Source organism: Loxodonta africana, chromosome X (genome assembly GCF_030014295.1).
Source record: "Loxodonta africana isolate mLoxAfr1 chromosome X, mLoxAfr1.hap2, whole genome shotgun sequence".
NCBI classification, from domain to species: Eukaryota; Metazoa; Chordata; class Mammalia; order Proboscidea; family Elephantidae; genus Loxodonta; species Loxodonta africana.
The window spans coordinates 91,838,598-91,982,776 of record NC_087369.1 but is presented as its reverse complement, the minus strand read 5'-3'; the positions used below and the strand labels follow the sequence as shown (position 1 = coordinate 91,982,776).

The 144,179-nt window shown below is 37.6% G+C and overlaps 1 protein-coding gene and 1 pseudogene across 1 annotated transcript; one reads left to right on the top strand and one right to left on the bottom strand.

The window, feature by feature from the left end:
* Window positions 1–53,993: 53,993 nt before the first annotated feature.
* On the top strand, window positions 53,994–110,433 carry LOC100654989 (charged multivesicular body protein 1B2). Its single transcript, XM_064278608.1, has 8 exons — window positions 53,994–54,985; window positions 77,147–77,244; window positions 98,692–98,838; window positions 99,221–99,289; window positions 99,362–99,469; window positions 102,325–102,368; window positions 107,276–107,348; window positions 107,846–110,433. Exons 1-8 carry the CDS (start codon window positions 54,970–54,972, stop codon window positions 107,888–107,890), a joined length of 600 nt encoding a protein of 199 aa, XP_064134678.1. The 5' UTR covers window positions 53,994–54,969; the 3' UTR covers window positions 107,891–110,433.
* LOC100655173 (ATP synthase F(0) complex subunit B1, mitochondrial-like) lies at window positions 89,085–90,639 on the bottom strand (annotated as a pseudogene).
* Window positions 110,434–144,179: the final 33,746 nt, after the last annotated feature.

Here is a 144,179-nt window from a genome sequence, read left to right as displayed (position 1 = left end):
TGTGTTCCTTGGCTTGTTCTACTTTTTGCCTTATCTCCTTCTTGAACTTATTCCTGATATCTTGGAGTTCTGTATATTAATCTTTTGTACTCTCCATCTGGTAATTCCAGGTAAGCACCTTCATCCAGAAGATCCCTTGATTCTTTGTTTTGAGAGCTTATTGATGCGATCATGGTCTGCTTTATGTGATTTGATATTGACTGTTGTCTCCGAGCCATCTATAAGTTATTGTATTAGTTTATTTTGTTTGCTTTCCATATCCTAGCTTCTCACTTTGCTTTATTTTGATATGCCTGAAGAGGCTGCTTGAGTGAGCCAGCTTGGTTATTTTTGCCTTTGAAGGTCTAACATCCTGTCACCAGATGGCTAGAGCTGTTATCAGGTATATGAGCCTAGGAGTCCATTCACTTTTCTTGTATGGATTCAGCTCAGGTGTCCAGGTGGTTGGTCATCAAGTGTGTTGTACAGGTTCTGTCCTACAGTCTTAGGAGGGCAGGAGTGATTCGTGCACATACGGGCATCTGGTTCCATTAGGGGGTCACGCTCTGAAAAAGGCAGGGGGCTGACAACCACCCCCCAAGTGTTTGTGAGGAAAGCATGTCCTGTTCCCTAGAGCGCACAGGTGGGTGGGTTCTGCAGATGGACCATGGGCACCCAATGCTATTGGTTGTAAGGACTGGGAGGTACCATTTATCTTTGCACCCCTGTCACAGGTGGCTGGGTGACATGGGTGGAGCCACCAGTTCTTAGGCCCCTGATGTGGGTAGGTGACAACCCTGTTTAACAGATGAAGTGGTGTCAAACATAAAACACCCACCTCTCCAGCACACAGATGAAACAGTTGCAGTCTGCCAACGAGGGCTGAGTCTCCTGAAATAGGCCCACACAGATCCACACAGGGGGGAAAGTTACTCAAAGTCCACGGACCATTTATGCCTGGACAGGAGTCACTTTCCTGAGCTCCCCAGCTTAGTGGACCTGGCAGATTATCTTTTCTCTCAGTTGTGAATTTATCCCTTCTCCAAGGCCAGGACAATGGCTCAGAGTGCTGAGCAGGGCCTATCTCAGGCCCAGGGAAATCGAAAGTCAGTGAAGCTAGCTTGGGGGCTTGGGGTGTCCTGAAATATACGCAAGTACTTAGCTTTTACCAAGAGCACCATTCTTCTCTGGTTCCAGAGGTGTGAGTAGGCTGTGCGGCTTCCTGTCTCTCCCCGAGGAAACTGCGTCCAGAATGCTACCGCCAGCCCCGCTGCTGCCATTTCATGGAATGTTGCCTGAGGGTTCCCGTTTATTCAGGTCTGACAACTCCTCTCTGCTTCTGAACTGTCTCTCCCCTCCCCAGCCACTCAGTCTGTTTTCTTCTTGGCCCTTGATGTTCAGGGCTCCTAGCTTGTAATAAATATAGTCGTTTTACTTGTTTTTTCGGGTCTTTGTTGTAAGAGGGATCACTGGAAGCGTTTGAGTACTCTGTCATCTTGGCCCCACCCTCATGAATGTCACTTTAAAATGAAGAGTATACTACTAAATTTGTCCCCAAAATAAGAGCAAGAATATACAAAAGCATAGGGTTCCTGAGCTTTAAAAAATGTTTTATGCAGATGTGCAATACATGCTCAGAAAATTTTAAGATGGGGGTGTGTTAGGAAAGTAAAATTTTATAATGTATAATATAAAATTTTATAACTTAAAGTATAAATGTAATTAGATATAATTATACTATTATGTAATTATGTGCAAGTACAGTGATTACATGGATCTGCAAATACTCTATTAAGCTGTCTAAGCAAATAAATCTAGAATGTAAAGTTCATCATGGACATAGCTTTGGGGTTCAGCATTCTTTCCTAAATTTCAGAAATGCAAACTATATGAAACTTAAAAGAGATTTATATAGACAGTATTCCTATTTAGACTGTCCAGGGAGTTATCAGAACAGAGTCTGAATAATTAAGATTTAGTGTTGTGTTTTCTGGGTATTGTCTGAGTAGACCAAGAACAAATAGAATAATCTTATCTGATATCTGTGAAACAAACTTAAATAGTTCATGTATTTTGCTAAAGACCCAATAAGAGATGGCAGATCTGTGTCAGTGAGAAGACTAAACCTATTCTGTTTTTCTACATGTAATCCCAATACATATGAATTATAGAGTCAATATTTATTTTTATGATGTAATGAAATGTCCCACATAATGGGTTGCCTGCTTTGTTTTAAGTACATCAATTACTAATGTCATTACAGTTTGATCACATATGTGAATATCCAAATCAATCTTTGAAGATGGGTGGGGTTGATGTGGAAACCCTGGTGGTATAGTGGTTAAGTGCTACAGCTGCTAACCAAGAGGTTGGCAGTTCAAATCCACGAGGCGCTCTTTGGAAGCTCTATGGGGCAGTTCTGCTCTGTCCTATAGGGTCGCTATGAGTCAGAACCAAGTTGACAGCAGTGGGTTGGTTTGGTTGGTTGGGGTTGATGTGACTTACAGATAAGTCCGTTGGATTTTTCTCATTCATCTATCAAGCAAAATGATTTATAGAGTGTCTTCTGGAGATCTGAAAGAGTAAGATGATTGTTATTGTTAGGTGCCATCCAGTTAGTTCTGACTCACAGCGATCCTACGTACAACAGAATGAAACACTGCCTGGTCCTGCCCCATCCTCACGATCATTGCTATGTGTGAGCCCATTACTGCAGCTACTGTGTCAATCTGTCTTATCAAGGACCTTCCTCTTTTTCGCTGACCCTCTACTTCACTAAACGTGATGCCCTTCTACAGGGACTAGTCCTTCCTGATAACATGTTCAAAGTACGTGAGATGCAATCTCGATAGCCTCCCTTCCAAGGAACACTCTGGTTGTACTTCTTCTAAGACAGACTTGTTTGTTCTTCTGGCGGTCCATGGTATACTCAATATTCTTTCCCAAACACCATAATTCAAAGGCTTCAATTCTTCTTCAGTCTTCCTTATTCATTGTTCAGTTTTCACATGCATATGAGGTGACTGAAAATGTCACGGCTTGGGTCAGGTGCATCTAAGTGTTCCAAGTGACATCTTTATTTTTTAACACTCTAAGGAGTCTTTTGCAACAGATTTGCCCAATGCAATATGAAGTTTGACTTCCTGACTGCTGCTTCCATGGGTGTTCATTGTGGATCCAAGTAAAATGAAATTCTTGATGATGTCAATCTTTTCTCCATTTATCATAATGTTGCTTATTGGTCCAGTTGTGAGGATTTTTGTTTTCTTTATGTTGAGGTGTAACCCATACTGAAGGCTGTAGTTTTTGATCTCATCAGTAAGTGCTTCAAGTCTTCTTTGCTTTCAGCAAAGTTGTGTCATCTGCATATCGCAGGTTGTTAATGAATCTTCCGCCAATCCTGATGCCACATTCTTCTTCATATAGTACAGCTTCGTGGATTATTTGCTCAGCATACAGATTAAGTATGATGAAAAGATACAACCTGACACACAACTTTCCTGATTTTAAACTATGCAGAATCCCCTCGCTCAGTTCAAATGACTGCCTCTTGGTCTATGTACAGGTTCCACATGTGCACTATTGTTTTTGTATTTCCATTCTTCACAATGTAATCCATAAATTGTTATGATCCACACAGTCAAAATACCTTTGCATACTCAGTAAAATACAGGTAAACATATTTCTGATATTCTTTGCTTTCAGCCAGGATCCATCTGACATTGGCAATGATATCCCTTGTTCCACATCCCCTTCTGAATCCAACTTAAATTTCTGGCAGTTCCCTGTCAAGGTACTGCTGCAACCACTTTTGAATGATCTTCAGCAAAATTTTACTTGTGTGTAATATTAATGATATTGTTGGACAATTCCTGCATTGAGTTGGATCACCTTTCTTTGGAAGGGGCACAAATACGGATCTCTTCCAGTCAGTTGGCCAGGTAGCTGTTTTCCAAATTTCTTGACATAGATGAGTACCTCCAGTGCTGTCTCCATTTGCTGAAACATCTCAACTGGTATTCCATGAATTCCTGAAGCCCTGTTTTTCATCAATGTCTTCAAGTGCAGCTTGGACTTCTTCCTTCAATAACACTGGTTCTTGATCATATGCTGCCTCATGAAATTGCTGAACATCGACCAATTCTTTTTGGTACAGTGACTGTGTATTCCTTCCATCTGCTTTGTATGCTTCCTGCATCATTCAATATTTTGCCCACAAAAAAAAAATCAAACCTGTTGCTGTTGAGTCGATTCCAACTCATAGCGACCTTATAAAATTTTGCCCATGGAATCCTTCAAAACTGCAACTCAAGGCTTGAATTTTTTCTTCAGTTCATTCAGCCTGAGAAATGCCAAGTGTGTTCCTCCCTTTTGGTTTTCTAACTCCAGGTCTTTGCACACTTCAATATAATACTTTCCTTTGTCTTCTCCAGTTGCCCTTTGAAATCTTCTGTTCAGCTTTTTTACGTCATCATTTCCTCCATTTGCTTTAGCTACTCTGTTATCAAGAGCAAGTTTCAGATCTCTTCTGACATCCATTTTGGTCTTTTATTTCTTTCCTGTCTTTTTAATGACCTTTTGCTTTCTTCATGTATGATGTCCTTGATGTCATTCTACAACTCGTCTGGTCTTTGGGCACTAGTGTTCAATGTGTCAAATCTATTCTTGAGATGGCCTCCAAATTCAGGTGGGATATACTCAAGGTCGTATTTTGGCTCTCGTGGACTTGTTTTAATTTTCTTCAGCTTCAACTTGAATTTGCCTATGAGCAATTGATGGCCTGTTCTGCAGTCGGTGCCTGGCCTTGTTCTGACTGACGACATTTAACTTCTCCATCGTCTCTTAAATTAACTACCTAACTGCTAAAATTCAAAAGTTCTTCAAATGAAGAGATAATAAATTCCACTTAATATCTTGGTTCCACTATAGGTATCAGAAGAGGAAGGAAGAAGATATAATTTTGTTTCCCAGGCAGAATCAAAGTGAGATCTTGCAAAGAATAACAGCCCAAAATTTAATTTTACATCTTCTAACTAGGAAGAAAACTGATCCTCAGTGTGTGACTATCAAGTTGATGTTTAATTACTTATGTCAGTGACTCCCAAACATTCTGGTCATCAAGCTGATGCTTAATTACTTATGTCAGTGACTCCCAAACGTTCTGGTCATCAGAATTAAGTACAGTCCTTTAAAAAATACACATATAGAATAGCGAGTTGAACTCAACTTGCTAACATGTGAGGAAATGGTATCTTGGTTGAGCAATATATTCAACTGTCAAAGCAAGAGCTTTAATAACAAGCTAGGTTATTACCTTTATCTACAACTACATAAACTTATTTTTTTAATTTAATGTTTTCCTATTGAGAGAGGTGGGGTTAAGATGGTGGAGTACTCAGATGCTTCCTGTGATCTTTCTTACAACAAAGACCTGAAAAAACAAGTGAAATGATTATATATATGACAAGCTAGAAGCCCTGAACATCAAAGGCAAAGTTAGAAAATTGGACTGAGTGGCAGGGGGAGGGAGAGACTGATCAGAAGTGGTGAGAAGTTGCCGGACCTGATTCAGCAGGACCCAGAGCCCCTCAGGCACGATTCCCTGGTGTGACCACAGCGGGGTTGGTGGTGTTCAGGATGCAAGTTCCTCAGGGAGAGATAGCAGGCCCCACAGCTGCTCATGCCTCTGGAATGAGAGAACAGTGCTTTCGGCAAAAGCTAAGTACTTGAGTTTATTTTACTGTTCCCCCAGCCCCCAAGCTGGCTTCAGTGGCTGTCGATTTCCCTGGGCCTGAGATCGGTCTTGTTGCACATCCTGAGCCATTCTTCCAGCCTTGGAGAAGGAATAAATTAACAACTGGGGGAAAAGATAATCTGCCAGCTCCCCTAAGCTGGGAAGTTCAGGACAGAGGCAGCTCCTGTCCAGGCACAGTCTGCAGACTTTGAATAATTTTTACCCCTGCATGAACCTGTGTAGGCCGATTTCAGGAGCTTAGGCCCTTGTTGGCAGACTGCAATGGTGTATGTACTGGAGATCTGGCTTGAACTGTTACAGCCGTGTGGTAGAGCGGTGGGTTTTTGATGTTTGACACCGCTTTGCCTATTAAACAGGGTCCTCGCCTACCCACATCAGGGGACTGAGGACAGGTGGTTCCACCTACATCACCTAGCCACCCGCGACGGGGGTCAAAGGATAAGTGGTGCCTTCCAGTCCTTACAAACAAAAGCATTGAGTACCCACGGCCCTACTGGAGAAGCCACCAACCTGTGAGCTCTTGGAAACAGGGAGGCACTTTCCTCACAGACACTCAGGACAAAGTAGTCAGCTCCCTGCCTTGTTCAGAGCATGACCACCTGCTGCAACCAGATACCTGTGCATACACCAATCACCCCTGCCCCTCTAAGACTGTAGAAGAGAGCCTGCACCACACACTTGGTGACCGACTAACTGGACACCTGAGCTGAATCCGTACAAGTGAATGGACACCAAGGCTCATATACCTAGTAATAGCTCTAGCCATCTGGTGACAGGACATTAGAGTATTAAAGCCACAAATAATCAAGCTAGCTCTCTCAAGAATCATGTGGGGCTCTATCAAGAGAAATAACCTATGAGTGATTGGAGTACCAGAACCGGGAGGAGTAACAGAATATACAGAGAGAATTATGGAATATTTGTTGGCAGAAAACTTCCAAGATATTGTGAAAGATGAGAAGATATCTATCCAAGATGCTCATTGAACCCTACATAAAGTAGATCTCAAAAGAAAGTCACCAAGACATATTATAATCAAACTTGATAAAACCAAAGATAAAGAGAGAATTTTAAGAGTGGCTCAGGATAAACAAAAAGACACCTACAAAGGAGAGTCAAAAAGAATAAGCTCGGAATACTCCGCAGAAACCATGCAGGCAAGAAGGCAATGAGATGACTTATATAAAGCATTTAAGGAAAAAAAAATCTGCCAGCCGAGAATCATATATCCAGCAAAACTGTCTCTCAAATCTGAAGGCGATGTTAGGACATTTCAAGATAAATAGAACTTTAGGGAATTTGCAAAAACCAAACAAAAACTACAAGAAATACTAAAGGGAATTCTCTGGTTAGAAAATCAATAATTTATCAACCCAAGACTAAAAACAGGACAGAGGAACCAGATACCAACCCAGATAGGGAAATAACAAAAATAAGATAAAAAAAAAACGCTCAAAAGAGGGAAACAAAGAAACCATTGTGTAAAAGATGAAAATATTAAACCAATAAAGGGACGAAAAAATCTAGTCATAAATCTTTCATATGGAGAGGAAGTCAAGGTGATTTAGAGAAATAAGAGTTTGGCTTAAACCTAGAAAAATAGGGGTAAATATTAAGGTAACCAAAAAGGAGACTAACTATTCTACACATAAAAATAAAACAAAGTCTGAGCAAAAAGAAAATCAAGAACAACGAAAAGAGGAAAAGGCAATATATAAAGAAAACTACTCAGCACAAAAAATTAAGTGGAAAAAAGAAACTTTCAAACACACACACAAAAGACATCAAAATGACAGCACTAAACTCATAACTATCCATAATTACACTGAATGTAAATGGACTAAATGCACTAATAAGGAGACAGAGAATGGCAGAATGGATAAAAAAATGATCCATCTACATGCTGCCTAAAAGAGACACATGTTAGACATAAAGACACACACAAACTAAAACTCAAAGGATGGAAAAAATATATCAAGCAAACAACAATCAAAAAAGAGCAGGAGTGGCAATATTAATCTCTGACAAAGTAGACTTTAAACTTAAATCCACCACAAAGGATAAGGAAGGATATTATACAATGATTAAAGGAAAACATAGCAGGAGGATATAACCATATCAAATATTTATGCACCCAATGAAAGGGCTCCAAAATTTATAAGACAAACTCAAACTGCATTGAAAAGTGAGATAGACAGCTCCACAATAATAGTAGGAGACTTCAACACACCACTTTCAGTGAAGGACAGAACATCCAGAAAGAAGCTCAATAAAGACAAGGAAGATCTAAATGCCACAATCAACTGACTTGACATCATAGACATACACAGAACAGTCCACCCAAGAGCAGCCAAGTATACTTTCTTTTACAGTGTTCGTGGAACATTCTCTAGAATAGACCACAAATTTGGTCATAAAGCAAGCCTTACCAGAATCCAAAACATCAAAATGTTATAAAGCATCCTCTCTGACCATGAAGCCGTAAAAGTATAAATCAGTATAAGAACAAGCAGGGAAAAGAAATCAAACACTTGGAAACTGAACAACACCCTACTCAAAAAACAACTGGGTTATAGAAGACATTAAAGATGGAATAAAGAAATTCATAGACTCCAATGAGAATGAAAACACTTCTTATCAGAACCTTTGAAACATAGCTAAAGCAGTGCTCAGAGGTCAATTTATAACAATAAAGGAATACATCCAAAAAATAAAGGGCCAAAATCAATGAATTATCCCGAAAACTTGAACAATTATAAAGAGAGCAACAAAAGAAAACCTCAGGCATGGAAAGAAAACAAATAATAAAAGTTAGAGAAGAATTCAATGAAATAGAGAACAGAAAAACAATTCAAAGAGGTAACAAGTCCAAAAAAAAGCTTCTTTGAAAAAATTAACCAGATCGATGAACCACTGGCCAGACTGACAAAAGAAAAACAGGAGAGGAAGCAAATAACCTGAATAAGAAATCAGATGGGTGATATCAAAACAGACCCAAATGAAATTAAAAGAATCCTATCAGATTACTATGAAAAATTGTACTCTAACAAATTTGAAAACGTCAAAGAAATGGACAACTTTCTAGAAACACACTACCTACCTAAACTACCACAAACAAATGTAGAACAACTAAATAAACCCATAACTAAAGAAAAGATTGAAAAGGTAATTAAAAAACTACCCCCCAAAAAACCCATGGCCTGACGGCTTCACTGGAGAGTTCTACAAAACTTTTCAGAGAAGAATTAACGCCACTACTACTAAAGGTATTTCAGAGCATAAAAAAGGATGGAATACTCCCAAACTCATTCTATGAAGCCAGCATTTCCTTGATACCAAAACCATGTAGACACCACATAAAAACAAAATTACAGACCTATATTCCTCATGAACTTAGACACAAAAATCCTCAACAAAATTCTAGCCAACAGAATTCAACAACATATCAAAAAAATAATTTACCATGACCAAGTGGGATTCATAACAGGTATGCAGGGATGCTTAAACATTAGAATAAACAATCAATGTAATCCATCATATAAATAAAACAAGACAAGAAGTACATGATCTTATCAATTGATGCAGATAAGGCATTTGGCGATGTCCAACACCCATTCATGATAAAAGCTCTCCGCAAGATAGGAATAGAAGGAAAATTCCTCAACATAATAAAGGGCATTTATACAAAGCCAACAACCAACATCACCCTAAATTGACAGAGTCTGAAAGCATTCTCCCTGAGAACGGGAACGAGAGAAGGATGCCCTTTACCACCACTCTTATTCAACCTTGTGCTGGAGGTCCTAGCCAGAGCAATTAGGCTAGATAAAGAAATAAAGAGCATCCAGATTGGTAAGGAAGAAGTAAAAGTGTCTCTATTTGCAGATGACATGATCTTTACACAGAAAACCCTAAAGAATCCTCCAGAAAACTACTGAAACTAATAGAAGAGTTCAGCAGAGTATCAGGATACAAGATAAACATATAAAAGTCAGTTGGATTCCTCTACACCAACAAAAATAACGTTGTAAAGGAAATCACCAAATCAATACTATTTACAATAGCCCCCAAGAAGATAAAATACTTAGGAATAAATCTAACCAGAGACGTAAAAGACCTATACAAACAAAATTACAAGACACTACTGCAACAACCAAAAGAGACCTACATAGGTTGAAAAACATGCCTTGCTAATGGATAGGAAGACTCAACATTGTAAAAATATCTATTCTACCCAAAGTGATCTATAGATACAATGCAATTCCAATCCAAATTCCAATGACATTTTTTAGTGAGATGGAGAAACAAATCACCAGCTTCATATGGAAGTGAAAGAGGCCCCAGATAAGTAAAGTATTCCTGAAGAAAAAGAACAAAGTAGGAGGCCTCACACTACCTGATTTTAGAGCCTATTATACTGCCACAGTAGTCAAAACTGCCTGGTACTGGTACAACAACAGACACATAGACCAATGGAACAGAATTGAGAATCCAGACATAAATCCATCCACATATGAGCAACTGATATTTGACAAAGGCTGAAAGTCTGTTAAATAGGGAAAAGACAGTCTCTTTAACAAATGGTGCTGGTATAACTGGATATCCATATTCAGCAGAAAAATGAATCAACACCGGTAACTCACACCATACACAAAAACTAACTCAAAATGGATCAAAGACCTAAATATAAAATCTAAAACGATAAAGATCATGGAAGAAAAAAAAGGGACAATACTAGGAGCCCTAACAAATGGCATAAACAGTATACAAAGCACTACTAACAATGCACAAACACCAGAAAAGAGACTAGATAACTGGGAGCTCCTAAAAATCAAACACCTCTGCTTATCCAAAGACTTCACCAAAAGTATAAGATTGCCTACAGACTGTGGAAAAGTTTTTGCTATGACATTTCTGATCAGCATCTGATCTCTAAAATCCACATGGTACTGCAAAAACTCAACAACAAAATGACAAATAACCCAATTAAAAAATGGGCAAAGGATATGAACAGGCACTTCACCACAGAAGACATTCAGGTGGCTAACAGACACATGAGGAAATGCTCACGATAATTAGCCATTACAGAAACACAAATGAAAACTACAGTTAGATACCATCTCACTCCAACAAGGCTGGCATTAATCCAAAAAACAAAATAATAAATGTTGGAGAGATTGGAACACTTATACACTGCTGGTGGGAATGTAAAATGGTACATACAAGCACTTTGGAAATCCATTTGTTGCTTCATTAAAAAGCTAGAAATAGAATTACCATAGGATCCAGGAATCCCACTCCTTGGAATATATCCTAGAGAAATAAGAGCTTTTACATGAACAGATTATGCACACCCATGTTCACTGCAGGACCGTTTACAATAGCAAAAAGATGGAAGCACCCAAGGTGCCCATCAATGGACGAATGGATAAATAAATTATGGTTTATTCACACAATGGAATACTACACAATGATAAAGAACAAAGATGAATCCGTGGAACATGTCATAATATGGAGGAATCTGGAAGGCATTATGCTGTATCAAATTAGTCAGTTGCAAAAGGAAAAAATATCGTATGAGACCACTATCATAGGAACTCAAGAAATAGAACACAGAAGAAAACATTCTTTGATGGTTACAAGGATGGGGATGGAGGGAGGGAGGGAGAGGGGTATTCACTAATTACATAGTAGACAAGAACAATTTTAGGTGAAGGGAACAACAAAACACTATACAGGAGAAGTCAGCACAACTGGACTAAACCAAAAGCAAAGTTTCCTGAATTCAACCAAATGCTTCGAAGGCTAGAGTAGCAGGGTCTAGGGTCTGGGGACCATGGTTTCAGGGGACATCTAGGTCAAACGGCATAACAATATGTATTAAGAAAACGTTCTGCATCCCACTCTGAAGAGTGGCGCCTGGGGTCTTAAACGCTAGCAAGCAGCCATCTAAGATTCATCAGTTGGTCTCAACCTACCTGGAGCAAAGGTGAATGAAGAACACCAAAGACAGAAGGTAATTATGAGCCCAAGAGACAGAAAGAGCCACATAAATCAGAGACTACATCATACCAAGACCAGAAGAACTAGAAGTTGCCCGGCTGCATCCGATGAGGGTCCTGACAGGCAAAAAAAAAAAAAAAACAGAAAATCCTTGATGGATCAGGAGAACAGTGGGATGCAGACTTCAAATTCTTGTAAAAAGACCAGGCTTAATGGTCTGACTGAGACTAGAATGACCCCGGAGGTCATGGTCCCCAGATCTTTTGTTTGCCCAAGACTGGAACCATTCCCAAAGCCAACTCTTCATACAGGAATTGGACTAGACTATAAGACAGAAAATGATACTGTTGAGGAGTGAGCTTCTTGGCTCAAGTAGACACATGAGGCTATGTGGGCAGCTCCTGTCTGGAGGGGAGATTGAGAAGTCAGAGGGGGGCAGGGGCTGGCTGAATGGACACGGGGAATACAGTGTGGAGAGTAGAAGTGTGCTGTCTCATTAGGGGGAGAGCAACTACAAGTACATAGTAAGGTGTACATAAATTTTTGTATGACAGAGTGACTTGATTTGTAAACTTTCACTTAAAGCACAATTAAAAAAAAATATATATATATATGAGACCAAAAGGTCAACAATTACTCTAAAGGAAAGATGAGAAGACAAGGGGGCAGGGAAACCAGAGCACTGGAAAGAGAACAATCAGAATGCAATTAAAAAGAATGCTGACATATTGTGAAAAATATAATTAACATCACTGAAAAATCTGTATATTTGGAACGTAATTTGTTGTGTAAATTTTCACCGAAACACAGTATAATAGTATTTAAAAAATGCTTTTCCTATTGACATAAGTTTCATTATTAACTGAGGAACCATCTCACTGACCACCTCTACTGGTATATGTACAGGAAATGCAAATTACAAATGTAAAATATATAGTCTTAGAAAATATTTAATAATAAATATGCTGGTACACACAAATATATATATATATATACACACATGTATGTGCACAATCACAATGGAATAAATATAAGTGATTTGTATTGACCAGAAATCTACACGAGTGTTCACCTCCATTAACATGGATAATCAAAATCTGACAGTAATGTTACACATCTCTGACACAGCTACTGTTCATTTTCACTTAATTTAAAATATCAATATAATGTCATTAGTATAAAGTTCAACTACGACTTTAAAGTAATGATATTTCACTGTCACGCCTCATATAGCACAATGAATCCCCCATATACCAAAGTTAAAAAAAAAAAAGAGAAAACTTGTTGGGAAACAATTTGAAGTTTTTAAACAAAAATGCATGGCTAAATATAAAGTAGTATGTTAAGGGGCAGGGGACTCTAACAAAAACATCCACATTGCTTCTGTTTCTGTCTTCAGTATAGTACAGCTCTTAGGTATTGAAAGTGTGTTTACTGAGCATGAAGTATTTTTTCTTGGACTAAAACCCAAATTGAAGGCAAAACTTGCAACAATTCACCAAGTACACCTAATTAGAAGCACAAAACCAGAAATTCTTTATTATTCTTCGCCAAATGCGGAGGTGAGCATGGGTTCACTCTTTTGCAGAGCATATAAATCTTATTCTGACCCTCTGCCTATTACCAATTTACTTATTCTTTATGTTATCACTTTCCTTATCTAACTTTATTAATCTTAGTATAACCATAATGTAAGTGACTCTAGCAAGCATACATAATCAAAACAAAAGTGATTTCCATTATTTGACTGGCTAAATTCATCTGAGAATGCATGGCAAAACACATTGCTAAGATTTCACAAAGGACTGTTAGTGGACATGAAGTATAATTGTTCTCTCTACCACAAACCTGTAGCCCCTTTGACCAAGGGAAGAGAAGGCAAACTTAGCCACTGTTTTCATATTAATATTACAACTATGTTTTCAAAAAGAATGAGAAAAGATTTAAGACTTACATTGGAAGGATTACTTTCAAGGAAGCAATACGGTTTAATTAATACGATGATTCAGTAGATCCTTCAGTGAAAATAGGAATTTTCATTTTATCACTGAATAAATTCATGAACCAATCAGAGACCTGCAAAGATAAGAAAATCAATGACAGAGTTCTTTGATAAATGTTATATATGAGTAATCCAAAGTCTCCCAGCAAGTAGTCTTAAAAATTACACATGCATGCTCTCTCATATATAAATATATGAGATAAATTACACATGCACTCTCATATATATATGAAAGAGGAGGAGGAGGAGAAGAACAAGAAGAAGAAGGAGAAGAAGGCAGCAGGGGGAGGAGGAAGAGGAGGAGGAGAGAAGGGAAGGAGGGAGGAAGAGATACAGATATAAAAGAAATAGATAGGCTGATTGCTCTAAAATAGCAGTTCTCAAATTTTAGCATGCATCAGAATTTCCTGGAGGGCTTGTAGACACACATATTTCTGGGTCCCACCTACAAAGTTTCTGATTTGGTAGGTCTTGGAGCCTTGGTGGCGCAGTGCTTAAGAGCTTGGCTGCTAACCAAAAGGTAAGCAGTTCGAATCTACCAGCTGCTCCTTGGGAACTCTGTGGGGCTGTTCTACTCTGTCCTATAGGGTCGCTATGAGTTGGAATTGGAATGGACTCAACAGCAACGTTTTTTTGTGTTTTTTTTTTTCTGGTGTGCGGCCTGAGTATTTGCATTTCTAACAACTTCCCAGGTGGTATTGATGCTGCTAGTCAGGGGACCATACTTTGAAAACCACTCACTACTCTAAAGGAAACTGAAAAAGAAAACCAAGAGAATAATAATTTCAATAGCAGTACCTAGACTCTCATAATTTGACTATCTCCATTAAATTTAAAGTATAACATTGAATAAATCTAGATAATATCAATAAAGCTGAGTTTTTAGAATTTTTATATACTTGATTTTTATTTTTATATTTTAGCAGTCCAATATTGTTTCTCAACTAAACATTAAATCTAAAAGGAAGTCTTTCTAAAGTTTATACTATGAGTCTAAAACAGAAGTCTAACTAGTACCCCCACCTATCATAAATGATTATATATAGAAGTGGATTACCGCCCTTTAGAAACCTTCGACATATAGATCCACATATGCCTACATAAAGATAGATTGTGGTCACAATTTTTTGTATTTTACCAGTCCAAAGAAGTAGGAAATATCATTTGCCTAACAGAAGGAGGTATTGGATATTTTATATGATATACTGCATTGTTTCCAAGACAGAATGTTAATACCTGTGAGAAATGATGTTAAATGACAATGCAATATTTATTTCAACTATGGTTTACTCACAATCATTATTCCTTAAAGATACACAAATTCATTTGTAGAAACAAAAGAAAACATGATTACCAAATCATATCACTTTTATTTTTCCATTCTGTATTCAATAAAACAGTAGAATACCCAGGCTGCATTAATAGTATAAAGCACTAAAAAAAGAAAACAATATCTATGAAATAAAAGTATTAATCATCTCCCGTAAGCGTCTTGCTTTGTTTTCACTGTGTTAAAAGTAAAGAGTGTAGAATTACACTAACAAGATAAGACTACTACCAATATTTGGCTCATTCAGATCTGAAAGGAAGAAAAAGTTAATAAAATGCTGATTGGGATACCTAAGAACTAATAAGCTAGGAGGAGCCAAAAAGAAACCCTTTCCCATTATTGCCACTGTTTTTTTGTCTGGCTCTGTGGTAAAAAAAGACAAGATATCCACTGATTTGTCATTCTCCCTTTCAAAAATAAAATTGTGATGCCAATCAAGTAGGTTGTTGCTCAAATCATATTCTTTTTACGCAATGATTGCTTGGGAGTGGAGGAGGGCTGTAAAAGAAGTCAAAGCATTGCAGTAGTTATGCAGGAGTACATAAGAAAAATTTAACATAATTATCTTAAGTTAGTTTTTTTTTTTTAATTCTCATGCAGTGACCTTTTTTTCCCCTTGTTTATTGTACTAACCCAAAGCACAAGGATATTAGTCAGAGACGGTAAAAGCAATGACTAGTGTAATAAAGTAATCTCTACACCAACAGAGAGTTTCAGAACTTTAGTAGTCTGTTTACAGAGGAAGCAAATTAAAAGTGAGAATCTGTTTCTAAAGTAGTCTTTATTACATAGATAGGAATGAAATTGAAAAATAATGCACTTCTACTTTGCCTTGAGAAACTCATAGATTTCTCTATATATGTCAGCTATCTTGAGTCCACAGTAATTATTTTTATTTTATTTTCTGAATGTCTACCATATCTACCTATATAACCCTAAACTAATAATTAGAATGCCCCTCCCCCAAAATCAAAGTATAAATCCCATCAAGGGGACAAAGAAGACTCCATTGAATAGCAGGATGTAAGAAATATAGGTACATGTACTTAAAGTTGACTTCATGTAGTCCAACCTATCTTTAAATGAAGATTCTTAGTTGTAACACCCTGAGGAAGTTTCTCTTTCTCTGTGATTATCCCAGTAGTAGTAAGTTATGCCCATGATAGTTGGATTTATAAAAAATGTGATAGCTGAAGTTGCAAAATATGTATAATGTAAATTAGAAGTTAAAAATTCTAAAGAACCAGTTCTTACTTTCAATTAGAATAATTGGTTCTTTACTCCACTAACATCTGAGTAGGTTTTGCTTATGAAAGAAAGTGTTTAGGGTCCAAATGTAAATATAAAATATTTTAAAGGTACTCTGTCCTATAGGGTCGCTATGAGTCGGAATCGACTCGACAGCACTGGGTTTGGTTTTTGGTTTTTTTGTTTACTCTGTACTCTATGAGAAGTAGTACTAACATTAAGCACTGTGGACAACCTATAAAGATCTTTTCACAAATGCTATAATCACTCTGTTCCTCTAATTAGGCAACTATTTTATAATCCATTCTTGAATAGAAGTCATTGATCATAATGCAGTATTAGCCTCTTCCTCCTCATAGACTTTTCTGTTAACCGATTACATTCCAAATATTAATTACAAAGCAATCTTAAACCATATTTCAGGTTAAAATCTGGCAAAAGATGAAGGCTTTAAATGAAAAAGTGTAAACATGTAAAAGGGAAATGCCATTGCATATTTTCAAAGTATTTACTTAGATAAAAATTCCAATATTTAGTTGGTTCCTGTATTCTTGAATTTTGAGTTATAATATATATGCATACTATTTTAACAGATAAACACAACCAATTTGAATAGGCATGAGGAAGTCATAGTAAGATAAAGCTATTTGAATGCTTATATGAAGCTTTTATTATTGTGTGCATGTAATTTTTATATACTTGACCATGGTGCTTAAGTCCAAGAACAATACTTACATCACAGAACACTTTCATTTATGCCATGATCTACTGTTGATGTTAACAGTCTATAACATTTAAAGATTCAGAAGGGAGTTCCCAATACTAGTCCACTTTTAAGCACTAGTTATTTTCAAATCTGGATCTGAAGAATGGTCATATCACTACTGATGCTAAAACAGTTCCAATTTAGGTAAATACACAAAGTAATTTTAGTTTCAATAGGGCTCATACCAAAACATTTGCAAAATTTAACTTGTTCCTGATTCTACTAATGAAATGAATAAACTCATTTTCAAAATTTATATCCACTCACAAATGTAACCCAGAGAATTGTGAGGTTTGAGAGAAAGATGTCCATTTTAAATTGTTTTCCTAACTTTTAAAAAAGGGTTTTACATTGAAAATGAAGGCAATACATACCTTTTAAATACTAAAACAGTGCTCAGGAATGTAATTAAGCTTATTACATTCAGATTTGGCCTGGGGGTGGGGATGGGGAGCTAATGAATATCAATTTCTCCTGTACCAAAAGATTACAGAGGTGTTAAAGGTTTCTAGTTTCTATTCAGACCCAAAACAAGGCAGGCATATATATTTTAGACATTAGTTCTGTCATTCTCTTCACTTCACTTCATGCTCATCTCCTTTCAAATACTACACTTAGCACCATTTCCTGGCCCACAAGTTTACGTGTTCTTACTGACTGAGAATTTACAATAATTTCTGGCTTCCCATCGTTGATGTATAGGAAAATAGCTGGTTCCATGAAATTCTTATATGCAGGTAAAACTATGCTAAAAGATAGTCTTGGAGTTGAAGGGCCCTGGTGGTAAACATGCCAGGAACCTAAACACTAGACAAAAGAGCACACATGTTCCAAAGATGAACAGCTCTGGTTTTAAAAGCCTGGTGCTCAGAAACTAAAACTGAACTGCCTTCTTCCAGACTACACCTCTGCTCCAACCGCAAAGAAATCTTATCATTTTCTTTACTTTCTATGCCCTAAACTATACTCATAAACTTTCCCTGTGGCGTTTGTTTTCATTTTTTTGTATTACTGTCGTTACTTTTTGTTGTTTTTAAGTGTTTAAAGTATATGCTGTTCTAAGTAAATCATCTCTCATCTCTCTTCAGGTTTAGTACCTATCTCTTAAGATGACAAAAGTGTGAGCTCGACGCAGCACCGCCTCCTTTTTCCTCTTTCCCTCTGCTATTTGCTCTTTACAGTGATTGGTAGAGGTTGATAATTATGGGGATTCAACAGTGTCAAAGTCAGGCTTCTTTTGCTCCTGATGCCTGAAATAGGAAAAGTTGCTGCCTCTCCAAACTGCTACCAACCTCGGAGAGCCAGGATGGCCAGAGGGAACTCCAGATCACTTTGGAGGGACTGACTGGGTGGGGGAATCGTTGTGAAGTCCCTGAAATGCAATTAGCTCCTGGGCAAGCTGAGAGCTAAAGATACCTAGTGAGGCCAGAATGCTGTCTCCTCTGCACTGGAAGCTGTTCAGCTTGCCATGACCCTCACAGTAAACCCAGTAACCTGGAAAGCCTTTCTAAGTCATTCCAAATATATTACCTCCCTTATGGGTAACTCTGTAAACACTCAAAGTATCAGGGATTCTCTGGAGACCGAAGGGGACTCCAGAATTATAGCTAACACAATACACACCTTCCACATGACTTCCACATGAGCGCTATAGGAAGAAACAGGAAAACAGGAACTCACTGTACACACCTCTCCCCTTCTCCCATAACTGCACCCTCTCAGTCTTTAGAACTCACTTCACCAACTGCTGCTCTCTTCTTATCAGTCCGCTTGAGAAAAATTGGGGGGTGGGGGGTGGCACTACAGTTAGGCTCAGAAGGGATCCTGCTTGGTAAGCACTAGGGAGAAGGGAGATAAAGAGAAATGCAGAAAATTTTAATAAGGGAAAAGAAGAAAGGAGGAAGTAAGGAAGAAAAGAAAGAAGGAAAGAAATTAAGGAAAAAAGGAAAGAAAGAACACAGAGCAAGCATGAGCACCAGCTGCCAGGGCTGTTAAACTGCTGCTGTCCATAGTCAACAGGGTGCTGAAATGACTTCCCCCAGCACACTCCTCTAGTCCCACTCTCTGCTTGACAGGCTTCCTCCCAGTCTCATCCCCCTTGTAGCGCAAAGCCATTTCCATGGTAACCTGTTGTCACACTATTAAGGTGGTCCATATTATCAGAATATCCAGAGTCAAAAGATTTCTATCTACCCCATATGTGAGTCCTCTCCACTATTTTCTCTTTTCCTTTAGTGCTGAACTTTCTTCAGTGGGACAATACTACTTTTTCTCCCTCCTTACACTGAAACAAATATCCTTCATCCTTATAAATAACATCTAGCCTCAGGTCGACCCTACCTCCTATCCATCCATCTGCACAAGCACATGAATAACCTCTCCTTTCTACATTTCTTCAACCATTTCCAACATAAACACAAACTCAAGTTCATGCCCAGAAAGCAGTTTTTCAGAAACAAGTGATACATATAGTTACTTTTTTCCTTAACTCCCTTTATCATGTGGAGTTCCTCCCACTTCCACACCTTCTGTGTTTGGTTTGGTTAGAAAAATTCTGGTTCTGGTGTTTTCTCTCACCTCTGCAGTCACTTCTCACAAGAGAAAATAGAAAATAAAGTGAGTTCACTTGTAGGGTACGTAAACACCATACAAAAGAGATAACTCCTGAGGGCTTTAGAGGAAGAAAAAATCTAGACAGGAGGTTCAGATTTACAGAAAAAGTACATATATATATTATTACCTTGCTATAACTTTATTGTATTCATATGTAGTAATTAAAGACACTTTATATCTAAAACAGAGTTTAGCACAGACTTTTACTTTAATACTTCTCTTTAGAAATGTCTTAAGTTAAATTTTGAAAATCATTCACTATCAGACTATTCAATGATTAATCTAGGAAGTTTTGTAATTTCCTTACCTTGGAGTTTTAAATAAACATAATTCTTGATACTATATAAACATATCAGTTATATTATGCCTCTCTTCTCTTACTATCTAGTTAGCTCAGAAAGTAAAATATTAAAGTTATTGATGATGCCTTTTTCAGCACATTAACTCAGTTCAATTTACCACAGCTATATGGGTACAATTATTAATATACAAGTTAATTTCCTAAGAAATTCAATATAAATATTCATTTTAGTTCAATAAAATAAGTTACTAGAAAAAATGTAATTTAAATGTCAATTCTGATATCTACTCATAGTTGAAAACTAAAAGGAAATATGAAACTCACCTTCTCACCTTGTCTCTTGACAGCACACTTTTCGTTGAATTCAACACCACTCCTAAACTGAAGACTAGCTTCCTCATTCAGAGTTCCCCACAAACTGATCTCCCTACATTCTCTGCACCTCGCTTGTCACAATACCATGGGTACTGTTGCCAGGAGATCAGGAACATCACTGTTGCATCATTAGTGCTCTTGGTGTTAGGAGCATTTTCAGATGAGAAATTTAAATTAGCCAATTATGAGTTCCTAAACAGTTCAGTTCCATCCTACGCTGAACATCCTGAATATTAAAAATATGTTCCTCACAATACTTGGACTTTAACACAAAACGGAAAGGCAAATAGGTAACATGTACAGATGGACATAGTCAAATATTTGTTTTACAGCTATTGCAACTGCCTCTATGTGAATTCAAAATTAAGTTGTAATTTTTGAAAAACAGACTTTGGGAAAAATACTTTCTATTAATTTTTATCTCCTAATAAACATTTTTTTTAAATCCTTAAGTGGCTAGAAAGTGTTTTGGTTGATTTCATTATTTTTTTTATATTTTTTAAATAAATTCATAATTGTTTTGAGTGCCAAAAATTTATATAAAACCATTTAAAAGAGTTATTCCCAACATAATGTCTTGGTACAGTATGCTCAGTTTATAGAAATCATCCAATAACTGTTCTTAAAAAGAAGATAAGCAAATAAAGAGATACACAATGCAAATTATTTGGCAAAGCCAATGACCCATGGGATATGTTTTGGATAGCCCATCTATGGTATTTTACAGGCAAATGTAGAAGAGACTAAGCACAGTTTTGAAGGGCCAATGGTGAAGCAAGATACCTGCTCAATTTTTCCTGTCACTATATTTACTAGGAAGAAAACAATTTTTGAATAACATATAAGACTAGAAACCATGTATATAAAAAAACAGAATGTTACATCAGAGCTTAATTTGAAAAGGAAAACATATTTGTATGGTTTATAAAGAAAATCATATGGAAATTACATTTCATGATCTGTAATACAGAGTATGGAGTTTTAATTATTTTTAACTTTTTGAGGGTAGAATTTTTAAGTTACAACTACAGAGAAACCAAATTAACAATTAATTAGTGCTTATAATATGTCAGGTATTAAGTGCTTTAATTAAATCATTTAATCCTCACTCAAAAGAACGTAAAAGAAGTTCTTTAGAAGTTCTCCATGATTGAGGTTTAAAAATACAGAACAAATTATAAAAATAAATTAATAAAAACAGTGATAGATAAAATGTCTCAGGAGGAACTAAGAGACAGATAAGGCACAGCATGCAAAACAGGTTTTAGGTAGAATAAAAAGTAACATATTTTGGAGTATGCCACTTAATACAGAAGCAAACACTATGGTGAAGAAGCTTTAAAATGCCATAGGAAGGGTTCATTAATTAACAATAATCAATTCAACAGAATACTATATGTTTATAATAAAATATATATATCAAATATGGTTCATATCCTCAAGGATCTTGTTACCATAGTTGGAGAGACAAAAATTAACTTAAAACAATTTCCATGGGACAAACTCCTTGGAAAACAATACAGTAACAAAATAAAGACAGTACATGTATAAGTAAGGAATAAGATGGGTAGCAGGAATCTTGGGAGGAGAAAAAGAAAAAAAATAGAAGTCCAAATCATTAAGTAGCTATCAGTAAGTAGCTGTTTAGTAATCCAAATGTCTTGATTAAACCCCATTCATTCCAAGAGTCATGATTCCCAATTTGATTAACAGTGCACCATCTCTTTTGACTCAGTTTTGATATATTTTTTAAAAAAATTATTAAAGATTCTTTCCAAACAAGAATTATTTTTAAAACTATTGAGTGAAATACCACACCACATCTTAGGGTAAAACACTTGATTCATTCCCTGAACTCCTGCGAGAAAAGTAGTAGAGGAATTGTTCTCTGAAGAGCCAGAAGGGTAGATATCAGGATAATGGATTTTTGAATTTGATGGAAATGATGCAAAAGGATCCTTGAACTGATTTATGAAAGTAAGCTTCTAGAAATGGAAAAGACACAATATTTGAAGTACATAGATGGATACATCCTTGATCAGTGGTTTCTATCTCAAATAAAAACGATTTGCCATCAGAGATGAGCTAGTCAGAGGAAGAGCACTAATATCTACTTCTTGATAGGCTTATCAGCGTGAAAAAATAATTTCCCTAGGATTTTTCACTTCACCTAACATCACCAGTAAAATGTTGCTATATTTTAAATGCTACGCTATATTTTGGAGTGGCAAGTTAAGCATGTTTTAATACATAATTTGCCTTTTTCTTTCACTGATTCAGATTGAGTGGTCCTTAAAAACAAATACTGAGATAAACTCAAAGATTACATTTGGTCAATAAATCTAATGTTAAAATCTTCAGAGGCCAATAGCCATTTAATAGTGCATATTTTTTTATATTATACACTATTTTATATATATAATATATACATATATATATAGAGAGAGAGAGAGAGAGAACAAACTGTAGGTACCAAAAGGTCTTGGGTAAGAGACTAAAAAAAAAGAGACTAGATCTTTCCAAACAGGGTAGTTATTGTGATATAATACAAACCTTTGCTCTTATCTTCTAATCTTTATTTGTATATCAAATAGTCTCTACTGATTTTAAAAACAGTTAGGAATGCAGAGGAAGATGGGGGCTATGTAATGCTACTACCAGTTCAAATTCTCTTATCCGAAACTGTTGACAGGGACAAAGCAGATGTCTTTATGGAGTTCAGAATTTTTTTCAGATTTTTAGGGTGTCACCCTGTAATCAAAAACATTAATACTTCTGGAGTGAAACATATGATTATTTGCACTAAGTGGAATAATTGAATACAATAATTAGCACCTCACATTCCTAGGTTTTGCTATCAAATGAGTTCAAGATAGGTCAGCTTTTGCAACCAAAATTAATAATGAAAACATTTTAGGTTTTCAGAGGTTTTTTGGATTTCTCAATTGTGAATAAGGGATTGTGGTTCTGTATATAAAGACTGATTTCCCACCGGGAATGTCTCTAGCCAAAAAAGAACAGTTAAAACAGTCAGTAGTGTGAAATCTTATTTATCCATCTATTATCCAAAGCCAGAATTTTGTTTAAGTAAGATTTTCATGTAATTAAATCTATAAATTCCCACAAAAATATTCATTTGAATTTTTACAATTTAATTGGAATTTCACTGATGAAACCCATGCAGTCAATAATTTTTGTTTAACTTATACCTGAGACCATAACCTATCATTCAAACTACCTTATTTCTTAAACATATTAATATTTCTACAACTCTTTAGTGTCTAGCAATTTTTGGTATACATTATCTTATAACAAACCTGTAAGGTAGGTAGGTCAGATGTTACAGCCTTATTTCATGGATGAGGGAAACAGGATTCATATAGATAAATGACTGTAATTTATTCACTGTTCAAATGTGTTCTATCAGGGATTTATGTAGGGTGGGGCCAATATAATATATTAGTTCTAGAGGCAGAGAATATGGAAGAAGCAAAACATTGTGGGAGGTCAAAGAGAATGCAGGCTAGGGAATATTTACCTATGTGCCCTGCTCCTCAAGATTCAATACATGGCCTCTCAGAGATGCCTGTTTCCACTTAAACACACAGGTTTGTATCTGCATTTTTAGATACAATGCCTAACACTCACAGCAAAAGTGTAAGCAGAACACTGGTTACGTTAACTAGCATCATTAGCTTGCTAATTATTATTGTAGTACAGACTTATGCCACCACACGTCTGTCTGTTGTACTGTTGTGACTTGCATGTTGTTATGATACTGGAAGCTTTGCCACAAGTATTTCAAATACCAGCAGGGTCATTCTTGCTGGATAGGTTTAGCAGAGCTTCCATACTAAGACAAAGTAGGAAGGAAGGCCTGGCAGTCTAATTCTGAAAAAAAAAGGCCAGTGCAAACCTTATGAATACCAGCAGGACACTGATATACTGTGGGAACACAAGCCCCCCAGGTTGGAAGGCACTCAAAATATGATTGTGGAAGAACTGCCAACATAGATGGAGTCAAGTTTTGGGACCTTAATTTGCTGATGTGGCATGAATCAAAATGAGAAGAAACAGCTGCAAACATTCAGTAATTATCAGAACACGGAATGTACGAAGTATGAACTCAGGAAAATTGGAAATTGTCAAAAATGAAAAGGAACACATAAAGATCGATAACCTAAGCATTAGTGAGCTGAAATGGACTGGTATTAGCCATTCTGACTCAGACAATCATATGGTCTATTATGCCAGGAATTACAAATTGAAGAGTAATGGTGTCATGTTCATCATCAAAAAGTACATATCAAGAACTATACTGATATACAACACTGTCAGTGATAGGATAATATCCATACTCCTACAAGGAAAACCAATTATTAGGACTATTATTCAAATTTACACACCAACCACTAATGCCCCAAATGAGGAAGTTAAAGATTTTTACCAACTTCTACAGACTGAAATTCATCAAACATGCAATCAAGATGCATTGATAATTACTGGTGATTGGAATGTGAAAGTTGGAAACTAAGAAGAAGGACTGGCAGTTAGAAAATGTGGCCTTGGTGATAGAAATGACACCAGAGAGTACATGACAGAATCTTGCAAGACCAATGACTTATTCATTGCAAACACTTTTTTCAACAACATAAACAGCAACTATACACATGGACCTTACTGATTGGAAAACACAGCAATCAAATCGACTACATCTGTGGAAAAAGATGACGGAAAAGCTTGGTATCAGTCGGAACAAGGCCAGGCACTGACTGCGGAACAGACCATCAATTGCTCATATGCAAGTTCAAGTTGAAGCTGAAGAAAATTAAAACAAGTCCACAAGAGCCAAAATATGACTTTGAATATAAAAAAAAATCCCACCTGAATTTAGAGATCATCTCAAGATCAGATTTATTACAACGAACACTAATGGCTGAAGACCAGATGAATTGTGGGAAGACATCAAGGACATCATACATGAAGAAACCAAAAGGTCATTTAAAAGACAAGAAAGAAAAAAAGACCAAAATAAATGTCAGAAGAAACTCTGAAATTTGTTCTTGAACACAGAGTAGCTAAAGTGAATGAAGAAATGATGAAGTAAAAGAGCTGAACAGAAGATTTAAAGGGCAGCTCAAGAAGACAAAATATTATAATGAAATGTGCAAAGGCCTGGAGTTAGAAAACCAAAAGGCAAGAACATGCTTGGGATTTCTCAAGCTGAAAGAACTGAAAAAAAAATTCAAGCCCTCAGTTGCAACTCTGAAGGATTCTATGAGCAAAATAATGAATGATGCAGGAAGCATTAAAAGCAGATGGAAAGAGCATACGGAGTTACTGTATCAAAAAGAATTGGTTGATTTTCAAATATTTCAGAAGGTAGCATATGATCAATAGCCACTGGTATTGAAGGAAGGAGGCCAAGCTTCAGTGGGAACATTGGTGAAAAACAAGACTTTAGGAATTGACGGAATACCAATTGAGATGTTTCAACAAGAGGATGCAGCACTGGAGGTACTCACTTGGAAGACAGCTACCTGGTCAACCGACTGAAAGCGATCCATGTTTATGCCCATTCCAAAGAAAGGGATTCAACAGAATGCAGAAATTATCAAACAATATTATTAATATCACACATTTTTGGTGAAGATCATTCAAAAGTGGTTGCGTTAGTACATAGACAGGGAACTGCCAGAAACTGAAGCTGAATTCACAAGAGGACGTGGACGGAGGGATATCTTCGTTGATGTCAGAGAATACCAGATGTTTCTCTGTGTTTTATTGACTATGCAAAGGCATGCGACTGTGTGGATCATAACAAATTGTGAAGAATATTGCGAAGAATGGGAATTCCAGAACACTTAATTGTGTTCAAGCCAAACCTGTACATAGACCAAGAGGCAGTCATTTGAACAGAGCAAGGGAATACCGCATGGTTTAAAATCAGGAAAGGTATGTATCAGGGTTGCATTCTTTCACCATACATATTCAATCTGTATGCTGAGCAAGTATTCAGAGAAGCTGGACTACATGAAGAAGGATGTGGCATCAGGATTGGTGAAAGACTTATTAACAACCTGCGATATCCAGATGACACAGCCTTGCTTGCACAAAGGGAAGAAGACTTGAAGCATTTACACATATTTCTCAAGTAAAATATCATGGCCTCTTTATGACGAGAATGTTTTGTTTGGCAAAATTAAAAAATAGTGCATGACTCTAACCAAGCAAGATGTAATGTGACTCTGTATTAACAAACTTTCTATTTCTAGAACATACTTTAGGCTTTTCTACCCTCCAATAATTTATTCCTCACTCTCTGAGATGATCCCCTCAATGCTGCTCTTAAACTCTGCTTCTTAATATCCTGTCCTACCCTATACTCTTTCTAAACCTGCTATCAGTCATCATTCAGGTCCTTTTCAAAAGCCATTTCCTTCTTGAAGTCTTTCCTGATCTCTCTCACACTTGGCATTCACTAAGAGCCATAGTATATTCTTCTCCCTATTATACTTTTTATATATATATATATATATATTCATATATATATATATTCAACTCATAATAATGTATAAGGTACAAACTAGGTGAAGTGTATATACATGAAGTATAAGACAGTTCTTGACCTCTGAAATATTATAAACTACTGTGAAGAAATAAGTGGTAAAAACAAAAGCAAGACTTCAGAGAGAGGTAAAATGATATAGGTCAGAAATTCAGATCTACATAAAGTAAGGAAGAGCATTAGAGAAGAAATAAGTGAAGGTAAAATAAAATATTTTATTTTTCTTATTCCTAATTATTCTAAAAGGTAATTTTTTTCAAAATAATAACAATATACTGCGTGATCAATTTTCTGGGTTATAGCTTATGGATAAGTGAAATGAATGGCAGCAATGTAAAAGGGACAGGTGAGAGTAATTAGGAATATCCGTTACAATACCAATACAGTGCTATTTGAAAGTGGAATTAGATTGGTTGTAAATGTATATTGAAAACTCTGGGGCAACCACTAAATTTTTTTTTTAAGTATAATTGATATTTTAAGAGAGGAGAGAAAATGTAATCATATAAAATGCTTAATCAAAACCACAGAAGGCAGAAAAAAGAGTAGAATACAAAAAGGAAACACAGAAAAAGGGCAATGAATAAAAAAGTCACAAACATGTTAGATATTTATCCTACTATATAAATAACACATCAAATGTGAATGGTCTAATAACATCACTTAAAACACAGAGTAGATTTAAAAAAGACTCAACTATATGTTATCTGCAAGAAAGCCACTTTAAATATAAAGACACATGTATACTAAAATTAAATGCATGGAGAAAGATATAAGATGCAAACACTAATCAAAAGAATGCTGGAATAATTTCAGATAAATCAAACTTGAAAGCAAAGAAAATTATCAGGGATAAGGAGGGGCATTACATAATGATAAAGGGGTCAGTTCTTCAAGAAGACATGTCAATCCTTAATGTGTATGCACCTAACAACAGAGTGTCAAAATATGCGAGACAGAAACTGATGAAACTGCAAGGAGAAATAGTTAAAAACACTAGTATCATTGGAGACTTAGGCACCCCTCTATTAGTAACTGACATATCCAAACCAAAAACCTGTTTTCATTCAGTCGATTTCAACTCATGGTGACCCTATAGGACAGAGTAGAACTGCCCCCATTAGTTTTCCAAGGTGCAGCTGGTAGATCTGAACTGCCAACCTTTTGATTAGCAGCCAAGCAGGAAACCACCATGCCACCAGGGCTCCTTGACATATCCAGGAGGCATAAAATCAGTAAGGATATAGTTGAATAGAACAGGCATCATCTACTGAACCTAAGTGATGTTTATAAAATACTTCATCCAATAACAGCAGAATTCATATTATTCTCAAACTCACATGGAACATTCACCAAGATAGACCACATCCTGGGTCATAAAACACAGCTTAACACATTTAAAATAATATAAATCACACCATGTATGCTCTCAGACCACAATGGAATTAAACTAGAATTCAGTAATTCCAAAATATTTGGAGATTAAACAACACATTTCTAAATAACATATGGATCAAAGACGAAGTCTCAGGAGAAATATAAATTAATTTGAACTGTTATGGATTGAATTTTGTTTCCCCTAAAAATGTGTTGCAAATCCTAACCCCTAAACCCGTGGTTATAATCCCATTTGGGAATGGGTTTTTCTTGTTACATTAATGAGACAGTATTAGTGTAGGGTATGTCTTAATCTCTTTTGAGATATAAAAGAGATTAAACAAGCAAGTGAGAAGCAGAGATGGGGGAAGAGAGATGCCACATCACATGAAGATCACCAAGGAACCAAGGAATAGAAGCTGAAGAGACAAGGACCTTCCCTCAGAGCCGACAAAGAGAGAAAGCTTTCCCCTAGAACTGGCACCTTGATTTTGTGTAGCCTCCTAAATTTTAAGAATATAGATTTCTGTTCATTAAAGCCATACACTTAATGCTGTTTCTGTTATAGCAGCTCTAGATAAATAAGATAGAATTTGGTACCAGAGAGTGGGGTGCTGCTCTAACAAATACCTAAAATATGGGGTGGTTTTGGAATTGAGTAATGGGTAGAGGCTGGAGGGATTTTGATGTGTTTCACTGTAAGGCCCTAGGTTGTCTTGAAGAGACTGTTGGTGGAGTTATGGCTGTCAAAGATGATCCTGACGAGGGCTCAGAAAGAATTGAGAGCTGTGATGAGAGCTTCTATCATGAACAGAATGTTGCTAGGAATAAGGATGTTAAATGTGCTTCTCCAAAAGGAAATGAACTTGTGATTGGACACTGGAGGAAAGGTGATGTGTTTTATGCAGTGGCAAAGAACTTGTCTGAAATATGTCCAAACGTTTGGTGGAAGGTAGAACTTATAAAGTGATGAACCTGCATATTTGGCTGAGATTTCTAAGCAAGATCTTGGGGCTGTGTGGTTTCTCCTTGCTGTTTACAGTAAAATGTGAGGGGAGAGAGATGGACTTAAAAATGAACTGGGCAAAATGTAACCAGAACACAAAAGATTTGGAAAATTCTGTTGTACAAACTCAGGACTTGTACCCTAAAAGTCTCACCAAGGACAGGGTAACTCAATCTTTTGTTAAATAGATTAAGCCTGTGGACTGATGGATATAACTAACTACCGCAGCAGAAAACCCACCAGGTTAGACTAAAGGGGACTGTCTTAGGATGGGTTCTCTAGAGAAGCAAAACCAGTGAAACGTATAAATATATATAGAGAGATCTGTATCAAGGAAACAGCTCATGCAATTGTAGAGGCTGGGATGTCCCAAGTCTACGGATCAGTATAGAGGCCTCTCCCAATTCATATAGCCGCAGAAGCTGGCAAACCCAAGATCAGCAGGTCAGGGAGCAGCACTCTTGCTCACAGACTGTGAAGATCAATAAATCCCAAGATCGACAGGTAAGGTGCTAGCTTAAGCCCCAAGAACCAGGGGTCAGACGACAAGAGACAGCTGCGAGATCCAGAACAAGCCAAAAGCCTTGGCAAGGGGAGCAGAAAGGAAATAGGCAGCAGAAGGCAGAGAGATGAAGGCTGAGGGGGTCATGAGCCGCCAATAGGCCCTGCGCCCACCGGTACAATTCAGCAGATTCCATCATGGGGGTGATTACATATCAAATTTCAACAGGGAACTGATCACATTATACAACTGCTAAAGCACTGAGAATCATGGTCCAGCCAAGTTGACACACAATCTTAACCATCACAGGGACAGGGACAGGACAAAAGGAAAGAAAGCTGTCTGCCTCTTGGAATTCTACAGGCAGGAAACAGGCCAAAGAAACTAAATCTATTGTCCTCCAAGAAAAGAAAAAGACCATCCCTAGATAAGTTTGGAAATCAGCAGAACTGTTCCAAGGAGCACGGGAAGCAGAGCTGACTTGCTTTCAAAAGGTGGAGGGAGCCACGACCTCCTAGGTTTCAAAAGGTGGAGCTACGACCTCCTGGATTTCAAAGAGTAGAGTCACAGCCTCTTAGGTTTCAAAGAGTCAGATCTTCACCAACTCGGTTCTGGAGTATGGCGCTGCCCTTCAGGTTGCCCAGAGGATGGAGCCGCTGCCCCAAGCTGAGGGGGCAGGGCTGCCATATCCAAGGGGCAGAAGAACAGGGCTTGCTGGGGCCGAGGAAGTGGGATCCCCACTTAGAAGGACTAAGAGAATGGGGCACCCAAAGCCAAGGGAGCATAGCTGCCATCCCAGTGGGCCTGGAATATGGGGCTGAAGCCCAGGGTCAACAGGCCTCCACCCAGAATCCAGAAGCCCCTCCACTCCAGGGCAGGACTATTGCCCAGATACTCCCAGAGAACAGAAGATTATTTTTAAACCTTGAGAGCTAATGTAATTTTTCTGCTGGGTTTTGGACTTGCTTGGTGCCCATTATCCCTTCTTTCATTTCAATTTTACCCCATTTGTAATGGAAATGTCTACCTTGTGCCTGTTCCATCATTGTAATTTAGAAACAGATAAATGTATCCTAGATTTCACAGGTGAAGAGCAATTTTGCTCGAACTTTCTGATGTAGATGATGGGAACCATTAAAGGACTTTAAGCTAAGTTGTGGCATCATCATATTTCTATTTTAGCTAGAGCTTTCTGGTAGCTGTAGAGTGGATGGATTTGAAATGGATAAGAATGGAGGTGTGATCATTAAGGTTGTGTGTCAACTTGGTTGGGCCATGAATCTCAGTGGGCTGGCAGTTATGATATAGTTTGGCAGTCATATGATGATGTGATCACTTCCATGATAGGATCTGATATAATGTGATCACCTCCATGATGGGATCTGCTGCGAGTAGCCACTCAGTTGAAAGGGAGCTTACTTGGGCATGTGGCCTGCATCGAATACAAGGAGACATTCTGGCAAGGCTTGGGGACTTCTGCTCACTCTGGATCCTGCAGCTGGCTCCTGCTCTTCTGACCTCTGGTTCTTGGGACTTGAGTTAGCAGGTTACCTGCAGTCTTGTCTGCCAATCTTCGGATTTGTTGGTCTTCGCAGCCTATGAGCAAGAGCCCTGCTGTCTGACCTGTCAATCCTGGGTTCGCCAGCCCCATGGGTATGTGAATCAGGAGAAACCTCCAGCCTGACCCATGGAATTGGAATGTTCCAGCCACTGCAACTGTGTGAGCCATTTCCTTAATATAAATCTCTTTATGTATTTATACACTTTACTGGCTTTGTTTCTCTGGAGAACCCAGCTAAGACAGGAGGTAAGAACAATATTTGTTCAATAAAGGAATGAATGAACAAATGAACAATTGCAACTCTTATAGTCCATGCAAGAAATGCTGACAGCCCAAACTATAATAGTGTAGTAGGATCAGAAAGGAAGGAACAGATTCAAGAAATACTTAGATCAAATCAGTAGGACCTAGTAACAAACTAAATAGGAAATATGCAGAAGAAGAAGAAAAAAGATAAATCCTTGTTTGGTAGCCAGGTGGAAAATAGTGCCTCCAGATGAGATACCCCGACCTGACCAAACTGAACCCACTGCCATGGAGTCATTTCCGATTCACAGCGACCCTATAGAACAGAGTAGAACTGCCCCATAGAGTTTCCAAGGAGCACCTGGTGGATTCGAACTGCCAACCATTTGGTTAGCAGCCATAGCACTTAACCACTACGCCACCAGAGTTTCCCCCAGATGAGACAGAAAATACTTAATGAAGAACTCTTTTGAGGAGAAAGATAGGTCAATTTTAAAAATGTTGAAGTGCCTATTTTTTTTTTTTGAAGTGCCTATGGAACAGAAGTATCTAGCAAGAGTTGGATAACCCAGTATGACGCTGTAAGAGAAACGTGGGCTGAACATGGAGATTTGTGAAACATCGTCATATAGATAGTAGATGATAACAAAGTACAAATCAGTTCACCTAACAAGAGTGTAAAATAAGAAAAAATAATTAATAGAATCCTGGGAACAACAACATTTAGAAGGCAGAGAAAATTAAAGAAGTCTATGAAACACACAGAGAATGCACAGTTAAATATGTAAAAAGAGAGGCAAGAAAAATGCTTACTTAAAGAGGGCTATTTTTTTTTTTTATTATAGAGTTTTTTTTTTTATAGAGTAGAAGGAAACCCTTGTGGTGTAGTGGTTAAGTGCTACGGCTGCTAACCAAAAGGTCCGGCAGTTCAAATCCACCAGGCGCTCCTTGGAAACTCTACGGGGCAGTTCTGCTCTGTCCTATAGGATTCCTATGAGTCGGAATCGACTCGACGGCAGTGGGTTTTTTTATGGAGTAGAAGGAAACCCTGATGGCATAGTGGTTAAGCGCCATGGCTGCGAACCAAAGGATCGGCAGTTCAAATCCACCAGGCACTCCTTGGAAACTCTATGGGGCAGTTCTACTCTGTCCTATAGGGTTGCTATGAGTCAGAATTGACTTGACGGCACTGGGTCTGGGTTTTTTTGTTTGAATGGAGTAGAAAATTTCAAGGAGTAAAATCCAACCAACACTGTGAAATGAAGCTGTGTTATACAGTAAGACAAGAAATTAAAAAAAATTTTTTTCATCAGCCTTGGCAATTTTCATGACTAGAGAGAAGAGTCAGGGTTGTTATGTTTTATTCTCAATGATTATGAGGAAGATGGAAGGCTATACACACGCGTGCATGCACTCACACACACACACACAAATACTACGATCTTGAATTTGATGAGCCCTAGAGAAACCTATAACTAACTTGAATTACTTTGCCTCTTCTTACTTTTTCTTCACTTTGACAAATGACAAGCAGAGAAGGAAGAGATTTAAATTAAAGCCATATTTTATAAATAAAAAGAAAGACCTAGTTGGTTGCTAAAGATAATTACAAGGTAAAAAAAAAGAATCAAGGTGAAAATCTACTGGCCACAGAGTTTTATTTTGTTTTGATATAAGATTACTGATCACATTATAGACTGATGACTGGCTAAATCAGAGTATTTTTGGAAACCTTTCAAGTTTAGGGATTCTGAGCTTGTTTGTTTTCTTTTTTAGTTTGTATGCAGCACCATAGTATATAACTTGGAATGGTGCTAGTTCGACTAAATAAAGCAAGGTTCACAGTAGCTAGACATGAGCTGATTCTTCTAAAAATGGCTTTTCAAAGTTACATTAGATTATACAGAGAGTTAGAGAATAAACAGTTTTATTGACTGGGTTCATTTTACTTTTTAGTCAGACATGACATCAGTAAGTAACATTCTAGATCTAATTTATGGTCGTGAGATAAACCACACCATATAGTTATGGTTATTCTCGTGCCCATTTTTATGTGCTCTGACCTCAACAGGAAGTTCTGTCATCATTATTTATTGCCAAAGTATTCCATATAATTCTGGCAAAGTCAATCACTTAATACCTATTTTCTTATCGCCTCAATATGATAATCTGCTTTCCTGTTCTATTCAGCAAAACAAGTCTCATAGGTTCAGTAGATAATACACATCTATATTCCTATAACTTTTGGATTTTTTCTCCAAGAACACTAGTTGTCCATTATTCCTTCTGAATTTAAAACTTTACATGTTCTCCCCCTTCCAGTTTTATTTTTCTTTTTTAGCCTGGGTATTTAAAACGTGGATATTTTTGCACTACCATTCATGTTCCATCCTGGGTAAATGTGGGTAAAAGCTCATAGCTATTTCTGAATATTTCTTTGTTTTACTGACACCCTTATTTTGTTTCTCTTGTAATAGTTCATGGCTTTTCTGATTTTGATTTAAAAATTTTAAATCTCTTGATCTATGATTTAAAAATATACAGCAAAAGATCTTTTTAAAGTTCTAAAAAGCAAAGATGTCATTTTGATGACTAAGGTTCACCTGACCCAAGCCATGGTCTTTTCAATCACCTCATATGCATATAAAAGCTAGACAATGAAAAAGGAAGATAGAAGAACAATTGTTGCATTTGAAATGTGGTGGCGGCGAAGAATATTGAATGCACCACGGACTGCCAAAAGAACAAACAAATCAGTCTTAGAAAAATACAACTGGAATGCTCCTTATAAGCAAGAATGGAGAGACCTTGTCTTGCTTTGAACACGTCATCAGATAAGACCAATTGCTAGAAAATGATATCATGTTTAGTAAAGTAGAGAGCCAACAAAAATGAGGGAAGCCATCAATGATATGGATTGACACAATAGCCACAACAATGAGCTCAAACACGTAACAGATCATGGACTAGAGCAACAAAGGAAGAAGAAAAGTCAGGGAGAGGAGGAGGAAGTGGGATTTGTGGTGAATTGCCTCCATGAACAACTGCCCCCTTTGCCATGAGAACTGGATAGTGCCCGGCTGCCAGTACTGAACCTTTTGATCAAGGAGTCTATAGAAGAATCTTGATCACAAGGGGGAAAATACAGAACAGAATTTCAAATCCTCATGGAATCCAGCTTTTCTGAAGCCATGGAGGCTAATGAGCCCACAAAACTATTGCTCTGAGATAATCTTTAAACGCTAAACCAAAAATATCCCCTGAAGTTCTTAAAACCAAACAGTAGTTTAGCTTAACTAGTAAAGAATGTCTGTTTTGAGCATTGTGCTCTTTTAACATCTATCTGTATAGAATCAAACTGACAGCAGCCAACTCGAACGATTAGATAGGAAACTCAGGGGGCAGTGAGTTTATGTTAATGGAGGAAGAACAACTCAGAAGAGGAGGGTGAGAATGGTTGTACAACTCAAAGAATGTAATCTGTGTCACTGAACTGTACATATAGGAACTGTTGAACTGGTGTATGTTCTGCTGTGTATATTCTCAACAATAATAAACATAACATATACTATAAAATGAAAAAGATAAATAAACAAATAAACACCACACACACAAAAAAAAATCATGGAGATGGCACAAAACCAGACAACGTTTTGTTCTGTTATAATAAGGTCACCATGAATCAGAGCCGACTCAACAGCAACTAACAGCAGACATTATCAATCTTTACCACTATTCTTTGTCACTTTTAAAATGTTCTTAGGTGCCTCTAATTATCACAAAATGTAAATAAAATACTTTCCCCATCCTTTTTTTTTAGGGCAGGTTTGTTTTAGTAAGTATATTCTTCAAATCTATGCTATCCTCAACCCTTCACCATCACTCTCTAAAAGCAATCCACAGTATGGGATAATTATAGTCAACAAATATACAGTTACAGAATTTCACATTTAGCCTGGGAACCCCTTTGTAGCTGCTATAGTCAATAGCTGAAAAAATCATGTTTGTAACAAAGTATATTTTACTGCCAAGCAGAAATATTTACCTTAATCAGAAAATTCAGGATGTCAGAAAATCAGCATATACCTCAATGACCACCTAACCTTCAGCAGTTTTTTATACTTAAAAAGTTAAATTGCTAGTTGAAGAGATGTTGGTGCAATGCAACAAACCAAGTGTATCAGGAAATCAGAAAGCATAACAGACTAAATAAGCACTAGATATATTTTGGCATCTAAACGGATTGTCTGTAAGTTTCTATGGGCTCCTTAAATCATCAGCAATCAAAAGAAAAGCATGTTGCAAGAGTTTTTATTTTTCCCTAGACATGTTTTTAGCTTTTTTATTTTATGATTCCAAGTTCAAGACCAGAGGGATATTAGGAATTCTTTCTCTATTTTTTAAGTATTTTTTTTATCCCTATACTGGGTTTTTTAACCCTATACTGGGTTTACTTGTTTCAACAGGCACAAAGTGCACAAAGACTTTTAGACTACTATGTATAAAACATTTAACAACATTAGAAAATATTGAATAATCCATCCCATAAATCTTATGTTTCTTTCAAAACTTTTAAAATAAAAAGATAAATAAACAGAAGTTTATGCAATGGATGGTTCTGATGTTTTTTACAAAGAAAATGAGCAGAATACTTACTCTGTGACAGTCAAGCTTTCTTAGATAGTAAGCTCCTTAACAGAAACCCTGGTTGCATAGTGGTTAAGAGTTCGGCTGCTAATCAAAAGGTGAACATTTCAAATGCACCAGGTACTCCTTAGAAACCCTATGGTGCAGTTCTACTCTGTTCTATAGGGTCACTATAAGTCAGAATCGACTTGATGGCAATGGATTTTTTTTTTTTCGTTTTAAGCTCCTTAACATTAGGAACACTATAAGTTATATAATTATCTTAAAAGACAAAGAACTTAGAAAACTTGGAAATATAACTCCTGACAATCCTTTTCTGATCCCATGAAATTTTAAGTTATAAAGTATACTCTACAATTTCTTAGTAAGACCAAATTTTGAGTACTAGCATTTAAGTTCCATACTCTCAATTTCCTATGAAAATATACAAAGGAATACGAAAAAAGAAAAAAAAAACATATCATCACTTAAAATTTAAGACTGTGATAAATCTACATATCAGAAAGAAATTTTGAGGAGTGTCTATTCAATATACAGTGTATGAGGTCATACTGAAGGAAATACCAATGACTTCATTTGAGCTCCTCTTCCTGATAAAGAAAAGTGGCATCAAGAAGTAGAGGAGACCTTGCCAAGGACAACACAGATAGGATTTCCAATCTTGGGGAAAAAAAAGAATCTCTCTTAGAGATAAAATAAAAATACATATTTATACTTGTGAACAGAAACTATGAAACAATATTGTAAAAAGTAACAAAAGTAAGAGATTAATCATTTGGGTTTGGGGGAATAGAGACGATCAGATAAATGAAGGATAGGGATAGGAAGGAAACTTCACTATTTAATTCATATGTATATGTGTATATATATGTATATTTCTATGTGTGTATGTTTTTTTTATGTTTATATTTTGAACCTACATATTCAAACTAAATAAACAAAAGAATTCTGATTGATCTCTCATCCTCTTCTGCACCCAACCCATTCATTCACTTTTAACCCTATCCAAGCTGGCTTCCATTTCCCTGACCTTAACTATACTGAAAATATTCTTAAATTCATGTACAGCGTACATATTGACAAACCAAAAGGACGCTTTTCAGTATAATCTCATTTGATACAGAGAGAAACGAAAAGAGACAAAAATGTTCTTGAGGTAGAATCCATAAGACTTGATGATGGATTAAATGCGGAATGTAAGGAGGAGGAAGGAGTGAAGAATTAATCCCTGTCTTCTGGCTTGAGCAATGTGTGTGAATGTTGGTGTCATTTACTGAACTGTAGGAAAGAGGGAGAAAACAGGTGTATGTGTGTTGAAATAAGGTTGTGCATCAGTTCAGTTACAAATATATTAAATTTGAGATGTTTGAGAGACATCACCTTGCAGACATAATGTAGGCAGTGGGTTTTTGAGTCTCGAGTTCTGAGGAGGAGGTTAACCTGGATACCTAAATTTGGGAATAATCTGTATATGTTGTTGTTAGCTGTCATCCAGCCAACCCCTGACTCATGGGGAGCCCATGCACAACAGGATTGGACAGTTGTGATCCACAGGATTTTCACTGGCTGATTTTTCGAAGTAGATCACCAGGCCTTTCTTCTTAAGTCTGTCTTAGTCTGGAAACTCTGCTAAAACTTGATCGGCATGATAGCAACACGCAAGCCTCTACTAACAGAGGAGTGGTGGCTGCGCTTGAGGTGCACTGGTTGGGAATTGAGCCCAGGTGTCCCGCATGGAAGGCGAGAATTCTACCACTGAAACACCACTGCTCTCAGTCTGTATACAGATAGTATTTAAAGTCATGGGAATCAAAGAACCAATCTAGGAAAAGAGTGTAGAGACAGAAGAGGAACCACAACAGATGCGTTATGAATCCAACTTTAGAGGGCAGATGGATGAAGTAAAGCTAGCAAAGGAGACTAAGAAGTGAGCAGGGAGGAAGAAGTAAAGTAAGGAGTGTATATTATTAGGGAAACTAAGAGGAGAGTGTTTCAAAAAGAATAGCATGACCAACTTTGTGGCATATTCCAATGAATGAACACTGGAATATATGGCTCATCAAATAAAACTTATTAAGGTCGCTAAATTTTTTTGTAACAAAAAAAAAGATAACTATGCTACTTTCTAAGTCACTGTTGGTGGAAAGGTTTAGAACAAAATATTAACTTCGTAAAATTCATGGCACTAAGGGCAAGAGGGAAACCCTGGTGGCATAGTGGTTAAGAGCTATGGTTGCTAATCAAAAGGTCATCAGTTCGAATCCACCAGGAGCTCCTTGGAAACTCTATGGGGCAGTTCTAGACTGTACTATAGAGTCGCTATGAGTCGGAATCGACTCGATGGCAGTGGGTTGTTTTATTTTTTTTGAAGGTCAAGAGGCACTAAAGTCAAGGGGGAGCTGTTCGTACAGAACAAAGAAATACCGCATGGTTTAAATTCAGGAAAGGTGTGTGTCAGGGTTGTATCCTTTCACCATACCTATTCAATCTGTATGCTGAACAAATAATCCAAGAAATTGGACTATATGAAAAGGAATGGGGCATCAGGATTGGAGGAAGACTCATCAACAACCTGCAATATGTAGATGACACAACCTTGCTTGCTGAAAGTGAAGAGGACTTGAAGCACTTACTGATGAAGATCAAAGATCACAGCCTTCAGTATGGATTACATCTCAACATAAAGGAAACAAAAATCCTCACAACTGGACCAATAAGCAACATCATGAGAAATGGATAAAAGATTTAGGTTGTCAAGGATTTAATTTTACTTGGATCCACAATCAATACCCATGGAAGCGTCAGTTAAGAAATCAAAAGATGCATTGCATTGGGCAAATCTGCTGCAAAAGACCTCTTTAAAGTGTTGAAAAGCAAGGATGTCACCATGAGGACGAAGGTGCACTTGACCCAAGCCATGGCGTTTTCAATGGCCTCATATGCATGTGAAAGCTGGACAATGAATAAGGAAGTCAAAGAAGAACTGAAGCCTTTAATTGTGGTGTTGGTGAATAATATTGAATATACCATGGACTGCCAAAAGAGCGAACAAGTCTGTCTTGGAGCCAGAATGCTCTTTAGAAGCAAGAACGGTGAGACTACGTCTCACATACTTTGGACATGTTATCAGGAGGGATCAGTCCCTGGAGAAGGACATCATACTTGGTAAAACAGAGGGTGAGTGAAAAAGAGGAAGACCCTTGATGAGATGGATTGACACAGTGGCTGCAACAATGGGCTCAAGCACAGCAACAGTTGTGAGGATGGACCAGGACTGGGCAGTGTTTTGTTCTGTTGTACACAGGGTCACTATGAGTCGGATCCAACTCGATGACACCTAGCAACAAGGCAATACCTAAATAAAGTTAATTAGTCCATGCATAAAATGCCTACTGCCATATTTAAGGTTGCCATGAGTAGGAATCGACGGCAACAACAACGTAGAAGGCATATACTAAAAGTGGAACTGCTTATCAATTAAATAGATACCAGACACAAGAATAAGTTTTTCCCCATTGTTCAAGTATTTCACAAATAAACACTATAATTAAAACTAGATAACTTGATTTTTTTAAATGCAATAGATCTTTGATTATACATAGCATGCTCTGGCAATATGTACCCATTGCACTTATATTGGAGCCCTGGTGGCACAGTGATTAGGAGCTGGGCTGCAGACCAAAAGGTCGGCAGTTCGAATCCACCAGGCACTCTTTGGAAACCCTATAGGGCGGTTCTACTCTGTCCTATAGGGTTACTATGAGTCAGGATTGACTCAATGGCAATGGGTTGGTTTTTGCACTTATATTAGAGCCAAAGGAAATGGGAGAACCAAACAATTTTGAACATATATAGTTGGTGGTACAGTGGTTAAGAGCTTGGCTGCTAACTAAAAGGTTGGCAGTTCAAATCCACCAGCTGCTCCTTGGAAACCCTATGGGGCAGCTCTACTGTCTGATAGGGTCACTGTGAGTTAGAATAGACTCAATGGCATTTTTTTAAATACAGTATGTTTCTTTATTGCCCACTTATTAAGTTAGTACATACTATTCAGTTATAGATCACATCACAAGATTTTGTTTTTAAATTATATTCACCTCAAAACCAAACCTGTTGCCTTCGAGTCAATTCCAACTCATAGCAACCCTATCGGACAGAGTAGAACCGCCCCACAGAGTTTCCCAGGAGTGGCTCATAGATTCAAACTGCTAACCTTCTGGTTTGCAGCTGCTCTCTTAACCACTGTGCCACCAGGGCTCCTCAAATTATATTAGGGTCTATAAAAACTACTATGAAGGTCCACATGGTTAAAATACAAGGTAATACATTGCAGCCAGGAAATGGATTTCTTAAATTTAGATAGACTGCATGTTCTCTTAAAACAAAAAGAAAATGAAAGCATATCTGAAACCCATTCTACTAGAGAGAACTGAAATCCAGTAACCTTAGGCATTTTTATGAAACTTTTCTATAGAATACACCACCTTTCATTTCTCTGAAACTTTGCTTATGCAACTAATTTTCTCCTTCACCTTTAGGGAAAAATGTGTAAAAATCTCATAGATATTCACTTTTTCCCTGTTTTGAAGACAAACTTTGAATATTTCTATAATAAATGAGAAAAAGGGGATTTGATATAATTTACAACACCATGGGGGTATTATTAATTGAATTGTGTCCCCCAAAAGTAAATGTTGTAAATCCTAACCCCTATACCCAGTACTGTCGAGTCGATTCCGATACCTGTGGTTATAATCCCATTTAGGAATGGGTTTTCTTTTTTACTTTTATTAGTGTAGGGTATGTTCTGAGTCAATCCCTTTTGAGACATAAAAGGAACAGATTAATCATGCAGAGATGGGGAAGATAGATGCTAAGCCACATGAAGACTGCCGAGGAACAGAAGAGACAAGAACCTTCTTCCAGAGTGGACAGAAAGAGAAAGCCTTCCCTTAGAGTCAGCACCCTAAATTTGGACTTCTAGCCTACTTACTGAAAGAAAATTAATTTCCATTTGTTAAAGTCACCCACTTGTATTTCTCCAATAGCAGCACTTGATAACTAAGACGTGGGAGATGAGGTCACAAAGAGCTCAGTGGCTATCCTAGTTATCTAGTGCTACTATAACAGAAATACCAGGGAAATTTATTTTCTCTCAGTTTAGTAGGCTAGAGTATGAATTCAGGGTGCTGGTTCTAGAGTAAGCCTTTCTCTCTCTGTCAGCTCTGGAGGAAGGTCCCTGTCTCTTTGGGTTGTTTCCTGGTTCCTTAGAGATCTCCATGTGCCTTGGCATCAATCTTCCCCCATCTCTGCTTGTTTGCTTGCTTGCTTAATCTTTTTTATGTCTCAAAAGAGACTGATTCAAGACATACCCTTTACTAATCCAGCCTCATTAACATAACAAAGACAACCCATTCCCAAATGGGCTTATAAACACAGAGGATAGGATTTACAAAACATATTTTTGGGGGACATGATTCAATCCACAACTGTAGCTAATTTTTTTGAAATGTCCAAGAAAAAAATATAAAAATACAACTACAGACTCTTCAATAACAAGAAGCTATCCCAAATATCCCAAATATATGTTCAATCTGAATTCAGAACTTGCCCTGTCCACTGCTTGAGTAGTTTTTCTTGTGTTAAGTTATGTAGTTGAGTCCCACTCAGTTTTATTAAACAAACAAACAAATAAAACCACTGCCATCAAGTCGATTCCGACTCATAGCAACCCTATAGGACAAAGCAAAACTGCCAAACAGGGTTTCTGAGGAGTAGCTGCTGGATTCAAACTGCCCACCTTTTAGTTAGCTGCCATAACTCTTAACCACTATGCCACCGGGGTATCCTCGGTTTTATTACTTGAAAATAAATCATTCATCTATTTCTATGTATAACATCGTTCCCCCTTCCTCCGAACCTTCTGCTACAGAGCTTGTCAAAAACTATTACTTTTGAGACATAGTGCTTATAATAATAATAAAAAAAAAAACAGTTCGGTTGGTCAAATAGCTTTTGCTTTTTTTCTCTCTCTCTTCAAACTTTACTTACCTTCTCTTAACGTTTGCGAAGGAAATCAATTTTGTCTTCAGTGCCACACCACCTCCACTTCCCGTATCACATCACATACTACCCCCTTTTCTTTCAATGTCCCACTCCTGCTTCTAGGGAGATAAAAAACCAAAAACCAAACCCATTGCCTTTTAGTTGATTCCAACTCACAATGACCCTATAGAAAAAAATTTTTTTTTTGTATAGGATAGAGAAAAATTGCCCCTCAGGGTTTCTAAGGCTGTAATCTTCACAGAAGCAGACTGCCACATCTTTCTCTAGCAGAGTGGCTAGTGGGTTCAAACCTCTGACCTTTGGGTTAGCTGCTGAGTGCTTTAACCACTGTGCCACCAGGGCTCTTTTCTATGGAGATACTAAGATGTAATTCCCTTCTCAGTCCTGCCCTTTCTGGGAACCACTGAACCTTTTCTTTTTCCTTTCTTGATCAATACTTACCTGTGTTCCATCTTTGAATCTTGAAGTTCTTAGTCCCTGATAGACAAATTCATGCTGGAAAGGTGTTGGCTGTAATGTGTTATCTCTTTTGGGTGATATTAAACCCAGATTACATAAGAATCACTAATAATGGGGATTTCTGGTGTGTGAGAAGACGGTGATAAGATTTACTGGAGTTATCTTTTTAACAACAATCTTTGGTCACACGATATCTCATCTAGGCAATATAAAAAAAAAGGCAATATAGTACAGAAAAAAAAAGACTAGAAAGGAGATCTGGAGTCTAATATTGACTTTAATACTGTGTGTGGAACCTGGGCGAGTCACTTCATCACTTTTAACCTCAGTCTCCTCCTATGTAGAATGAAAGGAAGTGGACCAGGTCTATAAGATCCTTAACATCTCTGACTTTCTACGATTTTGCTGGAGCCCTGGTGGCACAAGGGCTAAGATCTGAGCTGCTAACCAAAAGGTGGGCAGTTTGAATCCACTAGATCCTCCTTGGAAACCCTATGGGGGCAATTCTACTCTGTCCTACAGGGCTGGAATAGACTCGACGGCAATGGGTTTGTTTTTGATGGGAGACTTCAGGTCAGCTATACTGAGGACACTGCACAAAACCAGTTTGTTCAACTTGAAACTATCTTAATCATAGTTTTCAATTTTGTTTCTATATATAAAGCAATCAGTAAAGTGTTCCTTTGGGTCTTCTGATGTCCAGAGAAACTGAGCTACTGCTTGCTCTGTAGCCTCTCTAAACACAGACTGAACACACACCATTCTTCTCCCATATCATCTGCAACCAACAATTCCCCTCTAGCAACTTTTTCATACCAAGAACCTGAGCTGAAATCTATTCTGTTCTTTAAGAAAAAATATAATCATAATTTACCAAAACCTAGTTTCTAGTTCCAGTTTAGACCAAATCCAAAATTACTTTCATTTACACTAAAATTCTGCTTTAAATCACGTACCCTTTGAACAGGAACCAACACTATCAATTCTCTAAAATGAATGACTCGAACTAGCAAAATAGTCTTCATATCAAGCCTGAACCAAAATGACATTTCTTTTGGATCAAATGCCTCATTTGGGTCCTACTTTTTTCTTTATTAGAGCTATGTGGTAGTTGATCTCCCATCCAATTAAATGCTATTAATTAATTACTTTAAAATTTATTCAAAGGAATAATAACCTACATCTTATTCACAACTTTTAAATTGTCTCATTTTTGGCCCATTACATTCTTTAGTAAAAATTAGATTGTATTGTGGCATCATTGTTCTTTGTGTTACATTTTTGCAAAGTGCAAAAATATGATGATGTAATTATAGGTAGTACAGTAAAAGCTCTAATGATTTGGGTTTGCTTATGAATAAAATTTCTTAATCTCACGTATTTGGCCCTGAAAGAGACAGTTTTCAACCTTAGATCTATTCACTTAAGGAGAAAATATAAAGACTTCATTTGTATTAGGCAATTTTCAACTGTAGATATATTCACTTAGGGAGAAAGATGATTATAACAGACATATTTTAGTTGTTAAAGTAATCTAAGTGTTTCTCTTCCTCTAAACAATAAACCTCTTACTCCTCAAACATTTTCATATTTTTTCCAAATCACAAAAACGTAACTGGATATAAAGCCAGCTCTCTGAATGAAATATCTAATTTTTAAAAAAAGTGATAATAATACCTCATTTACATTAAAAGTGAAGTAAGTTTCAACTATTCTCAAGAATTCTGTTGGTTTCAGGGGTCAAATGTCATATAAGGGAAAAATGGCAATGGTCCTAAAGAAGCTTATAAACTAACTTAAGAGACAAGACACATTTATAAAAAGGTATAATTTATGCAGTTATCAAAGTTTTACCAGGAGATGCCTCAGTGACTGTACCACTCTGAACGTTTGATATCAAATTTCTAGATGGCTCCTTGTCAGAAGTTGGTAGGCTTCTAGTAAATATCACAAAACATGTGGTATCAGAGCATTAATGAACTCACGCACCTGGCGTAACCCCTCTCTGTACAATACAAGACTATTAATTAAAACTTCACCTTAATTATATTGAATTCTACAAACTCCAGTAGAACCTATACTGTATCTGAAGTACAGAAAATAGATTGAGCTTGAGTTTCCTTGATCAAGTATGACTTTAAAAGTACTGAATCTAAAAAAGTTGTAATGTGGATGATTATGAGAATTAGTAAAAAAAAAAAAAAAGAAAATTAAAGAAAGACTAATAAGAGAAAGACAGGAGAAAGGAACACTAATAGAAAACTACTACTGGCTTAGGAAACTCTATGGGGCAGTTCTACTCTATCCTATAGGGTCACTATGAGTCGGAATCGACTCGACGGCACTGGGTTGGGTTTCTGGGTACTGGCTTAAACAAAAGACTGACAGAGGAAACCTAAATAATAGAGAATATGATTTCCAAATATATGTGTATAATCATTTTACTATTCTCCCTTCAAAGTTGAACTGTTTATTAAAACAATATTTTATTTATTAATATAATTGTCAAAGGGAATTTTCAAGATGATCCTTTCTATTCTGTTCATAAATACATCTTATCTGAGGGTTGAAAAAAAAATGAAGGGCTTAATTCACATTGACTTTTTGTATGGTCTTAAACATGTCAAATAACCCCTTTTTCCCTCCAATTTAAACATTTATGTCTCTCTAAACTTTTCATCTTACCTCCAGTTAGCGAAGCTTCAGCTAGATAGACATGAAGTATTAGAAAATGCCTTTTCCAAAATAATTAAATCTGAAAAAAGAGGAAATAGAAAGTTAATTTTTATGTAGTCTGGATCATTTCATAGCTGTGATTAAGCTTCAACTTAAGAGCTGACTTAGAAATTGGTCAGTTGAATTTAATTACCACAGAAACTCATTACTTTGTTTCTAGGCAACTGGGATATATAAAGTCTGGAATCATTTGTGAAATAAAATTTTAAAACATTTTTTGGTAAATAAAGAATTTTAGATAATTTGTGGTCAAAGTTATCATCTCAATGAAAAGTTCTATGAATACCATTTGAATAAGTTGCTACACTAGGGCCAAGAATGCCCATGAGATTGGCTTCTCATAATTACTTATTTTTTTCAATTAATACTTTTCATTCTTGGCAGAATTTGTCTAATTGAATATTTTATTCTAGTTTTTTGGCAGATCAAACAATATACAAATATTTTATCCCTCTATATCTTCATATGCCTTACTCAATACCCATTTTAGAAAAGAATTATATACCTGTAAATGTCAACTTTCAGTGTACTTCAGCTATAACTGACCAAGAACGGTCTTTAAAATTGTGAGGATCAGAGAGGATGAAAGCATATAACAAACCTTCTAGACCAGGTCTATGTAAATCAAATAAGCAATTAACCTGATATATTACACTTAGTAGACTATTGCTTGATACATTGATCTCATCCTATAGATAGTCTTTCCTTCTGACTGAACAAAAGCAAATAAAAGCCATTTTGGATCAGACTCATAGTCCATCAAGCTCAGTATTCTGATTCTAAGAACATCAGCCGTACACTACAGAGCATACAGTAGGCAATGTTTCATTGAACTGTTCTTTAAATACGCAGGCATGTGTCTGACTTCTAAGGCACCAATTCCCCAAAAAGTGAGCTCTTCCACAAAATGCACGTAAATTTAATTCCTTTTTGAATCTTCATTTCAGTATATAAAACCTTTTAACATACACAATAGTACTTCTTTTACTTATGTTAAAATAGCTATTTCCACCAGCTGTGTCCCAGTAATTTCACTTTCAGTATATACCTCAGAGAACTCTCACAGATGTGCACAGTGAGACATAAGGCTGTCCACTGAAGCATTGCTTATAATTGAAAAAGAAAAAGAAAGCAACCTAAATACCCATCAAGAGGAGGATGAGTAAATAAAACGTGCCATATTTATATGATGGATTATTGCATATATAAGTGTAGATACATCAATATGGGTAGATCTCAAAAACAAAGCATGAAACCTAGAAATACACTAAGTGTAATATATAAGTAAATTTAAAACCACGTAAAACAATATAGCATATTGTTTATGAATGCATATTTATGTAAGGAAAAGGGTATATAGAAACTCATGAAAATAATCTCTAGGAGAGCAGAAAATGAGACTAGTAAGGGTGGTCAAAGGAGACTACAACTTCATCTATATTATTTTTTGAAATACTTGAAACAAATATGACAGAATGTTACCTGTTTTAAATTCTCAGGGGAGATGGAAGCATTAATGTTTAGGTTTTACTGGGGTATATTATTCTTTATGTATGAGTCGGAATCGATTATATGGCACTGGGTTTTTTGGGGTTTTTTTATTATTCTTTATATTTTTCTGTATCTTTACTCTCTCAAAGATAGTATTTTATTAAAACTACAAAGAAAATCATATGATACTGAGAGGATATGCTATTAAACTTATTAAAAACAAAAAAAATCTTCTTTCAAAGAATATATAGGCTGAGACACAGAAATATCACCTACTCTTAGTTGCTCAAGATCCTAGGAACAAATCCATATTTACTCTACCCAAAACTTCATAATTTCACACCTTTTGATTCAATCAACTTTTACCCTTTCTTTCCACACAGAAGAATATTAAACAATCTATTCTGATCAAAGCCCTTCTGGCATGTGTTTTAATAATTTTTCTCTGGTACATCTCTGTCCATTAATTCTTTCTTGGTGTATGATGAAAGAAATGCCTAAAAATTTCCAAGTTTTGTATATCAATAGGGTTTTATCTTTTGTTTCACATATCATTCCTGGTGGTGCTTACCTTTTTATTGAAGGGTTTTGGCTGCAGGGGCCATTAGCTACCATTTCTGAGAACCTCTATTGCAGGCATTTAGTATTACATGTTAACGTTACGCAATCCTCACAATAAACCTATGAAATAGATATTATCCTTTTTTTGGAAGTTGACCCAAAGAGGTTAAATAACTTGTCTAAGGTGATTAACTAAAGTACAGTTCTACATGACTCCACATGCCCTGCTGTTTCCACTGCCTCCAAAGTAAAAAATTTTATAGTGACTTCAAAATCCCTTTCCTGGATCCTAATTTTTCTAACTTTGGTACAGTGGTTCAAAAGCTAAGGATGTTATTTATTGCTTTGCTTTTGCTATGGTTATGCCTGAAAGAGTAGGCTGAAAGATGATTTTGTTGCTGCTGCTGTTGTTACTGTTTGTTTGCTTAAAATTAGGCAGTATTAGCAAATTCTATATCTAAAGCAGTAGTTCTTAAAGAATGATTTTGTCCTCCAGAGGGCATTTGGCAATGTTTGGAGACAATTTTGGTTGCTAAAACGTGGGGAGATGTGATCGTTAAGGTTGTGTGTCAACTTGGCTGGGCCATGATTCTCAATGGTTTGGCAGTATGATGTAGTTTGGCAGTCGCAGGATGATGTGATCACTTCCATGATGAAATTTGATATAATGTGATCACCTCCATGATAGGAACTGTTGTGAGTAACTGCTCAGTTGAAAGGGAGTTTCCTTGGGCACATGGCCTATGTAGAATATAAGTGGACATTCTGGCAAAGCTCAGAGGCTTTTGCTTGCTCTGGATCCTGCAGCTGGCTTCTGTTCATCTGACCTCCGATTCTTGGGACTTGAGCTAGCAGCTTACCTGTGGTCTTGCTTGCCAATCTTGGGATTCATCGGTCTTTGCAGCCTGTGACTAAGAGCCCTGGTGTCAGACCTGCCAATCTTGTGTTCACAAGCACTTACAGCTGGGTGAATCAAGAGAAGCTTCCAGCCTGATCTATGGATTTGGGACGTTCCAGCCTCTACAACCGTGTGAGTCATTTCCTTGATATAAATCTCTTTATATGGATATTTATACGCTTTTCTGGTTTTGCTTCTCTAGAGAACCCAGCCTAAGACAGGAGGTTGCTACTGATATCTAAAGGGTAAAAGCCAAGGATATTGCTAAACATCCTACAATGCACAGGACAGCCCTCAACAACAAAATAATTGTCCTGCCAAAATTGTTTATAGTGCCAGTTGAAAAACCCTGATCTAGGGGTAAGAATTATGAACTTACTATAAAAAAAAATTTTTTTTAAATACAGTGGACTTGAGAAATAAACAAAGCATGCTAGACCCTGCTCTAGCCAATTATCAGATAAAGTACCAAGAAATGTAGGAATGACTCTGATAGAACTTTGACTTGAGACTCTAATTTAGAATGAAGAGTGGTTAAGAAAGTAATGAAAATAAAAGTGGTATCTGGAACTAAGTGTGTAGGTTCTGTGGCCAGTAAAATGGGATACAGAGGTGCAGAACAATAGTCTTTGTGTGTAGATACTCATGGTTCAGTGGTAGAATTCTCACCTCCCACAAGGGAAACCCAGGTTCGATTCCTGGCAATGTACCTTATTTGCAGCCACCACTTCTGTCAGTTGAGGCTTGCATGTTGCTGTGATGCTGAACAGGTTTTAGCAGAGCTTCCAGACAGACTAGGAAGAAAGGCCTGGAAATCTACTTCCAAAAATCAGCCAATGAGAACTGTATGGATCACAACAGTCTAATCTCCAACTAATTATGGGGATGGCACAGGACTGGGCAGCATTTTCACTCTGTTGTGCCTGGAGTCTCCATCAGGCTAGTAGTCTAAAGTATGTTAATGCTGGTGTTGTTGCTAGTTGCCATTGAGCCTGTTTCAACTCATGGCAACCTCATGTGTGCAAAGTAGAACTGCTCTAGAGGATTTTCAAGGCTGTGACCTTTCGAAAGCAGATCCCTAGACCTGTATTCCAAGGTGCTTCTCCGTGTGTTCCAACTGCTAACCTTTCTCCTTTCTGCTAGTAGTCAAGCACTTAACTATTTCTGCCACTCAGGGACTCCAGTATTTTAACAGCTCTATGAAAAGTTAAAAAAATATACCTTGCCTTCATCTGCCCTTCTGATAAAAGGCTCTTATTTTTGCTCTTTCTTCTCTTAACAATTTTCTTCAAACAGCTCCTGGACAGTAAAATAATAGAGATAAGGGAAAGGTTTATTACAAATGTGCTTCTCTATGAGCACCTATGCCTATATTAAACAATCTGTGAATCATACAACTCCAAAAGCAAATTTAGAATCACCCCAATGTAGGAAACCATCTTTAAGAGTGGTAAATGCTTTATTATTTCTCACCATACCACCCTTTAAGAATCAAACGACTCGGCTAATGACAACAAGATATCATCACTTTGATTATTCAAGTTTGGAAAGGTTTCCCAGTAAAGGAGACTTTAAAGTCTTCAGTGCTCTGTTAACATCAAAAGTTTCTAGACAAATGCTCTTTCTAATAAACACCATAACACCAAATATTACCTTTTTAATTAAAATAATGATTAAATATTAGATATTATCCCTTATAGAAACAGTAAATGTCAACTACATCTTTTCTTTTACTTGTTGTTTTCTCTTGAGTCTGAGTTTCAGGCTCTCCTCTTGTCCCCTTGTGCTCATTTCTCACATCCTAATTATAAATAGGATAATTTCTCAGGTCACTCAGGTCAACTACTCAAACCCATTCCTCCTGTCTTTAAATATACTTCTATTTCCCACTCTATTTTCTATTTGCCTTAGCTAATAGAGCTGTATCTCTTCTGGATCTCTCATATCTTTCATGTGTTACCTGAAGAGGTCTATGCTAGGCTACTTTACAAATCAAATCTAAAACAGGAGAAGAATGATATCAGCAAGGTGATCTCTGCCTGCCTAGTAAGGAATTTTTCCCATTATGAGCAGAAAAGATCCTCAGTTTATACCTCTTCAGGATGTCTAAGAAACAGAATATTCCTCTTCATATAGAAACTAGAAAGAATGCCAGCCAGCATGAATAATTCCTCATTTTACTCTTATACTAAATAGGCACCTGAGCTATAGAAAATAAGCAGCAGAAGCGGTCTTACTTGTGGTTTCTTCTTGCCAACCAGCTATATACTTCCAAAAGTACTGGTCTGGGAATCAAGGAGACGTAGATTAATAACTGACTCCATTTGTTAAAATAATATCTCCCTGAGCTTTTTTTTTGTTTTTAATTTGTAAAAAGATGATAATGCCTTCCCAGGTTACCTGAGATTACTTTAAGTATCAAATGAAAGAATGTATATGAAACATTTTGTAAACTGTAATGTTCCATCAAAATTAAGCTATTTTATGCAATATAGGGTTTGTATTAGAATTTTTTTTATTTGAATGTTCACTTCCATTACGCAGAGGGAGAATATACATGCCTAGGCCCCAGTACAAACTCACCCTATCAGAATCTAGAGATGAGGTCCAGTCAGCTGTGTTCTTCAGTGCACCAAGAGAAATACTATATACTACCCCATGCTCATATTCAGTGTAAACCTTTCTTTCCATTTAAATTAAAGTTTTTCATCTACCATTTAATTTTCTAATCACCTTGAAATTACTTGCTAAAAGATGACAAAAATGTTGTAACAAAACAATCAAAATTTTAAAAATTAAGCAATTTACATTCTCAACTACGATTGTCTTTATAAATGTTTTTTAACCAAAAGAAGAGTGAGATTTATTCTTTGTAACACACTGGATTGCAAAGCAATTAGAGAACTTAGAAATAACTCAATTTCCTGGAGGAATTATTTCAAAACTTACATTAGCTTTGCTCATGTCAAATTTTAACATATTCAACTGCTGCTGAGTTAACCTAAGATGCTGTATTGATTCTTTACATCTTAATCATCCCAGTAAATTTTACAGATCCTTTAAAACAAATCCTTCTAAGTATCCATAGATGAAATTTATCATATCTGCATTTATCAGTATGTAATGGCTGTTGCTTCCATTAAAGCTTCATATTTAAAGTTAACTAACTAGATCCCCAAATAACAATTATGTAGATCCTACACCTATCATCTGTATCATTACAGCCCTGTTCTAAGGGTAAAGGATGAAAAAGGTAGCTGCCTATTTAGGTGAGACAGGGTAGGAGGTATTTTAAATCAAGGAAGAAACAAATCCAAGAGACACGATAAATCAAAACAATAAGAAATATGAATAAATATAATAATGAATAATTGTGCCTAGGACAAGAAAGTTAAAATATATTTTTAATGATTACATGTGGCTTTAAAAAAGTTAATCTTAATTATTACTGTGATATAATGAGCATGTCCAGATTTCATCCTGACAAGTTTAGGGAAATAAATTATTGACCATAAGTGTATGTGTTACTATAGCAAGAGCAACAACAACAAAATCCACTGCTGTTGAGTCGATTCCAACTCATAGCAGCCTTATAGGACACAGCAGAACTGCTCCATAGGGGTTTCAAGGCTGTAAATCTCTATGAAAGAGTTACAGATCTTTCTCTTGTGGAGAAAGTGGGTTCAAATCACAGACATTTTGGTTAGCAGCTGAGCACTTTAACCACTGTGCCATCAGGGCTCCTTGTGTTAATACAGCACTAATATATTCTTGGAGGCTACATTAACCTGGAAATAACAAAATTATCAATTGTCAGGAGACTAGATGAATAAATTATGATACATTTGTACAGTGGAATACTCTACAGCAGTGAAAATGAGTGAACCATAGCTACAGGCAATAACATGAATGAGGAACATTATTATGAGTTACAAGCTGATTCACAGAAGAAAAGCAGTATAATTTCATTTACACAAAGTTCAAAAACACTAAAAAAACACTAACATATAATTTAAAACCAAACCAAACCCGTTGCCATCAAGTTGATCCCGTCTCATAGCGACCCTACAGGACAGGGTAGAGATGTCCCATATGGTTTTCAAGGAGTGTCTGGTGGATTCAAACTGCCGACCTTTTGGCTAGTGGCGGTAGCTGTTAACCACTACGCCATCAGGGTTTCCAACGTATAGTTTAGGGATGCAAATACTACAGTAAAACTATAAAGAAAAACAGGGAAAAATATATAAATTTAAGACAGCAATTTGTCTCTAAAAAGGAAGGGAATGTGATCAGGAAGGGGTATACAAGGGACTTTATAGGAAATGATTTTTTTTCTTAAACTGGATATGTCACGAGTGTTTGCTGTATTGCTTTTCTTTATATTTATTTTGCATGCATATTTTATAAACATTATTTTGTAAGCATTCAATATTTAATAAAAAAGCTAATAAAATTTATATTAAGTATTTCCTTTCCATATTATCTCTGTAATAACACAAGTTCATGATGTTAACAGATTTCAAGTTCTTGTTTTCAACAGCAGCAGGTATGTATAACTGAATACACATATACTTTAAATTGTTCTATTACTGGGCTTAAGATTAAGAAAATATTTCTTAACCTAGCTTCAGAAATCAGATATCCAAGGAAAAAAATATGGGGGCAATTTCTGGAGTGATAATTAGTTCACAACTCATAAAAGTAAAAACAATTTCTTAATCTTCTAGTATATCAAAGGTATAGGTTATGTATTTGTTTTATTTTTTACTTAAGATGGACATCAATAACTTCCCAACTGAAACAGATATTTTCATATTTTAATACTGAACAACTGATACCCTCCTAGGCATCCCTCTCAGAAGAAGTTCCACAATATGCAAAGCACTTTTTAAAAAAGGCTTATAGGTTCCCTAAGCACGACCCTAAGAACTCAAAAACTTATAAATTCTTAAGCTTTTCTGGATTGTTCAGGTCTATATATGGATTTAAAGATATTATTAACAAATATTAAGCATCTAGGAGTTATTTCTGAGGTCTTCCTAGACAGTAATTTTACCTTTATAACAAAAACTTTTTCAGTGAAATACATGGAAAGTAATAAAACAACGGGCATCACAACGAAATCTGTTTTGTTAATTTTTTTCTGTCTCTGTAAGTCTTTCATCTCAAACATGCATAAAGTGAGATGAAAAAATAAAAATAACCTTTTTGCAGTTTCATCCGTGGAAGTAAGTGGTTTCTAGATTGTACCTCCCTGGAACCTTGTACTTAACCATTAAGGGCTTAGAATTAGGTAACAGTCTGAAACCTACCAATCATCATTAACAAAAAAAGAGTAAAACCACAGCTTTTGGAACCATTTTTAGTTCAATAAGAAATTATCCTAAAGATAAAAAAGAAGTTATCCAATTATATACTCATTATTTACTCCACATATTGAAATTTTAAAGAGGGAAAAAATGTAAAGCCGAACATCTCGAATTCCCGTTAGAGGCTAAAATAATTACGGTAGTTGTTTTCCAAAGTAGTATCTCTTAGCTGTTCATTGGAATTTCCAAGAGTTTTGAATCGAAATGCAGCTACACCAATGCCAAAGATCCCCTTGCTTCGCTTAAGTCTAGGGATTGTGTCTAGCGAATTACCTTCGGACGTTTTAATAAAGCACATATAAAACGCCAACTGCTATTTACTATTTCGATTAACTTCCCTCCCATTATAGTTTAGATTTTGTAATTTTCCTATCTTACACTGTCTGCTGTAAAAAAAAAAAAAAAATCCAATTAGTAGGTATATATATTTCAAAGCAACTTCACCTCTTAGGGTTTTGGTCTAGCCTAAAATTTTAAAGATCATGATTCTTTTTAAAACCTCAACTGAACCTCCCAACTCAAAATTACCAACCCCGCTAGTCCCTTAGGTCCTTACTTCACACGATAATAATAATAAAGTATTTCAAAAAGCCCTATACCTTTCTCCTCCATCCGTTAAGATTTAAGCTCTGAGAACAGAAATGAGGGGTCAAGGACAGTGTGAAAGCTGAGGGAAGAGGTGGGGCGGAAGCTTAAGAAGAGTTCAGAGTAAGACAAAAGAAAGAACTAAAAGGTTAGCTGGGTGACGATAACCGTTAGGCGCTGGGGTTAGGCTAAGGTGCACGCGAGGGACGCAAGGAGGAGGGGCGTAACCTCCTGCCCTCGAGTCCCCCAACGCCCCCAAGCGACTCGAGCCCATCCTAACCGCCTCTCCTCGCGGCAGCCATTTTGGCACCGCCCCAGCCCCGCCCCTCAGGCACCAGAAGGCTCCACCCATCGGCTGGCCTGGGAGGAGAAACAGGAAGTGGAATTCCAAACAAACGCGCCGAGCAGCTTTTCAGTTCAGGACAAGTGCGGGATTCCGAGCGTCCTCCCATCAATTTTTTTTTTTTTCCCGTCAAACCTGTGCCAATATCCCTGGTTGTCGCCTCCCGGACAAGTCGTGGGACCATGTCGAATATGGAGAGTATCCTTTCCCTTCTGAGAAGCTGCTGCTAGGGCCTAGGGGAGGTGGGAGGGATAGGGACTGGGGATCTGACAGGCGCCTGGTGGTCACCTTTTTGGTTCAGTTGCAGAGGCATGTGGGCACTGGCACTGATGCAGATCGGTAGGCTCTGGCATCTTTATTCTTTTTTAATATCCGCCACCATTCTAGAATCAGGGTAAATGGGGACTGCATTGGGAAGGGTGAGAGGAGGCGCAGGACTGGTTTGAGAAGAATCTTGAGGACGAACCCGTCTTTACTGAAGGCTAATGCACCTGTCCTTTTAGTAAATTTATCCTCTTTTTTGAAATCGAGGGGAAATGGTGTGGAAAGAACAACCGCTCTCTTCCGAAGGTTTGAAGTGAAGGGGTAGGTTTTGAATGTAATACGAGGGTAAATAGCGTTTAATGAACTGCATTTATTTTTAGGGATGAAAGTGACTGATAATGAGGTGCTTAATATGCAGCCCTCCAAACTAAGATCACTTATTAATAAACTGTTAATAATCTGATTTAACATGAGGAAAGTCATAAGGTTCCCTAAAACTATAAAATTCAATCAGTTACTGCACGTCTGTGTTCCCACTTAAGAAATGAGGTCGAGATTTGGAGCCAAGAGCTGTGTGAAGCCCTGAATTTGAGAAGAATTAAATTGTTTTTCTCAACTGAAATACCGTAACAAGATCTCTATGCCGCTGTATTTCCTCCTACTTTCAGGAGTTGGCATTGTAGAAGAGTACTGTTGCTTGGTATCTTGCTATTGAATGAAACATGGCAAAATGACAAAATGTGGGTAATAGTGATTGTTTGATAGCCCATGTTAAAGCTTTTTTGGCTTCATTAGTTTGTAAACCTGAAATACAGAAAGACATTAGGTGAGAGGATTAAATTATTTAAATTATCCTGAGAAAATTGATAGCATATCACATGCTGACTGTCCAAGGTACCCAAACCGAAACAAACAAACAAAAAAACCCCAAGCCTGTTGCATAGTGACCTTGTAGGACAGAATAGAACTGCTCCATAGGGTTTCCAAGAAGCAGCTGGTGAATTCGAATTGCAGACCTTTTGGTGAGCAGCAGGCCCTTAACCACTGCACCACCAGGGCCAAGGTAAACCAAGTCTAAAATGTGAATCTTTGAAGAGATGCAGAAAGAGGTCATTTCATGAACAGAGTGGATGACTAAGAAGCCCATTATCACTGTAGTTTAAAGGATAACTTATGAAAGTGTAATCGTACAAGGTGATTTTAATTTTTAGGCAGCATCACAAAGGAAAGAGCACTGAACTGAGTCAGAAGATCAGTTTTTAATCCTAGCTCGAACTCTTGAGAAACATTTGATTAGGGAAAGTCATGTAAAGTTTACTCATCTGTAAAACATACTAAGTGACATGCCAACCTTATAAAGCTGTTGGGAAGATAAAATGAAATGGAAATGTGTACTAAATTGTAAAGTTTTCAACGTGCTGTTAAGTATGAGAAAATACAGTGTAAGTTGCTATTACTTTTCTCAGACCTTTTGGAAGGATTTGAGGTAAGAGCTGTAAAAGTGTTTTTCTTCCCTACTCTAATAACACAAATTGTTTTCGTTCTTCCTAAGCCTACCTTTGGGGCTATTCTACTCTGTCGTATTGGGTAGTTATGAGTCAGAATTGAGTCTACTGCAACGGGTTTTCTTTTGTTTTTAAGCCTATGTTGTGTGATTTCCAATAACAAGGTAATTAGTTACTAATTTTCTTTCACTGAAAGGTATGCCTGACTATAATCAGAGCTAATGGTACTGTATTCAGTAGTATAATACATATCAAAAATGAGCTATTAATTTGCCCTCAGCCTATCAAAGGAAATAGGGAGGTTTAACCAGGGCTTTGAACACATTCCTTCAGGTTTGAACCCCTGGTGAGAATTTGCATTTCCAACAAGTTCCCAGCAATGCTAATGCTGCTGGTTAGGGACCAGTTCTGAGAACCACTAGTAGAGCAGCAGTTATCAAAATTTATTATACGTAAGAATCACCTGGGGATCTTGTTAAACTGTATATTCTGTTTAAGTGTATCTGGGGTAGAAATGCAAATTCTCAACAGGGGTTCAAACCAGAAGGAACCAGTTGGAAGCCCTGGGTTTAACTTGTTTCATACCATCTGGCAGTAATTACTTCTCTTGGTTCATTTACACAGAATCCAGACCTTTTTCTTGGAGTAGAGAAGAGGAAAATGACACATGGAATCAGACCTGTTTTTCATAAATAAATAACTGAAACTTGACTAACACGTTTGTCACTTTTAGAAAATGCAAAAATCTCATTATTGTATTATATAAGAAGACTAATTATGCTAACATGATTCAGTTAGCATGGTAATTTTGACTTCTGTCTTTGAACAGGTAAACACTGAATTTGCATTGGTGGTTTAGGCCAAATCTCATTTTAAAGAACTCAATGGGAAGGTCATAATTTGTTTGTTGTAACATATTTGTCTAAGTGTTTTACAAGTATTAAATTAATAGCAATGTGTGTTCAATATTTGTGCATTGTGTTTGGGGAGTAGGGTTTCATTAATTATAGGAACGGAGCAAAGTTGTTGTTAGGTGTCATCAAGTCAATGCTAACTCATAGCGACCCTGTAGGACAGGGTAGAACTGCCTCAAAGGCTTTCCAAGGAGCGGCTGGTAGATTCGAACTGCTGACCTTTTGGTTAGCAGCCATAACTCTTAACCACTACGCCACCAGGGCTCTGAAACAATATTAGAGAAATAATTATGGGGTATTTCCCTGGATGATGCTCCTAGTTTTCTTCTCTGTTTTTACTTCTCTTCTAGTTAACTCATAACTCCTTTTGTTGTTGTTGGACTCAGCTCAAACATAATTCACTTCTAGGAAGCTTTCTTTGTCATTTTCCTAGTCTCCTAACTCACCTGCCCTCTTCCACCAAACCTAGAAATCTGAGAGCACCAGTTTTCGTGAGTCCCTACTCTGTGTTCTTTTCCCCATTTATTCTTCCCCCCTCATTTTAGCATTGTTCTCACTATTATAATCACATATTTACTTATCTGGCTCTTCTATTAGACTTAGTTCCTTGAGGATGGGGTTCATCTTTGAATACTCATTTTCTTGCATAGCACTTGGCCCATAAAACATATAAAACCATATCCATTGCCATCGAGTCAATTCCAACTCATAGCGGCCCTATAGGACAGAGTAGAACTGCCCCATAGGGTTTCCAAGGCTGAAAATTTTTATGGAAGCAGACTGCCACATCTTTATCCCACGGAGAGGCTGATGGGTTCTAAATGCTTGCTTCTTGGTTAGCAACCAAACACTGTAACCACTGTGCCACCAGGACTCCTTACTTGTCCCATACTGGACACAATATAGAAACATGACCTCTGTTAAGAGTTAATTATTAACATATTTAAGTCTCTGTTCTGGGTGAGGCAATGTACTTGGGCTATGGATACAGAGGGTTATAAGTTCCATCCCCACCCTCAAGCATTTTTTTGATCTATTTGAACCAGGACATACATGAGTGGGTATAAATAGCAATACAAGGTAATACATCCAGAGATGAAGGCTAAAACAGTGATTCTTGGTCCTATGCATGGACTTAACTAAGTATCTTGAAATTGAATGCAAAATTTTATATGTTAGTATATGCATTTTCCTGGGAAGAATATCTATAGCTGTCGTCTTTTTTTCTCCAAGAAATGTTAATCTGAAAAAGATTAAGAACCAATGAAGTAGATAATAAGTACTGTAGACGCTCTGAGACTAGAGAAGGGGGTATTATAAGCTGGATTGTTATCATTGGCTCCTTTTGCAGTGACCGAGGCGACTAAAACTGTGTTATAGGCAAGTACTGCCCGCTATATTAAAAATGTCTGTTATGTGTGAAGTCTTACGAATCACTTTAAATCTGAAAGCAGAAGTGATTACATATTAGAGTCTCTAAGGCTTAGCTAGTATTGACAAATGTATTTTTTTCTTGAATTTTGAAATTTTTATAATCATAAAAAGGAGACTCCCAACAAAAAGTAAATAGATTTTTGTTCCCCCAAAGAAATAATTTGCTTTTTTTATAATTTATTTTTTGCTGTTGTTGAGAGTATACACAGCAGAACATAACCAATTCAACAGCTTCTACATGTACAATTCATTGTCATTGATAACATTTTTGAGTTGGGCAACCATTCCCCCCCTCCTTTTCTGAGTTGTTCCTCCTGCATTAACATAAGCTCACCACCCCCTAAATTTCCTACCTAATCTTTTTTAAAAAAATTATTTATTTTGTTGTTATTGGCAAAAGTTGTATGACAGACATATTAACAACGACAAAAAGAAAAAGAAAAGTAGCTGCTGAGGCTGATTATGTACAACCAAATGCCTCGTGGAATTTGGTTCCTTGGTTTGGAGGTTTAGGGTCATGATTTCACGGGACATCCTAGTTAATTAACCTAATAATGTATTTAGTGCTTCTATTCTACCTCCTAGTTCATTGCCTAGTGTGTGGGGTCTTAAAAGCTTATAAGTGGTCATCAAGGCACAACAGTTGGTCTCTATTCACCTGGAGCAATAGAGGAAGAAGGAGAGTCTGGAATAGGAGGAGGAAATGGAATGTGTGGCTAATTACCTCCATGAACAACTGTCTCTTTTGCCATGAGACCAGAAGAACTGGATGGTGCCTGGCTACCATTACTGAACATTTTGATCAAAGATTCCATGGAAGAATCCTGATCACAAGGGCGAAAATATAGAACAGAATTTCAAATTCTTATGGAATCCAGAATTTCTAGAGCCATGGAGGCTGGATGAATGCCTGAAACTAATCTTTAGGCCTTTAACCAAAAATATCCCCTGGAGTCTTAAAACCAAACAGTGGTTTAACTTAACTAGTAAAAAAAAAATGCGTCCCTTGAGCATTATGTTCTTTCGAGAACTATCTATATGGGATCGGTTTGACAACAGCAACTGAAAAGATTAGGTAGGAACCTTAGAGGGCAGTGAGTTTATGTTGATGGGGGAGGAACACTTCGGGGGGGGTGGTGAGAATGGTTGCATGACTCAAAGGATATAATCAATGTCACTAAATTGTACATGTAGAAACTGTTGAATTGGTGTATATTTTGTGATGTATTTTTGACCAAGTTAATAATTCATGTTGCTTTTTAATTGTTACCTGACACTGTTCATAATTAATGGCCTGGATAGACATTAGGATGTTGCACTTAACAAGAAATGTTGAATGTGAGAATTACTTATGGTTTATCATTTGACACCATTGAGAACCAATTCTGAGCAATTCACCGTGAAAGTTAAAAATCCAGAAAGGGCAATATGAGTTGAACTGGATTTGAGTTCCTCGCTATTCTTTTATTCAGCAATTTCTCTTCCATTACCCATCTTTTAGATTCAGTGCTCCGTTTTCCACATCAGTAAAATGAGGGGTTACATGAATTGATCTCTAAAGTTCCTTTCAATTCTGATAATCTTATTGTGATTCTATGATCCTAAATTCTACCTCCCAAAAATAGAAGGGATGCTCAAGAGCTGAAAGAGGGAAAAGCTGGATGCATAATGCCACCTTTTTTCATCAACTGTATGAATAATAATAAAAATTATGGTATTGGTACCACTGCTTTATTCTGGGGAAGCTGCTGGTGGAACGCTTTTATTTCCTTCCCCTTACTCTCTTTTCTCAACCTCTACTTCCATGTACCCAGAGGATTGTATAATCCTGCTGTTGGCACTTGGAATCTAATAGCTTTCTGCCCTCCTCTCTTTGAATAACTTTTATTTACTTGATATTTCTCCACTTACTTCAGACAGGCAGGTGGATATGAAAGTTCTACTTGGAATTTCTAGTAATAAACTGACTATAACAATTTTTCTTCAGGAAGCTGACTGAATTCAGTTCTGCTTTTAAGAACCTATCTTAAAGCAAGTCTTCCTTTATATATATATAAAATGAATATGTTGAAGCCTAATGATTCTTATTTATTTAAACTTTTAAAGTAATAATTTATTAAGATACAGCTGATTTCTATCTTTTGCTTAGCAGTGTAATTGTAAATAAATGAAACCATGTAGAATGTTTTAAAGAAATATAATGACTTTTTTATTTCCTGACTAACCATGTTAACCGTAACCAAATAAGATAGACAATTTAGGAAATTCATGAAAGGGTAATAATTATAGCTATTGTTTATCGCACACCTACTCTGTGCCAAACTTTGTGCTGGTGTTTTGCATATATTATTATAAATCCCCAAAACAACACTGAAGGTAGATGGTATTATCCCCATTTTATAGAAGATGAAATTAAAGCTAAGTAAACCACAGAGCTTGTAAACATAAAGGATATGGGCTGGGCTCCAAAGTCTGTGCTCTGTTCACTTTTCTGCAGTGCCTCAGGAAATCACAGTGAAAGTCATTTATGTTTGATGGAGTCTTAGGGTTAGGCAGAACTACTTGTGTGTGTCAGGGTTGTATCCTTTCACCTTACCTATTCAGTCTGTATGCTGAGCAAATAATCTGAGAAGCTGGACTATATGAAGAAGAATGGGGCATCAGGGTTGGAGGAAGATTCATCAACAACCTGCATTATGCAGATGACACAGCCTTGCTTGCAGACAGTGAAGAGGACTTGAAGCACTTACTGACGAAGATCAAAGACTATGGCCTTCAGTATGGGTTATACCTCAACATAAAGAAAACAAAAATCCTCACAACTGGACCAATAAGCAACATTATGATATATGGAGAAAAGATTGAAGTTGTCAAGGATTTCATTTTACTTGGATCCATAGTCAACTCCCATGGAAGCAGCAGTCAAGAAATCAAACAATGATTTGCATTGGGCAAATCTGCTGCAAAAGACCTCTTTAAAGTGTTAAAAAGCAAAGATGTCACCTTGAAGACTAAGGTGTGCCTGACCTAAGTCATAGTGTTTTCTGTCGTCTCATATGCATGCAAAAGCTGGACAGCGAATAAGGAACGAAGACAAATTGACACCTTTGAATTATGATGTTGGCGAAGAATATTGAATATGCTGTGGGCTGCCAAAAGAACCAACAAATCTGTCTTGGAGGAAGTACATCCAGAATGCTTCTGAGAAGCAAGGATGACGAGACTACGTCTGACATACTTTGAACATGTTATCAGGACGGATCAGTCCCTGGAGAAGGACATCATGCTTGGTAAAGTAGAGGGTCAGTGAAAAAGAAGACAACCCTCAACGAGATGAATTGACACAGTGCCTGTGACAATGGGCTCAAGCATAGCAATGATTGTGAGGATGGCGAAAGACCTGGCAGTGTTTCCTCCTATTGTATATAGGGTCGCTATAAGTCAACTGACTCGACACCACCTAACAACAACAACAGCAAACAACACTTTTTTTATATACATATTGAGAGTCTAGATTTTGTTGTAAGAAATATTTGAAAAATCATGTATCTGTACAACACTATAGGGAAAAAAATTATAGGGAAAGCCTACCCAATATTCTCTTGAACACAAGTCTGGTTGGTGGAAATTCCCTATTGAGGAGTATACCTGTATTATATAACATTTTAAATTTTGATTTTATACAATTGGAAGATAGGGAACCAGTCCTTTCAGAAATTTTGAAATTGTTGAAATATTCAGATAATTCACGATTTTCTTATTTATCAATTCCAAGGGTCAAGTGGGTTTTTGCTTTTGCATGAATTTACGCAGGAAGGGGAGCCAAATCCATTGCCGTTAATGGAGGCTTTTGAAACTAGTTTCTCAGAGTCAGCATCATTGTTTATATTATCCAGGAATTCAGCATGGTAGTGTGTGCTACACCTCACAAAAAAACAGGGCTATATAAATCCAGCCCAGCAAAATGAGGCACTTAACTTCCAGCTAAGTATCAGGTTCCTGGATCCTACTATCTGGATCAGGTATTGAAAAGGTCAGTGAACTGTGAATGAGGGAACTAACTGGGTTGTTGTCCTAGCTCTGCTTCTGACTATGTGAGTTCTTTTCCCTACCTGTCATTATAAGTCAGAACTTACTGACTTTTAATTTATTCTAAATTCTGACATACTGCTTTTCTGATTTCTCAGATCTCATTATATTAGAGAGAGAGAGAGGACTACACGACATAGGTGTACAGATAGGAAAAGTGACAATTGACAGTCTGACATCAAGGGAGGAAACAAAAACAACCATTGCATTGAAATACAGCTATTAACATCTAGAATATAAGTCCTGGGTGATAAGGAAAATGTACCATTTTGTGGATTACTCGAAGAATGCAAATCATTTAAAAATTTTTTATTAATAAAAAATTGATAAAAAATAGTTTGGGGATTTAAAGTGTGATACTGAATGTCAGCTTAAGAAATGTCTCCATATGTGAAACACTGTAGTACTTGAGAATGTTAGTTAAGTAAGATAATATGTTTAATAGTAGTAATACAATAGTAGTAGTAACAGTAACAGCAGCAGCAGTGACAGAAATAGAAGTAGAAATCCACTGAGTCATTTGAAAAATTGTTTTTGATGTATAGGGTTTCCTTTTTGCAGTAAAGGGTGATGAACCGCCATTGTTGAATATATTCAGATGTGTCAATACAGCCTCGGCAACTTCTAACACCAGTGTTTTTCTGGTGATGGATCTTTTGCCCTGGACCAGAAATGAAAACATCCTTACATTTAAAACTTTGTCTTTAGCTCTTGGATACTTTCTAGAGCTAGAGTATAAGATCCTTAGATTCAAGTTTCCGCTATTCTAATAATATTCTTCTATGTACACTATAATAAGTGAATATCCTTTATATTGAAGTGGGAGAAATAAACAGATTTCTGATGTGGAAAATGATGGCATCAACTGAGCTACTAAATTGAGCTATGAACAGAGTTAATATACTATACAATATTTTAGATATTTGGCTGACTATAAATACCTGGAGTCTTTTTTTTTTAAAATAATCTCTTTCGATGACTAATCATGGGTTTAGTTTGGCAAACTGGTTGCTATTAAGACAGCATTTGTTTTTTTTTTTTTCCCCCACTGAAAAGATTGGCCAAAATACATCATTTTTTAAAGCAATTTTTATTGTGCTTTAAGTGGAAGTTTACAAATCAAGTCAGTCTCTCACATAAAAACTTATGTACACCTTGCTACATACTCCCAATTACTCTCTCTCTTTTTTTTTAATGAGACAGCCCTCTCTCTCCCTCTGCTCTCTCTTTTCGTGTCCATTTCGCCAGCTTTTAACCCCCTCTACCCTCTCATCTACCCTCCAGGCAGGAGATGCCAACATAGTCTCAAGTGTCCACCTGATCCAAGAAGCTCACTCCTTACCAGAAAATACTTCATTTTTGATGGAACGAAAGTTGAGAAAGACTGAACACTAATATTCATTAACATTTATAGATTGGTTATGATTCTTGAAGCCTTAAACTAGGTGTTGAGTATTGCCAAGTTCCAGCACCCTGTGCTTCAGGGATGCTGGCCCCCACCTTAGTTCCCTGACACTACATACATTGTTTCTGCGCCAACTGTACCCTTTTTCTTCCCCTCCCTACCACCTTCCTCCTAACCAAATTCCGGTCCTTGAGACTAATCTTAAACATCACCTCTTTCCAGAAAAATTCCATAGAATAAGACGATAGATAGTCCTCTGTGGATTCACATGCACATCCTTATACTGTACTGAAACTGGTGATAATTTTGTCTGTCTTCCCTTTTATAGCGTAAGGTTCTTGAGGTCAGGGAATTCAGCTCTTTATTCATTTCTGGATGTTTAAAACTATTTGGAATAAGAGTTTGGTAAAAGTTTACATGCCCTTAATGTGGGTCTGTTGTTGCTGTTGAATCCATTCCAACTCATGGCGACCCCATGTGTTACAGAGTAGAACTGCTCCAGGGGGTTTTCTTGCTGTAATATTAATGGAAGCATATCGCCAGGCCTTTTCTTCCACAGTGCCTATGGGTGGGTTTGAACAGCCAACATTTAGGTTAGCAGTCAAGCACAAACCGTTAGTGCCACCTAGGGACCTAATGTGGGTCTAGCCTCTTGATATTTAAAATTTATTAAATTGAAAAGTTCTTGACTGTATTTGTGTGTGTGAGTGCATACTTTCTGCTTTTATGGGACTGAATTCTTACTCTGGATTTACTAAAATAAATGAAATAATAGGGCTATAATTGTCAGAACTGTTAGTAATTATGATTTAGTCAATATTTCCATACTGTATTAGTCATTGTTGCACTGTATGAAGTACTTTCATATTTAAAATGTCTCTCCTGGCAACGAAAAGTAAATTACTCTTTTAAGTCTTTGAGTTACTTTAAAATTTAATTTATAATTAGTTAAGAGTATAAAGTTTTAGACTGTTCAAGAGAAAATATTGCTAACGTGAACTTAGAAATAATTTGATTATGCAGGAGATTAAATGCATGGGATGCCTTTCTAAAAGAAAACAAACAAAAAATTGCCTTCCCATTTTTAGGTCCTTTTATGCTGTTAGGGTGTATGAATTTTAAACAGTATCCACTCCTTCATCTAATGAGTGATTGAAAATATAACTGTATACAGGGATTGAAAATATAACTGTATACAGGGAAACAGGTTTAGATTTGAGTTACCGTTTATTTTAATATTCAGTTCAGAATTTAGACGTCTTTAAATTTTAGAAAGACCATAAGTCGCTTGTGCTATATATTGTATTATATCTCCAGAAGGGTTTGGGGTGGATAGCCCCTGATTGGTACAAAGGGTTAAGCCCTCAACTGCTGGTGGAAAGTTTGGTGGTTTGAACCCATCCGGTGCCACCTTGGAAGACTGGCCTGTTGATCTGCTCCCAAAAGGTCACAGCCTTGAAAACCCTCTGGAGCAGTTCTACTCTGCACACATGTGGTCACCATGAGTCAGAATTAACTCGGAAGCAACTAACAGCAACAACCAACAGAGATTGGGGCAGCACCCCATAATAAAACTTTAGTATTTCTTCAGTGAAGCATGTGAACACAAAGTGGGATAAATTAAAGACTATAAATAACTTTTCAGTTCAGATCAGGTTTTGTCATCTCTAGTCAGGTCATATTCTGCTACCAAATGTTATGTGTAACTTTCAGTTTCTGGATGTTTTTAGATTTTGAAAATGTGGATAAGAGATTGTGGGTCTGTATCTGAGTCTTATGAGATATATGTATCGTAGACACCAGCAGAAGCATTTCAGTTTTCCTATAGAAGAAACAAACTAAACCAAATATGTTGCTGTCAAGTAGATTCACACTCATGGAGACTGCATGTGTTACAGAGCAGAAATGCTCCTAGGGTTTTCTTAGCTGTAATCTTTATGGAAGCAGATTGCCAGTCCTTTCTTCCATGGCTCTGCTGGGTGGGTTTGAACCTCTAACCCTTAGGCTAGTAGTTGAACATAAACTGTTGTGCATCACCCAGGGACCTTTGGGAATACTAAATTAGTGTTTATCAAACCTAGATGTGCATGATAATCACCTGGTGAGCCTTTTTAAAACAACTGCAGATTCCCAAGACCTGCCAGATCAAATTCAAAATCCCAGGGGTTGGGCCCAGAATTTTACATTTTTTTAAGAACTCTACTTTTAATTGTGACATTGGTCTCTAATTTGGTTCCATAATCCAAGTCAAAATGGGAAAAATGAAAAAGGACATTGTAAAAAGAGCTCTTGTAAAGCTAAATATATTTAATTTTAAGAATTATCATTTGTAGACAGTTTTTCCTACAATTTTGATGTTGATATATTTTCTTTTATGAAATCATTGTTTGCATGCCTTATTCTGACAAAATAATTGTTTGATAATGTTATGTTTCCAATTTATTTACAATTATAATAAGTGAAATAAATTCTGGGAACTGCCATGACACTGGTTTCTAACTCTTTTAACTGAAAAACCCTTTTTTTACTGAATGAAATTTTATGTGGGATCTTAATATATAACAAACATAAACAGTATTTTATTAATATAAACTTTATAAATGTGTAACCAAGTACTCTTTTGTTCAGGGTCAGTGGTGTCCCCCCACCAACATTTCATATACCACTTCAAAACACTTTTCTACTATTCATTTATTTAAACATCCTGAGTAGTTACCGTATGTGAAGAATTGCACTAGGCTTATGATACAGCACTGGTTAGGACTCACCCTTATTCTCAAGGTGGTCACAGTCTAGTTGAAGAATCAGACAACAAAGAGTTGTAAACAAAGGGTTATAGTGAAGTACAGAAAAGTGCATAGCATGACGTATAAACAGGAATACAATGTGAGTAGTTATTGATACTAAACTTCAAATTAGTGTTTCTACAGAATATACATAAAGTTTAAGAACAACATATAAAAACAGTGGTTCTAGGAGAGGTATTTTAAAGTTACATCAAGCACAAACAGGTTCAATTTATCCATGTTACAGTATTGCTACACTTTCCATATAATAGTATGTTATTTTTACACAAAAATACATTTGTGTAAAACTACAGCATATAATACATGTTTTTTGTTTGTAATTTTCAAACAACCCGCCCTTTTAAAAGTCAAAGATACCATCATGGAGCAAGGGCCATAAACTCGTAATCTAACCTTTCATTTTAATTGAATTTTAAAAATTCATCAAATTGTAATCCTTACCCCCCCCCAAATATACAAAACAGAATAAACAAACATGGTACCTACCACAAGGTTTAAAAAATAAAACATTACCAACTTACCTCCCTTTTTCTCCTACCAAAGGTAACAACTAAAATTGATGTTTATAAATTCCATGCATTTCTTTCTAATTTACCACATATGTATGTGTTCCTAAGATATAATTGTGTTTTGCATGTTTTCAAATTTTATATGTGTGGTACCTTATACCAGTTTCTTCTTTTACTCAGCATGTTTGGGATTCATTCATAATGCCATTTTCATTTTCACTTCTGTGTTGTAGTGTCAGAGCTTGACTAGATTTCTTAGAGATAAGAACCAGGATCAGCACAAAGCTAGTTCCTATGAGGCAGAGGTCAGACATACTCTCCATCTTCTTCACCATTTCTGACACCAGCTTTTCCCCCCATGGCATTGTCTTTTCTGCTGGGTTTAATAATTCCTTGCAGTGGCCACAGAGAACTCACAGACCATACTCACAGTTACATTGTTTATTGGGGAAGTAACAGGCTACAACTTGGAATCAGGATCAAGTCGGAAATAACAGGAACAACTTGGGTTCAGAATCAGGAAACACATAGGGGAAGCCTGGAAGGATTCCCTGAAGCAGTGAGCACATCCTTCCCATCTTCAGTACGAGCAAGCTCTCTCATTTCCTCTTGGCCGTACATGCTGAAGTCAGGTCTCTTGGCCATGTGGGCTTCATCTCAGCCATGCATGCCCCCTCTCAGCTTTGCAGGCCTCCTCTTGTTTGTGCACATCCCCTCTTAGCCGTGCAGGCTTATATGTCTTTGGCCTCCCCGCCATTGGCCTTTCTAGTGCTAGCTGGCCCAAATCATAGCCAGTGTAGCAGCTTGCTCAGCTCTCTTAGCTGCTTTCCCAGCAACAGCTTTCTGCTGTCACCACCGACTCTGCTGCAGGGACCCTTCCAGGCCTGTCACCACTGGCGCTGCCGCAGGGCCCCTTCCAGGCTCCTCACCGTCTTCAGTGTTACAGTCCTTGATCAGTATTACAGCTCTTTTAAGAGGTTCCTTGCCTCCTCTCTGCTCCTTCTCTCTTCTTGCCTCTAAAGCTCGGTGGAGTTGGCTGCTTATATAAGCAAACTTCTTGTCAATTTCAAGATATGACCCTCTGAGCAGGACCACGAACTGACCAATCCCCTCAGTGAACCACAAATCACTCACTTTGCTTAATAAACTGACCAATCCCTTCAAGGTACATAAACTAGACCAATCATAGGGCAGGTTGCAGCCTAGGGCTAGACAAAAAATATCAAGCATCAAATTGTTTATAGCTTACCCAGGAAATGTCAATCAACCTGGATAAAAGGAACTAACTTTCTTTGGTAGAAAACAACCTGAGAGCATCCCCATTCCCTCCACCCCCTCACCTAGTTGCATCTCTGAAGAATTAGGGAAAAGGTAGCTTCTCAGGGCTTAGGGGCAAAATCTCGCAAGCTGTTTTTCCAAAGAACCAAGGCAAAAGGAATAAATTTCACCACAACTTCTATATAGTTTTTTTTAATGTAATTTATTTTTGTTGTTGAGAATATACACAGAAGAACATACACCAATTCAACAATTTCTACATGTAAAATTCAGTGATACTACTTTCTTTGAGTTGGTGCAACCATTCTCACCCACATTTTCTAAGTTGTTCCTCCCCCGTTTACATAAATTCACTGCTGCCTAAGTTTCCTATCCAATCTATTGAGTTGTTGTTGTCAATTTGATCCCTTATAGATAGATCTTAAGAGAGCACAATGCTCAAAGTAGACATTCTTTACTACTTAAGCTAAACTATTGTTTGGTTTTAAGAAGACTTCAGGGGATATTTTTGGTATAAGGTTTAAAGATTATCTCAGTGCAGTATCTCAGGTGTTCATGAGCCTCCATGGCTCTAGAAATTCTGGATTCCGTGAGAGTTTGAAATTTTGTTCGGCATTTTCCCCAATTTGATCAGGATTTTTCTACAAAGTCTTTGATCAAAATGTTCATTAATGGTAGCCAGGCACCATCCAGTTCTTCTGGTCTCATGGCAAAGGAGACATTTGTTCATCGAGGCAATTAGCCACACATTCCTTTCCTCCTCCTATTCCTGACTCGCCTTCTTCTTATGTTGCTCCAGGCGGATAGAAACCAATTGTTAGGCCTTGGATGGCCACTTGCAAGCTTTTAAGACCGTAGTCACTATGCAAAGAACTTGGTGGTAGAACAGAAGCAATAAAGGGTTATTAGCCCAGGTAACTGGGATGTCCCATGAAATCATGACCCTAAACTTCAAAACCAAGGAACAAATCCCATGAGGTGTTTGGCTGTACATAAGTAGGCTCAGCAGCCACTCTTTTTTTTTTTGTCATTGTTTCTCATGGGTTGAATTGTGCACCCACACCCCCCCCCAAGGTGTCTGTCGATTTGGCTGGACCATGGTTCTCCATATTGTGTGATAGTCCACAATTTTGTGTGGTTTTCCTATGTGTTTTGAATCCTATCACTATAATGTAGTGGGATGGATTAGTGGCAGTTACATCGGTGAGGTCTACAGGACTGGATGGTGTCTTGGGCCAGTCTCTTTTGGGATGTGGGGGAGAGGGGAGAGACATGGGAGCCTCATGTCACTGAGAAAGCAGTGCTGGGAGCAGGGTGTGTCCTTTGGACCTGAGGTTCCTACACTGAGGTGCTTCCAGACCAAGGGCCTTCCTCCAGAGCTGATGGAGGGAGAAGGCCTTTCCTTGGAGCTGGCACCCTGAATCTGGACTTCTGGCCTACTGGACTGTGAGAAAGTGAACTTCTCTTTGTGGAAGCCATCCATTTGTGCTATTTCTGTTATGGCAGTGCTGGATGACTGAGAGATTGTTATAAATACATCACACAACTTTAGTCAGTTCAGCATTTTACTGGTATACACCTTATTGACAACAACTAATTGGCTGTGCAACTCCACTCTTAATACCCTGCTCAAAAACGACTGGGTTATAGAAGATATTAAGGATAGAATAAAGAAATTCATAGACTCCACTGAGAATGAAAACACTTCCTAGGAGAACTTTGGGACACAGCTAAAGCAATGCTGAGAGGCCAATTTATATCAATAAATGCACACATACAAAAGGAAGAAAGGGCCAATCAAAGAATTATCACTACAACTTGAACAAATAGAGAAGAAAAACAAGAAATAGAACTACCATACAACCCAGAAATCCCACTCCTCGGAATATATCCTAGAGAAATAAGAGCCTTCGCACGAACAGATATATGCACACCCATGTTTATTGCAGCTTTTTTTTACAATAGCAAAAAGCTGGAAGCAACCAAGGTGTCCATCAATGGATGAATGGTTAAATAAATTGTGGTATATTCACACAATGGAGTACTACGCATCGATAAAGAACAGTGACGAATCTGTGAAACATTTCATAACATGGAGGAACCTGGAAGGCATTATGCTGAGTGAAATTAGTCAGAGGCAAAAGGACAAATATTGTATAACACTACTATTATAAGATCTTGAGAAATAGTATAAACTGAGAAGAATACATACTTTTGTGGTTACGAGGTGGGGAGGGAGAGAGGGTGGGAGAGGGTTATTTACTGATTAGTTAGTAGATAAGAACTACTTTAGGTGAAGGGAAGGACAATACTCAATACACGGAAGGTCAGCTCAAATGGACTGGACCAAAAGCAAAGAAGTTTCCTGGAAAAACTGAATGCTTCAAAGGTCAGCGGAGCAAGGGTGGTGGTTTGGGGACTATGGCTTAAGGGGACTTCTAAGTCAGTTGGCAAAATAATTCTATTATGAAAACATTCTGCATCCCACTTTGAAATGTGGCGTCTGGGGTCTTAAATGCTAATAAGCGGCCATCTAAGATGCATCAGTTGGTCTCAACCCACCTGGATCAAAGGAGAATGAAGAACACCAAGGTCACACAACAACTATGAGCCCAAGAGACAGAAAGGGCCACATGAACCAGAGACTTACATCATCCTGAGACCAGAAGAACTAGATGGTGCCCGGCCACAACCGATGACTGCCCTGACAGGGAGCACAACAGAGAACCCCTGAGGGAGCAGGAGATCAGTGGGATGCAGACCCCAATTTCTCATAAAAAGACCAGACTTAATGGTCTGACTAAGACTAGAGGAATCCTGGTGGTCATGGTCCCCAAACCTTCTGTTGGCCCAGGACAGGAACCATTCCCAAAGACAACTCATTAGACATGGAAGGGACTGGACAATGGGTTGGAGAGAGATGCTGATGAAGAGTGAGCTACGTGTATCAGTTGGACACTTGAGACTGTGTTGGCATCTGTCTGGAGGGGAGATGGGAGGATAGAGAGGGTTAGAAACTGGCAAAATTGTCACGAAAGGAGAGACTGTAAGGGCTGAATCATTAGGGGGAGAGTAAGTGGGAGTATGGAGTAAGGTGTATATAAGCGTATATGTGACAGACTGACTTGATTTGTAAACGTTCACTTAAAGCTCAATAAAAATTATTAAAAAAAGAAAAAGAAAGACAGCGACAAAAGAAACCCTCAGGCATGAGAAGAAAGCAAATAATAAAAATTAGGACAGAATTAAATGAAATAGAGAACAGAAAAACAATTGAAAGAATTAAAAAGACCAAAGGCTAGTTCTTGGAAAAAATTAACAAAATTGATAAACCATTGGCCAAACTGACAAAAGAAAAACAGGCAATGAAGCAAATAACTCAAATAAGAAATGTGATGGGTGATATCACAACAGACCCAACTGAACTTAAAAGAATCATATCAGACTACTACAAAAAATTGTATTCTGACAAATTTGAAAACCTAGAAGAAATGGATGGATTTCTAGAAACACACTACCTACCTAAACTAAATAAACCCATAACAGAGGTAGAACAACTAAATAAACCCATAACAAAAGAAGAGATTGAAAAGGTAATTTAAAAACTGCCAACAAAAAATTCCCTAGACTGGACGGCTTCACTGGAGAGTTCTACCAAACATTCAGAGAAGAGTTAACACCACTATTACTAAAGATATTTCAGAGCATAGAAAAGAATAGAATACTCCCAGACTCCTTCCCTGAGCCACCATATGCCTGATACCAAAACCAGGTAAAGACACCACAAAAAAGAAAATTATAGACCTATATCCCTCATGAACTTAGATGCAAAAATCTTCAACAAAATTCTAGCCAATAGAATTCAACAGTGTATCAAAAAAATACCTCACCATGACCAAGTGAGATTCATACCAGTTATGCGGGGATGGTTCGACATTAGAAAAACAGTTACTGTAATCAATCATGTAAATAAAACAAAAGACAAGAACCACATGATCTTATCAATCTATGCAGAAAAGGCATTTGACAAAGTCCAATACCCATTCATGATAAAAAAAAAAAAATAGAAGGGACATTCCTCAACATAATAAAGGGCATTTATACAAAGCCAACAGCCAACATCATCCTAAATTGAGAGAGTCTGAAAGCATTCCCCTTGAGGAAGGAAACAGACAAGGATGCCCTTTATCACCACTCTTATTCAACATTGTGCTGGAAGTCCTAGCCAGAGAAATTAGCCTAGATAAAGAAATAAAGGGCATCCAGATTGGCAAGGAAGAAGTAAAATTATCTCTATTTTCAGACAACATGATCTTATACACAGAAAACCCTAAAGAATCCTCAAGAAAACTACTGAAACTCATAGAAGAGTTCAGCAGATTATCAGGATACAAGATAAACATACAAAAATTGGCTGGATTCCTCTGCATCAACAAAGAGAACATCAAAGAGGAAATCACCAAATCAATACCATTTACAGTAGTCCCAAACAAGATAAAATAGTTAGGAATAAATCTAACCAGCGACGTAAAAGACCTATACAAAGAAAACTACAAGACACTACTGCAAGAAACCAAAAGAGACCTACATAAGTGGAAAAACATACCTTGCTCATAGATAAAAAGACTTAACATTGTAAAAATGTCTATTCTACCAAAAGCAACTTATAGATACAATTCAATTCCAATCCAAATTCCAACGACATTTTTTAATGAGATGGAGAAACAAATCACCAACTTCATATGGAAGGGAAAGAGGCCCCGGATAAGTAAAGTATTACTGAAAAAGAAGAACAAAGTGGGAGGCCTCACACTGTCTGATTTTAGAACCTGTTATACCTCCACAGTAGTCAAAACAGCCTGGTATTGGTACAACAAAAGATACATAGACCAGTGGAACAAAATTGAGAATCCAGACATAAATACATCCATATATGAGCAGCTAATATTTGACAAAGGCCCAAAGTCAGTTAAATGGGGAAAAGACAGCCCCTTTGACAAATGGTGGTGGCATAACTGTATATCCATTTGCAAAAAAATAAAAGAAGACCCACACCTCACACCATGCATAAAAAAAAAATAAAAGCTAACTCAAAATGGATCAAACCTAAATATAAAATCAAAAACGATAAAGATAATGGGAAAAAAAATGAGCACAACACTAGGAGCCCTAAGACATGGCATAAATGGTATATAAAACATTACTAACAATGCACAAACACCAGAAGAGAAACTAGATAACTGGAGCTCCTAAAAATCAAACACTTATGCTCATCCAAAGACTTCACCAAAAGAGTAAAAAGATTACCTACAGATTGGGAAAAAGTTTTTAGGTATGACATTTCTGATCAGCATCTCATCTCTAAAATCCACATGATACTGCAAAAATTCAACAACAAAAAGACAACCCAATTAAAAAATGGGCAAAGGGTATGAACAAGCACTTTGTTAAAGATGACATTCATATAGCTAACAGATACATGAGGAAATGTTCAAGATCATTAGCCATTAGAGAAATGGAAATCAAAACTATAATGAGACTCCATCTCACTCAAACAAGGCTGGCATTAATCCAAAAAACAAAATAATAAATGTTGGAGAGGTTGTGGAGAGACTGAAACACTTATACACCGCTGGTGGGAATGTAAAAGGGTACAACACTTTGGAAATCGATTTGGTGCTTCCTTGAAAAGCTAGAAATAGAACTACCATATGATCCAGCAATCCCACTCCTTGGAATATATCCTAGAGAAATAAGAGCCTTTACATGAGCATATTATATGCACACTCATGTTCATTGCAGCACTGTTTACAATAGTAAAAAGTTGGAAGCAACCAAGGTGCCCATCAATGGATGAATGGATAAATAAATTATGGTATATTCACACAGTGAAATACTACACATTAATAAAGAACTGATGAATCTGTGAAACATTTCATAACATGGAGGAATCTGGAAAGCATTATGCTGAGTGAAATTAGTCAGGTGCAAAAGGACAAATATTGTATGAGACCACTATTATAAGAACTCAAGAAATAGTTTAAACAGAGAAGAAAATATTTGATGGTTAAGAGTGGGGAGAGGGAGGGAGGGAGAAGGCTATTCATTAATTAGATAGTAGACATGAACTATTTTAGGTGAATGGAAAGACAACACACAATACAGGAGAGGTCAGCACAACAGGACTAAACGAAAAGCAAAGCAATTTCCTGAATAAACTGAATGCTTCGAAGGCCAGCGTAGCAGGGGCAAGGGTTTGGGGACCATGGTTTCAGGGGACATCTAGGTCAATTGGCATAGCAAAATCTATTAAGAATACATCCTGCATCCCACTTTGGAGAGTGACGCCTGGGGTCTTAAGCGCTAGCAAGCATCCATCTAAGATGCATCAATTGGTTTCAACCCACCTGGAGTAAAGGAGAATGAAGATTACCAAAGACACAAGGTAATTATGAGCCCAAGAGACAGAAATGGCCGCATAAATCAGAGACTACACCAGCCTGAGACCGGAAGAACTAGATAGTGCCTGGCTACAACGGATGACTGCCCTGACAGGGAACACAACAGAGAACCCCTGAGGGAGCAGGAGAGCAGTGGGATGCAGACCTCAAATTCTCTTAAAAAGACCAGACTTAATGGTTTGACTGAGACTAGAAGGATCCCCGAGGTCATGGTCCCCAGACCTTCTGTTAGCCCAATACAGGAACCATTCCCAAAGCCAACTCTTCAGACAGGGATTGGACTGGACTATAGGATAGAAAACGATACTGGTGAGGAGTGAGCTTCTTGGATCAAGTAGACGCAGGAGACTGTGGGCAGCTCCTGTCTGGACAGGAGATGACAGGGCAGAGTGGATCAGAGCCTGGCTGAATGGACATGTGAATACACGGTGGTGAGAAGGAGTGTGCTGTCTCATTAGGGGAAGAGCAATTAGGAGTATATAGCAAGGTGTAAATAAATTTTTATATGAGAGACTGACTTGATTTGTAAACTTTCACTTAAAGCACAATAAAAATTAAAAAAGAGCCCTATATCTGTAGGGTTCCATAGGAGCCCTTCCATATCCTGAAGAAGTAAGTTAAAAAAGTAAAAGTTACCATTTTTCTAAGGGAAAGAAAACCCATAGATTCTTCCTAACAAGTGATTTAATCATGGCACAACCAGTTAGATTTTAAATCTACATTGCTTTGTCATTTCAGTGTACATGTATTTGTTTATTTTTGTTTGTATCTTCAAAATGAAATATCGATGGTATTGCTCATTGTGGTCTTATTGTAATACATACTTTCTTCCCAATATTTTTCCTGGTTTAATAATTATTTTACTTTTTAATTTTAAACCCTTTATCTTCCATGTAATTTTAGATTTAAAGAAAAGTTCCAAAAATAGTACAGGTAGTTCTCATATACCGCTTACTAAGCTTCTCCTGATGTTAACATCTTACATAAAAAGATAGCCATGGTATAATTATCAAGAAAAGGAAGTCAACATCGGTATAATTTTATTAACTAAATTACATACCTTATTTGAATTTCACCAATTTTTCCATTAATGTACTTTTTCTGTTCCAGTATCCAATCCATGATCCCACATTATGTTTAGTCATCATGTCTCCTTCAGTTTCCTCCAGCCCGTAACAGTTCCTTAGTCTTTTCTTGTCTTTCATGACTTTGACACTTTTGAAGAGTACACTGTTCAGTTATACGGTAGAATGTCCCTCATTTTGGGTTTGTCTGATATTCTCTCTTGAGTAGGTAAAGGTTATCATCGTGGCAGAACACCATAGAAGTGATACCGTACCCATAATCAGTGCATCATATCAGAAGGTATGGTAAAATTATGTTGATAAGTCTTATTATTGGTGCTGTTAATCTTGGTTAAGGTGGCGCCTACCAGGTTTCTTCACTGTAAAGTTACTTTTTTTTTCCCTTTATGTAATTAATAAATATATTTCTCTCATTAATTTGATTAAGGCTATTTTTTTTAATGGAAAGCAAGTGTAGAAGAGACACAAATTGATCTGTTTCCTGAAAAACTTTTTGAATAGTTGGTGTAAATAACACTATCTGATAAATTTTATTATTTTAATTTCTCATTTACAGGTAATCATGTTGTGGAAATGGTTTTTTTGAATATCCTTAACATATGTTTCATAACACCTATTTAACTTGAAGTTTGCTGCTAAAGAACTTAATAGAAATGCCAATAAATGTGATAAAGAAGAAAAGGCTGAAAAGGCTAAGATTAAAAAGGTAAACCATTTTTAGGTTTTTACTTCTATTTTTAACCTATGAAATGATCATGATGCATCATTAATTAACAGAATGGTTAGTTGTATACATCTTGTTTTACACTGAATAAAGATTAACAACTGGCTTTAGCATTCTAACCCTAATCTCTTTAAATAAATTATTTATCATCTTTCATAGTCAATAATGATTTTTTTATTACTATTTATATGTGCAAGGATAGCCCACAAGACAGAATGAAACTGTTCTATGTTACCTAAATCTAAAGACTGTCCTTTGGTTTGTACCAAAAACCACTCTTACTGAGAAGTATAAAAGCCATATTTAAGAATAATATTTAATACTTTTGGCTGATTTTAATTTCTAGTCTTTTTATTTTTTTTTCTTTTAGAGTGTTTTAGGTGGAAGTTTACAGTGCAAATTAGTTTCTTATTCAAAAATTTATACACCAATTGTTTTGTGATGTTGGTTCTAATCCCGAGAATGTGTCAGCACTCTTCCCCTTTTTCTTGACACCCTGGGTTCCCTGTGTCTATTCGTCCGGGTTTCTCGTCCCTTCCAGCCTTCTTGTCGTTGCTCTTGAGCAGGTGTTGCCCATTTGGCCTCCTATACTTGATTGAACTAAGAAGCACGTTCCTCATGTGTGTTATTGTTTGTTTCATAGGCCTGTCTAATCTTTGGCTGAAAGGTGGACTTCAGGAGTGGCTTCAGTTCTGAGTTAGCAGGGTATCTGGGGACCGTAGTCTCGGGAGTTCCTCCAGTGTCTGTCAGATCAGCAAGTCTGGTCTTTTTTTGTGAATTTCAATTTAGTTCTACATTTTTCTCCCACTGTGTTGTGGAACCCTGTATTGTGATCCCTGTCAGAACCGTCAGTGGTGGTAGGCGGGCACCATCTAGTTCTTCTGGACTCAGGTTGGTGGAGGCTGTGGTTCATGTGGTCCATTAGTCCTTTGGACTAGTATTTTCCTTGTGTCTTTGGTTTTCTTCATTCTCCTTTGCTCCAGATGTGATAGCACCAATAGAGGCATTTTAGATGGCGGCTCGCAAGCTTTTAAGACCCCAGAGGCTACTCAACAAAGTAGGATGTAGAACATTTTCTTTATGAACTTTGTTATGCCAGTTGACGTAGATGTCCCCCGAGACCATGGTCCCCAGCCCTTGGCCCCAGTAACTTGGTCCTTCAAGGTGTTTGGATGTGTCCAGGAAGCTTCTATGGATTTGCCTTGATCCGTTGTGCTGACTTTCCCCATATCGTGTATTGTCTTTCCCTTCACTAAAGTTAACACTTGTCTACTACCTAGTTAGTGATTTCCCTTCCCTCCCCACCCCTCATAATCATCAAAGATTGCTTTTTTCTGTGTGTAAACCTTTTCTTGGGTGTTTATAATAGTGGTCTCATACAATATTTGTCCTTTTCTTATTGACTTATTTTACTCAGCATAATGCCATCCGGAGTCATCCATGTTGTAAGATGTTCTGCAGATTCATTATTGTTCTTTATCACTGCATAGAATTCCATTGTACGTACCACAATTTATTTATTCATTCGTCTGTTGTTGGGCACTTAGGTCATTTCCATTCTTTGCTGTTGTGAATAATGCTGCAATGAACATGGGTGTGTATATGTCTATTCGTGTGTTGGCTCTTATTTCTCTGGTATATATTCCTAGCAGTGGAATTGCTGGATCAGATGGTATTTCTATTTATAGCTTTTTAAAGAGGCACCATATCATTTTTGGTAGTGGTTGTACAATTTTACTTTCCCACAAGCAGTGCATAAGGGTTCCAGTCTCCCTGCAACCTCTCCAGCACTTATTTTCTGTATTTTTGATTAGTGCCGGTAATGGGGTGAGATGATAATCACATTGTAATTTTGATTTACATTTCTCTAATTTTTAATGGCTAATGATTGCGAGCATTTCCTCATATGTCTGTTAGCTGCGTGAATGCCTTTTTTGAGTGGAGTGTCTGTTCATAGCCTTTGCCCATTTTTTAATTGGATTATTTGTCTTTTTTATTGAGGTATTGAAGTATTCTGTAGAATTTAGAGATTAGACCCTTGTCAAATATGTCTTAGCCAAAAAGTTTTCCTAGTCTGTAGATTCTCTTTTTACTCTTTTGGTGAAGTCTTTTGATGAGCATAAGTGTTTAATTTTTAGGAGCTCCCAGTTATCTAGTTTGTCTTCTAGTGTTTGTGCATTGTTCGTTATGGTTTGTATTCTATTTATGCCATGTATTTTTATTTGGTCCACTAGCATTGTCCATATTTTTTCTTCCATGATCTTTGTCATTTTAGGTTTTATTTAGGCTTTTCATCCACTTTGAGTTAGTTTTTGTGTATGGTGTGAGACATGGGTTCTCTTTTATTTTTTTTACAGATGGACATCCAGTTTTGCCAGCACCATTTGTTAAAAAGACTGTATGAGTCGGAATTGACTCAACAGCAATGTGTTTGTGTTTGCAGAAGGTTTTTCCCCATTTAATGGACTTTGATCCTTTGTTAAAGATTAGCTGACCGTAGGTGGATGGATTTACAGTCTGGGTTCTCAATTCTGTTCCACTGGTCTGTTTCTGTTATTGCACCAGTACCAGGCCTCTTATTTTGTTCTTTTTCTTCAATAATGCTTTGCTTATCCAGGGCCTCTTTCCTTTTCGTATAAACTTGGAGATTAGTTTTTCCATCTTGTTAAAGAATGCTGTTGGTATTTGGATTGGGATCGCATTATATCTGTAGATCACTTTGAGTGGGACTAACATTTTCATAATATTGAGTCTTCCTATGCATGAGCATGGCATGTTTTTCCGTTTATGTAGTTCTCTTTTGAATTCTTGCAATAGTATTTTGTAGTTTTCTTTGTGTAGGTCTTGTATGTCCCTGCTTAGATTTATTCTTAAGTATTTTATCTTTTTAGGAGCTATTATAAGTGGTATTGTTCCCCTGATTTCTTTTTCAAAGTTCTGTATGTTGGTGTATAGGAATCAACTGATTTTTGTTTGCTGATCTTGTATCCTGCTACTCTGCAGAATCTTAGTTCTACTAGTTTTCTTGTGGAACCCTTCTCTATGTATAGGATCATATAGTCTGTGAATAGGGATAGTTTTACATCCTTTCCAATTTGAATGCCCTTTATTTCCTTTTCTTGCCTTATTGCTCTAGCTAGGACTTCGAGCACAATGTTAAATAGGAGTGGTGACAAAGGGCATCCTTGTATTGTTCCTGTTCTCAGGGGGAATGCTTTCAGGCTGTGTGTGTTGAGAATGGCATTGACTGTTGGTTTGGAATACATGCCCTTTATTATTGAGAAATTCCCCTTCTATTCCTATTTTATGGAGAGTTTTTATCAGGAATCGAATGCCTTTTCAGGGTTGATTGTGATGATCATGTGATTCTTTTCTTTTTGTTCTATTTATGTGGTGAGTTATATTGATTGATTTCCTAATATTGAAAAATCCTGGTATGAATCCCATTTGGTTGTGCTGTATTATTATTATTTATATGATTCTAAATTCTATTGGCTAGAAGTTTTTTGAGAATTTTTGCATCTATATTCATGAGAGATATTGGTCTGTGATTTTCTTTTTTTGTGGTGTCTTTGCCTGGCTTTAGTATCAGGGTTACACTGGCTTCATAGAATGAATTCCGAAGTATAGTTTCCTTTTCTATGTTCTGAAATAGTGTGAGTAGCATTACCTCTTCAGTCTCTTCTCTTGTTATGGGTCTGTTCAGTTTTTCTATCTCAGTTTGTGTTAGTTTAGGTAGGTAGTGTGTTTCTGGAAATTTGTCCATTTCCTCTAGGTTCTCAAAGTTGTTGGAGTACACTTTTTCATAGTATTCTGTTATGATCCTTTTTATTTCATTTGGGTCTGCTGTAATTTCCCCTGTCTCATTTCTTATGTGGATTGTTTGCTTCCTCTCCTGTTTTTCTTTTGTCAGTTTGGCCAGTGGTTTGTCAATTTCATCGATCTTTTCAAGGAGCTGACTTTTGGTCTTGTTGATTCTTTCTATTGTTTTTCTGTTGTCCGTTTCATTTATTTCTGCTCTAATCTTTGTTTTTTCCTTTCTTCTAGTGGATGTGTGCTTCTTTTGCTGTTCTCTTTCTGTTTGTTCAAGTTGTAGGGTAACATTTTGATTTTGGTCCATTCTTTTTTGATGTGTGTTTATAGCTATTAATTGACCTCTGAGCACTGCCTTTGCTGTGTCCCAAAGATTTGGTGTGATGTGTTTTTATTCTCATTTGCTTCTAGGAATTTTTCATTCCCTCTTTGATTTCTTCTGTTACCCAGTTGTTTTTAAGCAAGGTGTTATTCACTTTCCATTTAGTTGATTTTTTTCCTTGATTTCCCTGTTACTGATTTCTACTTTCATGGCCTTGTGATTAGAGAGAATATTTTGTATTATTTTGATGTTTTGAATTTTATTGGGGGTTGCTTTGTGGTCTCTTCTGGAGAATGTTCCATGTGCTTTAGAAAAGAATGTATACATTGCTGCTGTTGGGTGGAGTGTTCTGTGCATGTCTATGAGGTCAAGTTGGTTGAAAATTTCTAGAGGCTCTTAAATTTTATATCTAAACATTGTATAGCTTAATGTGTACTATGATTTTTTTATTGTGTTGGAAGTCCCTAGACTACCCCCAGGTTCCGTGATTTGCTAGGATGACTTGTAGGGCTCAGTATATAGATGTATTCATGTCTATGATTTATTATAGTGAAAGGGTACAGAGCAAAATCAACAAAGGAAGAAGGCTCACAGGGCAGTCTGGAGGAATCCAAATGCAGACTCCCAAGACTTCTCTCTCTGTGGAGTCATACAGGACACAGTTAATTTCTCCAGCAATGAATTGTGACAACATGTGTAGAATGTTGTCTACCAGGAAGCTCATCTGAGCCTAGGAGTCCAGATTTTTAACCATGGGCAGTCATGTAGCATCCTCTGCCTAGCACATAACAAAATTCCAGACTCCCAGAAAGAAGTCGGGTGTTCAGCATAAGCCACATTGTTTGTACTAACAGCTTAGGCACAGGGAGCCACCTTTATCAATTCTGGGAATGGTGGGTACCCTCCCAAAATCTAAGTTCCTAGATGCCAGGTAAGTGTCAGCATTGCAAGTAGATCTTTCTAAGGATAACAGTCTCAGAATGCTGTATATTAATAGACCTATTTTTAGTATTTTATTACTTTAGATATTCATATATCTAATTTTTAAATTGAATCACTTTTAGTTTAATATTTTCGTATAGATAGGTGTTTTGAAAGGAGCCCTAGTGCTCAGTGGTAAAAGTGATTGACTGCTAACTGAAAGGTCAGTGGTTCAAAACCACCAGTGGCTCAGTGGGAGAAAGATGTGGCAGTCTGCTTCCGTAGAGATTTGCACCCTTGGAAACTCTAGCGGGTTGCTGTGAGTCGGAAAAGACTTGACAGCAGTGGGTTTGTTTGTTTGTTTTGGTAAGGTGTTTTGAAATAGTCTAAAAATGATTTTGTGGTGTCAAACCTCAGGCAAGCACAGCAGTATTCAAACTTGCAAATTAAGTATTCTACTATGTATAATCCTAATTACTATTTTTTTATGTGAGTAGTTGATGAATAAGGAGCAGTGCTTCCTGAGCATACGTCTAGTGCATTGTGATTCTACTCTTCTTGCTGCTACATATTTCTTGACAATTTTATTTTCATTTATCTTATGCTTTTACTTCCTACAAGTTTTTTACTTTTCATCCTCCTTTGACAGTTTATTTTTCCAGTCTATTATTTAGACATTTTAAAGCCATTTTCTATTGAAATCAACTCTCAAAGCATATGATTTTAAAATGTGTAAATCCATGCACTAAAATATGTTTTATATGGATCAAAAATAGAAACTCTTAAAAAATATAACCATATAAGTACTAGCAGAGAAAATCAGGGCAGGAACTTTTTTATTTATAATCTTGGAGTGGGGGATGCAAAATACAAAAACCCAGAAGAAAAAAAAAGACTGATACATTTGACTATGTTGAAAGAAAAGATTATAAATGTCTTAATTCCATAAAAAGTGAAAAGAAAAACAAAATACTAGATAAAGATTTTTTGTAGCAATACAACAGCATATATATATAATAATATAAGGAGCTCTTAAACCAATTAATTAGAAAAAGCCTAACTGTTTATTAAAATTCAGGCAAAGCATAGAAGTAGTTCACAGAAGAGTCTTTTAAACATAAAAAGGGTTGCCTCACTCAATATTTAAATGTTATAACTTTTAAAATACAAATTAAGATATAATATTTTATATTTATCAGATTTAGAGAGATCAAAAAGTTTAATGTGTTTTGTTATCGGGGACATGGGGAAACATGTACTTACACTGTGTTAGTGAGAATGAAAATTAGTACAACTTTAGAGGGCAATTTGGCAATGTCTATAAAAATTTTAAATGTGTGCACCCCTTAATATAGTAATTCTACTTCTAGAACTTTGTCCTAAGGATATATTTACGTATGTGTATGACTGTGCCTAGTATAATATCTGTAACATTATTTGCCATAATATAAAAAAAAACAAACCGAGTGCCGTTGAGTCGATTCTGACTCATAACGACCCTATAAAAAATAAATAAATACAAATAGAAATGACCTACATGCTCATCAATAACAAACTTGTTAAATAATGGAAGTACTATGTGGCCATTGGAAGGGATGAGATAAATCTATGTATTGAAATAGGGTACTGTTAAATGAGAAAAGCAAAATGCAGATTTCATTCATGCAACAATGCCCATTTTTCTACACTCTTGCCAACACTGGGTATTAAAAAAAAAAACTTTAATTTTTGCCAATCTGAATGGCAAAACAGGCATTTTGTTGTTTTGATTGCATTTCTTTAATTGTGGATGAGCTCGATCATCTGTTTTCATGATTGGACATTTGTATTACTTTTGCTATGAGCTACTTGTTCATAACCTTTTCCTGTTTTTCTATTGTATTTTTCATTTTTTCCTAACTGATTTGTGTGAGAATCATAAACTTCATGATCATAAAAAAATGTAGTCCTGTAAGTCCTCTATTTAACTCTTGCCCTCCTCACTCATAGCAAATTATGTTGCCTTCTATTTTGAAAAATTTGAGGCATCAGAAGTAACTCCATTTCCCAATGCTCCGTTTCATCTGAGGCCTGCCCTTACCTCTCCCTCAACTAATCTGCATCCATATCTGTGTTTGCTTTTTTCCTCCTTTCAAAAGTTAATCTGTGATTTCTTTTACCTTCCTTTTGCCCAGGCTCTTTACCTCATCACCTTTTTCCTCTTCTGAGCCTTTGCTTCATGAGTTATCTCCTCTCTACCCTCCTGTCTTCTACCTCCCTATCTTCACTGGCTTCAAATATAAACATGCTTTCAGGTTTCTTTAATCCTAAAAAGCCTGTGCTTTGACCCTGGATATCCTTCTAGTTTTCATATGACATCTCCTTCTCTTCTCCCGCAAACTCCTGTAGAGAGTAGTCCACACTGATTATCTTTATTCCTCCCCTCTCACTAACTTCTCAGACCAAACCTATGCCACTGCTCCTACTTTCTTAAAACTGCACTTCAAGAAAGTCATAGTGACCTCCTGTTTGTCAATTCCAAAGGCTAATTTTCAATGCTTTTTGTGCTAAATTTGATACCAGTGATTATTCTCTCCTTGAAACTTCCGACTTGGCCTCTGTGACATTGCATATTTTGGGCTCCCCCACTACCTCTCTGACCATCACTTCTCAATTTCCTTTGTAGGTTTCTCTTCCTCTGTATCCCTCATAAAGATTGTTGTCCTTCTTCTCCCTCTCTACACTCTCTTATCTTCTGTGCTGTTACTAACTGTATACTGATGACTACCAAATCTGTTCTCTCTCTTGAACATCAGACTATCCAACATCAGAATATCCAACTACATACTGGGAATACCTACTGTGGAAATACCACAGTTAACAATTCCAGAATGAAATTCATCATTATCCTCTCCCTCCCTAAATCCTAATTTGTGTCCAGTCATAATTGGCCAATGAGAAAAATTGAAAGAGGGGACAGCAAAGATACAAAAGTGTTTCAGGAACTACAAGTTGTTTAGTATTGTAGGGAGATAAAGCTAGACAGGAGAGCAGATTATGACAAACTTTGTATGACATGGAAAAAGAGTTTATTTCATCCTGAGGATGATGGGAAAGCAGTGGGGGAAAAATGAGCATGAAAATTACATGGAGAAAATACATAGGTTAGACATTTTGGAAAAAGCAAGTTATGGCAGGCGTCTACAAACTACAGACGGTCGATCAGATCCAGCCCCACAGAACACAGCTACAGCAGCAGAGTTGAGTAGTTGCCACAGAGACCAGATGACCTGCAGAGCCTAAAATATTTACTATCTGGCCCTTCACAGAAAATATTTGCTGATCCATGAGTTACAGAGCTTTGAAGTTTGCTGGCAAGGAGGTTTTTGTAATAGTCCAGGCAAAAATAATGAGCTGCTTCTGTTAGGGCAGTACTGGTAGAGATGGAAAGAAAGTGATGGATTTAAAAGATACGAAGGTGGTAGAATACATATTTGACATAATGATGTAATGATGACTCTCAGACTTCTGGCCTGAACATATGGGTGTTTAGTTGCCATTTTCTAAAATTTAAAACACTGGAGTACGATCAGGTTACGATGAGGTATTAATGTACATGGGGGTGGATATCAAGCTTTTGTTTTTAAATATTAAGTTTGAGATGCTTAATACCGTTTGAATGTAAAGGGTAAGATGAAGGAGTGGTCAGGGATAACTCTGATTTCTAGCTTGGACAGCTGATTAGTTGGTGGTATGTTCCCTGAAAGGAACCCTGTTGGCACAACAATTAAGTGCTCAGCTGCTAATGGAGAGGTTGGTGGTTCAAACCCTCCAGTGGCTCCTTGGGGGAAAAGACTTTGCAATCTGTTTCCATAAAGATTACTGCTTGGGAAACCCTATGGGGCAGTTCTGCTCTGTCCTATAGGGTCTCTATGAGTCAGAATCAACTCAACAGCACACAGTAACAACAACATGTTCCCTGAGATGGTGAGATATCAGAAAGTGATCAAGTTGTTGGGGAAAACATTGAACTTTTGATATGCTGAGTGAGAGGTTCTTGTCCTGATTCGGTGGTCTAGTAGGAAATTTAACCTTTGGTTCTGGAGCTTAGGAGATTGACTTGATCTAGAAATACCAGATAGGAGAGTCCTAAGTGAATAATTTTAGAATGGGCATGGGAGATGAGAGTAAGGAGTGAGGACCACACCAGTTTGAAGAAGCCTACTTGGATAATAATCCAAACCAAAAAACCCAGTGCCATCAAGTCAATTCCAACTCATAGCGACCCTATAGGACAGAGTAGAATTGCCCCATACAGTTTCCAAGGAGCGCTTGCCGGATTCGAACTGCCGACCCTTTCGTTAGCAGCCGTAGCACTTAACCACTACACCACCAGGGTTTCCAACTTGGGCGATAATATCAGTGTTTAATACGAAGAGGTAACAGAAGTGGGGGAGGGGAGGTGGCAGAGGAGGAACCAACAAAAATAAAAAAGGAACAACTAGAGAAGTAGGAAGAAGGAGAACCAGGAGTGAAAGAGGTATGGTAGAAGTCTAGGGAGAAGAGAAATTCAGGAAAAAAATGGTTGGCAAGGCAAAATATAGCAAGTAAGATGAAGTTTGAAAATTATCTGTTGGGTTTGGCCAGTTGAATGATAGTCATAACCTTCGCAAGAGCTAGTTTGATGGAGTGGGGGAGGCAAGCTGAGGTGTGAATGAGAGGGAAGAACGTGAAGATAGAGATCCTCATTGTCCTTATTTTTTTTAATTGTGCTTTAAGTGAAAGTTTACAATTCAAGTCAGTTTCCCATACAAAAACTTATACACACATTGTTGTGTGACCCTAGTTGCTGTCCCTATAATGTGACAGCACACACCTTCTCTCCACCCTGTATTTCCCGTGTCCATTCAACCAGCTTCTTTCCCCCCATGCCTTCTCATCTCCCCTCCAGACAGGAGCTACCCACATAGTCTCATGTGTCTACTTGAGCCAAGAAGCTCAATCCTCACCAATATCATTTTCTGTGTTATAGTCTAGCCCAATCCCTGTCTGAAGAGTTAGCTTCAGGAATGGTTCCAGTCTTGGGCTAACAAAGGGTCCAGGGGCCATGGCCTCTGGGGTCCTCCAGTCTCAGTCATACTATTAAGTCTTGTCTTTTACAATAATTTGAGTTATGCATTCCACTTTTTCCTGCTCCATCAGGGATTCTCTGTTGTGTTCCCTGTCAGTGCAGTTATTGGTGGTAGCTGGGCACCATCTAGTTCTTGTGGTCTCAGGATGATAGAGTCTGGTTTTTGTGGCCCTTTCTTTCTCTTGGACTTATATTTTCCTTGTATCTTTGGTGTTCTTCATTCTCCTATGCTCCAGGTGGGTTGAGACCAATTGATGCATCTTAGAGAGCTGCTTGCTATCTTTTAAGACCCCACTCATTGTCCTTACTTCTTCCTTGTGCTCCAGTATTCATCTATCTGGCTATCCTTTTGCCATCTCTTCTTGGGTATCTAATAGGCATCTCAAACCTAATATTTTCCAAAACAAGAATATTTGATTTCTACCCCCACAGGCACTAAAACAAAATCATAATCTGTTCTTGCTCCAGTGTTTTATATTTAGTAAATGACAACCAAATACCCATTTATTCAGGCAAGAAGCCTGGGGGTCATGATTACTTATTACTTTATTCCACATCTAGTCCATGGCAAGTCTACCTTCAAAATATATCCTGAACCTGACCAGTTCTCACTACCTCCATTCCTAATACCTTAAGCCAAATTACATCATCTCTTGCCTGTCCTTGGTCTCTCAGCTGTTTCCCCTGCTTCCACCATTGCCCGTTATAGCCAGTTCTTTACCCAGCAGCCAGAGTTATCACTTTAAAAAGTAAATCGTGAGCATGTCATTCTCCTGTTTAGAGCCCTCCCATGGCTTCCCAACACACCTAAAACCAAATCCTTACCATTACCTACAAGGCTGTATATAATCTGGCCCCTGCTTTCTCCTCTCAAGCCTCCTCTCTTACTGCTCTTCCCCTTAATCACTCAGCTTCAGCACACACTGGACTTCTCATTTTTCTTAGAGCACAGTCAGCTTGATGCTGCCTTGAGAACTTTGCATTAGCTTTTTCCTCTGCCTGGACACACCTTTGTGGGGCTAGTTCCTTTTCTCCATTCAGTTCTCAGCTTAAATATCATTTCCTCAAGTGACTCTTCCTCACTATCTAGCCTAAAATATTCCATCTACCCTATTACCCTATTAGACTGTCCTATTTTATTTCATTAAAGCACTTATCACTGCCTAATGCAGTTTCTTTGTTTATTCATTTTTTATTTGTCTTCTTCCACCAGTAGAGACTTTGTCTTATTCAATGCTGTATCCCCATTGACTGATACATAATGGGCATTCAGTAAATGTTTGGTGAATGGATAACTGACTTACTCTCCTTGTCACTACTTACATTGTGAGCATTTCCCCATGTCATTAGCTATTTTCTAGAATTTTTAAAAAATAATAAAATAGTATTCTGCCATAGTAACATGGATGTACTATAACATATTAAATGATTTTTTCTATTGATATCTAGATGATACCTAATTCTTTTTTTGTTTGCTATTTTAAATGCTACAGTAACGTTTACTCTTTTTTTTTTAAACTGGCCAGTGATTGTGTTTTGTTCTCTCAATATATCAAACTCAAACTTCATTTTTAGTTAAGATAAACTGTAACTTCAGGAGACAGCAATATACAAAGAACGATTTTGTCACATAGACTATTTTTCATTCAGCTGTTTCTAGCTGTCTCAATTGGGACAGATACATTTACATAACTGGCTGTATCTGAGCCTTCTTTGCAAGCAGCTGTAGATCTTCAATGCACTTGGCAATTGTCTCCGTCTACTGCTGTGTAGAGATACTCTGTACCACGCTGTTCTCTACCCTGTTTATCATGTGCTCTTGTTCCTTTTGATGCATCAGGTTCTGCACAGAGATCTGATAGTGCAGCCAAATTTTTTACCTCCTTGTATATTCTGTGCAGACGTTCCTGGTAAGTAACCTCCAAAGCCATAGCAATATTATTCCTCTGAACATTAAAAAGGTAATGGAGTTTCTGAGCCAGTGCCTGCTGTGCCTTCTCAAAATCAGTTGCATCTTGGATGTTTTTGATGGAAGTCTTCTTCACCTCTTCTAGTTTGGTAATTTTTTCCACATTGATTTTATCAGCGAATTGTCCAACAGAAGCACCATATTTTTTAATTCCGTAGATGAGCAGCCCTATTGTTGATATGGGAGAGATGGTTTCTGGGGGTAATCACATAAGTTTTTTTGGACAGGAAATATAAGATAAGCCCAGTTCCAAGCATGTAGGGTCCTGTGACACCAGTTTTAGGATAAAGTAACTGGAAGAATTCCTCAGGGATCAGCCCAAAGTGAACTTTTCCTCCACGTTCAGGAAGAGGTGGTACAGGTGCAAGACTTGGCTGCCCTGTGTGAAAGATCTTTGTTGCCTGTAATACCCCTGGACCTAGAAGGGCTGCGTTCTTCAGAGAGGGGAATGCTGTGGTGACGGCAGAAAGTACCATCCATGACAACATGGTCAGGGAGGGTCCAGGTGCAGTCGTAGCATCCTTGTGACCCCCAGTAGTGTTCATTCTTTTATCTGTGTAGTTGTCTCTGATTATGTCCTTACAATGAATTCCTATAAGTACAATTGCTAGGTCAGAGAGTATGTTTTCATGCTTTTAACATTTTGCCAAGTTGTCTAATTTAAAAGAGATTTAAGAGCATCAACACGACTAGGTAATAGATTATAATGTATTCCCCTAATCCATCTATTCTTCCACTCTCTTAAATGACAATTTTATACCTTTCCCACTTTCTTTAAACATTAAGATACCCCTCTCCTGGAGGCACGGCCAAGATGGCGGAGCAGTCAGATGCTTCCAGTGACCCCTCTTAAAACAAAGACCCGAAAAAAAAAAGTGAAACAATTATATTTATGACAAGCTAGGAGCCCTGAACATCAAAGGCAAAGTTAGAAAATGGACTGAGTGGCAGGGGCAGAGAGAGATGATGGTTCAGAAGCGGAGAGGAGTTACCAGACCTGAATCACCAGGAACCCTCAAGCACCATTCCCTGGAGCAACCACGGTGAGGCTGGCGGTAGTGTTCCTGACCTGGTTTCCTCAGGGAGAGACAGCGAGCTGCACAGCGTACTCACACCCCTAGAACCAGAGAAGAACGGCGCTCTCGGCAAAAGCTAAGTACTTGCGTTTATTTTGCCATGCCCCCAGCCCCCAAGCTGGCTTCAGTGGCTATCAATTTCCCTGGGCCTGAGATAGGCCCTGCTACGTGCCCTGAGCCATTCTCCTGGCCTTGGAGAAGGAATAAATTCACAATTGGGGAAAAGATAATCTGCCAGCTCCACTAAGCTGGAGAGCTCAGGACAGAAGTGGCTCCTGTCTAGGCATAAATGGTCCATGGACTTTGCATACTTTTCCGCCCTGCATGGACCTTGGACCTGTGTGAGTATTTCAGAAGAATAGGCCCTTGTTGGCAGACTGCAACTGTTTCAGCTGTGTAGTGGAGAGGTGGATGTTTGACGTTTGCCACTGCTTTGCCTATTAAACACGGTTCTCACCTACCCACATCAGGGGCCTAAGGATTGGTGGCTCCACCCACATCACCTAGACGCCCGCGACAGGGGTCCAAAGATAAGTGCTACCTTCCAGTCCTTACAACCAAAAGCATTGGGTGCCTATGGTCCATTTGCAGAATCCACCCACCTGTACACTCTAGGGAATAGGGATGCACTTTCCTCACAGACACTTGGAATGGTTGTCAGTCCTCTGCCTTGTTCAGAGCGTGACCCCCTGTTGCACCCAGATACCTGTGCCTACACCAATCACCCCTACCTCTCTAAGACTATAGGACAGAGCCTGTACCACACACTTGATGATCAATTACCTGGACACCTGAGCTGAAAGCATACAAGAAAAGTGAATGGACTCCTAGACTCATATACCTGATAACAGCTCTAGCCATCTGGTGACAGGATGTTAGAGCTTCAAAGGTGAAAATAATCAAGCTAGCTCACTCAAGCAGCCTATTTGGGCATATCAAAACAAAACACAGCAAGAAGCTAGGATACAGTAAGCAAACATAAAATAAACTAATACGGTAACTTATAGATGGCTCAGAGACAACAGTCAATATCAAATCACATAAAGAAGCAGACCATGATCACTTCAACAAGCTCTCAAAACAACAAACCAAGGAATCTTCTCAATGAAGGTGTCTTCCTGGAATTACCAGATGCAGAATACAAAAGATTAATATACAGAACTCTTCAAGACATCAGGAGCGAGATAAGGAAGGAGATCTGGCAATACGCAGAACAAGCCGAGGAACACACAGATAAAGTAGTTGAAGAAATTAAAAAGGTTATTCAAGAACATGATGAAAAATTTAATGAGCTGCAAGAATCCATAGAGAGACAGCAATCAGAAAAACAGAAGATTAACAATAAAATTACAGAATTAGACAATTCCATAGAAAGTCAGAGGAGCAGAATTGAGGAAGTGTAAGGGAGAAATAGTGAGATTGAAGATAAAGTACTTGGCACCAATATATTTGAAGAAAACTCAGATAAAAGAATTTTTAAAAAATGAAGAAACCCTAACAATCATGTAACCTATGAGTGATTGGAGTACCAGAACAGGGAGGCATAACAGAAAATACAGAGAGAACTGCTGAAGATTTGTTGGCAGAAAACTTCCCTGATATCGTGAAAGATGAGAAGATATCTATCCAAGATGCTCATCGAACTCCACATAAGGTAGATCTCAAAAGAAAGTCACCAAGACATATCATAATCAAACTTGTCAAAAAGAGAATTTTAAGAGTGGCTAGGGATAAATGATGGAAACCCTGTGCGGCAGTTCTACTCTGTCCTGTAGGGTCGCTATGAGTCAGAATAGACTCGATGGCAGTGGGTTTGGTTTGTGTTGGTTGGTTAGGGATAAATGAAAAGTCAGCTACAAAGGAGAGTCAATAAGAATAAGCTCGTAATACTCAGCAGAAACCGTGCAGGCAAGAAGGCAATGGGATGACTTATTTAAAGCATTGAAGGAAAAAAAGTTGCCAGCCAAGACTCATATATTCAGCAAAACTGTCTCTCAAATATGAGGGTGAAATTAGGACGTTTCCAGATAAACAGAAGTTTAGGGAATTCGCAAAAACCAAGCCAAAACTACAAGAAATACTAAAGGGACTTCTCTGATTAGAAAATCAATCAACCCTAGACAAGAACACAGGACAGAGCAATCAGATGTCAGCCCAGATAGGGGAATCACAAAAATTAATCAACATAAAAAAAAACACTCAAAACTGGGAAACAGCGATGTCATTATGTAAAAGAAATGTAGTCGTAGCTCTTTCATATGCAGAGGAAGTCAAGGTGATATAAAGAAATAAAAGTTAGTTTTAAACTTAGAAAAATAGGGGTAAATATTAAGGTAACCAAAAAGGAGACTAACAGTCCTACTCATCAAAATAAAATACAAGAAAAAAATAAAGACTCAGCAGAAACAAAAGCAGCATCAACAAATAAGAGGAAATGATAATATATAAACTACTCAGCACAAAAAATTAAGTGGGAAAAGGAAACTGTGAGCAACACATAGAAAAAAAATATCAAAATGACAGCACTAAACTCATACCTATCCATAATTACACTGAATGTAAATGGACTAAATGCACCAATAAAGAGAGAGTGGCAGAATGGATTTAAAAAACGCGATCAGTCTATATGCTGCCTACAAGAGACCCACCTTAGAGCCACAAACAAACTGAAACAGGATAGAAAAAATATATCAACGAAACAACAATCAAAAAAGAACAGGAGTGGCAATATGAATTTCTTATAAAATAGAGTTTAACCTTAAATCCACCACAAAGGAAAGACACCACAAAAAAGAAAGTACAGATCTATATCCCTCATGAACTTAGATGTAAAAATCCTCAATAAAATTTTAGCCATTAGAGTTCAACAACATATCAAAAAAATAATGCACCATGACCGAGTGGGATTCATACCAGGTATGCAGGGATGGTTCAACATTAGAAAAATTATTGCTGTAATTCATCATACAAATAAAAGACAACCACATGATCTCATCAATTGATGCAGAAAAGGCATTTGACAAAGTTCAACACCCATTCATGATAAAACCTCTCAGGAAAATATGAACAGAAGAGACATTCCTCAACATAATAAAGGGCATTTATATAAAGCCAGCAGCCAACATCATCCTAAATGGAGAGAGTCTGAAAGCATTTCCCTTGAGAAAGGAAACAGACAAGGATGCCCTTTATCACCACTCTTATTCAACATTGTGCTGGAGGTCCTAGCCAGAGCAATTAGGCTAGATAAAGAAATAAAGGGCATCCAGATTGGCAAGGAAGAAGTAAAAGTATCTCTATTTGCAGATGACATGATCTTATACACAGAAAATCCTAAAAAATCCTCAAGAAAACTACTGAAACTCATAGAAGAGTTCAGCAGATTATCAGGATACAAGATAAACATACAAAAATCAGTTGGATTCCTCTACACCAACAAAGAGAACATCAAAGAGGAAATCGCCAAATCAATACCATTTACGGTAGCCCTCAAGAAAATAAAATACTTAGGAATAAATCTAACCAGGGATGTAAAAGACCTATACAAAGAAAACTACAAGACACTACTGCAAGAAACCAAAAGAGACCTACATAAGTGGAAAAACATACCTTGCTCATGGACAAAAAGACTTAACGTAAAAATGTCTATTCTACCAAAAGCAACCTATAGATACAATTCAATTCCAATCCAAATTCCAACGACATTTTTTAATGAGATGGAGAAACAAATCTCCAACGTCATATGGAAGGGAAAGAGGCCCTGGATAAGTAAAGCATTACAGAAAAAGAAGTGTAAAGTGGGAGGCCTCACACTGCCTGATTTTAGAGCCCATTATACCACCATAGTAGTCAAAACAGCCTGGTATTTGTACAACAACAGATACATAGACCAATGGTACAGAATTGAGAATCCAGACATAAATCCATCCACATATGAGCAGCTGATATTTGACAAAGGCCCAAAGTTCATTAAATGGGGAAAAGACAGTCTCTTTAACAAATGATGCTGGCACAACTGGATATCCATCTGCAAAAAAAATGAAACAAGAGCCAAACCTCACACCATGCACAAAAACCAACTCAAATTGGATCAAAGACCTAAATATAAAATCTAAAACTCTGAAGAAGATGGAAGAAAAAAATAGAGACAATGCTAGGAGCCCTAATACATGGCGTAAACACTATACAAAAGATTACTAACAATGCACAAACACCAGAAGAGAAACTAGATACCTGGGAGTTCCTAAAACTCAAACACCTATGCTCATCCAAAGACTTCACCAAAAGAGTAAAAAGATTACCTACAGACTGGGAAAAAGTTCTTAGGTATGATATTTCCGATCAGTGTCTGATCTCTAAAATCTACATGATCCTGCAAAAACTCAACAACAAAAAGACAAATAACCCAATTAGAAAATCTTCAAAGGATATGAGCAGAGACTTCACTAAAGATGACATTCAGGTAGCTAACAGATACATGAGGAAATGCTCATGATCATTAGCCATTAGAGAAATGCAAATCAAAACTACAATGAGATTCAATCTCGCTCCAACAAGGCTGGCATTAATCCAGAAAACACAGAATAATAAATGTTGGAGAGGTTGTGAAGAGACTGGAACACTTATGCACTGCTGGTGGGAGTGTAAAATGGTATAACCACTTTGGAAATTGATTTGGCGCTTCCTTAAAAAGCTAGAAATAGAACTACCATATGATCCAGCAATCCCACTCCTTGGAATATATGCTAGAGAAATAATAGCCTTTACGCGAACAGATACATGCACACCCATGTTCATTGCAGCACTGTTTACAATAGCAAAAAGATGGAAGCAACCAAGGTGCCAAGCAACAGATGAATGGATAAATTATGGTATATTCATACAATGGAATTCTATGCATAGATAAAAACCAATGATGAATCCATGAAACATTTCATAACAGAGGAATCTGGAAGGCATTATGCTGAGTGAAATTAGTCAGTTGCAAAAAGACAAATATTGTATTATAAGAACTCAAAAAATAGTTTAAACAGAGAAGAAAATATTCTTTGATGGTTAGGAGAGTGGGGAGGCAGGGAGGGAGGGAGACGGGTATCCACTAATTAGATAGTATATAACTAATTTAGGTGAAGGGAAGGACAACACACAGTACAGGAGAGGTCAGCACAAATGGACTAAACCAAAAGCAAAGAGGTTTCCTGAATAAATTGAATGCTTCGAAGACCAGCGTAGCAGGAGTGAGGTTTGGGGACCATGTTTTCAGGGGACATCTAGGTCAATTGGCATAATAAAATCTATTAAGAAAACATTCTGCATCACACTTTGGTGAGTGGTGTCTGGGTTCTTAAACTCTAGCATGCGGCCATCTAAGATGCATCAGTTGGTCTCAGCCCACCTTGCACAAAGGAGAATGAAGAACAACACACAAGGTGATTATGAGCCCAAGAGACAGAAAGGGCCACAGAAATCAGAGACTACATCAGCCTGAGACCAGTAGAACTAGATGGTGCCCAGCTACAACCAATGACTGCCCTGACAGAGACCGCAACAGAGAATCCTTGATGCAGCAGGTTAGCAGTGGGATGCAGACCTCAAATTCTTGTAAAAAGACCATACTTAATAGTCTGACTGAGACTAGAAGGACCCCGGAGGTCATGGTCCCCAGACCTTCTGTTATCCCAAGCCTGGAACCATTCCCAGAGCCAACTCTTCAGACAGGGATTGGACTGAACTATAGGATAGAAAATGATACTTCTGAGGAGTGAGCTTGTTGGATCAAGTAGACACTTGAGACTATGTGGGCAGCTTCTGTCTGGAGGGGAGATGAGAAGGCAGAGGGCGACTGAAACTGGCTGAATGGACACGAAAATAGAGGGTGATGAGAAGGAGTGTGCTGTCTCATTAGGGGGAGATCAACTAAGAGTATAAACCAAGGTGTATATAAATTTTTGTATGAGAGAATGACTTGATTTGTAAACTTTCATTTAAAGCACAATAATAAAAAAAAAAAAATCCCCTTCTCCCGGTCTCGCTTTCAGCTGATGACCTTGCCTTCACTTTCATTGTGACAAGCTCTGAATACCATATCTGCTTGTATTTGTGCCCATAAGCTCTAAACAGGTAGTCCCTGACTTAAGACATATTCTAGTTATGGTGAACCACACTTAAAACTGTCTTTTTTTTTTTTTTTACATCTTATCGTTAGAATATGTAACTACATAGAGTGTTGCAGCATGTAATTTGCTGATATCATTCTCAGATGTTCTGTCATCGATGTTCAATTTTATGATTTACTGTTAAAAACACCACTGCGTAGATTTAGTTTTTTAAACTAAATCAGGGGCTTCAGTTGCTTGAAAATATGGACTCAGATGCTGATTGGTTTGCTAAAGTCAATGGGCAGTTTTAGGAAGCAATGAGATGTTACCGTAAAAATATGGAAAAAAAAAAAAAAAAGGAAGAAAAGTACCATGCAGACAGCTCTCACTAATTTTCTGACTGGAAGCATCATCCCTATTAGCAGGGATAATCCACATGATCCAGAACCTTCCACAAGTGTAGTTATTACTGCAACTGACAAAATGCAGTGTTGTCCAACTCTTCTTTATTGTCAGATTAACTTTTTATGATTTGTCTATTTTTTATGTATATATGTAGTATTAAAATGTATCTAAGTTTATAAGCATTGTTTCCAACACCCAAAGACAAATAAAGGTAGGGTTTATAAAGATACTGATAATTAAAGGCAATAATAATAAAAACTAAAAAAAAAAAGAGGTATTTAATTATGTCAGAACCGACTTACAATGGAGTCATCAGAATGGAACCCGTCATAAATCAGGGATTACCCGTGTACTATAGATAAACTATCCATTCTAAGGCCAGCTCTTCCACTCTTGTACTACATCACATCACTTTCTCTTACCCAATGACATTGCTTTAGAATTTCTTCCCTGAATCACCAGTTTTACTGTCTCTACTGAATAAATCTTATCATCACACAAACAGCCTTAAATCTTTAAAAGAAGAAATACAAATGGCTATTAAGCATAAAAAGTTGTTCAACCTCACTTATAGTCAAATAAATATGATGAGATACCACTTTTCACCTTTCATATATTGTCATAGATTATAATAATAATATTAATACCTCATGTTGATGAGTTTATGGGAAGATAGGAACTCTTTTATACTGCTGAAAAAAGACTGCTGAAGGGGATGTAAATTGTCACCAGAATGCTGTGGAAGACAATTAACATTGTGCGTACTTCTGAATCCAATAATTCTGCATCTAGGAATTTATCTTAAAATACTTGGAAAGTGTGCAAATTGCATATACTGTTATAGGTGTCATATTGATGTTTATTCTATTGCAGAATTAGATACCAATATCTAACATCAGGGATCTTAATTGATCTATGTTCTCATATTTTAGAAGCTTTTTCTGTACCTTCTTGGTTTTGCTATATTGGAGGACCATCTGAACTATTTATATAATATTTTTCCTTTCAATTGATTTGCTTTTCTTTTTAACTTTAGCCCTGCTCTAAGCTATTATAGCAGGAAAAACGTGGATTTATGCTAGTTACATCTTTTTCAAATACATATTTAAATAAATACATTAGTAAAATGAAGATACTTATTTTACATTTTGTAATATCCAAAATCATTTTATGTTCCATCAGTAATGTTTATACCATACTTCAGGAAAGCCCTGGTTGAGGGTACATCCATATAGTGCAGCCTTTAGAAATGATGATATAACTATGTATTTACTGACTTAAAAACTTTTTTTTATATTAGGTGATAGAAAAGCTTCCAAAACAGTCTGTTCTTTTTAAATAAATATATTTATATTGGCGATATACTTACATATTTGTTATACTATACACTAAAATGTTAACAGTGAAAAGTGCTCAGTGATGTGATTATGGGCATTTTTTTATAACTTTTTCTTTATATTCTCATTTCTTAAAATTAATGATCATATTTTTGTAATCATAAGATTAAAATTTTAAATAACTATAAATTTTCCCTTTAACAATTTAAGAAGTGATTATTTTCTAAAAAGCCAATTTGAAAAGCTCTTAACAGATTATAGGTTAATTTGGGGTTGTTTCCCTCTTTTTAAAGTATCTGTACTCTTGCTCTTTGTCTTTGCCAGTATTCCCTTTTGCTTTGCCTTCACCAGTATTTACTTTTGTTCTGTTTAAAACAGGCCATTCAGAAGGGCAATACAGAAGTTGCAAGAATACATGCTGAAAATGCAATACGCCAGAAAAGCCAAGCAATTAATTTCTTGAGAATGAGTGCTAGGGTTGATGCTGTAGCAGCCAGAGTTCAAACTGCAGTAACAATGGGCAAGGTAAGGCTTAATATCTGTAAATGAATGAGACTCTTGATTTAAGTTTATTTAGAATATTAAGCGTTGACAGAAATCAATCTATTGCAAGACACTACAGGATGCTAATAAAGGCCTTCATGAGCAGGAGTGACATAGTCAAAGTGCTTAGTGATGAAAATGATTTGGCAGTGACTTTTTGAGCTAAGGTCTAATTAGTTGTCTTACAATAAAGTGATAGCCAATGCCTAGACCAGAAATACATAATGTATTTTTACTGTTAAGAAAGGGTTAAACAAATCCTGTAAGTTGATCTGTAAGCAGTACATTTAAGAGACTGCAGAAATTTTGTGATTGCTTTTTTTTATATTATTGGACGCTAAATCTGTTTTTATACTCCAAATAGGTAACAAAGTCCATGGCAGATGTAGTCAAGTCTATGGATGCTACATTGAGGAGTATGAACTTAGAGAAGGTAAAAAAAAATGATCTTCAGATAGCACCTTTTCAATATAAGTTGTTCTTATAACCATATCTCTTTTTACAGATTTCTGCTCTAATGGACAAATTTGAACACCAATTTGAAACGCTGGATGTTCAGACACAACAAATGGAAGACACAATGAGTAGCACTACAACCCTAACAACACCACAAGTAAGAATAGGTTCTGTATGTGGAATAATTACTTCAAAATATGATGGCTTTATCAACCTAAATCATTTCTGCAATGCTAAACAAACATGGCTTGTCCCCAGAATACAGGTAGAAAGTTACTACACTGCCTCTAGATTCTTGAGGAGGCACTGGAAAACTACATTCCCTAGCTCGGTTTGGAGTTGTAGGAATTATACTAGGTCACATGTCTATAGAGTCTAGAACTTGGCTCTGCCTGGCTGCCAGTGGTTTTTATTGATGAAGGCATTGCATTAGAGGCTCACTGAGGCAGTTTAGTATTATCCTAAGCCTCAGCTAATTCGTCTCATTACAAATATTCTTCTGCTTTTTTTGTACTTACCTACTCTTTACGTGTGCTATTTATGTATAGGTCACAGATGAACACATATTAAATTACAAGAGCAATTATTTTTCATATAACTAGGATGTTTTCTGAACCTGCAACCTGGACAGAGATCTGCTACATAAAAAAAAAAAAAACATAGAAAATTAAAATTTTAAATGATGTGACATGAGCCAGAAACAGTTTTGTGAAATTTAAATATTCAATAGAAAATTTCTTAAGCTCAGTATCCCTCTTCTCTTTGATCCCAGCTCCTCAGTCAGATGAACAGAGAGCTCGTTACCACTACTTTAGATGCTAAGAAGGAAAAAATATATAATTTTTAGAAAAGATTAGAAAGAAATCAAAAACCCTCCACCCAAATTTTACTGCAGGTAACTATTTTCACAGAGTTAATAATAGGAGAACAAGCTTTTTTTCAGGGTTTAGTTAAGAAGACAAAATAATTCATGATATGTCTTTGAGTATATATTTAGACATTTCTTTTAAATCTCCCCAAGAGTCTTGCGCCTCAAAGTGTCCTGGAAGAATCAGAAATACCTGTATCACTTGGAAGCTCATTAGGAATGCAGAATTTCAGGTCCCACCCCTGAATCTATTGAATCAGAATCTGCATTTTAATAAGGTCCCCAGGTGATATATGCGCTAAGTTCAAAAAACACTGTCCTAGGGTTTCTGATTCTTGTTCAAGCATCTCAGATAATCCGTAGGTGATTTTATGAACGGAATTGACTTGATCACAACCGATTTAGTTTCGTTGGTTTAAGTTTAGAAAACAGTGACTTGAAAAGATGACTTGAAGTCAGGATACTTGGATTTCTAATTTCAGCTCCGCCACTACTTAACTTTGGGACCTTGATTAAGATACTCACTACTCTAGACCTTGGTTTACTTATCTGTAAAATGTAGGGGATTTGCTGATACTTTTTTTTTAAGTTCCTTTTAGCTTTAAAAAATCTGAGATTCACCCAACATTTACCAATCATCTTCTCCTGTTTCAGATATTATACTAGGTTCTGGGGTCATTCAAATATATACAAGGCGTTCTTCATAAAACCTCAACCAAAACTTTCAACAGAAGTGGCTAGGGACCTGGTTGAACACTCAGGTTGTCATCCCTGCTAATGAATTAAAAAAAATGAATTAGGAGAATTTAAATTGGCATTTCCACTTTACCAAATTAATTTGGTAATATCTACAGTCTGTTCTCCACATAGTAGTAGCTCGAGCAATCCTGTTCAAACAAGTCAGGTCATCTCACTCCTCTGCTCAAAACCTTCTAGTAGCTCCACATCTTCCTCAGAATAAAAGAAAAAATTCTTTACAGTGGCCTATGAGGACCTTTAGGATCCACCTAACCTACTTCTCTGACCACATCTCCTATTACTACCCATCGCTTTACTCAGGCACTTCGCCTGCTGGTATTTCTCAAACATGCCAAACGAGTTTCTGCTTCTTGTTATTTCTCAAACATGCCAAGTAAGTTTCTGCCTCAGAGCCATTCTGCTTTGAGTTTCCTGTACCTTGAGTATTCTTTCCCCATACACCCTCATTGCTCACTGCCTCACCTCCTTCAGTTCTTTGTTCAGATGTCATTTTCTCAGTGAGACCTTTCCTGACCATCCTACAAAAAATCGCATGTACGCTCACCATGTCCTGTACTTCCTATCTACCTTCCTTGCTTTATTTTTCTGCATAACACATATAACCTTCTAATATGATATATTATTTCATTTATTTATTTGCCCCCTCCCATGTACACATACTAGAATGTGACCTTAATGAGGGCAGGGATTTTCGTCCCTATTACTTAAGACATTACCTGGCATAAAGAAGATTCTCAATAAATATTTGTTGAATAAATCAAAGCCTATGAAAAGGCATGCAACCTATAGCGTAGTAATTCCACTTCCAAATTTATTTCAAAGAAACCCCTACATATGTGTACAAAATACATATACATGAGAATGTTCATTGCACCATTGTCTGTAATAGGGAAAAATTAGGATTTTTAAAAAGTCTGTCTAGAAATAGAATGTATAAATAAAATTTGGTATTTCAATACTGCATTGTCATACAACAGTTAAAGTTATAATATCTGGCAGAAAGGACAATAACAATTAATATAAAATTTAAATGTATTGTACTTTAAAAACAATGTAGGTTAGAACAGGGCTTTATAAATTCATTCCCTACCTTAGAGAGAACTAACATTATTCAGAGATTCAAATTATATGTGAATCTTGGTGCTAACATTTTTCACATAACCTCATAGTTTAAAAAAACCTCATAGTTTACAGATTTATAATTTAACATTATACAGAGAAAATCATATCCTCAAATACCACAGCTCCCTCTAGTGGTAAAAATATCTTTTTGAAAAGGCTTTGCTTTAAAAATTGTACACAACCAGAGCCACCTTCTTAAAAGGGGATTTAAAAAAAAAGTAGCAATTGCTATTAAAATACAATTTGTTATTTTCTTATTCTAGAACCAAGTGGATATGCTGCTTCAAGAAATGGCAGACGAAGCTGGGTAAGAAGTTATTCAGGTGCTTTTGGATAATCTTGATTTAATATCTAGATAGCTAAAATTATTGTGTAGATAAAAATATTTCTGTTTTTACTACCAAAGGTCAGAATTAGGTTTATGACCCTAGAATTTAGTGTTGGAAGGACCTTTGGGCCAGTCATCTAGTTGTTTGCCATGCTCAAAACCGTGTGACTTTGTTCAAATCATTTTTGTATTTTCTTAAAAATCTTTGGAGGTATATTTATTTAGTGTGTGATAACAAGAATTGGTAGAGGGTGATTGGGGAGGCAGGAGTGTTTAAACATTTGCTGAATACCTACTATGCTCAGCAAATAGCAAATGTATGAATTTAAAAAAAAAAGAATCTTCCAAAAGAATTCTGCTATGATCAGGCCATTGAGTCATATGTCCATTTTGAGTCCTGCAAACTGAACAATATGTGCAAAATGTCCAAGGGGGTCAAAGACAGCAATACTGCAGAATTGCAGGTGATCTTTTTATTTTTTTTTTTTACAGAAGTAAATAATCGAAACCCTTTTGTGTACCTGCTTTGAAAAATAGGATGTCTGCTGTGGATTGTGTTATTTCAGTTCCTTGGTGTTTTAGAGGGATGATTTGATCATGATATTTGTCCTACAGAAGTTGTGTTATAGCATTATTCTCTGGTATATTATTTAGTTCAAGAGAACATAGCCCATCGCCGTCGAGTCGATCTCGATTCAAAGCAACCTTATAGGACAGAGTAGAACTGCCCCGTATGGTTTCCAAGGAGCACCTGGTGGATTTGAACTGCCGACCTTTTGGTTAGCAGCCGTAGCTCTTAACCACTACACCACCAGGGTTTTCTCAAGAGAACATAGTAGCAAATAATAAAAATATAATTCTAAGATAAAGATTAAAATTAGATGATATTAAGTTTTATACTCTATTTTCAAAGGTACAGTAATAGGCTGAAATAGTGTTTATGTACATTACTCTTTTCTCCTGGGAAGGGAAAATTTGAAGATGCCTGGAAAATAGAGTAGATGAATATTATTCTAGTATCTAAGCTAATACCTGATTAGAATGAACAGTGAAGTTTATCAACTTTTTAGATCAGTAATGTATTAATAATAAATTTAAACTCAGGTTAATTAAAAATCATGTTTGCAGTGTTTGAGAACAGGGCTGGAGGTTAGGTTATATACTGTTTTGCTCTGTTAGTACCCTGATGTACCCCAGATACCAACAAGAAGGTAGCAAGAAAGGTGATTTTTGTTAGGTATTATAACAGAGACTAAGGCATTGTGTGTCAGAAGACTCTTACCTTACTAATAAGAGGCTAATGACTTTTTTCTGATTCTACTAAAAGCTAAATGAGAGGATTTGGGCTTGAAAATAAAGCGAGAGAGGTCTTGTAAAATGAATGTTGTCACAGTAAGGCCTTGCTGACCCTCAGTGGAAATCAAGATCAGTAGATAATTTTTTTATATGATTTAGAGCAGATTTCTCAACCTCTACACTGTTGCCATTTGGGCTGGGTAATTCTGGGGAATTGTCCTGTGCGTTGTAGGATGTTAGCTGCATCCCTGGCCTCTACCCACTGGGTGTCAGTAGCACTCTTCCCCCTAGTTGTGACAGTCAAAAATGTTTCTAGACATGCCAAGGTCGGGCGGTGGCAAAAGCAGTAGAAACAGGTAGGACCACTGATTTAGAGATACTGATGTCAATTTGTTTCTACGGCTTCAGCCCCCACCCATTATTGATGTAACCATCTTCTCTCAATTTTGCTACTCACCCACCCCCACCTTGGCAATGTCTTGAAACATTTTTTGGCTGTCACAACTAGGGGGAGGGGTGCTATTGGAATCTAGTGGGTAGAGGCCAGAGATGCAGCAAACATCCTACAATGCACATAACAGCCCCCTAGAATTATCCAGCCCAAATGTCAATAGTGTTGAGGTTGAGAAATCCTACTCTAAATCATAGGAAAAAAGTTACTGATCTTGATTTCCACTGAGGGTCAGTGTCTTAGGCTGGGTTTTCTAGAGAAGCAAAACTAGTGAAGCGTGTGTGTGTGTGTATGTGTGTGTGTGTATGTATATGTATACACACATATATATACATAATAATTTTTTTTATTATACACACATATATATACATACACACACACACACAACCACACATATATATATGAAAGAGATTTATATCAAGGAAATCACGCATGTAGTTGTAGAGGCTGGAAAGTCCCAAGTCCGTGGGTAGGCTGGAGGTTTCTCCGGACTCACATAGCTGCAGGGCTGACAAACCCAAGATCTGCAGGTCAGACAGCAGGTCTCTGGCTCACAGGCTGCAGAGGCTGACGAATCCAAAGATTGGCAGGTAAGCTGCTAGCTCAAGTCCCAAGAACCAGAGTTCAGATGATGATGAGCTGAATGCAGGATCCAGAGCAGAGCAAAAGCCAGCGAGCTTTGACAGAAAGTCCACATGTATTGAATGCAGGCCATACCTCCAAGGAAATTCCCTTTCAACTACTTGGCTACTCATAGCAAATCTCATCATGGAGGAGATTACATTATATCAGATCTCATCATGGAGGTGATTACATCGTTACATAACTGTCAAACCACTGAGAATTATGGCCTAGCCAAGTTGACACACAACCTTAACCATCACAGTCAATAAGGCTGTAATGTGACATTCATTTTACAAAACCTCTCTTGCTGTATTTTCATGCCCAAATCCTCTTATTTAGTTTTTAGTAGGACCAGAAACAAGTAGGAGCCCTGGCGGCACTGTGGTTAAAGCACTCAGCTGCTAACTGAAAGGTCAGTGGCTTGAACCCACCAGCTGCTCAACAAGTGAAAAATGTGGCAGTCCGCTTCCATAAGACAGTACACAATATTGGGGAAGTCAGCACAGTTTGACCAGGGCAAAGTCACAGAAACTTCACAGACACATCCAAACTCCCTGAGAGACCGAGCTACTGAGCTGATCGATGGGGACCATGGTCTCAGGAGACATCTAGGTAAATTGGCCTAGCATAGTCTATAAAGAAAATGTTCTACATCCAAGTGGGGTGAGTAGTGGCTGGGGTCTTAAAGGCCTGTGAGTGGCCGTCGAAGATACATCTACTAGTCCCATACCAGCTAGAGCAAAGGATAGTGAAGAAGACCAAAGATGCAAGGGACAGATTAGTTCAAGGGACTAATGGATCACAGCTAGCACAACCTCCACTGTACTGAGCCCTGAATAACTACATGGTGCCCTGTTACCACCATCAACTGCCCTGGTGGGATCACAATAGAGGGGGAAAAATGTAGAACAAAATTCAAATTCACACACACACACACACACAAACAGGCTTGCTGGTCTGACAGAGACTGGAGAAACCCCAAGACTATGGCCCCCGAACACCCTTTTAACTGAGTACAGTTTAATCATGTATACAAAACTAATGGGTACAACAGTGCAAAACCAAGGACAAGAAGGCAGAAGAGACAGGAAGGCTGGACGAATCGAAGTGGGGAACTTGAGGTGGGGAGGGGGAGAGTGTTGACACATCACAGAGTTGGCAACCAATGTCACGGGACAATTTGTGTATTGACTGTTTAATGAGAAACTAATTTGCTCTGTAAACATTCATCTAAAAAAAATTGAGCCTTGGAAACCATATGGGGCAGTTCTGCTCTATCCTGTAGGGTCACTATGAGTCGGAATCGACTTGGCAGCAGTGGGTTTGGTTTTTTTGTTTTGTTTTATGGAAACTCTGGTGGCATAATGTTTAAGAGCTACAGCTGCTAATCAGAACGTCAGCAGTTCAAATCCACCAGGCACTCCTTGGAAACCCAATGGGGCAGTTCTACTCTGTCCTTTAGGGTCACTATGAGTCGGAATCAACTTGATGGCAAAGGGTTTGGTTTTTTGTTTGTTTTTGGTTTTGTTTTATTGCTGTTTGAGTTTGTGATTCCTTATCCCTCAATAAAATTTAACATAAACCAAAAACAAACCCAGTGCTGTCGAGTTGATTCCGACTCATAGCGACCCTATAGGACAGAGTAGAACTGCCCCATAGAGTTTCCAAGGAGCGCCTGGCAGATTTGAACTGCTGACCCTTTGGTTAGCAGCTGTAGCACTTAACCACTACACCACCAGGGTTTCCAGAATTTAACATAGCATATCTGTATTCCCTGTAGTCTTTTAAAACTGGAATTGGCATACACTGGTCTAGAGACAGGCAGAAAGACTAGTTGATATCCTAGGGGAGGTAGTATAATGGAGGTTAAAATCATGGGCCTTAGAGGCAGACAACCCTGGGTTCAAATCTCATCTCTACCACTAGGGTGAGCTTGGGCAAGTTTACTTAAGTTTCTGGAACATCAGTTATATAGTTGGACGCAATCATTAGATTCCTACTAAGAGTAACTGAGGAGCTAAACACTGGATTTGAAGTTTCCACAAATATTAGATGTGGATCCTGACGCTACATTTACCCTAGCTAGAATCTAGTTTTATCCTTTTTCAGAAGATTAATTTTTCTTCATAGTAGGAGACATATAGTAATTGCCAATGAATCTAATATACCAGATGACCATTATTTTGGTCTTTTGTTCAGCAGACCTCATCATTTCCTAATCTTTTATTAGCTTTTCTATCATAAGGTTACCATCTACATAGATTGCTATTGGATTCAACAAAAACACTGTAAAATTATTAAATTTATTTATAATTTTACAGTGTTTGAGTTTAAGAACATGTTTAAGTTCCATTTTCATTTATAAAATTGAGCCTGTTTTATTTTCATTTAAATTAAGGTAAAATGCAAGGTGAAATTTTCAAATTTGCAATAAGCCTGTTCTTTATTGCTTATTATAATACAGTAAAGAGAAAAATGCCAATATTAACACTCATTTATGCTATTTTTTTTATAGCCTTGATCTCAATATGGAGCTACCACAGGGACAGACTGGTTCTGTTGGCACAAGTGTTGCTTCAGCAGAACAGGTAGCAGTTTGGATTTTATCTTGATTAGCATTAGCTTGATGTATATTTAAATGATTTAGGAAATATATACATTTTATAAAATATTTATATAAATTAAATATCTACTGCATATATTCATATTTATATATAAGGAAATATATTTACTTTTATTTTTACTTTTGTAAAGATTATTTTCTACTACAATGTGGTAGCATCATAAAGTAGCAAAATTTGATAAGCTTAAAGTCTCCTTAATAAGGAGTATTAAACTTAAGGCCCTCTCACTTTTCTATTTTCATGCCTTTTTCGTTTAGCAATTGAATTTTTTCTATCATAGCCTGTGCTCTGTTAGGTTTTCCATTTCGTTTGAAGTATTTAAAAATGTGAAATTTTAATGTTGATTTTTATGTGAAATTTTGAGACAAGATTTTCAATCTTATTTAAACTGTGAGCTATTTAAATATTACTGATTCATATTTATCACAGGCTTGGTGACTTTTAAAATTTGTTTTATCCAGGATGAACTATCACAGAGACTCGCTCGCCTACGTGATCAAGTGTAACTTAAAGAACTGGTGCTTCTGTTTACTTCACTTGCTTCTTAAATTTTCTTTGTGTGTATATATAGATAAGTTACACTCTGATTAGAATAAAAACACTAGGTATGCCAGAATAATTAAGCACTATTTATATATATATATAGTGCTTTGTTTCAGCTTGCTCTACTTTCAGTACATTAGAAAATTCCAGGGAGTTTCCACTTTCACAGATTTTATAGTTCTACATATTATGTGTAAAAATGTGAGGGACATATTTTTGTAGGTGTCTTTGACAGAGCTAGCATTAGCTTGTATATGAAACATCTTCCTCAAAAGTGAAGTCAAAATTCTGGCATCAAAGTACTTATAGAATGAAGTGCTTTATATAAAATACAGTACAGAATAAAGTTTTTTTTTTAATTCAAAGTATATTTTAGTCTCTGTATACATTGACATGTGATACATAAAAATAAAAGCTGGAAAAGCATATTTACTTACTATGTTTACATGGCCAAAACACCTCATTTGGGATTATACAATGGACAATGCGATTTTTTTTGTCTTATGGTTTTGTTTGTTTTGCTATCCAAACATAAATGCAATTTGCTTTTAATCTGTGCTCAGCAATTTTTGAGTTTAGATTGTCATTGGAATTTTTACCTAGCAGTCTAATGACTACTATTTGTAGTCCTTGACTTTTTAAAAATTTTTCATTGATAATTTTCTTTATATAAATAGAAAAACTCTAATATTAAATTGAAGAAATTAAAATTTGCTCTTTTTAAAAAATGTTCTCTTTTCTAAATATCATTGTTGTTAAAATCCCAGAAAAATTTAACTCTTCATACTTCCAAATGAAATTCTGAAACACATTTAAAATGATTCTCCTATTTCCACTGAACTCTTTTTAGAATGTATTTTAAAAGGAGATTAATTTGCATGGCATTAGTGTTTTTAAACCAACCAACAACAAAATAACAACAAAGAAAATAAAATTGAACCAATTAAGTACTGGTTAAGTATGTTCATTTTTAAATCTTAAAACAACAACTCTTTGATAACTTGAAGAAATGAAGTAGAAGTAAATAAAATGTTTTTCTCAGCCATGCAAATAACTTCCATCCCACTGGAAACTGGGACTATGGCATAGGAAATGGGTTATGAAGTCATAGAGAAGACTCTGGAAGGCCAGAGTCCTGGGGGGAAAGCGTTTGATCTTTTCATGACCAGTTGTACTACTTGCCATCTCTCTAGGAATATTTTACCCAACAATGGTTTTTTTATGGAAAACGAACAAGTTAGCATGTATCTGCAATTTTCTGATATAATAGTCTCAGATGTGGAGAAGTGACCAAGTATATTTTAGCAAGCAGACTACTAATCTAGGTTAAGTAGGTAAAGTCTTTCTTTACTTACTGCAAGATTGATCCATGAAAGAATTCCGATGTTTCATGAAATTCAATTGCAGGGCAGATCTTTTTAGAAAGTCTTCCCGTTGTAAGTCATGAAGGCATTCAAAGTGTAACTATGAAGCCTTGTGCAAGACTCTTCTTCACTAAATATTCACCATTCATATATGATATTTCCTACTGTGAATGAGAATGTGTACGAGTGAAGATGATTTTCACTGGTCAATGAAAGAGAAATTATTCTTTTCTAAATTTGGGTTAAATCTATTTAACTTTCTTGGTACTTGATTATATGGTGTTTACTCAATGTGGAAGTCTTCTATTACATTTATAACTGATGCTTTAAGTGTAAGTTTATTTATTTGTATTGGAACATCCTGGGAAGCCATAATAGAAGAGATTATTACAGACTGAAATACCAATGAAATACAGCTTCCTTAATTTCCATTGTTGGGAATTTGTATACTTCTGTTCTTTTGACTTGAATAAAAATTGTTAAATTACGAGTACTGATTGCTTAATCTATAAATATAAATTATTCTAACCTAAAGATAACTTTTGATACTTTTACTTAAGAGCCATATCAGATTTGTCTTTTTAAAATATTGTTCTCTGATAGACACCAAGTTTTACTTTTGGATTCACCTATTAGTTATCTTATAAATATAATAAAAATTCCTTTCTTAGAATTTGTTTTTAGACCAATTGCCCCACAACCTTTGAACCCTTACCTATTCAGTATAATTACATTTCTAATTTAATAAGTGATTCAATAATTTAAAAGTAATGCATGTCAGACTCTGAAAGGAAAACATCACAGCACCCTTCACTTATCTTCAGCTTTTTTTTTTTTTTAGTGCCTGTCAATCTCATTTCCTCCCGATTTTATAAGTATTCGATTATATCATTTAGTTGAACATACGAGGCCAAGTGCATGGAAACATTTTCCTGTACCTTCTCCCTTCAGACAACTTGGCTGTATTATTTCAAGAGTTCTTAAAAAGTACCCATGACAAAAATTCCTCTTCTGCTCATATGACTGGATGCCTGAAATCTTCCACCTTCTTGTGAACCATTTTAGGTAAGTATTATAATCTGAGTTAATTTACCTAGTTAATTTATTACCAATCATTGCTACAGAGAGGAAGCAGGAATAGGAGAAAAAACAGGTGAATTATGATAAACTACTTTATAGTTTAGAAAGCTATGGGAAAGGAGCCTCTGCACTACCTGAAGAGAAATTCTGTTTGAAGGGTGCTAGCTATCTATGGAGAAAGTAAGAACAGTGATTGATACAGTGCCAAAGACAAACTTAGCCTAATCTTCTGTGGATTTACTGAAAACTGAAGTTAGTGGATAACAGTTCCAAAATAAAGTCTAAATTGGTTTTGTGTAGATGTAGAGAAAAAGCCCTGGATCTGACTTACAGTGATTGATGTGTTCTAGCTCCAGTTCTGATAACTAACTCTTAACTTAGATAATTCTCTGATCCACTCTGAGCCTTAGATTCCCTTTCTACTTATTCTTTTCAGAGTGCGTTGGTTACATAAATTGAAGTGAGTTGCTGTAGTGCAACTATTTTCTGCCATTCCTTCAAAAGAATTCTAAATGCAGTTTTACGATACTATGGGTCTTAGAATCTTTTGTTTCAGGAGATCTAGAGAACATTTAGCCCACCCTACCTCCCATTTTACAGAAGCGAAAACTGAAAACCAGAGAGATTCGGATCTACCACATTTGTTGAGCAACTACTGTGTGTTAGGCACTGTGCAGGGTGCTTTGATGTCTTATGATTTATTTAATCTTCAAAAGAATCCCGTGAGAAGTTGGATGATTGTTATCCTGGTTTTTAAAGAAGAGGAAACAGGCCGAGAGGTTAGATTGCTCAGATGCATACAGCTACTAAATAACAGCTAGGATTTAATCACAATTGTCGCACTTCAAATTCGGTACTCGTGCCACTAGACCGCACCTAGATTCTAACTGAAATTCAAAGATGACCTTATTCCTCATCCACAATCTTTCCCCACTATATAATTTGCTGAGTTTATTGCTGAGACAGACCTTGACAAAAATCAAAACCAAACCATTGCCATCAAGTCAAGTCCAACTCGTAGCGACCCTATAGGACAAAGTAGAACTGTCCCATAGGGTTTCCAAGGACAAGGACAAGAAATAGTTCATCCAGAGGCAAACAGGTGTTTAGCAGAGTGTTTCTGGGTAAGCAGTGGTTCCATTTTCTTCATTCTGGGACTTCCAAAAAATATAATTTTGGAAAATCACAGCTGTTTTCTCACAAGTTAAAAAATAGAATCAATATGTTACAAAGTTAACTAAGTTGTGCCTTCATATGATACTCAAACTTTTCCACACCGGAAAATGCTCCCACGCAAAATAATATATCGGTGAAATCATTCAACTGAAATTGCAAAAATAAGATCTGTCCTGACCTATTGATGTATATTCTTATAAATATATCACTTCCCCACTGTAGTAACAGGTACAAAGTTCTTGAAGGTGCCTTGGTAAATAAATGACTAAAGAGCCTGTGGTGCTTAATAAGTAGTTTATACATTAACCGCCAGCCTGCAAGTTAGTCTACCAGACAGTTAAAAGCCTTCCAGCCTACACTTAGAAAAGTCCAAATGGAATGTTAAAGGAAAATTTAGCCCTAGTAAAGTAAATTACTTGTATTATGTTTGCCCTCAAATTTAGTAAGTGAAGGGAAAAAGCCTTCATTTAATATGTCATTTGGTCATTAAAACCAACTTGGATCCCATGATCCAGATGAAGGTCCATAAAATGAACTCTATGTGCCTATTTCTTAGAAATCTTACTCAAACTTTTATCATGCAGCAGCTTGATATATTTAGCTTTTGTTTTAACAAAATGACATGAAATCATTTGGAGAAAAAAAAAGTTTTGGAAAACAGCACTATAGTACAGTGGTTTTATGTCACTTACAAAGGGATTTGAGAATCGAAGTAACTAATGAACAAGGGCTTTCTGTATGGAATTTTGATTATTTCTTCTGAATATTCAGTCAAACAAAGTCTAAGAACCAATCTGGGGTTAGATGAAAGGGAGAGAGCTGTGATGGAGGGTATTTTTCCAGGTAATGGGAACAAAAGAATGAAAAATTCCCAGTTGCTACAATCTATTGTGATTTCCCAGCTCAATATGCCTTTTTGAGATCTTCAGGTGGAATTGCCCATCCATGGCAGAAATTAACTCAAAGCCTTTTTTTTTAGATTATTCTCATTCGTGTTGTACCCATTGTAAGCCTTATAAAGGATGGTTATTACTTAGCTAGTGTGAGGATAGTGACATCATCCTACTTATAAGGGACCTGAAATTATATTGCTTCCTTTTTAACTTACCAAGAAGGCCTGGACTATGGAAAAATGTCCTGTTGCTATAACCTCCAAGTAGAACCACACTAAGCCACCCCGCCTTCTTCTGAGACTGGACATGAGGGTAGAGAATAAGAAAGAAGTTCAAAGAGGCAGTGTTCATTGAAGTAGGAGCTTTTCTCATTAAACAACTATTTATTCAGCACCTACTATGTACAAAGCCCAAACTTGTTTTGACTATAGTGCCCAGATGGGTGTTTGATGATTGAAAAAAGTATTTTGTTTTTAAAGGAAGGAAGACAAAAACCAACAATATATAGAGTACCAGCTATGTAGCTATGCACTTTTTTTTTACTTATGTCATTTAATCCTTCCAACAACCTCATGAGGTTAATATAATCCCATTTTACAGATGAAAAAGCTAAGACTCAGGCTATTTGTCCGAAGTAACAATGATAAAAGCTAACACTTTTTGAACACTTACTATGTGCCAAAGAGTATTTTAAATGTTCTATATGTATTAACTCTTTTATTCCTCATGCCTCCCATTTTACAGATGAGGATATTAAGTGACAGGGCTGAAATTCACTCCAATATATTTATTTTAAATTCAGTTTTCAAGGAACCCAGATATGCTTAGGTCACCTCTGCTAAAGAGGATTCATTATAAAGATATGGAGAGAAGAGGGCAGGACATCATTTTGATAACCACGCAATGAGGCCTCAGAGATAACTGGAATTTTTATATATCCAGGATACAACAATAGCTTCTAGCAATCTGAAAAGAGATCTGGATTATCAATAACTCTAGTGATATTCCCCTCAGAAATTAGTATCTGTTGCTCCTGCCTCAAATATTACATCACCATTACCAACTTAGTCTACCTGTTTCTACTCCTCGTCACTAACCATTATTGACATAACCAATCTCTATTTTCCACATCCCTAATCCCCCTCCCCCACCACCAAATTCGAACTCTGTGAGAGGATCTAATGGGATCGACCAGTCACCATCCCACCAGACTCCCCACTGGGTAAAGCTGCCATGCCAGACTGTCTCATGCCCAAGCCCACTGCCATCGAGTTGATTCCGACTCATGGAGACCCTATAGGACAGAGTAGAACTGCCCAATAGAGTTTCCAAGGAGTGCCTGGCAGATTTGAACTGCTGACCTCTTGGTTAGCAGCCATAGCACTTAACCATTACGCCACCAGGGAGCTGAAAAGCCCATTATATGCCTGCTGAGGTAGGCTGGCCACCTAAAGATAAGGGAGCCCTCAAAGGGGTACAGCAAGCGTGAGAAATGCCTTAAATATCCTGTCCTATATATTGTCTTACTCCTAAACCCATACTATTACAGCATGACCATTTTAACTCTTTTTAATTGTGGTGCACTAACATTTTTATGGCACTAGGTCCTTAAACCTTTTCCATTGTCTTGATAGTATTTACATCTCAGATCAGGGGCAGAAGGCATAACTTTATCTTCAGTGTCCCAGCTTTCCCTTTTAATGCCCGTCATCCTTCTTTCAGCAGCCTTCCCTTCTATCATGTTTTCCTGAGATGGAACTAACATTTACTGAGCACTTGGTATGTAACAGGCATGTTACAAACATCATCTCACGAAATTCTCAACATTCCTATGAGGTGTTATATCATCCCTATTTTACAATAGGGCTGGGCCTGAGGCTCGGAGAGGTGAAGTAACTTAGTCAAAGCCTCGTGGCTAGGAACTTAGCCTGAACTTAGTACCAAGCCTGTTTGAATGCAAAGCCCATGGTGTTTACATTCTGTTAAACCGTCTCTGAAAAAAGGCATCTTTAAAACTCACTCATGGAGACTTTGGGAATTCTCCTGCAAAAGAATTTGGATTTGGGGTAATAACAGCAGCTACCATTTTTTTGAGCATTTCCTATGTGCCAAGCACTGTGTTAAGCACTTAATAAGTGTGATATCTAATCATCTAAACAACCATTCTTTACCTATTTTACGTATGAGGAAACCAAACGTTAGAGAAATTAAGCAACTTGCCTACAATAAAATGTTAGTAAATGGCTGAGTTCCAACTGGAGCTATTTTAAGTCCTTAGGAAGAGGGCGATGCTTAGCACAGCCCTGCCAGTAGAATTTGAGCATGACTGCAAGGCTTACAGGAATTGTTTTTTTTAATGGGAGATTATAGTCCATCTATTCATAAGGCTATTCCTATCTGAAGCATCCTCCTTTTTGCTAATGTGGAGATAAACATTTTAGAAACAGACTCTCAGTTACCCATTTACCTCATTCCCTAAAATAAGCCCCAATGAAATGATGGAATGACTATTGATGCCCACCTTATGCAGAGATGATCATTCTTTCCTTGCAGCCCCTTGCTTTTCGTCCTGGAGGAAGTTGTGCTGAATAACCACAGGAGCTGAGTCTGACCAGCTAGGAGTTACTGCTCTTCAGAGGATGGCAGCCTGTTAGGGCCTTTGGGGTTGAAAACAGAGTTTCATTGTCTTAAGTCTTTTCTGCACGAGGAGGCTCTGCTCATTTAATTCAGTACTGGGAGGTGGGGGCTGAGAGTTACAGATACTAGAGCAGATACAGCAAGACACTCTTGTGAGTTAGCTGCTTTTCCTCCCCTTTGGGATGATTCAAACAGAAGTTACCCTTGATAATTTCAAGTACTTCGAATATTTGCTGTCGACTGAGTAGGCATTTCATACTTACTGTCTGGAGCTGGGAGCCGGTGTTTCACTGTCCTGGAGAGTCTTCAGAACTTGTAAATATTCCACTGAAAGCAACTCATAAGGAGGCGGCAGCAGTAGGCCACTCAGAGTTCTCTAAGCAGCCTCCAGAGTACAGATCCCCATGAAGGGTCGCTGTTTCTTTGGTCCTTGGGCTACCCCTTCCAGACAGGAAAAAAAAAAAGGCTGAAACAGCAGCCAGCTTCTCCTGAAGATTCTTTCTCCCTATGAATACCCAGAAAACCACGTTATCTAGTAGTGTCCAGCCTCCTACTCCCTCATGGAACAGATGGGGACATTGAGACCCAGAGAAGGACATGCCTGGTAAATACACTGTATCCACATCAAATCAGTGGGCTTTCTTGGCTCTAAATATGAAGAATAAAGATATTAAAAGTAACTTGTCTGCATTCAAAGAGCACATTTTGATAATTCAGTATAGCATTTCTGGAGTATAAAAATCTACTAATTCTCAGGCTATTTTTCTGTCCCTTATAAAATTAGTTGTTGAAACTCATATGGCAAAGATTTATTACTATTTATTATTATTACTTTCACCACCACCATCATTCAAAAAAAACATCATTATCATTCAGTTATTCAGAAACCTTAATTTCTCAAACTCAACCTTAAGAAAGGATGAGGGGCAGCATGTAGTTAACTTTATTTCACAAATGAATATATAGAGGCAAGGATATTGAGTGAAACCCAACCACCTGTGGAACTAAACTTCTAGGAGTTGCTTCATTTTCCCTGCTCTAGAAAATATTGGCACCAATTTCCCAAATACCACCTGCCAACAAAATTATCTCAACTGCTCCCAAAGATGGAGGGAGTATAGTGTAAGGAACTGGCAAAGTGCCCCACTCCCACCATATCACACACATATTAAAAAACAACACCAAATAAATAATACCGCCCCCAACACACACACACACACACACACACAGCCCAAAAAAGAAAATAAAAACTCTTTTCCATCACCCTAAGTTCTGGGCTTTCCACTATTTGAGGCTCATTCCTTTAAACTGCTTTTTTTCATGCAAATTCCTTGAAATAAATAACCCATTAAGCAGTATTAACCATTCACATATTCAGTGTGAATTCATGTATCTAAATTCAGCTGCTTAGCCGTGGCAGGACCTTAGAAAAATAAAGCCCAGGTAGATTTTAATGGGGGTGGTGGGGTGAGGGGGCAGTTACTTTGAATGAAGTAGAGTGTTAGAGAGTGGAGGAGCCAGGGCTGGGCAGTGTGAGGGGGAGTGCCTGGCAGGGTTACTGAAAAAGAAGGAAGGACGTATATGCTCCAGACAAGCTTTGCCAACCTCCCCACTGGGCTCATACCTTGTCTTATTCCTCCCAGAAGTGATGACTTCAGCAGCTGTCAGAACTGAGGCACAAATCTGCTAGCCTCGGTCTATTTGTCATAACCTCCCAATTCACACTGGAAAGGATCTTCATTTATTTGGTGCTTTTCAGTGGGAAATAGATCCCAACCATCTTTATATGTTTATAAGCCTAAGCAAGCATATGTTTAGACGTGGATTTTACCCTCCTGTGAAGACCTGCCACTTTAATGGACATCTCAGTGGCATCTTTTCCAGATTGGAGGGGAGTGTGAAGAAGGAAAGAGGGCAGCTGTCATGAAGCATTGCTGGAAACAAAACAAAACGAAACAAAATTCCACAAACCGCCTCTACTCTGTTACAAAATCCAATCCAGAGCAGCCTATGATCTGTCCACTGCTTTGGACAACAGCCCAGGGAAGCTGACAAGGGTTCATCTTAAAATTAAGTGGAGTAGTCAATTTCTTACAAGGATGTCACCTGCCCCAAAGCACCTCCCCACTGTCTGTCAGCTGAAATATTGTTCACTAAGCCAAACCAAACCAAACCCAGTGCCGTCGAGTTGATTCCGACTCATAGCAACCCTATAGGACAGAGTAGAACTGCCCCATAGAGTTTCCAAGGAGTGCCTGGTGGATTCGAACTGCCAACCCTTTGGTTAGCAGAGTAGCACTTAACCACTATGCCACCAGGGTTTCCTATTGTTCACTACAGATGAGTAAATAAGCACCAGTGAGCCCATGCTTACCTTCTTATTGGATAATCTGCCCCTGACTCTACCTATCTCAGAAGGCTGTTGTTAGGGACAGAGAACATTATATATATGGACAGCACTTTGTAAACTAAACTAGGCCAAATAGCTATAAGGAGTTATGAGTTCTTATCTATTCTTAAGGTAGATAGAGCAAAGGGTCATTGTCAGAGGTGTTAAAGGAGTTACTAAAATCATTGAATTATGAGGCTAAAAAAGGCCTTTAGAAACCTTTAGTCCAATACCCTGATTGTTCAACTGATATAAATGCGAGTTTGGAGAGGGAAAAGGACCTGTACAAGGTCAACAGGAATTAGTGGCAGGACTAAGAGAAATTCCCAGGACTACCTCTTCTGGGCCATAGTCTCTTGCTACCATTTCACATTTTCTACCTTTTTCTTGCTCTGTCTCCTCACCTTTCTCACTACTTTCAGCTCCCAAGCACTGCTCTTCATGTCCTAAACTGTAAACACAGAGGCTGAACTGCCATGCACTATTAAATAGCAGGACTCCTCCTTTTTAGAGGCCATAGAATTAATGTGATCAATTAAGATTCCCCCCTCACAGGCTGTGTACAGCACAGCTTGTGTGAGTCAGGAACTTAGGAATCCTTCTGAACTAAGGAGTGTCATATGTCTAACAGTCTGTACTTTTGAATCTCACTCGGCTAGTACACACTGCTCTCGACTATTGACTACCTAACACACTAAATAGAAAACTTGTATACTCAGGGTAGGATTATCTCCCCTCCCTTAGCGAGGTTCCAGATAAGACATGAGAGTTCTTTGTTTCTGGTCAGAATAGATCGTACTTGAAAAAAATTAACTGTTTTAGAGTTAGGGGTGGGTTGAGAGGAGGGTGGTGTGTTGAGTTCTAAAGTTAAGGCCAGAGGAAATAATTGCCTATGCAAGATTATATGTGGTCACTTGGGAGTTCCACTTGTGAAAAAAATCTCCTTAACTTTTCAAATATTGTATCTGAAGTTCCACCATTATCTGTTTATTATCACTGCCCCATTTCATACATGAGATTGCCATTGTGCAAGCACCTATTATTAAAACTGAGTATCTAACAATAAGAGCAAAAATCATATCCACCAGCATCCCCTTTTCCTTTCATGCCACACATATTAAAAAAATCTAAACGTCAGCAGCTGTCAATATTTTCTTTAAAATTCATCATGAAAAACCTTAGTTTGCCCTTCCTCACCGGTATACATTAGTTCCAGTCTGCCAGAAGAGACTGAGATGAATTGATATGACCTGGAAGTAGATAAAGTCCATGACAGTTACACTAACTTTTCTTTCAAGAATTTAATAGAATCACTTTGAATATCTCAAACGTCAAGTTTTCTCATCTTCCTAAGGCATGCCCAGTTTCCATGATGAAATGTTAATGTCCTACCAGATTTCTATTGATTAGCGAAGCAGGAGCTTAGATTTATTAAGGCCAAAAGAATATTCAATAGCCAAGAAAGGGGTACAGAGTGCTGTTAGAAATCCTATTTCAAAGTTAGAACATATCCACGATCCCTGGATCATCTGTGTGCCCTTTAATATTTAAATTCCAAACAACAGTTCTACCTATCTTTGCTTCAAAAAGAAAGCCACTTGACAGGAACATAATGAGTATATGTCCACATTTTTGATAGCATGGAATCAGGGCTGGCTTCTGAGAGCCTGTTGTTAAATTTTGAGGAAATTTGTGAGCTGGTTAAAACTTCAAGTAACTTGAAATTGGCCATGGTGGGAGCACATACATCACGACAAATCAGGGCTTTTTTATTTTATTTATTTTCAAGAGAGCCAGATATTAAAAGTGTATTAGCTTCTACTGTTTCATGGACTTGATATGGCTATTTGCCACTGACATATAAAAAGTATCACTGTGTGATATTAGTCATTCCAGCTTTCGTTTGATTAATGGTAACATGGTATGATGACTTCCATCCTTTTACAGTTAAACTATTTATGTCTTTATATTTGAAATGAGCTTCTTGTAGTTATATACTTGGCATACACTTGGGTTGTGCTTTTTATCCGATCTGTCAATCTCTGCCTTTTAATTGTTTCTGCCCTTTTTAAATTATTCAAGTATTTTTTGTGATAGTATTTTAGCTCCATTTTTGGCTTATTAGCTACAATTTGCCATTCTCCCTTCAAAATGTATTTTATCACTTCATGTGTAGTATAAGAACTATTTCTCCCTCTCTGTGCCCATATGCCATTTTTATATATTTTATTTCTGCATATGTTATAAGCACCACAATACATTTATTTTTGTCCTTGGAGTTAATTATCTTTTAAAAAGACTTAAGCAATAATAAAAGAATCTTATGTATATTAACCATGTAATTACCATTTCTGATGTTCATCATTCCTTTGTGTAGATCCATGTTTCCATCTGGTATTGTTTTCCTTCTGGCTGAAGTACTTCCTTTAACATTTCTTGTAGTACACATGTGCTTGTAACAAATTCTTTCAGCTTTTATATATCTTAAAATGTCTTTATTCCACCTTCATTTTTATAAAATGAGTTTGATGGTATTGTAGCTTGCTTGCTTCCTTTCATGACTGGTAATTTGTTTTTATTGGGGGCAGTGGTGGTTCAGTGATAGAAAACTCACCTTCCATGTGGAAGACCCAGGTTTGATTCCCAGCCAATGTGCAACATACATAGCCACCACTCATCTCTCAGTGGAGACTTGTGTGTTGCAATGATACTAAACAGGTTTCAGTGGAGCTTCCAGACTAAGATGGACTAGGAAGAAAGGCCTGAGGATCTACTTCCAAAAATAAGCCAATGATCCACAATGGTTAGATCCCCAACTGATCATGGGCATGGCACAGGACCATTGAGATGGTGCAGGACTGGGCAGTGTTTCCTTCCATTGTGCATGGGGTCACCATGAGTTGGGGCCAACTCGATGGCAGCTAACAACAACAACCATTTTTGATTGAATGCCAGATATGAGTTTTACCTTTTTTGGGGTGCTGGATATTTTCTGTTCCTATAAAAATTCTTGAGCTTTATTCTGGGCCACTTTTAAGGTACTTTGAAAGAGTCTGATTATCTCAGGCCTTGGTTTTAAGATTTGTTAGACAGGATCAGGGCAGCATTTATTCCCCATTACTGAGGCAAGACCCTTCTGAGTACCTTATTCCCTTTGAACTATGAGGTTTTTCAACCGGACTGTTGGAAAATAGCACTAATCCTACATGAGCACTAGATATGATTCTTTGTATTCCTATTAATTCTTTCTCCAGTAGTTTCCTTATCTGCATGCAGTAATGAGTACTCTGTTGAATACTCAAAGGGGACTCTCTGAAGCTCTCTAGTTCTTCTTCCCCAGTTGTCTCATCATCTCCAGTGGTGTTCTGTCTTGTGCATTCTAGCCAACTTGGTCTACCTAAACTCTCAGCTTTGTTTCCCCAACACAGGGAATTGGCTAGACTCTGCCTGGGTTCTCCCTCCTTGTTTTGTGGCATGGGAATTCTCTCAAAACAGTCAGCTGAAGCAATCATACGGCTCACTTCATTTGTTTCCCATTTCTCAGGGATCACTGCCCTTTGTGGCTGGATATCCAGTGTCTTAAAAAATGTTGTTTTATATATTTTGACTGGGCTTTTTTGGTTGCTTTAGGCAGGAGGGTAAATCTGGTTCTTATTACTCTATCTTGGTCAGATGTGAAAGTTGAGGGAATCAAATGTGATCTGATATTTAAGGTAGCTTTTTAAACATGTCTTCCTTCGTAGTTATGTAGATGTTGTCTTCGATATGTCTGTGGGCTTGAATGCTGCTTAAGATGAGACTGAATGCGGGAAAGCAAGGTTATTGGCCATGATGTCTTCCACATTTAAAAGGGAGGGTGTGGCTTATAAAATGTCATAGTGTTTTTTGTTTTTCCTTTCCAACACTCATTCCTTCTTTTTATAGTTACCACATATTAATTTTTCTCTGATGAAACATCCCTTCCTCACACTCAGTATTGGTAGGAACTGTAAGGCTGACATCATTCTAACTCAGTACCCAAGTCTCTCCTGAGGTTCACCCTTCAAATACTAGACAAGCCCTTAAAACAAAATGAGACTAAATGGGCATGACAACCCAGGGGCAAGAATGAGAAGGAAGGATGGGACAGGAAAGCTGGTAATGGGGAACCCAAGGTCAAGAAGGAGAGAGGGTTGACGTGTTGTGGGGTTGGCGAACAATGTCACAAAACTATATGTGTATTAATTGTTTAATGAGAAATTAACTAACTCTGTAAACATCTAAATTATAATTAAAAAAAAAAAAAGACTGACATTGCAGCAAGCAAGTTTGGCACATGACCCAGATCTGGCTAATCAGAATCACTGTCCTCTAAGCCATAAATATTTGCTTTTTTTAAGAATGGATAAATTGCCCTTTTTTCCTTGTTGCTGTAAAAAAATATTAGCACTACACAATTACAAAAATACCTGGGGGAGGAGGGCGGAGAAGGGAGTTAACAGTTGACAAACAAATATAGAAGTACATTATTTGTATGAGAATACAGTGATTGCAGAATTTTGCTGGAACTATTAGAAAGAGAACATTTCTTTCCACTGGAATTAGCGGGTGCTTCATTGAATATATTAATAGAGCTGCTAGACTCCACCCCCTGCCAAGGCACACATACACAGAAAGAAAAATAGAGACTAAATTTTGTGGGATTTTTGAGGCCTTAGATCTTCTTAGAGTTTTCAATTACAAATTAATTCCCTTTATTGCTAATGCCAGTTTGAGTTGGGTTTCCACCAATTGCAAACAGAAAGGTCTGATTCATACATGATTGATTGTCTTGGTTATTTAGTGCTGCTATAATAGAAATACCACAAGTGGATGGCTTTAACAAACAGAAATTTATTATCTCACAGTTTAGGGGGCTAAAAGTTTTAATTCAGGACGCCACCTCCAGAGGAAGTCTTTCTTTCTCTGTTGGTTCTGGGGGAAGGTCCTTGTCATCGATCTTCCCCTGGTCTAGGAACTTTCCAGCACAGGGATCCTGGGTCCAAAGGATGTGCTCCCCTCCTGGTTCTTCATTCTTGGTGGCATGAGGTCCCCCTCCTTTCTGCTTGCTTTTCTCTTTTATATCTCAAAAGAGATTGGCTTAAGATACAATCTAATCATGTAGATTGCATCCTGCTTCATTAACATTACTGTCTCTAATCCTGCCACATTAACATAATAGAGGTTAGGATTTACAACACAAAGAATAATCACATTAGATCACAAAATAGTGGACAACCACACAATACTGGGAATCATGGCCTAGCCAATTGACACACATTTTGGAGGGACACAATTCAATCCATAACAGTGATCATTGATTTTACAGATGACTAAAATACAAAGCGTTCAATCCTGAGACACAAATAGTATGATTTCAGGGAAGGGAGAAGTTGTAATAAAATATAGTTGTTATTGACAGTTGCTGTCCAGTCCATTCTGACTTGTGGCGATCCCATGTGTTACAGAGTAGAACTGTTCAATAGGATATTCTTGGCTGTAATCTTTACAGAAGCACATTACCAGGCCCTTTCTTGTGTAGTACTACTGGATGGGTTTGAACCATTAACCTTTAGGTTAACAGTCAAGCACAAAGTGTTTGTGCTGCCCAGTAAACTTATTAAAATATAAAATTACCAGTTCCTGTGTACATATTTTATAAATACAATAAGATATGATGTTGTATATACATCATTTTATTTATTTATTTTAAATTTTTATTGAGCGTTGTGAAAGTTTACAAATCAAGTCAGTCTCTCATACAAAAATTTATACACCCCTTGCTTTATACTCTTAGTTGATCTCCCCCTAATGAGACAGCACACTTCTCTCCACCATCTATTTTAGTGTCCATTGAGCCAGCCGCTGACCCCCTCTACCTTCTCATCTCCCCTCCAGACTGGAGCTGCCTACATAGTCTCATGTATCTGCTTGATCCGAGAAGCTCACTTCTCACTATATCATTTTCTATCCTATAAAAACTAATCCCTGTCTGAAGAGTTGGCTTTGGGAATGGTTCCAGTCTTAGGCTAACAGAAGGTCTGGGGACCATGACCTCTGGGGTCCTTTGAGTCTCAGTCAGACCATTAAGTCCGATCTTTTTACGAGAATTTGAGGGCTCCATCCCACTGCTCTTCTGTTCTCTCAGGGATTCACTGTTGTGTTCCCTGTCAGGGCAGTCACTAATTGTAGCTAGGCACCATCTAGTTCTTCTGGTCTCAGGCCGATGTAGTCTCTGATTTATGTAGCCCTTTCTGTCTCTTGGGCTCATAATTACCTTATGTCTTCGTATTCTTCATTCTCCTTTGCTCCAGGTGGGTTGAGACAAATTGATGCATGTTAGATGGTCACACGCTTGAGTTTAAGACCCCAGACGCCACTCTCCAAAGTGGAATGCAGAATGTTTTCTTAATAGATTTCATTATGCCAAATGACTTAGGTGTGCCCTGAAACCATGGTCCCCAAACCCCAGCCCCTGCTATGCTGGCCTTAAAAGCATTCAGTTTATTCAGGAAGCTTCTTTGCTTTTGGTTTAGTCCAGTTGTGCTGACCTCTCCTGTATTGTGTGTTGTCTTCCCATTCACCTTAATAGTTCTTGTCTACTATCTAATTAGTGAATAGCCCTCTCCCTCCCTCCCTCCCCACTCTCATAACCGTCAAAGAATATTTTCTTCTCTGTTTAAACTATTTCTCGAGTTCTTATAATAGTGGTCTCATGCAATATTTGTCCTTTTGCAGCTGACTAATTTCAATCAGCATAATGCCTACCATGTTAGGAAATGTTTCACAGATTCATCATTGTCCTTTAGCAATGCGTAGTATTTCATTGTGTGACTATACCATAATTTATTTATTCATTCATCCTTTGATGGGCACTTTGGTTGCTTCCATCATTTTACTATTGTAAACGATGCTGCAGTGAACATGGGTGTGCATATATCTGTTCATGTAAAGGCTCTTAATTCTCTAGGATATATTCCAAGGAGTGGGATGGCTGGATCATATGGTAGTTCTATTTCTAGCTTTTTAAGGAAGCGCCAAATCAATTTCCAGAGTGGTTGTACCATTTGACATTCCCACCAGCAGTGTATAAGTGTTCCAGCCTCTCCACAATCTCTCCAACATTTATTATTTTGTGTTTTTTGGATTAATGACAGCGTTGCTGGAGTGAGATTGAATCTTATTGTAGTTTCGATCTGCATTTTGCTAATGGCTAATGATCGTGAGCATTTTCTCACGTATCTGTTAGCTACCTGAATGTCTTCTTTAGTGAAGTACCTGTTCATATCCTTTGCTCATTTTTTAATTGGATTATTTTTCTTTTTGTTGTTGAGTTTTTGCAGTATCACGTAGATTTTAGAGATCAGACACTGATCAGAAATATCATAGCTAAGAACTTTTTCCCAGTCTGTAGATAGTCTTTTTACTCTTTTGGTGAAGTCTTTGGATGAGCATAGGTGTTTGATTTTTAGGAGCTCCCAGTTATCTAGTTTCTCTTCTGGTGTTTGTGCATTGTTAGCAATGTTTTGTATATTGTTTATGCCATGCATTAGGGCTCCTAGCATTGTCCCTATTTTTTCTTCCATGGTCTATATCGTTTTTAATTTTATATTTAAGTCTTTGATCTATTTTGAGTTAGTTTTTGTGCATGGCGTGAGGTATGGGTCTTGTTTCATTTTTTCACAGATGGATATCCAGTTATGTCAGCACCATTTGTTAAAGAGACTGTCTTTTCCCCATTTAATGAACTTTGGGCCTTTGTCAAATATCAACTGCTTATATGTGGATGGATTTATGTCTGGATTCTCAATTCTGTTCCATTGGTCTCTGTACCTGTTGTTGTACCAATACCAGGCTGTTTTGACTACTGTGGAGGTATAATAGGTTCTAAAATCAGGTAGTATGAGGTGTCCCACTTTGTTCTTCTTTTGGTAATGCTTTACTCAGCCAGGACCTTTTCCCCTTCTGTATGAAGTTGGTTATTTGTTTCTCCATCTCATTAAAAAATGATGTTGGAATTTGGGTAGGAATTGAGTTCTATCCATATATCACTTTTTGTAGCATAGACATTTTATAAAGTTAAGACTTCCTATTGATGAGCAATGTATGTTTTTCACTTATGTATGTTTCCTTTGGTTTCTTGCAGTAGTGTCTTGTAGTTTTCTTTGTATAGGTCTTTTACATCTCTGGTAAGACTTATTCCTAAGTATTTTTTCCTTCTTGGGGGTTACTGTAAATGGTATTGATTTGGTGATTTCCTCTTTGATGTTTTCTTTGTTGGTATAGAGGAATCCAACTGATTTTGGTATTTTTATCTTGTACCCTGATATTCTCCTGGGCTCTTCTATTAGTTTTAGTCATTTTCTTGAGGATTCTTTAGGGTTTTCTGTGTATAATATCATGTCATCTGCAAATAGAGATACTTTTACTTCTCCTTACCAATGTGGATGCCCTTTATTTCTTTATCTAGCCTAATTGCTCTGGCTAGGACTTCCAGCACAATGTTGAATAAAAGTGGTGATAAGGGGCATTCTTGTCTGGTTCCAATTCTCAAGGGGAATGCTTTTGGACTCTCTCCATTTAGGATGATGTTGGCTGTTGGCTTTGTATAAATGCCTTTTATTACGTTGAGGAATTTTCTTTCTATTCTTGTTTTGCTGAGAGTTTTTATCATGAATGGGTGTTGAATTTTGTCAAATTCCTTTTCTGCCTCAATTGATAAAATCATGTGTTTCTTGTCTTTTATATATGATGGTTTACATTAATTGTTTTTCTAATGTTGAATCATCCTGCATACCTGGTATGAATCCCATTTGGTCATGGTGAATTATTTTTTTGATATGTACATCATTTTATTTAATCTCCATAAGAGGCTGATTCTGTAGGCATTTATTCCCATTTAACTTATGAAAAAAATGAACCTCAGAGAGATTAGGTAACTGCCCCCAAGATCAGAGCTCTAGAAAATGACAGAAACAAAGATATAAACTCTCTGTCTCACTTAAGTTCTTTTCACACTTAATTATACTGCAGTTGTGAGTTTGAGGAAACTAAAAGGGCTTTGTGAAGAAATGGAGACCTTGAAGGATGGGGATTGGAGGAGAAGGAAAGTATTCTAGGTAGCAAGAATTTCAAAGAACAAAGGGATAGAACAGATTTAGAGATGGTTGGACCTACAAGGGGAGAAGTAGGAGATGAATGAGAGAAGTTGGCCAAATGCTCTAGGACCAAGCTTCTGGAACTGTCTAATAGCACCTACTCCAGACCCTCTTTGGCTGATAAAATTTGCGGATCAGCTGTTCTTTTCATCCTAGTGTCTCCACATCAACTTTGTTTCTTGATCACTCTCTCCCAGTTTTTGTTTTAATTCTCATCCAGGCACAGTCATAAGCAAGCTTGAGAGTGAGACAGCCCAATTCATTAATTGACAAAGGAGCTGACACAGAAAATTGATGTCACATTTTACTAATTTCTTTACATGCCTCATACTCTTGTTTTTTAATTGGCTTCATCCAATATATTTTCCCCTTGTGTCTGTCAGTTTGTCATACTGAGGTAGCTTGCATGTTTCTGTGATGCTGGAAGCTATGCCACTGGTATTCAAATATCAGCAGAGTCACCCAAGGTGGGCAGGTTTCAGCTGAGCTTCCAGACTAAGACAGACTAGGAAGAAAGACCTAACAGCATACATCTGAAAAAATTAGCAAGCGAAAACCTTATGAACAGCAGAGGAATATTGCCTGATATCGTGCTGGAAGATGAGCCCCTCAGGTTAGAAGTCACTCAAAATACAACTGGGAAGAGCTTCCTCCTCAAAGCAAAGTCAACCTTAATGAAGTGGATAGAGTAAAATTTTCAGGACCTTCATTTACTGATGTGGCATGACAAATTGAGAACAAAAAGCTGCAAACATCCATTAATAATCAGAATGTGGAATATATGAAGTATGAATCTAGGAAAATTGGAAATCGTCAAAAATAAAATAAACATAGATATCCTAGATAGATACTCTAGGCATTAGTGAGCTGAAATGGACTAGTATTGACAATTTTGAATTGGACAATCATATGGCCTACTATGCCAGGAATGACAACTTGAAGAGGAATGGTGTTGCATGCATCATAAAAAAAAGTTTCAAGATCTATCCTGAAATACAGCACTGTCAGTAATAGGACAATATCCATACACCTACAAGGAAGACCATTTAATATGACTATTATTCAAATTTATGCATCAACCACAAAGACCAAAGATGAAGAAATTGAAGATTTTTACCAAATTCTGCAACCTAAAATTGATCAAACATGCAATCAGGATGCATTGATAATTTTTGGTGATTGGAATGAGAAAGTTGGAAACAAAGAAGAAGGAACAGTACTTGGAAAATATAGCCTTGGTGATAGAAATTATGCTGGAGATTGCATGATAGGATCTTGCAAGACCAATGACTTCTTCATATGCAAATACCTTTTCTCAACAACATAAACAGTGACTATACACGTGGACCTGGGTGGATGGAATACACAGGAATCAAATCGACTACGTCTGTGGTAAATGACAATGGAAAAGCTCAATATCATCAGTCAGAACAAGACCAGGGCCAGTTGCAGAACAGACCATTAGTTGCTTCTACGCAAATTCAAGTCGAAGCTGAAGAAAATTAGAACAAGTCAACAAGAGCCAAAGTACAATCTTGAGCATATCTCTCTTGAATTTAAACACCATCTCAAGAATAGGTTTGACACATTTAACACCAATGACCGAAGACCAGAGGAGTTGTGGAATGACATCAAAGATATCATAGGTGAAGAAAGCAAAAAATCATTAAAAAGAAAGAGCAAAACGGATATCAGAAAAGACTCTGAAACTTGCTCTTGAATGTAGAGTAGCTAAACCATTTAAAGGAAGACTCATTGACAACCTGCAATATGCAGATGACACAACCTTGCTTGTTGAAAGTGAACAGGACTTGAAGCACTGATGAAAATCAAAGGCTACAGCCTTCAGTATGGATTGCGCCTCAACATAAAGAAAGCAAAAATCCTCACAACTGGACCAATGAGCAGCATCATGATAAACGGAGAAAAGATTGAAGTTGTCAAGGATTTAATTTTACTTGGATACGTCTTTTGATTTCTTGATGGCTGCTTCCATGGCTGTTGATTGTGGACCCATTTGCCACGGCACTGGGTCCACAATCAACAGCCATGGAAGCAGCCGTCAAGAAATCAAAAGACTTATTGAATTGGGCAAATCTATTGTAAAAGACCTCTTTAAAGCGTTAAAAAGCAAAGATGTCACCTTGAAGACTAAGGTGCACCTGACCCAAGCCATGGTATTTTCAATCGCCTCATATGCATATGAAAGCTGTACAACGAATAAGGAAGACTGAAGAAGAATTGATGCCTTTGAATTGTGGTGTTTGTGAAGAGCATTGAATATACCATGGACTGCCAAAAGAATGAACAAATCTGTCTCGGAAGTACAGCCAGAATGCTCCTTAGAAACAAGGATGGCGAGACTTCATCTCACATACTTTGAACAGGTTTTCAGGAGGGATCAGTCCCTGGAGAATGACATCATGCTTGGTAAAGTGGAGGGTCAGTGAAAAAGACGAAGACTCTCAAGGAGATGAATTGATTGACACAGTGGCTCCAACAATGTGCTCAAGCATAACGAAGATTGTGAAGATGGTGCAGGACCAGGCAGTGTTTCGTTCTGTTGTACATAGGGTCACATGAGTTGGAACTGGCTTGACAGCACTCAGCAACAACAACATACCAGGCACTGGCCATTTTTCAAATGTTACCTTATTTTATTCTCATAATGATCATAATGAGATAAGGATATACCATCATTTCCATTTTATTAACAAAGAAAATGGAGCATAGAGATATTAAGTAATTTTCTCAGCATTACACAGCAAGTATGGTATTGAACTGGGATTTCTACCTAGGCAATCTTGGTTCCACAAACTGCATGCTTAATCACTACACTACAAAAGGTGCTAAAGACTAGCAGTTGCTACCCATACTGCTCTCATAGGGCAATGTTTTCATTTCTCCTCTTGGTGTTACAGGCATTCCCAGAGATCTTTCAGTGACTCTCCCGATGTGACCAGGCCCTAAAAGATACATGTCTGGTAAGCAGTCCTCCCTCAACCAATCCCATCTTTTTGGGGTAAAACTCAGACAGTATGACTCATGGAGACTGGATATTTTAAAATGCATGGCTAATGCCTGGATATTACTCATATCTATTTTGCATTATAGTCAGTTACTTTTACAGGACGACTGAGGCAGTGATAAACATCAGTCCCCTTTTGAACATTGGTGCGTTGTACAAACATATTGGACATCTGGAGACATTGTTTGGAATCCTATCCTACCCAATGTCAGGACACAGACTGTGCTTCTACTTAAAGTTGGAAGGAAATGCGGAAGTGATTGAAAATTTAACGGAGTATATTGGAGTTGAAGCATTCGGTCTTTTTAATTTTGTTTTTAATTGTGCTTTAGGTGAAACTTTACAGAGCAAATTAGTTTCTTATTAAACAGTTAATACACAAATTATTTGGTGACATTAGTTGCCAACCCCGGCATGTGTCAACACTCTCCCCTTCTCCATCCCAGATTCCCTGTTTCTATTCGTCCAGTTTTCCCTGTCTCTTCCTGCCTTCTCAACTTTGGTTTTGGGCTGGTGTGCCCATTAGTCTCATATACATTATTGAACTATAAAGCACATTCCTCATGTGTGCTATTGTTGGCCCTATAAACCTGTCTAATCTTTGGCTGAAGGGTGAACCTGAGAGGACCTCTCAGGGTTTTTCCAGTCTCTGTCAGACCACCGCCTGTTTGTTTGTGTGTGTGTGTGTGTGTGTGTGTGTGTGAATTTGAATTTTATTCTACATTTTTCCCCTGCTGAGAATTTTTGCATCTATATTCATGAGAGACATGGGTCTGTAATTTTCTTTCTTTTGTGGTGTCTTTACCTTGTTTTGGTATGAGGGTTATGCTGGCTTCATGGAATGTATTTGGAAGTATCTCTTCCTTTTCTATGCTCTGAAATAGTTTCACTAGTACTGGCATAAGTTCTTCCCTGACTGTTTGGTAGAATTCTCCAGTGAAGCCAGGGCTTTTTTTGTTGTTGTCGTTGGGCATTTTACTAACTTTTCGATCTCTTGTTATGGGCTTATTCAGATATTCAACATCATTTTGTGTTAGTTTGGGTAGGTAGTGTGTTTCTAGAAATTTGTCCATTTCCCCTAGGTTTTCAAATTTGTTGGAGTATTATTTTTTATAGTACTCTGTTAAGATCCTTTTTAATTTCGGTTGGGTCTGTTGTAATGTCCCCATTTCATTTCTTATTTGGGTTATTTGTTTCCTCTCCTGTTTTTCCTCTCCTGTTTTTCTTTTGTCAGTTTGGCCCATGGTTTGTTGATCCTTTCAAAGAACCAACTTTTGCTTTGTTGATTCTGTGTATTGTTTTTCTATTCTCTTTTTCATTTGTTCTGCTCTGGTCTATTACTTCCTTTCTTCTGGTGGTTATGGGCTTCTTTTGCTGTTCTCTGTCTCTTTGTTTGAGTTGTAGGGATGACATTTTGTTTTTGTCCCTTTCTTCTTTTTTGATATGTATGTCTATTGCTATAAATTGACTTCTGGGCACTGACTTTGCTATGTCCCAAAGGTTTTGGTATTATTTGTTTTCATTCTCATTTGATTCTAGAAATTTTTTAATTCCATTTTTGATTTCTTCTATTACCCAGTAGTTTTTAAACAGGGCATTATTCAGTTTCCATGCCTTTCACTTTTTTCCTTGCTCTTCCTGTTATTAATTGCTACTTTTATGGCATCGTGATAACAGAAGATGCTTTGCATTATCACAGTGTTTTGGAATTTGTTGAAGGTTGCTTTGTGACCTAAAAAAAAAAAAAAAGATGTGGTCTATTCTGGAGGACATTCCATGTGCATTGGAAAAGAATGTATACTTTGCTCCCATGATGGAGTATTCTATATATGTCTATGAGGTCAAGACGGTTGATCGTGGCCTTGTTTCCCCTTTGTATGTGACTTTTCTTTTTTTTTTTTTTTTTTTGAGCAACTCTCAGAATTGTTTGTATTGGGTTTTGGTGAGTGTAATTTTGATATGTATTGGTGATTTTCTTTTGGGGTTTATCCTATATGGGATTTGTTGAGCTTCTCGAATGGTCAGCTTTTCATCTTTCTTGATAGTAGAGAGGCTTTCTGTCAGCAGATCTTCAATGATCTTCTCTGTGTTTTCCATTTTCTCTTCCTGTTCAGGAACTCCTCTAACATACAAATTTTTGCTCTTGATTGTATCCTACGTAGTTCTTAGGGTTTCTTCCTTCTTATTCATACCTTTCTCTGATTTTTCCTGAAACAAAATGGCATCCATGGTTTTGCCTTCAATTTCACTGATTCTGTCTCTCATTGTTTCAAATTTGCTCCTAAAACCTCCTATTACATTGTGCGTTTTCTGAAATTTTCTTGTTTATCCTTTGAATTTCTATTTGCTGTTTTAGTATGGTTTCTAATTCTTTCTTTATTTTGATATTCTTGTATTATTTTTCTGAATTCTTCTATTGCTTTGTTTTTCCCCTTGATTTTGGCTATGTTTTGGTTGGTTTTGTCTGTGTTTTCCATGATTTTGTCTGTGTTTTCCTTGATTTCTTTCCTAATTGCCTGGAGAGCGTTGAATATTAGACTTTTTTAAAAAATTGTGATATAGGTCAGAGTTTACAGAACGAATTAATTTCTCCTTAAATAGTTAATACACAAATTGTTTTGTGACATTGGTTGCCAACCCTGCAATGTGTCAGCACTCTTCCCTTCTCTGCCCCAAGTTTCCTGTTTCCATTTTTCCTGTCCCTTTCTGCCTTCTCATCTTTGTTTGTGGGCTGGCCAATTAGTCTCATATACATGATTGAAGCATAAAGCATGCCCCTCATATGTGTTATTGTTGGCCCAATAGTCCTGTCTTTGGTCATAGACCTGTATGTGGTCAGTCTTTGGTTGAAGGATGAACTCCAGGAGTGACTTCAGTACTGAGTTAAAAGGGTGTCCAGGGGACATACTCCCGGGATTTCTCCAGTGAATATTAGACTTTTGAATTCCCTATCAGGTAGTTCCAGTGTCTTTTCTTCTGCCAGAAGGTCATATGTTGTTTTATTCTCTTTACTTACTGGGGCCATCTTATTCTATTCTTTTACATGTTTTGATACTGTCTGCTGTCTCCTTGACGTCCAAATATTATTTTCTTTATTTATTGATTGTATGTTTGTTTCATCCTGCTTTTTTGTTTTATTTAGTTATGTCTGAGTGGTGAGCCGTGTGTGCTTTGTTGCTTGCTCATTCGTGGGCATGATAGTTCTCATCACCTGGTCCAAGTGTGCTGGGCCAGTCACTTATCTATGGTGCAGCAGGGCAGGTACAGAAGGGAGGGAAGGGGTGGAAATGGGTCATTGGTCTGCAGTGTGAACTGGGCTGGGGGCTGGAGTAGGGCCAAGAAAGTCAGTGGGGGGGGGGTCCCAAGCCAGCAGGGAGTGGCCTGGGGACTGCGCCAGGTCTTCTCATGGCTGCAGTGGTTGGCAGGCGTGAGTTTGGAGCTGGCAGGGGTGCTAGGGTTGGGGGCAGGTTCCCTTGGGGCTGTGGTGGGCAGGAGGAGGGTCCTGAGCCAGCAGAGAGGGGCCTGGGGTCTGAGTCAGGTCCCCTCAGGGCCATGATGGGCTGCAGGAGGGATAAGGAGCCAGCGGGGGGGGGGGCACTGGGTTCCAGGCTACATCCCCTTGGAGCTGTGGCAGGAGGAGGGAGGGGTCCTGAGCCAGTGGGGGGATGGCCTGGAGTCTGGGTGGTGGGAGAGATCCAGAGCAGGTGGGGGGGTTCTTGGGGTGTTCCCTGTTCCTCTAAGGGCTGCAACTGGCAGTGGGAAGGGTCCAGAGTGGGTGAGGAAGGGCCTGGGGTCCAGGCCAGTTCCCCTTCGAGCTGTGGCTGGTGGCACAGAGAAGTAGAAGGGGGGTGAAGGCAGGTGCAGAGGGGGTTAGATGGAAGAGGGCAATAGGGGTGGGTTGGTACTGTGGTTCCTGGCAGTTGGGGCTGCTGGGATGGGGCAGCTATAGCCACTGTTCACCAGAGGGCTGAGGGTTGTAGGAGCATGCCCTTGTGGTTACTGGGCAAGAGAGTCTGGGTTCCTCCTTGAGTTGCAGCCAGCAAAAGTGATCCTACGTAGCCCTGGGTGCGTCCACACTGTACCTCTATCTCCTATTGGGAATTCCACGGAGGTGACTTTCTGCATGCAATGTTGTTGGTTTTATTACAAGATGGCCACACTGACTAATGCCATTTGGCCAGGAACCTCCACTCCATATCTCTATTCCTTCTCCCTTTTCTATCAGTGTCTTCTTTCTCCTCGGTAACTTCTGTTCTAATACTTTATTCCTTCATTTAAGATTCAGGGTTCCAGGACTGATGTCTGTATCTGTTTTACTTGTTTTTTCAGGTCTTTGTTACAGCAGGAAGGCTTAGTGCATCTGACAAGTCTGCCATCTGGAATCCGCCCCCGCATCAGTCTTTTTGAGCTAAAAAGAAATCTGCACTCTCTATTTTTTTCATATGCTATTAAATTGTTCTATTCCAGTGAATTCTTAATACCAATGTGGTTAATCTTAATATTAAGTTTTCAGCAATAATGGTTTTATCTGATACCTTTACTTTATCTCCAGTTTCCCCTTTCCCTGCTACAAAACCTCATTATAGCTTGTTGGGAAAGGAAAGAAAGAAGAAAAGGGAAAGAGAAACAACTGTTCAAGGCATTATAACATGCGGAGCATTTTAAATGAGGGTAAACTGAGATAAACTGAAGCCTCTCAGGTTCACACAATACTTGGGACGACACTATCTATTCTGACCCAATCATGCTACTTTTTCCCTCTATTTATTCTAAAAGTCACCCTTCCTACAGTTGCCAGTATTTAAATATGAGCTGTACCTAACCAAAACCAAACCAAACCCGCTGCCATCAAGTTGATTCCAACTCATAGCAACCCTATAGGACAGGGTAGAACTGCCCCATAGAGCTTCTAAGGAGCACCTCATGGATTTGAACTACCAACCTTTGGTTGGCAGCCACAGCACTTAATCACTATGCCACTAGGGTTTCCAGGCTGTACATAGGATAATAGAATTGTATTAATGTTAAATGTCCTAAGTTTGATAATTGTGCTATTGTTTTATAAGTCACTGTACTTGTTTTTTGGAAATATACACTGAAATATTTAGAAATGAAGAGTCATGATTTTTGCAACTTATTCTCAAATGGCTCAGCAGGAAAAACAAAAGAGAAAGAAAATTTTAAAAAGCTTTTTTATATGAAAACAAACAAACAAAAGGAATTAGTCTTCCTTCTTCAACTGAAGCCTGTTAACTGTACCAACAACTCACATTTCCTTGCCCCAGGGTTGTTAGACTGGCAGTTTCTGGCAGAGCACGGACTCAAACCCATGGCTCATGCTTCTAATTCTATTGTTTAAAAGTGGGTGTGATGGCATCTAAGCTTAAGAAATTTCTTTGACTTGCAACCTGTGGAAAATGAATCTTAAAATTAGGATAAAAATATTGTTGATATATTTTTATTTAAACTCAAATTTTGTTGACAAAATAACTCAGATGAAGGCTTTGTTAAATGTATACAGCAAATGAAACAAATATAATTAATTCCTTAAGTTAATTCACAATGCATCTTACTACTTTTGAGTGTATGTGAGATGCCAGATGTTTCCAGGCATGAACTGTCAAAACATGATATGTCTGCTTTAGGGAACTTTGTGAGTCAGAACTTAATTGTTTATTCTTTCTTTTTTCATTTTCTTAGACAATATTACATTCACCCTGACATCGAATACACAGACATTGTTTGAACAACGTCCAGTTAGGAAACATTGAGAATCACAGAAGTGGATAGAGAATATGTTTAATTTGGGAGTGTTCTCCAAATACAACATTATTTGAAAGTCTAACTGGATACATTACAAATGTATATCACCTTAGTTCTTTGTAGAGAACCTTGAGACTCAGGAAAAGCTACAGATTTATGAAATGGTTTTTGGCAGCAAACAGAAAGCATAAAATACGTCAGCAATGTTCAGACACATACTATTTAGTCCTCAATTTGGTAATAATGTGGCGTTCATAAAAACGTTTTCAGAGTTTGCTTTTGCTTTAAATAGTAACTCAGTCTTTCCTCCCTTTGATCATATCAATGTATGGTTGTCAGATGTACAAATTGAATTATTTTCCATCAGGCTGGTAAAAAATTAGAGAGAAAAAGAAAAATAAGCAACTTGGAAGAGTTTTCCCATTATACCTGGGCCTCCCTGGGTAACCAAGGACTGGATGGTCAAGAAACTTCAGGACAGCTGGTAACTATATTGAACATTGGAGAGTTTGTCACACTTGTGTTGTGTTAATTGAATTCCCTTTAACAGTAAGCAGCAAACCTGGTAGGTGACCTCTTAAACAGAACTGAAAAATGGGCTACTGCAAATCAATTACCATCTCAATGTTGGTGAGCAGGAGCCCATTTTTCAGGTCTGTTGAGACAGGCAGCAGGATGGACTGACAGCAACAAATGGGCGTTGGAGGGACTGTTCACAGTTACTAGGATGACTGATCTCTGATACTCAACATGAAAGCCAAACAGGGCAAAAAAAGAGCTGAAAGAACCAGACAGTAAATCACAGAGCTGGATTATGCAGCACTGACATAGAATGCTTCAAAATGTTTGATTAATGTTGGATAGTAGATTAAATGAGACACGGTGAAGTAGATGGACAGTCATGAAGTTCATCTAGCATGGACCTGTAAGGGCCAACATCTGCTTGCTTTAATTCCAATGATGTGTTACTAGTGGGGGAAAGAAAATGATCTACTTAGAATAACATATACTCTATGCTCCCCTCCCTCTGGATAATTGATCATTTGAAAGTTTTCTATCTTTGGCTGACTATTTCCTATGTGAATTACTATCATCCCCTTTTTGACCCTATCTCAGAAAGAAAGAAAGAGAAAGGATGGGAGCGAGGAAGAGAGGAAGGAAGGAAGGAAAGAATGAAAAAAGGAAGGAGAAAAAAAGATTGCACTGCACTGTGACCACAGTCTCGTTGCATTATGGTTTCATGTGCCAGAAAGGAAAACCATGTAACAAGGTCCAGATGCTATTGATAGGACAATTGAACACTCTAAATATCACCTAGAAAAATATTTAAGGAAATTTAAGGGCATGCTTTAAATGACAAAAGCCAGGGAACTCAAAGTTTGGGCTGACTTCCTTTCTTCCTCTTGTGTTGAGAGGATAAAAAGAACAAAGGAAAGAAAATGAAAAAAAGCCAAAGAGAAAAAGAAAAGTGCCAAACAGACAATGCAAAACATTTATTTCTTAGTCATCTTGTGCTACTTAATTTTATCTACTGAAGAACACAGGAAGTTTTCTCCCTGGATTGTCTTCATATTTCCACACTGAAGGGAGATACATTTTTGTAAATGGTGCGTGTGCAAGGGCAGATGTCCCAGTATGCAAGGTAAGCATGGATTTATTTGTGTTTACTTATTAATCAATCTGTAGTGAACAATTTCACATGGATTTAACCACATCAAGATGTGAAATTGTTCACTATAGATTAGTAAGTAAGCACAAATAAGCCCATGTTTACCTTGCTTACTGGGTCTTCTGCCCTGTCAGGGACTGCAAATTTAAAAACAGGCTTTAATTCTGTAGGAAGATGCTATGTGGTTGTGAGAAAGAAGGATGTCAGCCATACCTAGAAGCAGAATATTTGATGTGGTGAAAAATGTGAAATTGTTCACTACGGATGATCTGGTAAACAAGGTAAGCACAGTGCTTACCTTGCTTATATTAGATAATCCACCCCTGTGCATGTATTATCTCTCAAGAACTTGAAACTAATTAAGAAATGGATACAAATGATTTAAACCATATTTGTGGTTTTAGTTGCACATGTGTTGCCAGAAAGTCTATCAAATAGTACATTATTTTGAATGTAAAAAAAAATGCTACAGGCAAGTTTAGGTTACTTATATTTTTCCTTAATATAGAAAAGAGAAGGCGATTTTTAAGGGAACAAAAGGAAATGGCTACTGACAGAGAAGGAAAAAGTACATGATAGACAAAGGCAATAAGGAGAAGAGCTAGACTCTACCTAGGTCCCTTAGAGTTAACTTGGTTGAGAGGAAAAAGCACAGTCCAGGTCTGTGCTCTTTTGTTCACTGAAGGTGTAATCCGGGGTAAGTCACTAAATCTTTCTTGGAAGGCCTCAGTTTTCTCAGATGTAAAGTGGGCATAATAATATTTTTGTCTACCTCAATTGTGTAGCATAAAAAAAATTCATGAAAACTTAAAGCCATACACATGTTACAATCTTAGTTTTGCTAGTGCTGATATAACATAAATACCACAAGTGGGTGGCATTAACAAACAGAAATTTATTTTCTCACAGTTTAAGTGGCTTGAGGTCCAAATTCAGGATGGTGTCTCTAGGGGAAGGCTTTCTCTTTCTGTTGGCTCTGGGGGAAGGTCCTTGTCTATTTTCAGCTTCTGTTCCTCAGTGATCTTCATGTGGCTTGGCATCTATCTTCCCCATCTTTATTTTCTTAATCCACTCCTTTTATGTCTCAGAAGGGATTGACCCAAAACACACCCTACACTAATACTGTCTCATTAACATAACAAAGAAAACCCATTTCCAAATGGGATTATAACCGCAGGTACAAGGGTTAGGATTTACAACACATATTTTGGGGGACACAATTCAACCCATAACAGGGTCTATGCGTACAATTATTTTTTCATTTATTTAGTTTTGGTGGCAATACACACAACCAAATATACATCCATTCACAATTTCCACATTTGCAGTTCGATGACATTGGTCATATACTCCAGAATGTGTCATCGTTCTCACTATCTCTACCCATATTCTTACATCATCATTACTTTGGATTCTCTGCCCCCTAAAGTGCTCATCTGTGCTTTTGAATAACTGTTGTCACATTGACTCATATAGATAATTCTTCATAAGAGTGCAATGCTCAAGACAAACATTCTTTATTAATTGAGTTAAACTGTTGTTTAGTTTAGCTATGGCTTCATAGGATAGTTGTGGTTTAAGGTTTAAAGATTATTTCTGGGCATTAGATACGGGGATCACCCCCTCCCCAGTCTCAGTGGATCCAGTAAGTCTGGTTTCCACAGGAATTTGCAGTTCAAATCCCCAATTTCCCTCCTTTTGATCAGGATCTAACTATTGGGTCCTTAATCAAAATGTTCAGGAATGGACCGGACATCATCGGTTTCTTCTGGTCTCACAGCAGAGGAAGTAGAGGTTCACGGAGGCAATTAAACCTGCAGTCCATTTCCTTCTCTGATTCCTGAGTCTCCTTATTCCTCTGTTGTTTCAGGCAAATAGAGACCAATTGTTGTATCTCGAGTGGTGGTCACAAGCTTTTAATACCCCAGGCACTACTCACCAAACTAGAAGGTAGAACAAAAACTCTAAAAATAAATTCAGGCCAATTGACAGTGGCATCTCTAGGGAGGTGGGGGAGATACAGACCACACTGGGTGATGCTGTCAGAGGGGATTACACCAAAATGACTATCTATAAGACTTTTTGCAGTGTTGCAACAGAAATTTATTATTTTTTATAAAAATATCCCTATAGTTAGTTATAACAACAACAAAAAATTTAGTAAGCCCAGCTTACATGTATCAATATACCTACAAGGCTAAAACTCTATGCCAACTTACTTTTTGAGCCTTCTAATGCAGTCTGGTCAGAGCTGTCATTATTACCCAATTGCAATGATGCTACGAATCATGCATGTGGTTTCATCTGCTTGAACTATAAGCATGCACTGTTATTTTCATTGCTGCCAGTGTTTTTATAGTCATTGCCTTTGTAAAATTTTCTGATGTTTTAGCTACAATATTGTGGTAATTAGCATGGTGGGGTGACACCATGAGTTACAGCCCTGGGTGACACCAACCCTAGTGAGGCTACCACCAAGTGACTGAATAGACCCACGAAACCATAACCCTAAACCTTCAAATCAAGGAAACTAACCCCATGAAGTGTTGTACCTAAGTGGTATAAACAGGTGCAGATTTTTTTTTCAATAGTTGCTGTTGTAGTTCTAAAATTATACAAAACACTTTATTTGCCATTTTGCCCTTTTTTTCCTGGTGTACAGCCTAGTGATATCAGCTATATTAGTCAAGTTTTGTAACCATTACCCTTAGTTGATGCAAAATTTCCCATCACCACAGACAAAAATTCACTACTTTCCCAAAAGTGATTTTCCCTCTCCCTCCCCTGTCCTGTCTCTAGTAACCACCTGTACCCATTGGTCTGTGTATAATTAGCTATCCTTGTCAATTTGCATAAATGAGATCATGCATTATTTGTCATTTTGTGATTGACTTATTTCACTCAGCATGATGTCTTCGAGGTTCATCATTTTTCTTTAAGGCTGAGTAGCATTCCACTGTATGCTTGTGTCATGGCTTGAATTGTGCCCCACCCCCCCAAAATATGTGTCAACTTGGCTAGGCCATGATTTCCAGTATTGTGTGATTGTCCACCATTTTGTCATATGATGTGATTTTCCTATGTGTTGTAAAACCTACCTTTATGATGCTAATGAGGCAGGATTAGAGGCAGTTATGTTAGTGAGGCAGGACTCAATCTATAAGATTAGGTTGTGTCGTAAGTCAATCTCCTTTGAGATATAAAAGAGAGAAACAAGCAGGGAGACAGGTAGCCTCATATCACCAAGAAAGTAGTGCCAGGAGCAGAATATGTCCTTTGGACCTGGGGTTCCTACACTGAGAAGCTCCTAGACCAGGGGAAGATTGATGACAAGGACCTTCCTCCAGAGCCCATGGAAACAGAAAGCCTTCCCCTGGAGCTGATGCCTTGAATTTAGACCTCTAGCCTACTAGACGGTGAGAGAATAAAATTCTGTTTGTTGGAACCATCCACTTGTGATATTTCTGTTATAGCAGCACTAGGTGACTAAAAACACCTTTTGTTTATCCATTCATCTGTTTATGGGCACTGAGTCTGTTTATACCTTTTGGCTATTGTGAATAATGGTGCAATAGACATTTCTGTACATGTATCTGTTCTTGGCAATATTTTTAGGTTCCTAGGGTATACAGGGTTGCTATGAGTCAGAATTGACTTGATGGCAGCGGGTTTGGTTTTTTTGGTTTTAGGGTATATACCTAAGAGTAGAGTTGCTGGGCCATATTGCAGTTCTATTTCTAATTTTTTGACTAATCACCATACTGTTTTCCACAGTGGATGTACCATTTTACATTCTTATCAGCAGTGGATAAGGGTTCTAATCTGCCCACATCTTCACCAACACTTTGTTGTTTTGTGTTTTTTTTTTTATCATTGCCATTTTAGCATGGGTGAGGTGATATCTCATTGTAGTTTTGATTTGCGTCTCTTTAATGGCTAATGATGAAGAGTATAATGAGTATTTTAGTTTTTCTAGTGCTACTATAACACAAATACCACAAGTGGGTGGCTTTAAGAAACAGAAATCCAGTTTTCTCACAGTATAGGAGGTTAGAAGTCCAAATTCAGGGTGCTGGCTCAAAGGGAAGGCTTTCCTCTCTCTGCCCGCTTGCAAGGAAGGTCCTTGTGTCTCTGAAATTCTACTCCTGGGTGATCTTCCTGTGGCTTGGCATCTCCCTTCTCCTGTCTCTGCTCTGCCAGCTTGTTTAATCTTTTTTATATATCAAAATAGATTGACTCAAGATACACCCTACACTAATTCTGCCTAATTAACGTAACAAAGACAACTCATTCCCAAATGGGATTATAAACACAGGAACAGAGGTTAGGATTTACAACACATATTTTGGGGGGACACAATTCAATCTATAACATTCCACCCTCTGGCCTCCAAAATTCCTGTCCTTGACATGCGAAAAACATCAGCCCCAAAATTTTAAATCAACTCCAAGTCCAAAATCTCATCTTATGGGTCATATGAATCAAATATGGGTGAGATATTAGGCATATTTCATTCTGGGGCAAATCCCCCTTCATCAGAGAACCTGTGAAATCTAGAATACAGGTTATCTGCTTCCAAAATACAATGGTGGAATGGGCACAAGGTAGAAATTTCTGTTACAAATGAGAGAAAATGGAAGGAAAGTAAGAAAAACAGGCATCAAGCAAGTCCAAAACCCAGCAGAACAATTTACATTAGCTGTCAAGGTATGAAAATAATCCTCTGTTCTCTGAGACCATCTGAGTAATAGCCCCACCCTCCATACTCTGGGTGTTAACAACATCCTCTGTATTCTGGGTGGAGGCTCTGGGCTTCCGGTCTGCTGTCTAGGCCCACTGGAATGGCCGCTTTGCTCCCTCAGTTTTGGATGGCCCCATTCTCCTAGTCCATCTGAGTGGTGACCCCAGGCCCTTGACCCTGGCACGTCCGATCTTCTGCCTGCATGTCCTGCTTCTGCCCCCTCAGGTTTGGGTGATGGCCCCATTCCTCTGACACACCTTAATGGCAGCCCCACACCCAGAACCAAGTTGTCAAAGATCCGACTCTTTGAAGTCTAGGGGGCTGTGGCCTGACCCTGTAAGATCCAGGATATTCTGGCTCCACCCTTTGAAACCAAGAAGTCCCTGGTTCCTTTGCTCCTCTCAACAGTCCTGCTGGTCTCCTAGCTGCTCCAGGGATGGTCCTTTTATTGGGGGACAACAGATGTAGCTATTTTTGTTTCCTGCCTGTAAAATTCCAAAAGACTGACAGTGTTCTTTCCTTTAATTCTTTCTCTGTCCCCTTCACTGTAAGCTGATCGGTTCTCCGTTGTGGTAATTGGTTACACCCATCAGTCATAGGCTTAATATCTTTAACAAATGATTGTGTAGCCACATGATTGGTGAAAATTCTAGGACATATGTCCTTAGTTTGTACAACAGAATTTTCCAAATCTTTAAGTTCTGTTTTCAATTTACACAGTTCATTTTTAAGTCCATCTCTTGCCTCTCGCATTTTACTATAAGTGTCAAGGAGAAGCCATGGATCCCCTTTAAGATCTTTCTTATAAATCTCACCAGCCAGATATACAAGTTCATCATTTAAAAGTTCTACCTTCCACCAAACATTTGAACATAATTCAGACAAGTTCTTTGCCACTGCATAAAAAGCATTGCCCTTCCTCCATTGTCCAATCACATGTGCATCATTTTCTTCTAAAGCCTCACCAGAAGCACATTTAAAGTCCACATTTATAGCAGCACTCTGTTGCTGATGCCATAAGTATTCTCTAAGACGATAGAGACTTTCTCTATAGCTCCCCTCACTTACTTCTAAGCCCTCAGCAGAAGTGTCTTTGACATCCATAATTGTACCAAGTCTCTTCAAGACAATCTAGGCTCTTGCTATTAGGCACCTTAATACTCTTCCAGTCTCTACCTATTACCTAATTCTAAAACCACTTCCACATTTTAGGTATCTGTTAGAATAGCACCCTACTCCTCTGGTACCAAATTCTGTCCTAGTTCTCTTGCGCTGCTATAACAGAAATACCACAAGTGGGTAGCTTTAAGAAACAGAAATCCATTTTCTCACAGTTTAGGAGGTTAGAAGTTTGAATTCAGGGTACCGGCTCTAGGGGAAGGCTTTCCTTTCTATGCCAGCTCTGGAGGAACATCCTTGTCTCTTTGAGTTTCTGCTCCTGGGGGCTTCACGTGGCTTGCCATCTCTCTTTCCCCCATCTCTGCTCTGTTTGGTAGTTTAATCTCTTTTGTATCTAAAATGAGATTGATTCAAGATAAGCCCTACAGTAATCCTGCCTCATTAACATAGCAAAGAAAACCCATTCCCAAATGGGGTTATAAACACAGGAACAGAGGTTAGGATTTACAACATATATTTTTGGGGGACATAATTCAATCCTTAACAGTGTGTTCGTTGGCAACTTTGGTAAAGTGTTTGTCCATATTCTTTGCTGATTTCCTGATTAGGTTGTCTTCTTAAACTGTGGAAGTTTTATACATATTTTAGAGATGAGATCCTTATCAGTTATGTTGTCCTTGAAGATTTTTTCCAGTCTGCAGGTTGTCTTTTTACTCTTTTGAAGAAGCCTTTTTTAAAATTTTATTTTGTATTGCTGCTCTCATTGTTGAGAATATACATAGCAAAACATACACCAACAGTTTCTACATGTACAGTTCAGTGACATGGATTACATTATTCAAGTTGTACAACCATTCTCACCCTCCTTTTCTGAGTTGTTCCTCCCCCATTAACATAAATCACTGCCCCCTAAGGTTCCTATCTAATCTTTTGAGTTGCTGTTGTCAATTTGTTCCCATATACTTCTTAAAAGAGCATAATATGGAAGACAGATATTTTTTACTAGTTAACCTAAACTACTTTTTTTTATTTCAGGAAGACTTCCGGGGTAATTTTTGGTTTAAGATTTAAAGACTATCTCAGGGCAATAGTTTTAGGGTTCATCCAGCCTCTATGGCTTCAGAAAGTATGGAGCCCATGAGAATTTTAAATTCTGTTCTACATTTTCCAGTTTTGTTCAGAATTCTTCTACAGAATGTTTGATCAAAATATTCGGT

Coding starts and splice junctions, on each gene's coding strand:
- LOC100654989 (XM_064278608.1), top strand. Junction 98,839..99,220: donor CTGCAGTAACAATGGGCAAG/GTAAGGCTTAAT, acceptor TACTCCAAATAG/GTAACAAAGTCCATGGCAGA. Junction 102,369..107,275: donor GAAATGGCAGACGAAGCTGG/GTAAGAAGTTAT, acceptor TTTTTTTTATAG/CCTTGATCTCAATATGGAGC.